The following is a 121896-nucleotide window of genomic DNA, read 5'->3' on the forward strand; positions in this document are numbered from 1 at the left end:
GTATACTGAGGCATTTAATCAAGTCCAACAAACAGTAAAATAGGCACAAGTGCTTGAGACCCTAGACACATGGAAACCTACTGAGCTTACCTCCCATGTCACTTCAGATGGCTTTTGATAGAGCTTATGGCCTCAGATTAAGGGACATAAGATCTCCATTGGATTTTGGTCAAAGTTATGGAAGGAGGAAGAAGAATGTTATAATTTGTTGGAAAGTGACAACTGTGGGTTGTGGGTTACTTATTCTGTCCTTCTTGCCACAGAGCCTATCACCAGAGAAGAACCAGTCATACAACTGGCACAGATAAGATTACTGGAGGAAGGAACCACAGAAGAAATTGCTACTTGACTACATCACAGACTAAAGCATGTGGGACAAAAGACTATGTGGGTAGCTGTGACATGCTGGGGGCTGACCATAAAGAGGTCTGATGTTGCTGCTGCATGTCAAACCTGTCTTACCTACTCTCAACGCTATTAGAGATGACCAGAATCCTCTGAGGGGCATATCAAATGAGGTGACATCCTTCTTCAACAATAGGGGCCAAATATGCATTGACTTCTGTTGACACAAATGCAGGCTTAATGGAAGACTTTCCCAACAAAAGAGCCAATCAGAAGACAACTGTTAAGGGATAGATCCATACATGGCACATCACAGGTCATTGATAGTGACCAAGGAACCTATTTCATAGGCCATGACGTACAACGATAGGCTCAAGACTAGGACATATTATGGATTTTCTACCTTCCATAGAATCCATCAGGAGCTGTATTAATTGAAAGGATGAATGGCCTGCTGAAACCTCAAGGACTGAGAGTAACTTGCAAGGGTGGGCTGCTCATCTACCTGAGGCACTGAGGACACTAAATGAGACACCAGATGTCAGTACCCTGCAGCCATTTCTATGTTATCTTGCTGCCAATGTTAAGGTTACAGATAAAGGACACTTTCACTGAGCATTTTCTTAAAACACACTGGGGTACAAATAACAACTTATTGCTGCTGGCTTCTCCAGACATCACATCGGTGAAAAGAAGCATTAGTTGACCAGGGGATATACAAGTAAGCCCCCAGTGGTTTGCCTTAATGACCTTTTGAGGGGGAGGGAGAATGTCTAACTTTACAAATAAAGCCTACCGTGTTGGGAACCTGGCCCTCGCAAGTACAGGTGATGTTACCCTTGGGTGTCATCTCTCAAGGAACACTTTGTATCAGTTTATGGCAGTTATATATACTTTCTTTTTTGTACCAGGGATTAAACCCAGGGGCATTTAACCACGGAGTCACACCACCAGTCCATTTTTATTTTTTATTTTGAGATAGGGTCTCACTAAGTTGCTGAGGCTGGCTTTGAACTTGCTATCTTCCTGCCTCAGTCTCCCAAGCCACTAGAATTACAGGCATGCACCACCACACCTGGCTGCAGTTATATATTCTTAAGGCATCTTAGTCTTTCTATACCCCTGAAGTACAGATAGGTTCTGTTCATGATTTTTTACCATCTTCTCTGTTTGGTCAACTTCATTTTCAAGATTAAATATTTTGTCTTCATTGTCTGAGGTTCTGTCTTCCTTGATCGAGTCTGTCAGTGATGCTTTCCATTGAGTTTTTTATTTGGTTTATTGTTTCCTTCATTTCAAGAATTTTTTTTTTTTGAGAATCTCTATCTCTTTGTTGAAATGATCTTTTGCTTCCTGCAGTTGCTCTTTCAACTGCTTATTGGGATGATCATTCATTGTCTGCATTTGCTCTCTTATCTCATCCTTTGCTTAACGAATCATTTTATTTATATGTATTCTGAACTCCTTTTCTGACATTTCTTCTAGCATGCCATCACTGGATTCTACTAATATACTAACTAGGTTTGTTTGGAACATTTTCTTCCCTTGTTTTTTCATGTTGTTCACATATCTTCCCCTCTAGCAGTGCAGATCTGGGGTACTGCAATTTCCCCCCTATAGGCTTATAGTGACCCTGCAGATTTCCAAAACCTCTTCTTTAAGGGGGAGATCAATATTAGCAGCACCCAGGACAGAAAATATGCAACCCTAAACCAAATAGCCCCTATGAAGACATTAACAATATTATCATAATAAACAGAGGATGAGTTCAATTATTATCTACAGTATAACAAATAGATTTGCATTTAAGGTCGCAGTTTCTAATGGAGGACAAAGAGGATGGGGAGGGGTGTAGGATGTAGCTGTTAAAAAAGAGAAAAGAGTACATAGAAGTTCTAGATCATAGAAAGTGAAAGTGTAATCAAAAGAAGTTGGTTATTAGCATGAGACAAGGGAAGAAGACTGAGGAAACAGGTAAACAGAAGGAAAATAGAGCAAGAAAAATAAAGAAATAAAAAAAATTTTTCAAAAAGGAGAAAAAAGTACACGGTAACAGTCATATACTATTCAAACTTCCCAGTCTTCAGTAGCCCGATGCAAGAGAGGTACCCGACAATGAGCTTCCAGTCTCCAGCAGGTGTCTCAGGATGGGATTTGCCCCACCTGAAGACGGGAGCTTCCACTTCCAGGATAATCCAAGATGACCACACTGGTTTCCAAACGTGTTGGCAAATGGGTAGCTGCAGCTCAGGGTGTGGGCATGGTCAGGCCAGGGGGCCTAGAGGCAGGGTGTGGTCAGTCTGGTTGAGGGATCCTGGAGAAGGGGTTGAGGTCAGTCCAGGCCAGGGGTCCTGCAGGTCCTGGCTGTTGTCTCAAAGTGGCGACAGCCACATGTAACCAAACCTGCAGGTACTGTGACAGTGAACTTCCTAGTAACAGCAGGCAGTTGGTGATCCACTGGCGGTCTGCAGCCAGTCTGCAGGTTACCGCCAGATGATCAGCAGGTGGACCTTGGTTGGTGGGTGGTGGGTAGGTGAAAGGGAGGCAATGGGCAGGCAAGAAGCAGGCAAATGGGCAAGTGGAGGATGATAGGTGGCAGTCAGTGTGCAATCTGTACTCAAAAAGTAGTCAATATGATGGCAGACTGCGGGTGATCGAGGTGGACAAATGGGGTAAAGAGCAGCAGATAGATAAGCAGCAAAGACTGCCTCACAGAGAAACATTTCCTCTGCTTGAAACCCAAATTATGGAGCAAGAAGGAATGCAGCCTCTCTCTAGTCCACCATCTTGGATCTCCTGAAGTACAGATAGATTGGTGTATGCTTGCCTAGGTAAGCCCACTATTCAGGCTACTTTATTAACACAAGATCATACAGCAACCTGTATACTTCCTCATGGAGCTGATTTGACATTATTGTTGTCTATTAAACATTTGTCATATTCTTCATAGGTTAAAACAAGTGACCTATTCCTGTAATGGGTAATGGAAATTGCACATCATGCCAACCAGACTGATGGTTGGATCTGCTCAGAACTCCTGTGACTGCAGCACAAGAACTTTCTTGGGTAGTACAACTCAAAATGAAATGGAATGGACATGGATAAAACTGGATTAAAACAAGATCTTTTGCCTTAACCCAAGTGTCTAAACCAATTAATGCTATCTTTAAAATTTTTTTATTGTTAGCATTTTATTTTTCAATTTGTTCTGATTAGTTATACATGACAGTAGGATGTATTTTGACACATCATACATAAATGGAGTATAACTTCTCATTCTTCTGGTTGTACAGGATGTAGAATCACACTGATCATGTAATCACATATGTACATAGGGTGTAATGTTAAATTGAATTGTCAACTTGATTGCATTAAGAGATGTGGATGATTAAGAGGCTTTCGGGTGTGTCAATGAGGGCATGTCTAGGAATGATTGGAATGTGGGATAGTGAACTGAAGTGAAGCCCTTCCCTAAGCGTGGGCAGCACCACCCAACAGGATAAAATAAAAGTTGGAAGAACAAGGAAGAAGATGCAGATGTAAGCTCAACTCTTCTTGAACGGTTTCTTGATTGATGCTTCGATTGTCCGAGGATATGGGACTCTTGCTTCTTCACTCTTTCAAAGTGAACTCTGCCAGTGATTCTCCAGGTAGTTTCCAGAAGGCTTGATCTCAGACTAGGGTAGTACTGTTGATCCTTCTTATTCTGGGGCTTCTGCCTCTTGGACTGCACAGCTACTGGTTCTTCTAGCTCTCTAGCCTGGCAAATGATCATTATGAACTATCCAGCTTCTGGTTGTTGTAAGCCAATCTAATAAATCCCCTTTTTATAATCATACTTCCTGTTGATTCTGTTCCTCTAGAAAACTCTAATACATAGGGTAATAATGTACAATTCATTCTACTATCCTCCCTCCCTCCCTTCACTCCCCGCTGCTTAATTCAGACTACCTCTATTTTCCCTAGCCCACTTCCCCTTATTGTGAATTAGCATCAGCATATCAGAGAAAACATTCTGCCTTTGGTTTTGGGGGATTGGCTTATTTCACTTAGCATGATATTCTCCAGCTTCATCCATTTATCTGAAAATGCCATAATTTCATTCTTCTTTAAGGTTGAGTATTATTCCATTGTGTATATATACCACCTTTTCTTTATCCATTCATCTGTTGAAGGGCATCTAGGTTGGTTCCATAGTTTGGCTATTGTGATTGAGCTTCTATAAACATTGGTGTGACTGCATGACTGTTCTATGCTGATTTGAAGTCCTTTGGGTATAAACCAAGGAGTGGAATAGCTGGGTCAAACGGTGGTTCCATTCCAAGTTTTCTGAGGAGTCTTTGTACTGCTTTTTGTAATAGTTGCACCAACAATGGATGAGTGTACCTCTTTCCACACATCCTTGCCAATATTTATCTTAACTGCCTTAGCATGCTTGCTAATAGGTTCTTGCTCCTTATACTGCTGTTGTGGAGTATGAATGTGCTTCCAGAGCCCTGTCTGGAGGGCCTTACAGAACACATGCTATGGTCTGAGATTGTGAGGGACATGAAGGGGCTTCTGAGGCACTGAAGGGGTGGAGAGTGGGGTTAAACACTAATCAGTGCCTAGGAAAGTTTGCAGTGAGATAATATCTTCAAAAGAATGTGATGATGAGGAAAATGGAGACTGGACACTTCCTTTATCACCAAACTTTAGGAGAGGATCTAAACAGAGTCCCTGGTTGTAAAATAAAGGAATGCACCTATAAAACATCTGCAGAGGGCTGGGGTGTAACAAAAAATAAATTTAAGAAAAGCAAGTATATAGGATCTATGTGATCATTCCAATGTTGTTGTAAGAGAGCTTGCTGAGCATATGCAAGGCCCTGAGTTCTATACAAACACTGAAAGATAAAAAATATCATCAAATATTGTGGGGGATGTGGAACAGGAACTCACATTGATGGTGGAATGCATAATGGTTCAACTCTGAAAACAGTTTTAAGTTTTTTCCAGTTAAACCTAACATCCTGATCTAGCAATTGTGCTCAGCCCCTTAGGTGCACACCTATATTCCCAGCAACTCTGGAGGCTGAAGCAATAGAATCACAAGTGAGATCAACCTGGGCAAATTAGTGAAACCCTGTCCTAAAATTGAAAAAAAAAAAAAAAAAAAAAAAAAAAAAGGCTGGGGAGGTAGGGAGGTAGCTTAGTGGTAAAGTGACTCTGGAATCAATCTCCAGTACCACCAAGGGGAATGAAAATTGCTTTGTAAACATACAAATTCCAGGTCAGTCTCAGCAACTTAACAAAATCCTATCTCATGATAAAAAGGATTAGAGATGTAGTTCAGTGGTAAAGCACCCCTGAGCTCAATCCCTAGGACAAAAAGAAAAAGCATGTACAAATAAAAACCAGTCTGCAGTCTTGTGCAGCAGCTCTTTTGAAATAGCCACTTTCATGAATCAACATGAACTGCAATAGCTGAAGCTGGGGCACATCCATGCAATGGACCATGGTTCGGCAAGGAGAGAATTATTAACCCGTGTAAAATATTTGAGTGAAGCTTGCATGCACATGATTGAGTTCAAGAAGCCAGAATGAGGAGGTTACACACTGTGTGATGCCATTTAATGAGATGATGGATATTGCAAAACCAGAGATGGTAAATAGATTGGTACTGACAGTGATGTGTAGCGGGCAGGGAGTGGGCTGAGTATGGGAACAGGATGATGGAAGGATGTATTAAAGGACCATGTGCATATTGTTTTGTTTTTTAAAACACTGACATCAATTACTTTATTAAAATGCATCTTTTTATTTTTGAGAGAAAACAAAGAACTTTAGGTGAAGTATGTGATAGAGTGACTGCATACACAGGTCCTCACGGAATGAGCTGAACTTCAGATAACAGGCAGCTTCCCTACAAGCCCTGAAGCACCTCAATGAAACCCTACTCTAACTCCCTGACCAAAAGGGCAAAGGCAAGGGCTGGGGATATAGCTCAGTGGTATAGTACTCCCCTAACAATGCATGAGACCCTGGGTCCCCATCTCCAGTAGAGGAAAAAAATAACAAAAAAAACACACACACACACACACACACACACACACACACACACACACAAAAGGGTAAAGGTAAACAGAAGCAAAGGTGCATGAAGATCTTTATTCCACAGCAGTTTAGAGGTGATGACTCTGTCTTCTGAGGGCATGCATTTCTCCTTGTTCTATTGGTCTTTCCCACATTTCTGTCCTTTGTATACTGCAACCTGACTCAAAAAAGGGCATCATCCTAGATATACTTATATACAACCTTTGAGGGCACAGTTTGGAGATGGAGTCGCACAGGACACTTATAAAAGTGGGACAGCAGAGTCTCACTGTAGCCCACGAGGAAGTAGAACTTGTGTGCTGGCAGTTGCCTCAGGACCAGGGCACAGATCTCCACCTGGTTGGCCCGGCGCTTCAGGACCAGCTGGTCAGCCAGACAGCCTGGGAAGGTACCCAGCATGAACTTGCGTAGGAAAAAATCCTCCACAGTTCGCTCTGCAGCATGTTCTTCCCCATCCAGGTTACCTGAAGAGAAGGCACCACAGAAAAGTCAGCCATGTTGCCCATGGAGCTGCCAAGACACCAGAGCTAACATCTAGCACCAGGGACTCAATCCCACCCCTTGCCACAGCTTATTCCATTTTCTTCTACTAATGGAATAATACATTAGAAGTCAAAATACACTATTAATTCCTAAACCATTTCTGTGAAGCAAGTATCCTCATTTTACCTGAGCCTTAGGGTACAATTCTGGTGACACCTCTACATCTAGTCCCTTTTAAAGTCTTTCTTGACTGCTTTAAAGAAGCATGGGTCATCCTGTGGGCCAGACAGATGATGCCAGTCAATACTTATGAAATTAGGGACAGTAGCTTCTCAAAAGCCTGGACACATCTTCCATAAATGGGTTCTTAGTGTGGGCCCAGGAACCCTAAAACCTTTATAGTACATGCTGAATCTGCACATTCACACCCAGACCTCAAAACAAGAACAGGAACCTAAAGGGGTGGGAGACAGGAACCTGTATTTTATTTCATTATTTTCTGCTGTATTGGGAATTGACCCCCAAGAACCTGTGTTTAAATTTTTCTAGCAGGGTGTGGTGGCACCTGCCTGTAATTCCAGAAACTCAGAAGGCTCAGGCAGAAGGATCACAAGTTCAAGGCAATCGTGGGCAACTTAATAAGACCTTGACTCAAAAAATAAAAAGGGCTGGGGATGTAGCTCAGTGGTAGAGTGCCCTGGGTTCAATCACCAGTACTCTAGATTCATCCAAACATCAAAGTTGATAACCCTTATACTGAACAAAATACAGTTTCATTATTTCACAGTAGTTATGTTCCATAATGTCACCATAAACGCTGAGCTAGTGAATTCTGAAACAATGCTTGTAGGAAGAACACACCATTAGATTTGTGCAAGCCTCTGGTCAAGATATTTTCATTAATGGATTAATATATAAGCTAGTTTCAGGAGCCCTTCTGTTTAAAAATGCATTAATACATATGGTTGATTAACATTTAACTTTCAGCCAAGAGCACTGTAAGTTAGGCTTGAACAAAGCTTATCTAACATATACTTCCTGTGTAAGACCATCACAGTCTTGTGATCAGAAGCACTAGGCAGTAATTCAGGGTCATTTTAAACAGCAAAATTACCAACAAAAGGCACAATAATTTTTAAAATGTGTCTCTAAAGTGTGAATAAGGGCACTTTTTACATTATGAAAACTTGTTCTACCTCAATTGCGAACAGGCATAAAGGCATTGCTCTGCCTGTGTTCCTAGGTAACCTTGAAAGTGATAGGGTATTGATTTTGAAGTCACAAATTTTAGTCAGTATAAGAATACAGAGGGGTGCCTGGTGTGGTGATGCCCACCCCTACAATCCCAGCAGCTGGGAAGGCTGAGGCAGGAGGATCTCAGGTTCCAAGCCATCCTCAGCAACTTAGCAGGGCTGTAAGCAACGTAGGGACACCTTGTCTCAAAAATAACAAGGTCTGGGGATGTAACCCACTGCTTAAGTGCCCTTGGGTTCAATCCCTGGCATGTATACACACACACACACACACACACACACACACACACACACGTGCGTGCACGCGAGCAAAAGGAATAAGAAAACCAAGAATTTACAGAATCTATGAGTAACAGGATTAACTGTAAATAACTGCAGGAAAAAAATGTGCTTCAGAGGAAAACTACATTATTTTGGGTATACTTCTCTGAGCTACTAGATTCTATGGGGGTTTGACTCCTTTCATTTCCTGTATTTTACATCTATGTAAACTACAAAAACTGATAGCAATCCAAAATATCGTCCGAAGACATGTAAATAATTTCTATTCAGTGGAGGGTCAACTGAGTTTCCATAGGAAAAGTGAGATTCATTTGCAAATTCATTTCAACATCCTGGTCTACCTGTCTTTGCTTTTTTGCGTCTCCTCTGAACTGGATTAACAGATTTCTGCCCTGTCCTAATGACCAAGTTAAAACTTGTTCATTTTGCTCACATGACCGTTGGACTGAGCGCTCCTCCTCCGGAAGAGCTGGGTATTCAGCAGTTGTCCCCTCACCTGTGTGCAGCGACAGCCAGCCCTTCCGGTGAGCGATGTAGTGCGGTGGGTGGGCTTCCTCGTAGGTCACAGGCTTGTCCCCCTTGCCCACCCGGACTCTGGCCGCTCGGTTCTAGGAGCAAAGGGCCCTTACTACGCCGCCCCGCCCCAGTCCCACCCCTGGGCCCGTCACCCCTCGGGCTTTTCCGAGGTTCGGCAGTCACCCCGGGCCGGCCACCCGCTCCCGGTTCCTGCTACCGCCCGGGACCCGCTCTCACCCGCCTGAAGCGCTCACCTTAGCGCAGACTGCCGAGGTGTGCAGGGCACGCCAGGCGCCAGGAAGTTCTTTACTCCAGGGCAGCACCTGTGGGGCAGGGGCGTGAGACCGAAACCAAGATCCCACCCCGACCTTTCTGCCCGCGCTGCCCACTCACCCGTGGCCACAGCGCCAGGCCGCACACGGACGCCGCCATCTTCTGCGGAGCAGGGCGCAGGACGTGCCACCGTGCTGCACCCGCAGGGGGGACCACCGCGGACGAGACCAAATTGCTCGCGGGGGCACGCCCCGGGGGGGGGCGGGAGAGGCGGGGCGAAGACCCCACAGGGGTGGGGCTCCGCGAAGAGGAGCGCCTCCCGTGTCAGGCGCTGGTCTTTCGGGCTCACCGGGTTACTTTCTCTAGGCGGATTGCTGGCATCGGATTTCTGATCCGGAAGTTTGATGATGCAAAACATAAGCTTTCGCTCTCCCAGAACTCCCGTTAGGAGAGGTGATGGCGTCCTGAAGGAGAAAGGGGAAAAACCGCGCCGCCTCGCCCCCCGCCTCCACCTGGATCTGGGGACGTCCACGTCCTAGAAATTAAGCTGAGCTGTGTCTCCAAAGGATCTTGTGAAATAAGTGCTGGGTGTAGCTCAATTGTAGGGTACCTGCTTAGCATGCACAGGCCCTGGGTTCAGTCCTCGCACTGCAAGAAAACAAAACCTCCAAACTCTGGGCTTTTATCCACAAAGAAGAAACATGTTTTGTTTAAAACTGCACCCAGTTCTTGAAGGATGAGTTATTCAGAGATTTGCCACTCATGATAGTGGCTACACTAGGGAAGGAATTCTTCTCTCCTCCCGTCATTGAACTTAGGTGCTCTATTACTCAGCTACATCCCAGCTTTAAAACTTTTTTTCGTAATAGGGTCTCACTAAGTTGCTAAGGCTGGCCTCTAACATGCAATTCTCCTGCCTCAGTTTCTTGAGTAGCTGGTTTCCCGGCATGTGCCACTGGGACGTTAAGCAGGGAAATTTTTAAGAAGCAAGGAAATGTACGGGGATATAATATTCACGCCAGAGCTGTGCCAATGTAATTGCTATCCTCTAATTATTAATGTCAAAGGGAAAAATAGCAACACTGGGTATCTTATTTTAGAATTCATTATAGTAATGGAAAACACGAGGGCTCTTGTATAACAACCTTTGTACAGTCGAACTTCAGTATCGTCATTTATAAAATGAACTTATTTAATAATAGTACTACTTCACAGTTGTTAGGACCAAGAGGATATTTAATAAAATAACTCTTTTGGTTGTATTAGGTTGAATGGTGTGAAGTTGCCAATATTTGGCCGTTTTGGACCTGCATCCTTCATCCTAATGATGCTTGAACCCTGTTGTGGGAGGGAACACTAGGTGATCACGTATGAGGAGGGAAATGGAAGCAAAGGTTGAAAGTGAGTTGCCTACAGTCACACTGGGGCAAAGGCAGAGAGCAAGCAAGATAGGAGTCTCTTGGCTTCAGTCCAGTTGATTTCCATGACCAAAATTCCTCTCTGGCCACTTGAATCTGGGTGGTCAAAAAATCCTTAATAAAAGGACAGGGTCTTTCATCCCCACCTTCCTAAGAATGTTTTATTCTTCATTTTTCCTACTGCAGCCGGCACTGTCCTCCCAGAATATTGGATAAGAGCACAAATAGACTTGATGTTCTCCAAAATCCACAATACCTTGCAAACATAAGGACTCAGTTTTTCCTGAAGAATCCTTTTAAACCCATTTTTTTCCTTATAAAGTTTGATAGTTTTATAATTGGATAAATTATATGTCTGCTCCAACATGCTGGGGATCCACTTCTTGGCTGTGTAATGTGAGTCATGGATCCACTTCTTGGCTGTGTAATGTGAGTCATGACTGAACCACTCTGAGCCCAGTTTCCCTCATTTTTAAAATGGGGATGGTTGTGAGGTTGGGGTGTAGATCACTGATAGAGTACATGCTTAGTATGTGTAAGGCCCTGGGTTCAAACTTCAGCACCACCCCCCAAAATTTTGAGTGTGTGAAAATTACACAGTAAGATTCCTTGCAGGATCAGCAGTTAAGCGTTTTCTAGTGTTTTTAAAAGAGTCCCTGATAGTTATTCATTATTTTAGGGAGATAAACCCTGACTGGACTAGAGGGAATAGGGGAAGAACAAATTGTTATGCTGAGTCCTGTATCACTACAGGCAAAGTTGACAGGTACCTAGTGGACCAAGGTGCAGGTGCAGCAGGAGACAGGTTGGCCAGATGAGCAGGACAGGAAGGCTGTGCCTGGGAGTTCAGGTTTCCCTTCTAGGCAGTAGGCAATAGTACAATCAGATTTTTGTTTTTCTCTATTCAAGCCATTTCCCCTTTCCTGAGGTGCCTCCCAGGAATTCTAAACCTAACACACAGTGAGCATTTCAGGGGCAAAATTCCTCTGGTTCAAACACACCCTTGCCTTCCCTTTGTTTATACAAAGCTTTGCTGCAAAAATATTTCAGCTGGTTCCTTGATTGGGGGAAGGATCACATGGGTTAATTTGCATGATTAAAGTAACTTAAAATGACACTTTGTGTACATTAGTATGAACTGTTAGTGTTTAAAAATCACCAATGGAAACATTTTAATGGGGACATCTTTTCTGTAATTTGATACACTGTTTCTCCCATCCATCTTGCCAAAGAGGCAGTATTTCCAGGCTTCACAGAACAGATGAAGGCCCCAAACTCACCTGAGATTACAAAATTGGCTTCTGTTATAGAGCACGTACTTGTGCCTTCTTCCAGGGTTTCACTGCACCACTTGGTGTATGAGAGCTCAGAGATACATTAGGATGGGTGTTACGGTTTAGATGTGAGGTGTCCCCCAAAAGCTCATGTGTGAGACAATGCAAGAAAGCATACAGGTGAAATGATTGGGTGATGAGAGTATTAATCTAATCAATACATTAATCCCCTAATAGGGATTAACTGGGTGGTAACTATAGGTAGGTAGGGTGTGGCTGTAAGTGGGTCATTGGGGGTGTGCCTGTGGGGTTTATATTTTGTCTATGGTGAGGGGAGTCTCTCTCTCTGCTTCCATGTATCATGTTCTGGGCCACTTTCCTCCTCCACAGTCTTCCGCCATGATATTCTGCCTCACCTCTAGCCCCAAAGAATGGAGTTGGCCTTCCATGGACTAAGAACTCTGACATCGTGGGCCCCACACAAACTTTTCCTCCTCTAATTGTTTTTGTCTGGTCTTCTGGTCACAGCAGCAGAGGGGGGAAAAAAAAGCTGATAAAAACAGATGGGAAAATGGCCTGGGTCTCTGGCTTGGCACAGTCCCTAAATGGCCTTCAAGGACTTCCTGGCTATGGAGTACCCAAGAGCAAGTGACCTCCATGAAGGGCCTCCTGGGCCCACTATGCAGACAGAGATGTACAACTGCTTTATCTCAGACCTGAACTCTTCTCCCCATGTAGCAACCAGGAAGCAGAAGTTGCTTCATGCTCTCAGCACAGTGGTTCTAGACCCTGGTCACATGAAAGAACTCATTAGGGCCCACCCATCTCTGTGGGGAGGACAAGGGAACCTATACTTTTTGAATACCTCTTAGATGATTGTGGTTTGCAGTGGGGTGGAGAATTAGTATCTTAAACTTAGTTTATTTGAGGGACTTCCAAAAGCTACGTCTGCAGAGGCCTGTTTGGGGAAGACCATGGCAGCTGAGGGGAATGGCCTTAGCCAGGCCTGCCACTTTTGGACCACTAAGGAAAGGAAGGGCCTGTGGAATGATCTGAACTTCCTGGAGATGGTCTGTCCAGCTGGGTTAAGAGGCTGAGCTGTGGACAGACACCATGTAACAGAGACCCTCTCAGTTCACATGGACTTCAGAGCATGGTCCAGCCTGGAACACAGTGATTATTTCCTGGAAGTCACAGAATTCAGCTGGAAGGTTAACCAAGGCTACTCCACTATCCAAATGACTTATCCTAACATAGAAAAACTAACACATTATACTTTGTAAAACTATTATTCCTAGTAATTCACTTACCAAGAAGAATCCCAGAGGTTGTCTATTCTGAGAAATAAGTCAAACAACCACTGAAACTCCATTACAGAGCACACCCATAAATCCCAATTACTTGAGAGGCTGAAGCAAAAAGATCACAAGTTCAAGGCCAGTCTGGATAACTTAGTGAGATCCTGTCTCAAAAAAAAAAAAAAAAAAAAAAAAAAAAAAAGGTCTGGAGATGTAGCTTAGAGGTAGAGTACATTTGACAGCCAGTACCACAAAACAAAAACAAAACTAAACAAAAAAGAGGTGTCTTTATACCACAGGTGGTCCATGATTCCTGTGAGCTCCCACTTCCACCCATTCTCCCTCTACTAAGGGTCAGGGGAATGGGTCAGGTCTAGGTGCATGGGTTAGAGCCAAGCTATAATTACTGTGATGATGTCCACTATCCTAGTATCAGAGCCGAGGGCAGTTAGAAAGGCCCAATGCTACACCATGATCCTGGGCTAAATGTCAGAACCCAGAGGGGCCAAACCTGGGCTTTGGGGATGGAATGTGCCTCAAGAAAGCTAAGACAAGGTTGGAGATATAGTTCAGTGGTAGATCACTTCCCTAGCAGGCACAAGGCCCTGGGTTGGATCCTCAGTGGAAAGAAGCAAACTGGGAAGGGAAGGAAGAAGAAGAGGGTAAGAAAGGTAGATGGGAGAATAAACCTCATGTGCAGGGCAACTAAGACCTCCACCGGAGGGTCTCAGAACTTTGCTAAATCTGGACATAAAAATGAGCTTGGATGGGGAAACAATTAAGATGCTGTAAGACAAGCACCAAGAGAGAAGCAGAGGCCCCTGACCCCCTCAAGTGGTGTGAATGAGGGAGGTTGGCCTCAGGCAATTAAATGAAAGAGAAGTGCCACCATAGTAAGCCAGCATCAACCAGGCAGAAGGAAGCACCAGCCAAGAACAGCATGGAGGTAGCCAGGGTGTGGCTGCTGTGGGCTGAGAGCAGAAAATCATGAACCAGGATCAAGACCAGCTTGGCTCTCTTCTGTGGTCCTGACTCATCACTGCACTCTGATGTAATTTTGTTGGTCCTAGAAGAAATCAGATAGGTTTAGGGTCAAATCATTTTATTACTGACTCAAAAAAAGAGAAAGGATTTTTCTTTCCTGGGCTAATTCATCACATCTGAGGAGCTAGAGCAGCTACAAATCAGGTTTACATTGGTACAGATTGCCAAACACCAGCCCTACCCAGTACTGTATTTTAGTAAATGTAAGATAACATCATTTACAGGATGCCACTTTGTATACTCTTAAGGAAGAAAGATGGTTACTTTTAAGATACATTAATGATTTCTGGCTTGACATGTTGACATTTGAGACATGGCACTGGGCACCTTAACCTGTTCATGGAACGCTGCTCCTGAGCAGGCACTGTGTAAGCACTTTCCATTGCTAAGCAGGTGCTAGTGTGCAAACCAAGGCTTAGAAAAGCCAAGTAACCTCGCTTAAGGGTCAGTCAGGAGGAAGCAAGGCCAAGAATTATACCAAACTGGGAACCCTATGTGCTATAGCAAGCACAGTCTATCTCAAGGGAAAGGGCACACACTTCTTGGTACCTTGTCTCAAATTCTCAGGCCCATTTTCTCCAGATGGTACTTGATTGGTTCATGCTTTCCTCAGTCACAGGATCACCTAGTGAGCAGCCTGCTGTTCTGCTCATGCTTCTCTGAGTGGTTCTCCCATTGCAATCTTGGTTCCAAGACATGACCTCCCCAGTAGCCCTATGGCAAGCTCTAGGCCTCTCAAATCCTAAAGATGTTTTGAGGTGTGACACAGGTGGGCCTCTGGCAGTGGTGAACATCCATAAATGGGCAGGGCAGACTGATGCTTTGTGTTTTTAGCTCCAAAGCTACAAGACTGCTTGGGGACTATGTAAGTTTGAATCCTAAGAACAACCCTGACTTGAGGGTCTGAAAGTGAATCCCTTTTTCATAGGTCATGGGTTTGAACATCGACCCTCAAAAAAGTCAAGAACACGCAAGTGACTTCCTGAAAAAACGTTCCTGCACCTGAAAGTAGCAAAGATTTCTCAATTGACCCAAGTAGTTTCAGAATTCCTCCAAAGTGGTCCTGCCCAAGGATACCCCTAGCAAACTCTTGCTCCCAATCTGCTGACTGGTCTGTTTTCAAAAGTTTAAATATTTTGGACAACTGTTTGATAGGTCTGGGGATGTGTAGAATAACTTCCCTGATAATTGAGTGATTACTATAATTTCCTTTAAATCCTGTATCCCTTTGAAACTCTGATGAAAGCATGACCTGCATACACTTAGGCCTCAGGAATTTCAATTGAATGGGTAGATCCTATATAAAGGATCCTTGATCTGTTGGAAGCCACTAGGTCTGACTTCCCTGTCCAGATTTTAGGAATAGATTGAATCAAATTTTCTTTTAACCCAGTGCTGGGGATTGAATCTAGGGCCTTGCTCATGCCAGGCAAGTGCTTTGCCACTGAGCTACATACACACTTCCTTTTTATTTTTTTTAATTAATTAATTAAGTTTTTGAGACATGGTTTCACTAAGTTGCCCAGGACTCTACAACCAGCTCAGTCTTTGAACTGGCTGACATTCAGCAATTCTAAGAGGAGTTTCTAGTGCTTGAACTTGGGGACCAGGAATATCCTGGATCAAAATCTTATTGTGCTGGAGAAGCTCCTGGGCAGCTTCTGTGGCTCTGTGTAAAAAAAGGAAAGGCCTTGGTATTTCCAACTCAGCCAGCATCCCCCCTTGCCTCCCACCCCCAGAACTGGAGATTGAATCCAGGGCTTCATACACTAAATGCAAATACCCTACCTTTGAGCTATAGCCCCAGCCCTTTTTGAGACAGGGTCTAAGTTGCAGCCTCACTATGGCTAGCCTGGAACTTGCAACCCTGCCTCAGCCTCTCCAGTAGCCGGGATTACACCTCCATGCCATTTATATTCATTTTTAGTTTTAGAAGGGAAAGATTTCCTTAAACTTAGTGAAAGACCAGGTTTGCTGAATCCCAGGACTGCTATCTACCTACTACACATAACTAGAACCTGCTCCCATATCACAGTGACAATACTTTGAAAGTGAAGAGAGCAGCAGGTGGAGAATCTCGGGTCCCCCACGAAGCGAAGGAAGACAGAAGGAGGATCAGGGAACTTCCATTCAAGAAAGGGTTCCAGACCAGAAGCCCTAGAGCTGAGGGCACCTTTGCTGAGTCTGGTAAAAGGACAAGAAACAGGCTAGGCACCCTGGCCACTGCCTGGCAGAGGGTCTAGTTTCTCTGAAGTTAAGAAACAGGAGATTCTAAGGCCTAAGCAGCAAGGCTCAGAGAATCAAGAAGAAATTCCTAGGGCTGGTGATATGGCTGCAGTGGGTCTCTGAGGCTTACAAGACGTGAGCAATGGCCCTTGGGGATGGCTAGCACAGGTTAGGATTCCAGCTGGAGGATCAACAGGGCAGGAGTCCAAGGTCCCTGGTCAAGTATCAGGCCTAAATGGTGGATAAGTGGGGCTGGGAAGGATGCTGGAGAGGACATCAGAAGGGTCAGGCTGGCCCTGCCCTGGTGGCTCAGGGATCTTTAGATATTGTGGAGGTTAGCAAGGGCCAATGGATGAGTATGCCACTGATGCCTCTGTGTTCTGCCCTGCAGGTGTGCAGTCTGGGGCTTTCTCCATCACCTACAAAATGGGACGAAGATGGAATTACCTAAGTTCTTGTGAAGGCATCTAGTTCCTTTCTCAGTTAACAGCCGGAAGAATGGCTCTTTGCTTAAAGAGAGGGAACAATTTCACATCTGTTATGCAGTTCTCCAGATCCCTCCTCAGGCAGTTGCTGCTATCTTCTCTGAGCACAGAGAACAGTGAAGGCACAGAGAGGCAGAACCTGTGTACTACTATCATGTGAGCATTCATTCATTCGACAAACATTTATTAAGTGCCTACAGTGTGCCAGACCCTAGGGATACAGAGCTGGATGTTCTGTCCCTGCCCTCAAGGAGCTCACAGTCTGGGGCCAGACAGTAAACACATGAGTGACAATACACCATGAAATGTTGAGGCAGAGGTATGACAAAGTGCTGGGACACAAAGGGTTTCTGATGAATGCTTCCTCAGCAAGAATCAGGGAAGGCTTCACAGATCAGTCCATACACCCGGTGCCACGGCAGTGCCTTGGCACACATGGGCAGGATCACATCACCGAAACCTCAAATGCTGGTCCACAACCCTCGGGTTAGGTAGAAGCAAGGCCTGCCCTCTGCTTCCTCAGGACAACTCCTAACCTCAACTGGATGTCCCTGCCTGCTGGGACCTGAGGAAAACTGTTCCCCACTTCAGGGGCCAATGAAGGAGTAGCTGTCCAGAGGGCCAACCCTCAGGAGCCTTGACAGGGTTCAGGAACAAGGATCAAATTACTGCTTGTGTCACCCTACCCAGGGCCTCTGATATCCCCAATGACATCTCTGAGCTGGTCTGTGAGATAATTTCTTTTCTTAACACTGTTAGGAGACCCCTACCCACTGTCTTTCACTGGTCTTCCTTCTCGTGTGCAGCAGGCACCAGCCGCCTCTCAGGTGCCTGGGCACAGCCTGCTAGACCCCATCAGAATAGGCCACCACAGCAGCCTCCACACCTGAACACTTACAGCCGCCGCACCAGCTCAATGAGCTGCTGGATGTTTTTGTTTTGGTTGGACAGGCCATTTCTGATGTTTTCTAGCAGGCATCTCTTCAATTCAAAAATGGCCTCACTGTACCCCAGGCTCACAGCAGCCATAGGTGGTGCTCCATGCCACAGTCCAGGGACATGCCAGACATGCTGCCTCTCAGGGTCACAGAAGGCCAGGCCTGCCAGTGTCCGGAAGCCACCACCTTGCTTCTCCATCTGGGCAGCAGCTCTGCTCAGGTCACTGGGTGGATCCAAGAGCTGCCTCCTGTCTCTTGGCTTGGGGCTGGGGGCAGGCATGTCATGAAGGTTCTGGTACACAAACTGATAGTTGGGCATGTGTCCTGTTTTTTCCAACCTCAGAAACGCATGCAGAATAGCTGGTGGAATGTCCCTCGTTTCAGCTAAACTGACCACAGTAACATTACTCAACCCCATAAGCAGAGTGGCCAATGAAGCCTCCAGCTCAAACCTGTCCCCAGCCGAGGTCAAAGCCCCACTGATCAGCCCCCCAGAGTCTATCACAAGGATGTGGTCACAGCCCAGGTCCTGGCTGAAGCCCTCAGCCACTGTGATGAGCTGCATGAAGGCCCCCCGGGGACTGCAGCTCCTCCCGGTAGCAAACCGCAGGCCAAACATGGTGTTGAGAAGCATGGATTTCCCTGTGCCTGGTACTCCCAGGGCAGACAGAACTACCAGCCGAGACCTCCTGTCCAGGCGGATATGCAGCTCCTTGAGGAGCCCTGTGACCCAACGAACAGGGATGCTCAGGGTTCCCCCATCCACCAACTCCAGGGGCAGCCCCAGCAGCAGCAGCTCCACAGCCAGGCCTGGGAAATGGGCAAAGCGCCTCTGGCCAGCTGGCAGCCTCCCAGCCTCCACCAGGCAGCTCTCTGCCTCATAGAACTGCCCCATTTCCCGCAGGAAATGTTCCACCCCAAGAGGCTCAGGCCAGAGTGGTTCACTCAAGTCTGAAGCCCCACAGAGTTTTGGTCTCAGGGTGAGAAGAGTCTCTGGGGGCTGTCTCAGCCGTGGCTGGCCCACCCGAGCCAGACCCCACTCCATCCACCTCAGGAAGTATTGTCTCTCACCCAGGGAGGGGCTGCTGATCCCAGCAATGAATTCCTGTACCCCTGAGGTAGGCTCCTGGCCATTCTGCTGCATCCGGAGCTCCAGGAACCGTCGCCTCAGTTCAGCCCGGTGCTTCTCAGGTGGGTCTGGGGCCCACTGAAGTTGGCAGAACTCCCTCTCCACTTGGGCTGCCTTCCTTCCAGGGTCCCCCTGCAGCCTCAGCTCATCCCTCCTGTAGGCATCTATGTCCTTGATCTTCCTGGTGATTCTCTCCATTCGGTCCTTTGCCTTCTGACACTCCTCACAGTCCTCATCAACTCTGAGGCCCAACTTCCGGGCTGCATGAGCCATGTCTTCCACAGACACCCTCCTGCAGGGGGACCGTACCACACTACCCACGATTCCTCTGATCCTCCTCACAAAGCTCTCACTGTCAGTGCTGCTGACCTTCACCAGGACATGTGAGTGGTCTATCTTCAGCACAGGGATTAGCTTGTTCAGGAATCGGAGGTTTGTGTTCCGTTTCCCCCGGTAGGGACTCAGAATGAAGTAGTATTTTGTGGTTGATTCCTTCATGGAGTACAACAGTTTATATTCCTTCTTACTGATGTTGTCTGTCAGAATAAACACAGCTGAAGATATTTCTGTCAAGAGTTTAAACTGCAGCCAGTGAGACCCAATATCACCTCGCAGGTTCAGAAAGGCCACAGGCTCTGGGAAGACATCCAGGTCATCCCTGCCGCTGGGGAAAAACCAAGAAATTTCTACCAACCCATCTGCAATCTCTCGGGGATTAGTGCCCAAGTTGAGATCTCGATGCCAGAAGCAGTCCCACTGCCTTCGGCCTGGGCTGAGGATGGCATTGAGCAGCTGAGACTTAGAGTTGCTGCTGACATCCATGCGCACAAAAGCAAAGGTGGGTGCCCTGGATAGGACCACACTGTCCTCTCGGAGGCTGCCCAGGCCCCGTGGGGGCTGGGACCACCACGTCCGTACAACGGCCCTTAGGGCCCACAGCAGAAAGGTGTGGTAGTGGTTTTCTGAGTCAGGCAACACAAGCGGGAGTGCAAATTGGCAGAGGGACATCTTGAGCACGATTTCCTGTTGCAGAAAGCTGTCTGAGGACAGCAGCAGGGCACAGAGAAGGTCCAGGGGGTTTACTGGTGTGTCGGGCGTTGGTAGCTCAGAAAAAGAGTAGATGTCATCAGCAGCAATGTCCTCAGCTGGATCCCAGTAGATCATCTCCTCCTCCATCTGGTTCTCCTTCTCTGCAGGCCGGGCATCTGGAGGCATATCCAGCACCATGGTGGTATTCCTGGCTTCAGCATTGAGGGCCTGCAGCTTCCTGAGGAAATGCCAGGGCAGGTCCTTGGGAACCTGAGGGGCCCAGTTCTTCATGCTGTCAAAACTGATCTGCAGAGAGTCCTGGAGGCAGAGCTTCTGCACTTGGTATGTCTCCAGTCCCAATAGGGATAGCATTTCCTGAAGCCTGCTTCTCTCCACTGTGGAAAGAAATGAAGACATGAGCGCTCAGTCTGCATTCCTGAGTCAGGGCCACTGTAGAGCTGGAGAGGGGGAGTCCAGCAGGGAAGGATTAGAGAGGATGTCCCTCAGAGTGGGATGTAGGAACAGGAGGCTCAGGGTGTGCCCAAGCAGACCTGAGATCAGGGAAGAGGAGGGGACCCAGTATCAAGATAAATACTATCATCTAACACAGATGTATATGACATTAGAAAGCAGAAAGGAAAAAAGGAAACAAAAGAGTCACATTTAAGAACTGGGAGAGTTCATGTAAAAGCACCAATTTCTAGTTTCTCTAGAAATCTGCAAAATCTAACACTCAGCTCAAAATGAATTGGTTAGAGTGAGCAGCACATGCCCCTTAGGCAATGAATGCAGGTCCCACCTCCTATCCCATAATGCCACAGTGTTATTCATGTGCTTCTGGCCACACACTCAAGCTGAGCCTTGTGCTTCCTCAAAGTCACCTGGAAGTTTCCACAGGCAGCACAATCACTTAATTCTCTGGTTTCTAATGTTATTTTTTCTTTAAATAAGTTGGACGATACTTTAAAGGAAAATATTATCAAGCATGGAAGAGTCAGCAGTCATAGCTCAGCAACATTTTACAGATTTAATGCCAATAATGTAGTTTCCAGTCATAGTAAAATATCTGGTGCAAATTGCTAGCAAGTGTAAACTTGTTTATTTGTGCAAAGAGTCAAATATCACCCTATACAATGTAAAATCTTACAAGTTAGCTGCTCTAAACACGTTTGCTACCTCCAAGGGTCTCACCACCATGAGTCTTGGCCTGGCATTTTACCAATGTTCATACTGCACATAATCACTTAATGTACGAAACAATAAATATAATGAAAGCTCCAAACTTTTCTCCAGTTCCTCTTGAGAGGAAGCAATATGCTCAAACCATGAGAGGAAGCACTGGTTGATTCAGCCCTTCTCTTGTTTCTCAAGGTCAAGTAACAGATTCAGGACCTTTCCCAAGTGACCTAAATGCGCCACAGCACTGACTATAGGGCTCAGAGTTCTACAGCAGTGTAGTTATAAGACCACCCAGGAGAGAGCAAGTGGCCTGTGAACTTGCAAAAACAGAGGAACTGCATGGAAAGGGTTGTGCCATGGCAACATCCTACATGGATATTTTTCAGGTTTCATAGTTTTGCCTGGATGAAATCAGGGACATAACTTTTCTTGTTTATACATAGAACAAATGTTTTTATTAAGTTACAAAATAGTAAAAGGGAACAGGGAAAAGTCAGAACAAACAACCCCATTCACACATGCACCTATGCCTAGACTATGGCTCTTGGCAGGCTGTTTGGCAACTCTGGGCCTGCACTCCCAAACTCAGGTGAAACTATTAGACCACATGAAGAGTTTCTAAACCTAACTGAGATCATAAACACTTCAGTTTAAAATAAAAGATTCCATTCAGCCAAGCATGGTAACACACTTATAATCCCAGCTGTGTAGGAGGCTGAAGCAGGAGCATTGCAAATTCAAGGCCAGCCTGGACAACTTGGCAACACCTTATCTCAAAATAAAATTTCAAAAAAAGAATCAGGATGTAGCTTACGCAGCTGGTATGAGGCCCCTAGGCTTAATCCCCAGTACCAAAAAAAAAAAAAAAAAAAAAAAAAAAAGAAAAAAAAAATCCTAGGTGTCCCCTCCAAAGATGCTAACTACAGAAGTGGATGTGTTGAAGAAGAAGGCTGCTGGTGATGACCCATGGTTAGTGAGCTCCCCAGGAGTTTGGTTTTCAGCAATATTATTAATGGTCCATAAAGCACTAATGGATTAGAACATCCCAGATCTGAGCACCTTGTCTTCCCAGGATTTAATGCAGCTAGATATGGGAACTACCAGCCTAGACAATGTTCCTCTCCAATAATACATCAGAAAGCTAGAATAGCTGGGTGCAGTGGTGCATGCCTACAATCCCAGAGGCTTGGAAGGCTGAGACAGGAAGATCACAGGTTCACAGCCAGCCTCGCAATTTAGTGAAGCTGTAAGCCATCAAGTAAAACCCTTTCTCAAAATAAAAAATAAAACAGTCTGTGAGTGTGGTTCAGTGGTTAAGCACCCCTGATGAAAGAAAAGAAAAGAGAAAAGAAAAGAAAAGAGAGAGGGAGGGAGGGAGGGAGGGAGAGAGAGGGAGAGAGAGAAAGAAAGAGAGAAAGAAAGAAAGAAAGAAAGAAAGAGAAAGAAAGAAAGAAAAAGAAAGAAAGAAAGAAAGAAAGAAAGAAAGAAAGAAAGAAAGAAAGAAAGAAAGAAAGAAAGAAAGAAAGAAAGAAAGAAAAGAAAGCTAGAATAGAAAGAGAAAATGCATACCTGTTGGGAAGTCATTGTCCTGAGCTTCGTTTGTACCATCTATGAGAAAAGAAAGAAAGAGTCAGGGCTAATATGGCTCAGAGATAAAGCAATTACCTAGCATGTCCCTGGGTTCAAGTCTCAGTATAGCACCAAAAAAAGAAAAGAAAAATGATTGGCACAAAGTAATTTAAGCTAAACCCAGAACCCTCCTCCTTTCTTACCAAAATAACAACGTATCTCAATTATTACAAATATAAAATCCCAGTTATTTTTCACTTTTCTCTCCTCCTTTTCCTTCCCCAAACCAATCTATGCTAAGTTCCATAGTTTCTACCTCCATAATGGAACCCGCAGTCATCTCCTTCCATTTCTCTCCATTCCAGATCTAAAAAACAAAAGAAAACAAAACAAAAGAAAACCACAGAGATTTAGTTTCATCAGCAAGTTAGAACCTTTTTATCAAAACATTTAAGGAAGAGGGCTGGAGGTATAGCTCAGTAGTAGAGTGCTTGCCTAGCACGCATGAGGCCCTGAGTTCAATCCCCAGCACCACACACACAAACAAACGCACAAAGTTCAAGTAAGGATACCGTGGTCAATGATTACCGTTTATACTACAGGTTGAATATTCCTTATCTGAAATGCTCAAGAAATGTTTTGGGTTTTGGAATTTTTCTTTGCAGTACTGGCAATTGAATCTAGTGACTCAGGCATATAGACAGGCAAGTGCTCCACCACTGAACTGTATCCCAAGCACCTTCCCTCAACCCCTGCTCTTTGGTGGTACTGGATGGAATCCAGGGGTGCTTTATCTTTGAGCTATATTCCCAGCCCTTTTTATTTTATTTTTGAGATAGACTCTGGTTAAGTTGCTGAGGCTGGCCTATAATTTATAATTCTCTTGCCTTATCTACTGAGTCACTGAGATTAAAGGTATATGCCATCATGCCCAGCTCTCCATCCCTTTTTAAAAATTTTATTTTGAGAGAAGGTCTCACTAAACTGCTCATGCTAGCTTCAAACTTGCAATCCTCCTGCTTCAGCATCCCAAGTAGCCGGGATTACAATCATGTGCCACAGAGCCCTGCTCAGCATTATTTTTATTCTATCAGAAGGAGTCTTTATAATCACTTATAGTGATATTTTTATATCAGAGTACAAATCCCCAGGTATGGAGGGGAGAGTGGGGAAAGTTGTGTCTCTAGCATTACACTAAATCCATCAATACTAATATTTTAATTATAGAGTGTATTTAACTAATGCTATCAGATGCTATCAGGAAAAAAGACTTTAAAAAAACCCAGTGCCTTGTGCATGTGAGGGAAGCCTTCTATCACTGAGTTACATCTTCAGTTCCCAAATTTATATTTTTAAGAACTTATTATCAAGAAAAGAATCTGATATTTTCAGATTTATCAATCCTCATGATTCCCATATAATTAAGAGAAATCCTAATACTTCAAACTTTCTTCTTTGATGATGTCTCTGGGAAATGGACATGAGACAGGCTGAAGAGAGAAAAAGGAAATGGCTTCTTAGAGCCCAAAGATATGAGAGACAATGCAGGATGAATCAAATTCTAGAAGTCAAAAGGTTACTCTACTCAAAGTAAAGAAAACACCAGAAAAAAATTTTTGCAAAGAATTCAAATAAAGAGAGTAAATAGCTAGAGAAGAGAGTGGGAAACACTAGAGACTCAAAGATGGGGTTGGGGGTTCTAAAGTAGTCTGAGCTGGAATCAAAAGTAACCTAGAAGGGGCTGGGGGGATAGCTCAGTTGGTAGAGTGCTTGCCTTGCAAGCCCTGGGTTCGATCCCCAGCACCCCCGCAAAAAAAAAAGAAAAAGAAAAAAAAATAACCTAGAGAAAACAGGGCTTTGCTTGGTTAGGGATGGGGGAAGAGCCTGATTTCAATACAGAGAGATAACAGGTACAAGAAGTCAAGGAAACACAAAGTAGTCAAAATCAGGAAACTAAGGAGTGGGGACAACCTAATGTTCCACAGGCAGAGATGCAGACGGCAAATAAGCAAACTATGCGACAGGCAGATAGGAACAACGCAGGAACCCAGCAAGGACACAAATCCACAGTAAATATAGGGAGGCCAGCAAGGCTCAGTTCCATGAGCCAAGGTCTCCACTAGAATTCCTGTTGGGTAGGACCTGGCCTAAGGAGGAGGTAAGCACCAGGCTCAAATGGGCACAAGGGCAGTGTGTGGGCCAGGTCTACCACTAAAATTATATACAGTAAGAACTGTTGTTAGCATAAGTGGGAGAACTCAAAATAAGGCAATTAAAACCATTTTCCCTCAAACAAAATGATCTCCTCCCACCAATTATGACAACACTTGGCATGCACCCTCTCGTGTTTTCCACAAAATTTTGGAATACTTGTTATTGGGCAGTAAATAGACATTTAAGACACCATTTCACACCCTGGAGCTATTAGCATCAAGAATGAGGTATGAGCTGGGCTTAGTGGCACACACCTATAATCCCAGTGACTTGGGAGGTTGTGGCAGGAATATCACAACTTTCAGGCTAGTCTAGGCAATTTAGTAAGATTCTGTCTTAAAATAAGAAATAAAAGGGGCTGAGGATGTAGTTGGTGGTAGAGTACCCCTAGGTTTAATCCCTAGTATTACAAAAAAAGAAAAAAAGAAAAAGAAATGAGGTGTGGATATGTGCAAGCAAAAGAATAAAGTTAGACCCCTACCTAATACTGTACACAATATATTAATTCAAAATGGATCAATGATATAAATGATATAAATGAAAGTACCAAAACCATGAAACTCTTAGAAGACATAGACAAAAATCTTCATAAATTTGAATTTGACAATGGGTTCTTATATACCAAAAGCACAGGCAACAGAAGAAAAAAATAATAATTTGTGCATCAAAGGACAATAAAAGTAAAAAGAGGGCTTGGGATGTAGCTTAGTTGTAGAGTGCTTGCCTAGCATATTTGAGGCCCTGGATTTGATCCCCAGCATAGGAAGGAAGGAAGGAAGGAGGGAAGGAGGGAGGCAGGGAGGGAGGGAGGGAGGAAGGAAGGAAGGAAGGAAGGAAGGAAGGAAGGAAGGAAGGAAGGAAGGAAGGAAGGAAGGAAGGAAGGAAGGAAGGAGAGAGAAAGGAAGGGGAAAGAAAAGGGAAAAAAGGTAGGAAGACAGACAATCAACTCAGTGTCTCAAAATAAAATATAAAAAGCACTGCTTCACAATAAAAAATAAAATGGACTGGGGATATAGCTCAGTGGTAACACACCCCTGGGTCAAGCCCCAGTACCAAACAAACAAACAAAGAACTCTTACAACTTTATAACATAATATCTCCACTAAAAAGTAGGCACAACACTTGAACAGAATAACTTGAGAAAGAATCTTCTTGTAAAAAGGAAAAATAAAGGAGGTACATGATCCCCAGCTTAGGGAAGTACTGAAATCCAGAAACCCAATCCGCTTCAAAGTGGGCTTAAGTCCAGCTTTACCTGCAATTGCCACAGCTGTTCGTCTCTCTGATGGTTTTATTTCTGGGGCCACTTCTCCCAAATCAGAGTGCCTGAAACAATTTCAGAAGAAAAATATAATTAAAATAATGAACTACTGCTTACACCTATCAAATTGGCTGCATATGAAAATCTCTTGGGGAGCTTTTAAAAACTACAAGCTCTGGGTCATACCCCAGATCCATGAAACCAGAACCTCTGGGAGCTGGTTCTGGGCATCTCTGCTTTTAAAAGTGCCCTCTATGACTCTGATGTGCAGCCCAGTCAAGAATCATTAGCCTGGAAACTCCAGCACTTGCAAAATCTGCTGGTCAGAGAATAAATACAGTCATTCAGAAAGACATAAAAATATACATACCCTTTGACCAGTAATTCCACTTCTATCCTAAGGAAATAATTAAGATTTAGTTATAAAGATGTTGATGCCAGCTTTATATATAATAGCAAAAAGTTGGATGCCTTTTTAAAATCAAAGGCTGATAACAGGGAATTATGATCTTATTCTGCAGTCATTACAAAATATCTTATGGATTTTTTTGTGTGTACAAATGATTTTAGATGAAACACTATGGAAAGATGTTAATGGTATACTAATTAGAGGGTGAAGTCAGGTTATGGAACAATACTGTAGTATGATACAATTTAATAAAATTGTGTGTATTTATCTACAGGTACATATAGAGAAATCTACAAGGATGTTCATTAAAAGTTAATAGTGTGGGCAGGGAGGGATAATCCTGAATTTTTTTTAAGTGATGCTGGGGAATCAAACCTATGGCCTTGAACATGCTAGGCAAGCACTCTACCACTGAGCTACACTATGCCCCTGAATTCTTTTTCATAGATTTAAGAACTATATTTTCATTAAAAATAACCTATTTTAGGTATGTCTTAGAAATGAGCAAACAAGTAAATGTGTTGATTTTGTCAGAAGTCAAGGTTTTCTCGTGGAAGAAAGGATATATAAATGTAAGATAGAAGAAGTTACAAAACCTAAAGAGGCATAATGGAATGCGAGGCATTAGTATGAACTATAACTTCTACATGCATCCTCAGATCTGTGTATGTACATGTATATTTCTATGTGTAGATATGCATGTACATACATATTTATTTCCTAGCTCTGTCCCCAGATAAGGGCCAAGAAGCAAAGACTGCAATAGCAATGCGCACACCTCGTACCTTTAATTCCATGGCAAAAGAAACAAGGACTCCTTGGAGATTCTGGCTAAAGCCAGGGCTAGGGCAGGGAAAGAACAAAAGAAACTTGAGCATATTAGTTCAGAAAGTAAGCAAGTGCTCTGAAAAGTTCTGGGGCATGCTACGGGATACAGGTGTCAGCTAGAGGGGCTTCCCTGGGTCAAACTGGGGACAATGTGAACATGAACAGAATTATATACAGTAACTTAAAACCACTGAAAACAGGAATTAATGAGTCCATACAGATAACAGACAACTAAATTGGGGTGGGGGAATCTTGCTCAAAAAAGAATGTTAAATATGGAAGGGAAGCTGTAGTCAGAATGGTACCATTTTGCAATCATTATATTAAGATGGTCCAAGCAAGAGCAAATATCAAATGCTAACTCTTGGAGGAGAATGTTGATGAGAAGTAAGCTATTTGCCTGGTATTACAATGTCTCCTTTTAGACTGCTTATTAGGTGCCAGGAAGAAAAGAAGAGTAATTACACAATGAAGAGCTCAGGTGATGCTCTGGTGATCAAAATGAACCTTAATGTGGAGGACAGGCAGACTTCATGTGCCCCTGCTGTGACACACTGAGGAACAGCCCACAAGGTAAAGTTCTGATCAATCTTAAGGACAAATGCAAAATGAGGGACTTTACGCTAGAGGGGAGAACTGTATTATCCCAGAGTATGCATGTCATGAAAGACAGACTGTGGAAATGTTCAGGATTAAAGGGTATTAAAGAGACAAAATCAAACACCATACCTGATCTATACTAGATCCTGCACTAGAAAAGGAAATTTTGGGGTCAAAATACAAAGAAATGAAATATGGGTACATCAGTGTTACTATACTGTGGTTATTATATAAGAAAGTACCTCTTTTAGGAAACAGACACTGAAGGATTTAAGGGAAAAGTGATATGGTATATGCAACTTACTCTCTGCTATGGACTAAATGCTTGTATCATTCCAAAATTCATATGTTAAAAGTTTACCCCCAGTGTGATGGTATTTGGAGGTGGGGTTTTGGAGGTGATAAGGTGATGGAGGTAGAGCTCCCATGAATGGGATTAGCACCCTTATAAAAGAGGCCCAGGGGAGCTTGTTTCATCTACCACCATGTGAAGACACAGCAAATAAGCTCACTAGATGGTGCCTTGATCGCAGACTTCCCAGAGTTACGGAACTATGAGAAATAAATTTCTGTTGCTTATAAACCACCCACAGTCTGTGATATTTTGTCACAGTAACCTGAACAGACTATGTTTCTAATAGTTAAGAAAAAATGATTTATGTGTTTATATGTGTGTATATAGGCTCATATACACACAGATTAGAGAGAACGTAAGAGTACACAGAGAAGCAATAAATAGGGAATAGTAAATGAGGTAAAATGTTAATAGGAGAATCTGGCCAGACATGGTGGAACACATCTATAATCCTAGCAACTCGAGAGGCTGAGGCAGGAGGATCACAATTTCAAGGCTAGGATAGGCAACCTGCCAAGACCCTATCTCAAAATAAAAAAAGAATTGTGAATGTAGCTCAGTGGTAGGTAGAATACCCCTGGACTCATCCCCAGTACCACTAAAAAAAAAAAAAGAAAGAAAGAAAAAAGAAAAAAAAGGAGACTCTGGAAGGAACCTTGGGGCCTTTTTATTTTTATAACTTATCTCTAAGTGGAAATTATTTCCAAATAAAAACATTAAAAAGTTAATAGTGGTTACTTATGTCTGGGTAACAGGACATTCATCTTCTTTGGTCCTATTTGTACTTTTTAATAGAAGCATGTGTTAATTTTATAAAACTAACAGAGCTATTAAAATGATGATGAGTCTGTGTCAGGACAGATGAGACAAATGAGTGCCGAAAGAAGCTTTGATAACATGGTGCCCTTAAAACTATATTTTTCAAGAGTGCATATTCTATATGTGAGTCTATGGCATAGAGGACAGGCCTCAGGTCCCTTGAGAGAAGGCATGAAGCACCTCCCTAAACCTCCATTCAGTTGCTCAGCAAGACAAAAGTTTTGTGTTTATTAAATATATCCTCCCAGAGGAAATTTTAGTATCTGTGGTTGTTATTCCAGCATGCTCCTTGGGGTCTCCTCCTCTGCTGAGAGGCTTCTGCCACCCCCTGAAGATGGTTCCAATAGCTGGAGTTTCCCTTCATGCATGGCCATCTTAGTCACGATAGACAGAGCATTAAACAACTTTCTGACTTCATAGGACCTTGATGCTGATAAAAATGGGAGTTTTTCATTGCTTTCTCTTCAGTTGTCTGCAAAGAACATATTACATATTGCTTTGTAATATGAAAAACACCAAAAGCAACCTTAAAAAAGGAAAACAGCATGACTGGTTATAAATAGTTCCCAGCAGGGAAGCTACTAGCCTGGCCCAGGGGCTCAAGGATGCTGCCAGAGAATCTCAGGTAGGGAGAGCAGATGACAGGTTTTTACAACCCAGGATGCCAATAACAGGTGGCCTCTCAAGCTGGAAACTTGCCCCTCGACATGTCTTCCAGATAGTTCCATGAATAGGATTTGACTTCACCCCTTTCCATCCCACATAAGAAAGCAGTGAAAAAGTGGCAAAGTCACAGGGATGATTTTGAGTTTGTGCTAATTTAGAAAAGAGTACATATTTGCAAATTCTGTAGTTTATTCTTGCCACTAAACTGCCTGCAGCCCATCATAACTGAAATGCACAAACCATGAATTGTGGGTCCATCACTGCTCCTGAAAAATGGGGGAAACTGGAGGCAGAGTCACACTTGTGTGTGTCTAATGATTTTTATTTTACAACTTTACTACATATGCACAATATCCTTGAATACTTGTACTGGACTGAATTTTGTATTCCCTCAAAATTCTTATGTTGAAGTTGTAACCCCAATGTGATTATATTTAGAGATGGAGCTTTTAGGTAATTAAGACTAAATGAGGCCATAAGGGCAAGGCCCTCATGTGATGAATTTGGTCTCCTGATAAGGAGAGGGCTGAGCTGGGCATGGTGGTGCACACCCACAATTCCAGTGGCTCAGGAGGCTGAGGCAGGAGCATTAAGAGTTCCAAGGCAGCCTCAGCAACAACTTCCAGCCTCTAGTATTGGGAAAAAGTAAATCTCTCTTGTTTAAACCCCCAGTTGTACTTTTGGGGGGTAGCTCAAGCAAACTAATACAATACCCAAAATCTACTTTGCAAGGTGGAAAGCAGGGCTCAGAGAGATGTAGCCAAGGGATCTGCCCATATCACCAGCGTTAGGACCCAAACGTGAATGTTTGTTTCCCTTCTAGCTCATCTTTGTTTTTTGCAGTGTTGAGGATAGAACCCAGGACTTGGTGCATGCTAGTCAAAAGATCTACCACTGAGCTATACCCTCACCTAACTCTTCATCTTTAAGGTTTAGGAAGGTTTGAGATGACTTCTAATGACAGCTAGTAATTTTTAAAATAATTTAAAAAGCCAATCTGCTACCTCTAACTCTAGCCCCATTTTAAGCAGTGGGCCTTGGGGCCTTAGGTATCCTCCTGTCTATATCATAGGCAGAGTCAAAACTGGATGGCAAAATACTAATAGCACTTCCACAGGTCCTAGACACAGGCAAGGCAAGGGAGCTTCTGCAAAGTAGTTTTTGCAAATTGCTAATATCACTAATATTAATTTTATTCCAAAAATAATATAAATATAAAATACTGAAAAGCATCATGCTTTTGCTTTTTTTCCTATCATACTTTCAAAAACTATCACAATGTTAATCTGTCCTTCCCTCCTTTCAGTCCACTGATGCTACTCTAACTCATCTGTTAAAGGATACACTGCATTCTGTGTGCTCCCTCTGACTCCCTCCTTAGTAGCTGTGTAGTTTCAGTCTTTTCCTGAGACTCACTTTGGCCATGTGCTTCTTTTTCTTAACTAGTATATTTGGCTCTACACATTCTACTTCCTTATTCACTTAACTAATAATGAATATTTTCCCATATCCTTAGCAACTCTGAAAAAATTCTACTTTTAATACTAGAGGTAATTTTTTGAGAGTAAATATTGCCCCCCCTTTTGTACTGAGAATTAAATCCAGAGGCATTTTACCACTGAGCTACATCCCCAGACTTTTTTATTTTCTTATTTTGAGATGGGGTTTCACTAAGCTGCAGAGGGTCTAAGTGGGTTTCACTAAGTTGCTGAGGGCGGCTTCTGACTTGTGATCCTCCTGCTTCCATCTCCCAAGTCACTGGGATTATAGGTATGCACCCCCATGATACCAAGGGTAAGTATTCTCTTGTTAGTATTCAAAATATATGTTTAGGTGACCCCAAAATATAGAGATAAAATCACTCTCTAGAGGTGAAATGATGAAACTTCAGGTTTGCAAATGAGTTCCATCATTTGCAAAAGTAATCTAAAACTATCTCAGAGGCTTGTCAATAAATAGCTTTAGGGGAAAAAAAACCCAAAAAACCCCAAAATAGCTAGGCATAGTGGCACATGCCTGTAGTCCCAGCTACTCGATTAGGCTGAGGCAGGAGGATCACTTGTGCCCATGAGTTTGACATCAATGTAGAAAATAAAGTGTGATCCCCATCTGGAAAATAAATAAATAAGCCAGGCACAATGGTGCATGCTTATAATCTCAGTGACTCAGAAGTCTAAGGCAGAAGTATCCCAAGTTCAAGGTCAGCCTCAGCAACTAAGTGAGACCCTGTCCTAAAAATAAAACATAAAAAGAGCTGGAGATGTAGGTTGGTGGTAACAGACCCCTGGCTTCAAGTCTTAGTACCAGAAAAAAATTAAATAAATATACACATACATACACCAAAACAAACACTCTCAAGCCTCTAGGGTGTGCCTTCCAGGGGCACCTCCTTACACAGACATCTCTCCAGGGTAGGAACTACCTGACCCTCAGTGTCCTCAGCTCTTTCTCCCCATGTTAGCAGTTAGACCTACTAGTTTGTTCCAGATCAGGATGAAAACCCTGAACACTGCCAGGATACAGATAGAATTCACCCAGAGACCTACATCAAATGTGATTGGCTTAATTCTATTTCTGACAAGTCTATGGTGGCTTACCTTTCACTTCCACCTCTCCATGGAAGATGAAGCAAGACCAACTTTCCTTGTATCTTTTCTTATTTCTCCCTTTTATTTTCTTTCTTATTACTTATTTTTTTTTTTTTCCAATTTTCCTACAGAATTAACTGGGGAGCTTTTGTACTAAAACCTGGAGTTTCTGATTCAGCAAACCTGGGTGTTTAATGAATAAGAAATGATCTATTAGAGTTGGGTGTGGTGACACACACCAGTAATCCCAGTGACTTGGAAAGCTGAGGCAAGAGGATCACAAGTTCAATACCAACTTTGGCAACTTAGTGAGGCCCTAATCAACTCAGAAAGACACTCTCTAAAAAATAAAAAAATGGATAGAAACGTAAACAGGTAGGTCTGGGACATAGTTCAGTGGTTCAATCCCCAGGATGAAAGGAAAGAAAAAAGAAAGGAAGGAAGGAAGGAAAGAATCCATTGGACACTGGGATAAGCCACGCCTTTGTTTTTCTGCTGATTCACCTCACAGTAGACAACCCCTGGACCGTGTCCATCAATGCCCTGCACAAACAGCGCAAAACAGTGAGCAGGCCTATGTCCTGTTTAACATCAACCACTGATTCCTACCAACAACCATGGTTTCTTCACTGGGTGGTGCCAAAAGACAAGATGGTACCTAGGAAAACAACTGAACCAGAAGAGCACTAGATGAACACAGGCACAACTGTCACCCTATCATGATCACAGATGACACAGGTACAAATGCTCACGAAAATATAATTGACAATAGGTTATTAACTCCTTTGAATAATAAAGAACAACTCCATCTGTGGGGTTAGATATGAGAGCTTTCAAGTCCCCTTCCCTTTCTGCTCTACATCTGGTGGGGTGACAAGAAAGCCAGAGGTTCCTCCTTTGGTGCTGGTTGGGGACCCTCACTCAGTCACCACCCTAAACCAAAGCAAAACTCCAAGACAGTTGTTCTGCCCCAAAAGTCTCACTCCATGAGCAATAAACCTTTTTTTAAACTTTTGAGTGTAGGTTGTGGGTTGAACTGTGTGCCCCAAGTCCCAAACCTGGTATTATGAATGTGACTCTACGTGGAAACAGGATCCTTGCAGGTGTGATTAGTTCAATTAAGATGAGGTGATACAGACTGAGCCTCTAATGAAAGGATTAATGCCCTTTTAAGAGGGAAATCTGGATACACAGAAAGAATGCCATGTGACAACAGGGCATAGGCTGATGTAATGTAGCTGAGAGAGGCTAGAGAAGCTAGAGAAAGGCCTGAGACAGAAGTCCCTCAGAGTCTCCAGAGAAAAACAAGTCATGCTGATGCCTTGATTTTGGTTTCTAGAACTGTAAGAGAATAAACTTCTTCTTTAAGCCACCTAGCCTATGGTACTTATAACAGCAGCCACAGGAAACTACACCATGTGTGTGGCCTGACAGATGTATTAGCTTCCACCTCTGTCTTCATATGGCTTTCTCCTGTGTGCCTCTTTTCTGCTTCTCATAAGGACACCTATTATGTTATCCTAGAGACCAGCCTAATCTGGTTTAACATCATCTTAACTAATCACATCTATAAAAACCGTTTCCAAAAAAGAACATGTTCAGGACTTCAACGTATCTCCTCAGGGGGACACAATTCAATATACAATATCCAGGCCAAATCTGGGTTGGAGGCATCTCACCTCTAAAAGGCAACTCAGAAAAGCTTGAAGTCTGCCGTGCCAGCCAGGCAGGGTGGCACACGCCTGTACTCCCAGGGGCTCGGGAGGCTGAGGCAGGAGGATCTTGAGTTTGAAACCAGCCTCAGTAACTTAGTAAGGCCTTTAGCAACTTAGTGAGACCCTGTCTCTAAATAAAATATAAAAAAGAGCTGGGGATGTGGCTTAGTAGCTAAGTGCCCCTGAGTTCAATCCCTGGTACAAAAAAAAAGGTTGCTGTGCAGCCAAGGGATGTGAAAAGATCCTATCAAGTGAAACACAGGACAAGGAAGTGCCCGATACTATGACACTGGCTATTAGGAGAGGAAGCAGAGTGACCACCTGAACCCTGAGGCCATAATCATGTCAACACCCCCAAAACTGAGAGACTTCTGAGAAGATAAACAGTTCTAACAAGGCACCAGTCTTTGTCAAGGGTTCCATAGCACATAAGGCTGATCATATGATAGGAAATGGGACTTTCAAGTGCAGCCCTAATCCTCCAAGGGTGTACCCTAGACTTAGGTTGGAAAGATGAAGAATCCCTCGTTGCACAAACACTGTATAACACACATGCTAATCCATAAAATGAGGTTTGCTATCCCTGCCCTGCATAGCTCATGAGGTTGTTACAAGGATCCAAAGAGATTACATCCAAAGGGATTAAGTAAGTCCATGTTCTCTTGGATGTGCCCCATATGCATTTACTGCTTGTTACCTTTCGAGGAGTTTGGAATAGAAAGGTGAAGGACACAAACACCTGGTTCTTCACTTAGCTCAATGAGGCAAGGGGAAATTGACAGTGAGTAATACCAAGAACAAACTTTTTAAAATGTTGGATATACTAGAAGATGTTAAGTACTTAGAAAAAAAGAAAGCAGGCTGTGAGGTGGGGTGACAGGCATGAGAGCAGATGTTGATTTGAGGGATGGTCAGAACAGACCATGTGAGCACAGGCTTGAGAGGCACAGCCCAGAAAAGGCTCCAAGTTGCTCAGAGGTTGGCAGGGAGACTGAGTTTCATAGGACAAAGAGAAGACTCTGGTTTTTATTCTGGAGGACAGGAGAGCCATCACTGGCTCTGAGTCAGGGTAACAGACCTGTCTGTGTCACTGGCTGAAGACTCAAACCTGGTCAGCAGCACTAGAGATGATAGCACATGGTTAGGCTCTCAAGGTGTCTATGAAGTGAAATCCTCAACAGACAAGAGAGAATATGTGAGAAAGAGAGAGACCACGGATAAGTCTAAGATTTAGGACTCAATCAGTTGGTTCTATCTCCATTGGCCAAGATTGTGGGGACTGCATTGGCAAGGCTGAGGGGACCATGAGCAAATCAGCACTGACATGCTGACACATACCAGCCCCCACTCCCATTTGCTGGGGAGGGGCCTGGAGGCCAGGAGAGTCAACATCCCACTGTAACTGGGGAAACCACAGGAACTTTCCCAAAGAAATAGGCTCTAAAGTTCCTCCATGTCAAGGTTTAGCCACAATAAAGACAGAATCAACTTGCATTTTAGTCAGGTGTGGTGGCATGCACCTATAATCCTAATGAAGCAGGAGGATCACAATTTCAAGGCCAGCCTCAGCAATTTAAGAAGACCCTGTCTCAAAATAAAAAATAAGAGCTGGGGTTGTAGCTCAGTGCACTTGCCTAGCACATGTGAGGCACTACATTTGACCCTCAGCATCACATAAAAATAAACAAATAAAATAAAGGTATTGTGTTCATCTATAACTAACAATAAATAAAAAAAAAATAAAAATAAAAAGAGCTGGGGATATAGCTCAGAGGTATAGCATGCATAGCATGCACAAGGCCCTGGATTCACTCCCCAGTATTGATATGTAAAAAACAAAAAAACAAAAAACAAAAAACAACCCTAACAATTATATAAAAAGCTATAATGGAGAGAATCTAAAACAGATCTCCATCTCTAACCCACACATCAGTATGCTGCTGGTATGCAGGTGGCCTGGACACCTAGTCTCCAGGTACAAATCCCTGAAAAGAAAGGCTTGTCTCTGAATTATTCCATTCTAGTTTTTGTTTTTATAAATCCACAATTGAAGGTATGGTCTGCTTTGTTAACAGCTTCTTACTCTGGCAATCCTTGTGAGCACATCTTTACTTCAGCTTCACCCAAAGGGTGTGGGGAGAAGCTGCCTATATTCTTTAAAGAACAAAAACTACAGAATCCAACATTTTTGTCTGTGCCCTGGAAACCAAATTTAAACCAACAGAAATAATCCTGAATGGAGTCATTGTTAGGGTTTGGATCTGAAATGTTCCCCAAAAGCTCATGTGTTAAAGGCTTGTCCAAATGCAGCAGTGTTCAGAGGTTGGACTTTGAGAAATGATTGGATCGTGAGGGCTCTGACCTCATCAATGAATTAATTCATTAATAGATTCATAATTCAATGAACTTTTGGGAGGTGGTAGAAACTTGAGGAGGTAGGACCTAACTGGAGGAAGTAAGTCATTGGGGGCACACCTCTGAATGGTTTACTTTGTCCTCAGATCCCTACTCTCTTTCTCTGCCTCCTGTCTGCCATGAGGTGAGTCATTTTGCTCTTTCACATGCTCCCTGTCATGATGTACTGCCTCAACACAGGCCCAGGAGCAATGGAACCAAGTGACCATGGCCTGAAACCTCTGAAACCATGAGCCAAAATAAATCACTCCTCTAAGTGATTTTTCTCAGGTATTTCATCACAGCAACAAAATGCTTACTAACAGTAATTTTGCATCAAGTTTTATCTTAAACTGCTAAGCTGGACCTCAGTGTCCTCATCTACTGCATTGGGTTGCTATGAAGATTAGCTAACACATGCAAAAAGCACTCAGAACAGGGCCTGACAAGACACTTGTTGGAAATGGACTGGATTTAAATTTAAAAGAGCATTCCCAGGACTGAAAAGTCCCTTCCTTGGAGGTTCTGGGTAAGAGGCCCTTCCCTCAGCTCAGGGGGCACTCTTCTGTTTCTACATACAGAGAGGTCAACTGCTTGGATGTTCTGATGAAGCCCTGATTAAGTGAAGCTTGGAGAGCTGCTCTACAGAGCCAGCAGCCTCCTTCACCCCTTACAGATCTCCTGGTATGAGAATCCTAGATTGGTGGGGAAAGCCACTGCAGGGTCTCAGTCCTGCAGGCAAAGCCATGCCCTTTCTACACAGGCCACAGCCCTGATAGATTTCTCCCCACAGCAAGTTAAATTTTGTTTAAGCTCTCCAGTGCTTTCTCCTCCAAGTGTGGTATATGAGCCCCATTCCTCCCTCCTCCACTCGGTCCTCACTCTGGCTCCCTCAGTTCAGTCCAGACTAAAAAGGAAAGCCAAGTCCTTCCTTCCCTGTAAGATGCTGGTGTTGGGCCAGGCATGGTGGGGCATACCTATATTCCCAGTAACTTTAGAGGCTGAGGCTTGAGAATCTCAAGTTCGAGGTCAGACTCAGCAACTTAGCAAAGCCCTCAGCAACTTTGTGAGACCCTGTCTCAAAATAAAAAAATAAGAACTGGGGATGTAGCTCAGTAGTAAAGCGTCCCTCGGTTCAATTTTCAATAACCGCCCACCCCTCCAAAAATAGAGAACTGTGTTGGGAGAGAAGCTTCCTAGATAGGGAAGCCAATAGGTTAAAATAAGCCTTAAGTACTTGTAAATGTCCAATAAATATTAAGAAGAATGCTTTATTTACCAAGGCAGATGAGTCCTTGAGAATTCCAGTGGGTGATGATGTTCCTGAGGGGAGTGGGTATGAGGTCTCCAGTTAAGGACAAGCAAGTGAGGACAGGGCCAGAAGGAACGGCAAGGAAGACAGGAAAGAAGAGAAGGGGAAGAGAGGAAAGAGGAGGAAGGGGGAGTAAGAAGGGAAGGAGTGGGTAAAGGGAGGAAAGAGCAAGGCGGGGGTGGGGGGGGCGTTCAGCTCATGTACCTTCCCTCCTCAGGCACCGGTTATGGGTCTACAGAAAACCACTGGTTTTGGGTTTATGTCCAGTGATGGCTTCCCCTTATCCTGATCATCACATAGTCTTGACTTCAATCAGTTCCCTCATCTACTACCATGAGTCTCACTTCTCCCCAGCTCCACTTTGACTCCAAGGCTCCTTCCCTGAAACTTGACATCTTTGACATTCCCAAATACTTTCCTCCTTCCTCAGCCTGAGCTCCTTCCTTCCCAGACAGGCCTCATTTCATGTGTGGGATGATTTCAGTGCAACAATGATCATATTTTCTGCAATGAAAAGCTGAGGAATATAAGTTCACTTATGTGGATCAAATGTAACTGGTGGAATGTGGTTGGTTAGAACTTGATGTTACCAATCAGATCAAACAAATTGGACTGGGATGAGATTTCTAGAGAATGGGTGAATGAAAATGTAAAGTTTCCAACTCTCTGGGCTGATGTCATGTGCAGGGAGGTATGAAGAACCCTTAAAATCTGGTGATAAAGGGGAAGGTAGTACATTTATAAGGATAATTTGTGAGTATAAACTTCAAAACAGGCAATATCTCTGACCACAAAGTCCAATTCTTTGCATCTACTACAGATGTCTAGAGTCAGACACAGATAGATACCATCATCTTAGACAAAACGGGAAGCATTCTTAACTGAATAATATAACCATGTCACAGAATATTATATAACTGTCAAAATTTAGGTAGATGTTTTGTTTTCTGACATTCAAAAAACTTCAAAGCATACTGTTGAGAGAATAAAGCAAGTTGCAGAACAGTATGATAACATATAAAAACAGAGTAAAGAAAAAATATAATATGTAAATGCAAAGGAAAAGTCTGTCAGGGTATTCCAACTGCAGATGGGGAATAAGGAGGGACTCTTATTTCTGTAAGGCTATCTCTCTAAGAGTAACAGAATATTTAAAAATATAGTAGTTCCCTCTTATCCCTGGTCTTGCTTTCCACAGCTCCAGTTGTTATCCTGGTCATTTGCAGTCTAGAAATGTTACATGGAAAATTCCAGAAATAAATAATTCCTAAGTTTTAAATTTTGTGCTGTTCTAAGTAGCATAATGAAATCTGCTGTCCAGCCCTGTCGTACCCAGGACATGAATCATCTCTTTACCCAGCGTATCCATGATCTATACACTACCTGTCAGTCACTTAGTAGTTCTCTTATCAGTTCGGCTGTCTGTGTCACTGCCTTTGTTCAATAACCCTTATTTCATTTAATAGTGATCCCAAATCACAAACTTTTATTTTAGTATATTGTTATAAATGATCTATTTTGTTATTGTTGTTAATCTCTTATTGTGCCTAATTCATAAATTAAACTTGATCACAAACTTTTTCGCAGATATGTAGGAAAAAAAACAACAACATAGGATTTGCTATTAGGCACTGTTCCAGGCATCTGCTGAGGATCTTTCAATGAATCCTACACAGAAAAGGGGGACTACTGTACACCAGTATTTTAAGAGTGGTAGTCTAGCGAGGCACAGCAGTGCACACCTGTAGTCCCAGTGACTGGAGAGGCTGAGGCAAGAGGATCACAAGTTCAAGTTCAACCTTGACAACTTAAACAGACTGTCTCTAAATAAAAAATTTAAAAAGGGCTGGAAATGTAGCTCGGGGTGAAGGGCCCTGGGTTTTATCCCTAGTACCACAGGGGAAAAAAAGAGGTGGTGGTCTAGAGAAATCTGGATTACATTTGATTTTTATTTTGTTTTATACATTTTATGTTACTTAAATATCTACCAATATAATCTGAAAAATACATATACTTTGTGTAGGTAACCCAGGTTTATTAAAGGAATTAAAGGAGCTCAATCTAGAGAACAGATGGAAATGAAAATCTGGGAACTCAGGATGGATGGTTGTAATATTATTAGGGATAAGAACAACTTTGAGAATTTGATGAAAGCCAAAGACACTTGCAGAAAAGATACACATCATACCCAACACTATACATAATTTCAGGCAACAGAGGAACACACCCAGAAGCCCAACTATAAATCATGGATCAACAGTTAAAGTCACAGTAATAAGCTGGGCATGGTGGCACACAGCTGTAATCCCAACAATTCAGAAGATGAAGGAAGGAGGAGCACAAATTTGAGGTCAGCCTGGGCAACTGAGCAAGACTCTGTCCCAAAATAAAAAAGGGCTAGGGATGAAGCTCAGTGGTAGAACGTCCCTGAGCCCTGAGTTCAATCCACAGTACAACTTGAAAAAAAGAGAGACTGACAAGACAAACAAACCACAGAACACAAGGAAACACCAACAATGAAAGAGCCGGCAGAGAAGGCAATGTCAGGAAAAGCAAGGAAAGGAGATCTGGACAGTTGCAGAAAAGCCAGGGAAAGGAATATAAGGAACAGGGATGGTGGGAACAGGGTGAGAGTCATGTGTTCAGGAAAGGATACAGCTGGTGGCAGATGGGTGAGAGTTGTGTGTCTTCTGCCCCTCTGCCTACTTTACACTGTTGCACATGGATTCGCCCAGAGCTCCAACACAATGGTGTGGGCAAGAAATGCCCTTCGGCAAGTGGTACGACAGTGAGTCCAGAGTCTGGCCCTGCCACCTCCTCTGGATTTGTCTCCACTTAGATCCAGACACACAAGGCTGTGGGTCATTTCTCAAACACACCTTTTTCTCTAGCACAATGCCTGGGACATTTGTAAGATCTGCAAAAATGGTCAAGGTTTCTTCTTTCCTTCTTAACTCTCTTATGGACCCTATCAGTAAAAAACATCACATTTGGAAACCCCTGCATAAACACTTCAGTCAGAATTCAGTTTTTCTCCCACCTCTGCCCTCTATTTCTGGATTTGTTCCCCTCAACACCTACGGTAGTAGGTTTGATGATTGTAGTCAATGACTAAAACAGGCCAAGGGGTCTCAGGAAGCACTGTCTCCCTTGCTGAACTCTTTTATCTACCAAGGAAGCCTACAGAGGAGACACTTGGGAGTCATGTCTGGAGATATGCATGGTCCCTAAATTTGTATATCCAGTAATAAGCACATAGTTTTCTCCATAAAATGAAATGAAGTATACTAAAGGTTTTGTGATCTCAGTTTTGCAATGTATACCCCACAGAAAATTAAAAATTACTACACATTGCAGATTCAGGGTCACTCCAAATAGCTGGAACCACATATATTGAATGTCACTTACAATAGGAACATAGTTTAGGCCCTACTGGCTCAAAGAATTACCAACCCAAATTAAGTTCTCCACTGACCCATGTCTAAAAAGTACTGTGCTTAGGAACCAAGTGCACCATGATTTTTTAAACACTTCATGACAATTCTAGACAGGTTCAGTCACCCTCATGCTGACTCTAGGAGGCCCTGCCTTACACTTTCTTGACAAGTGGGACAGTAATGCAGAGGGACCTTGAACCTTTGAGTCAATTAGCCTGGTCTTCCCAGGGATGGGCCACTGCTTATTCTATTTATGGACTCAAAGTACTAGGTACGAGCTGGCAGTGAAAAGGCCTGGTCCCAGTAGTGACTGCTGCTCCCAAGCCTAGAAAAACAGTGGGCCTACAGCTGGAGTCTGCAGGCATGGGTTCAAGTTCTGTTTGCCTCACACAGGCCACTGGACTGAGCCAAATTACTCATTCTAATTCAGGTCTCGTTTATAAGAGGCACAGCAACCCCATCTTCAACCTACAGGTCTCCCTGCAGCTGTAAAGCCCTCCGAGCACTGTAAAGATGTATAACATGAATTGCCACCATTGCTACTGGGTCTAAGACCCTCTGAATGATTGACGATAGTCAAAGAAGAATTTTACCAACTAAGGTGATGACCTTGAGACTAATTTTCCACCTCTGTAAAATGAAGGTGTTTGTAATTGCCAATCTCAGATTTCATGTCTACCAAAATGGTAATAATTTCTGAGTTTTATTTTCCCAAGTGCGAAAAAAAATCACAAACTATGTGTGTCACCACTATTTCCTAAAAGAAAGAATCTTGTAAACAAACCAATAGAAAGGCAATATCGGAATAAGCGCAACCACCCTACGGCAGGCCGGTGAGCACCGGCTGGGCGGAAAAGATTCCAGGCCGGCTTTCCGGCTTTGGGCAAGGATCAGGCTGCCTGTCTGCCCTGCCATTCTGGGACACCTAGGAACGTCCTAACGGCAGCGACACCGAACCTCGGCTTCCAACGCAATCAAGTTCAAACGCCAGAAACGCAGACGCCAGGGGCTGGCGAGACTCCCCCAGGCCTCTACGAGGACCCGCATCCCGGTTCTCCGAAGCGACCGCGGTCCCAAACCTATCTTACGTCACCCAGCTCCTCAAGCCTCGGGCCCCTACCCCTGCCCCCCGCCCGCCGCTGTCCCGGTCGCCCCCACCCGAACCCGGCGCCGCGACCCTGGCCCGGCCGCGTCCGCCCAAGGTCGGCGGGGAGGCCGCGGGGCCGCGGGCCGGGGACCTGGCGGTAGGGAACGCCGGGGCCGCGTCCGAGGTCAGGTCAGGGCGTGGGTACACGACACCGGTAGCTCGGGGCCGGGCCCCCGCCGGGCCTGCGCCCCCCGCGAGGTGGCGGCGCGGCCCAAGGCGGCACTCACCCGGGCGACGCCATGAGCGCGGAGGCCTCACGCTCCCGCCTCCTCCGCTGCTCGCACGGCCGCGGCGGGCGCCGGGGAGGGGCCTCGCTGCCGCGCCCGCCCCGCTCCGCATCGCGCGGGGCTCCGGGCGGAAGGCAGGCGGCGGCTGGCGAGGGAGGGGACGGCCGGCCGACCGGCCGAGGTGCGGAGCGTGCGCCTGGGCCAGCGCAGCCGCGCCCTCCTGCCTCCCACGGCTCTGCCCGGGCCGGAATGCTGCCGCCTGCGCCTTCAGTGCCGAACCTGCCTGAGGACCTGTCCAGGACCACGAACTGGCTCTAGGACCTGAGGGAAATCCACACCTCTGTGTTTTGAGTTTAATTTACTAAGAAAAGCCTTTTTCTCTGTCTCTGTTATCGTTATTTATCAAAACAACTTTTCTCCTAACTTGCGGAGCTGTTTTGAACGTGTTTCTGGCCTGTTACCCTTGCAAAAGGTGTAAATTCACATTGTGAAGCTCTAAAGAATATTCTTTATATTGTATTATTAAGCAAATATAATGAGCGTGGAACTCCGGAAGTGGGGTTTTCACACCTCACCCAAACGCTAAGAGTATTCGGGCAGGTAAAATTTTGAACCTCAGCATTTTTTGCGATGTCACATTAAATCTAAAAAATTGTTTTATTTATTTATTTATACTACGAAGTATACAAGACAGCAGTGTTTAAAAGCCTTCTGGAGCCAGAATACCTAGGTTGGACTCTGAGATCCATTAATAATTAGCAGCTCTAGAAGCTCTGGCAAGATAGAACTCTGGGGCCACAGTTCCTCCTTTTAAAAACGGGGGTATTATGTCCTATCTTCTCTTTGAAGATTAAATGAGTTAATATTTGTATGGGATTAATATGCTGCTTGGTACAAGATTTCATTCTGTCCTAGGAGAATCCATCCAATGCTTCTGAGCCTGTCCTCCTCAGTAAAATGGTAACTCACAACTAAATTCAGAGAACAATTCATTATCTGTAAATGGGCACTGATACGTAAAGCTAGAGGCATTTGGGGGACCCAGAGTTAAGTACAAATACAGTGAGGAAGAGTTTGGGGAGTGGACAATCCTAAATGGATTTAAACAGTAATGCTTGCCACTGGAGAAGGCTGAATGATTAATTTTATTTTTGTTTTTTGTGGTCCTGGGGGATTGAACCTAGAGGCCCTCTACTACCCAGCCACACCCCCAGCCTTTTTTATTGTTGAGACAGGGTCTACCTAAATTGAAGAGGCTGGCCTTGAATTTGTGATCCTCCTACCGCAACACCCTGAATGGCTGGGATTACAGGTATGGGCCATCACACCTGACAACAAAGTTTACTTTCTAAAAATCATCTGACCACTGGGCCTTAGGGCTCAATTCCCAGAACCGGAAAAAAGAAAAGAGGGGGAAAAAAAAAACCCACACAAATAAATTTTATTAGCTGGGTGCAGTCCCTCTAGTACCAGCTATCAGAAGGCATATATGAATATATCACAGTGACTCTCCCCATCACGTATATCCACAGGACACTTTTGCAGTACTAAGGATAGAACCCAGGACCTTGTATATGTTATGCAAGTGCTGTACCATGGAGTTACATCCCCATTCCTTCATTAGCATTTTAGAACCAATTTACTTTTTCAAAAAAATTTTATCTGTAGATGGACACAATATCTTTATTTTATTCATTTATTTTTTTTATGTGATGCTGAGTGCCTAACCCAGTGCCTCATACATGCTAGGCAAGCGCTCTACCACTGAGCCACAACCCCATCCTCCCAACAGTTATTTTATTTTTAATTTATTTGAGACAGGTCTCACTTAAATCATCCACACCAAACTCAAAACTTTCTCTTCTGTTCTGAGGTTGGCCTGGACGATTTAGTGAGACCTGTCTCACTAAAATAACAGTTAAGTCAGATTCATTCCACTGTTCTTATCTTATCCTTTCTCCTCCCCCCCAATCCCCTTCATCTAGTGCACTGATCTTTCTTCTTTGGTGGAATACCTCCTCCTCCCCTCCCCTTCCTTTTTAACTCATTTATTTTGGATTAGCTTCTGCATATCAGAGAAAACATTCAAATTTTGATTTTTGGGGTCTGGCTTATTTCACTTAGCATGATAGTCTCCAGTTTCATCCATTTTCCAGCAAACACCATAATTTCATCCTTCTTTATAGCTAAGTGATAACTCCACTGTGTATATATACCACATTTTCTTTACCCATTCATCTGCTGAAGGGCACCCAGATTGGTTCCATAGCTTGGCTATTGTGAATCATGCTGCTATAAACATTGATGTGGCTGTATCACTGCAGTATGCTGATTTTTTTTTTTTTTTATCTATTCATTTTTTGGTACCAGGAATTGGATCCAGAGGTACTTACCCACTAAGAAATATCTCCAGCCCATTTCATTTTTTATTTTAAGGGCCTCACTTAGTTGGCTTTGAACTCACCATCTTCCTGCCTCAATCTCCTGAGTCGCTGGGATGACAGGTGTGTGCCACCATGCCTGGCTAGTATGCTGATTTTAGATCTTATGGATATATACCAAAGAGTGGGATAGCTGGGTCGTAGGTGGTTGTTCCCAGTTTTTTTTTGAGGACTCTCCATACTGCTTTCCAGAGTGGTTGTGCTAATTCACAATCCTAACAATGATAATATAGTGTACCTTTTCCCAAAATCCTCGTCAACACTTATTATTTTTCTTCCTAATAATTGCCATTTTGACTAGAGTCAGATGAAATCTCAATGTAGTTTTGCTTTGCATTTCCCTAATTGCTAAAGATGTTGAACATTTTTTCGTGTAAATATACGACCGTTTGTATTTCTTCTTTTAAGAACTATTTGGTTCTTTCGTCCATTTGTTTTTTTTTTTTTTTTTTTTGTGGGTTTTTTTTTGGCATAAGCTTTTTGAGATTTTTATATATTGTGGATGTTAATGTCCTGAGGAATAGGTGGCAAAGATCTTCTCCCACTCTGTAGGCTCTTTCTTCCCACTCCTGTTCCTTTGCTGTGCAGAAGCTTAATTTGATGCCATCCCACTTATTGATTTTTTATTTTTTTAGTTGTGTTAAGGAAGTCAGTTTCTCTGCTGACATGTTGAGAGTGTTGGGATAACATTTTCTTCTGGCAGTTGCAGAGTTTCTAGTCTAGTTCCTAGGTCTTTGAACCACTTTGACTTTTGTGCAGGGTGAGAGAGACAGGGGTCAAGTTTCATTCTTCTACATATGGATTTCCAGTCACCCAGCACCATTTATGAAAAAAGGCTATCTTTTCTCCTATGTATGTTTTTAGCACCTTTGTCTAGTATGGGAGAACTGTTTTTATGTGGGTTTGTCTCTGTGTCTTCTATTCCATTGGTCTTCACATGTTTTGTTCCATTCTTCATTAGATCAATTCCTAAAGGTTTTTTTGTTTGTTTGTTTTGTTTTGCTTTTTAGGTTATTGTGAATAGGATAGTACTCCTAATTTCTTTTTCAGCAAATTCATTATTGGAGTATAAGAAAACAATTAATTTATGTAGATTTTATATCCTGCTACTTTACTAAATTTGTTTATCAGCTATAGAAGTCTTCTGATGGAGTTTGACTTTTTGGGGGGAGGGTCTTGAAATACAGGATCATATCATCAGCAAACAGATAATTTGAGCTTTTCTTTTCCTATCTGAATCCCTTTAATTCCCTTCTCTTGCCTGATTGCTCTGAGCAGTTTCAAGGACTATGGTGAAAAAGAGTGGTGAGAGTGGGCATACTTGTTCCTGTTTTCAGAGGGAATGCTTTCAGTTTTTCTCTATTTCAGTATGATATTGGCCTTAGGTTTGTCATATGTAACCTTTACAATGTTGAGGTAAGTTCCTTCTATCCCTAGTTTCTCTAGTGTTTTAAACATGAATGGGTACTGGACTTTATCAAATATTTTTTCGGCACCTATTGAGATAATCATGTGATTCTATTTACGTGAATTGCTATTATTGATTTTGTGAATGCTGAACTGACCTTGCATCCCTGGGATGAAATCCACTTGATCATGGTGCACTACCTTTTTAATGTGTTTTTGTATATGATTTGCCAATATTTTATTAAGAATTTTTGCATCTATATTCATCAAGTATCAACCTGAAGTTTTCTTTCCTTGATGTGTCTTTTTTGGTTTTGGTATCAGGGTGATACTAGGTTCATAAAATGAATTTGGCAGTGTTCCCTTCTTTTTATTTCATGGAAAAAATTGAGGAGGGTTAGTAGTAGTTCTTCTTTAAAGGTGTGATAGAACTCAGCTGAGAATCAATTGGGTTCTGGACTTTTCTTTGTTAGAAGGCTTTTGATAGCTGCTTCAATTTCATTATTTGATATTGATCTTTGTAAGTTTTTATATTTCATGGTTCAACTTGTGTAGGTCATATGTCTCTAAGAATCTGACAATGTCTTCAATATTTTCTAGCTTATTGGAGTATAAATGTTCAAAATAGTTTCTGATGATTCTCTAGATTACAATAATGTGTGAGGTGATATTTTCTTTTTCACCTCTAATTTTACTTGAGTCCTCTTTATTTTGGTTAGTTTGGCTAAGGGTTTATCAATCTTGTTCATCCCTTCAAAAAAAAACCAACTCTGTTTCATTGATCCTTTGTATTATTTTTATTCTCAGTTTCATTGATTTTGGCTCCAATTTCAATTATTTCCTGTCTCCTATTGCTTTTGGTGTTCATTTGTTTGACTTTCTCTAGGGACTTTTATAAAGTATGATATCAGGGCTATCACTTTTCTTCTTAGAACTGCCTTTATACTGTCCCAGAGATTTTGATATGTATATCACCATCCTCACTTGTAGTAATTTTTAAAATTTCTCCCCAATTTTTTCTGCTTTCCATTCATCATTTGAAAGCATACTATTTAGTTATTCTCCAGGTATTAGAGTGGTTTCTGTTTTTGATCTTATCATTGATCTCTAATTTCACTCTATTATGATCTCATAGGGTATAAGAAATTGTATCTTTTTTGTATTTGCTAAGATTTGCTTTGTGACCTATAATATGACCTATTTTAACTCTTTAAAAATGTTAAGTAATACAAGTTTGCTGAAATTAAATCTTCCTTAACATGAGTTTTAGCATCCACAGCATGGTAGACCATGCACAGTATATTTTAACAACCCCTACTGCTAGACATAAATATTTCTATCAGTATTTCGTTATTATAAGGAATGTGGGCAAGAAATTTCCTTTTAGCCAAAATGTCTTGCAAACAAAAATGATTATTTCCTTAAGCCAAGTTTGTATGAGTTTAATTTCAGGAGGATATCAGCATTTTAAGGCTTTTCAGATACACATATCTTCTGTGTATGTGCACATACACATATACATAAACATACACAAATTCATGTGTGCACATATATATGTATATATATAAATAGATACAGATTCATACTTATACATAACATGCACACTTATATACAAATATACAAACACACATACAGATTGTCTTCCTGCCACAATGACCAGTTCTGAATAATAGTGCCAGTTTGCCAAAATGCTCTCTGTATTTAAAAAAAAAAAAAAAAAAAAAAAATCATTGCCAATTTGAATTCCCCATAGAAACACACAGAAACAACTAGAAGTCTGTGTAGAAGCTCTGGAAAGATCAAAGGGTTACAGCAACAAAGAAAATACTCAAGCAAGAAAAAGCTTTAAAGAGGCAGGAATGTTTCATGGCCTTTTTACTCAACATACCCACTCTTTACCAGCATGGTGGTAGAGTTGATCCTGAGCAGGTAGCTGCTCATTTCCCTTTTCCCCTCTTTAACTGGAGGAAGCATAGCAGATCTTATTTGCATGCCACCTGCCCTACAAGGAATTGTAAAAGGAGCCTTCAGGTTTAAATGAAAGAATGCTCACAGCCATACAAAGACATAAAGATTTGCAGTGATGATAAATGCATGGGCAAATATAAAAGTCAGTATTATTGTAATTTTGGTTTGTAATTCCGCTTTTAATTTTCAACAGAACTGAGCCAGGTGCAGTGGCTCATACCTGTATTCCCAGCTTCGCAGGAGGCTGAGGCAGGAGGATCACAGGAGTTTGAGACCAGCCCAGGCAATACTGAGAGACTCCCCCAACTCAAAAAAAAAAAAAAAAAAAAAAAAAAAAAAAAAAGAAAAAAAGATAAAAGCATAAAAAAATTAAAAAATTAATTTTTAATTAAAAATTTAATTTAATCTCAAAAGAAAAAAAAAAGGACAAATGAATTAAAAATTAAAATCTATGTCATTAGATAGGGCAGGGTGGCACACACCTATAATCCCAGCTCTTGGGAGGTCAAGGCAAGTTGGAGGCTGGCCTTGGCAACTTAGTGAGACCATGTCTCAATTTTTTTTTTTAAAAAAAGGTAAGGGGTCATAGTGCAGTAGTAGAGCACCCTTGGGTTCAATCCCCAATACTGCAATAATAAGTAAATCTACGTTGTTGGGTATACGCTGTATAGAGATATAATTTGTAATATCAATAATATGAAGGGAGAAGAAAACTGTACAAATAGTTTTTAATTGCAATTGAAGATGTAAGTATCAATTCAAATTACATTACTATAACTTTAGGATACTCTATGTAATCCCCATAGTAATTACAAAGAAAATATCTGGAGAATATACAAAAAGTAGCTGGGTGCAGTGGCACAGGCTGGTGATCCAAGAGACTTGGGAGGCTGAAGTAGGGGATCTCAAGTTTGAGACCAGTCTCAGCAATTTAGCAAGACCCTCAGCAACTTAGTGAGATCCTGTCTCAAAATTTAAAAGACTAGGGGTTGGAAATTAAGCTCAGTGGCAGAGCATTGCCTAGCATGTGCAAGGCCCTGAGTTTAGTCCTACCCTGGGGGGAAGATAAGAAATTAAAAGAATAAACAAAAAAATAAATGGGATGTAGTTTGGTGGTAAAGAGTCTCTGAGTTCAATCCCCAGTAACCACCACCCCCCCAAAAATATCAACAAACAAAGAATAGAATCTGCTCAACAAGAAAAAGGGCACTTATAAAAAACCCAGAGGGAACATCATACCCATGGTGAAAGAGTAAAAATTTCCCCATAAGATCAGAAACAAGGAAAAAATGCCTACTTTCTTCATTCGTATTTAATATAGTATTGAAAATTCTATTCAAAACAATTAGAAAAAAATTTTACAGGGAAATAAAAGGTTTACAAAATGAAATGGATATAAAACTATATTTGCAGTTGACATGATCTTATATATAGAAAATTTCAAAGAATCCATAAGAAAGCTACTAGAGCTAATAAATGAATTCAGCAATGTTGTTGAGTACAAAAACAATAAAAAAAATAAGTAGTCTTTCTATACACCTGTAAAGAACTACCAGAGTAGGGCCAGGTGCACAGTGGGAGGCTGAAGCAAGAGGATCACAAGTTCAACACTAGCATCAGTAATTTAGTGAGACCCTGTCTTAAAATAAAAATTAAGAGGCTCCTCCCCTCCCTGACCCTGCCCAGAGCCTGAGCAGCTGCCTTCTCTGCCCATAGTGATGATGCTTGACCCTTCAGAGCAGCATCTGAGACATGTCAAAAAAGATGTTTTGATCCCAAAAATAATGAGAAAAGGTCAGAGAGAGGTGTTCTGAACAAGTTCAAGATTTTACCAATTGTTGCAAGGACTCTGGCATCCTTATGGTAGTAAAATGCCAAGAAGAAAATTCTGCATTGAAACAATGTCTAACTGCTTACTACAGTGATCCAGTGTTTTATGAAGAATGCAAAATGGAATACCTGAAGGAAAGGGAAGAATTCAGAAAAACTGGAATTCCTACTAAGAAAAGGCTACAGAAGCTTCCTATAAGCATGTAGACAGATATTCAAATGACAGGAATCTCATATTAATGGCAGTCTTTTATACTACAAATCATCTGAAATAATGGACTCAAGAATGTGTTTGCTTTATTCTAATTATGAAAATATTAAATTTATATGAAATAAAGATCTTTATTTCAAAAATAATAAATAAATAAAAATTAAAAGGGCTGGTAATATAGCTCAGTGGTAAAGCAACCCTGGGTTTAATCCCCAGTACGAAACAAAATAAACAAAAAACTTATCAGAATAGGTAATTAAGAAATTCCATATACAATAGCATCTAAAAGAACAAAAATATCTAATAAATTTTAAAAAGGAAGTAAAAGACATGTACACTGAAAATTACAAAACACTGCTGAAAGACATTTAAAAAATGGAAAGATAACCGATGTTCATGGAATGGAAAACTTAATATCAGTAAAATGTTAATCTGCCCAAAGCAATCTACAAATTCAACATATATATATATTTTTTTTTCTTCAGTACTGGGGATGGACCCCAGGGCTTCCTGCATGCTAAGCAAGCATTCTACTCCTGAGCTACATCCCCAGCACTCCCACCTTTATTTTGAGACAGGGTCTTGCTAAATTGCCCAGGCTGGCCCACCTCAGCCTCCTGAGTAGCTGGTACTACAGGCTTGTACCATCATATTTTAAACAGCTGTACAAATATATAATTTACCCATCAGCAGTCACTCCCCATTCCCTTCTTTCCTCATCCCAGGCAACCATTAATCTACTTTCTGTCTCTATAGTGTTGCCTATTCTAGACATAAATGGAGTCATACGCTGTCTGGCCTTTGGTAACTGGCTTTTTTCACTTATTTGATATAATAAGAAAAGATATATATATGGTCTTTGGTCTTTGCCCCTGGTCCCTGCATAGTTTTTACAACTCCTGGAATTTCCTACATGATAGAGGTGACAGGAGGGTTTTTTGTTTTTCATTAACAAAAACAACAGCAATTTAGCAAGTCCCTTAGCATGCCTGTAAGGTGACTCTTGGTAGGCCCACAGATAAAGTTTCAGAATGATGAACAGGATGCCAGAGGATCTAACCCTGAGAAGAGGGCTGGATCTTCAGCATCACCCCAGGACCACCAGGGAAAAAGGCTAGACATAGGGTTTAGTCACCAATAGCCAATGATTTCATCAATCGTGCCTACATATCAACCAGATTCATGTTACAGACAGCCTAGCCCACCAACCCTGCCTATTTCCTGGCTGGCAGATTTGGCCACTTGTTCACTTAATAGACAAAAGATGAAAAAATGAATTGTGAACTTGATCAAATTAAGAAGCAGTTAGATTGCTTCTCTCCATCAGCCCAAGAGAAGCAGTTACAATTTACAGAAACAAAAGTGAGATGATACACATACATAGATTTAATTATCCTGTGTTAGGGCTGGGGCAGGGACTAGGTCTTCATTCTTCACTCCCTGGTTTCTTTGGTGCCTGTGGGGGGTGGGGAGAAGGTGGGATTATAGCCCTAAAGGGTCAAAAAAAAAAGAAAGCTAAAGCTTCCTTCTTTCAGCAGAAGGAAGTTTGTTCTTAATTCAGAGTGGGGACTTAACTGTCCCCACTCTAAGTGGGGACTAAGTGGGGACTTAGGGCTGGGGAGATAGCTCAGTTGGTAGGGTGCTTGCCTTGTAAGCATAAACTCCTGGGTTCAATCCCCAGCACCTTCCAAGGGAAAAAAAAAAAAAAAAAAAAAAACAGAGTGGGGACTCCCAAGTTCAGTCTCCTTCACTCAGAAGTACAGGTGGCAACCTGAGACTTGTGACTGGCATAGGAAATGGGGGCAGTCTTTTGAGGTTTGCTTGTGCTGACTCAAGGTTAGTACTAGAATGGAATTGATTTGTGATACAGCCAGTTAGTGTCTGAAGAGTTAAAGAACCCCTGATAAAAGGGGGAAAACTCACACATTTGGTGTTAGAAATGTTGAGTAAAATTAGATCAGACTTAATGTACTATTTTTTCTTTTTGAAGCCAGAGGTACTCTATCACTGAGCTACATCCTCAGTTCCATTTTTTTTTTTTTTTGAGACAGGGTCTTATTGAGTTGCCGAGGCTGTCCTCAAACTTGCAATTCTTCACCCTCAAGTTTCTGAGTCCCTGGGATTACACGCATGGGCCACTGCACCCGAATATAGTATTTTCAGGGTTTATTCATTGGTGCTCGGGATCAAACAAAGAGCTACACCTTCTGCCCCTCATCATTTTTTTAAAGAGGTCATTGGGGCTCTAATTCAATGTAACTGTATCCTTTTCTGTTTGTTTGCAGGGCTGGGGATCAAACCTATAGCACTGTGATATTAGGCAAGTGTTCTACCAATGAGCCCTGACTATATACTTACAAAAGGGGAAGCTGGAACATGCATAGTAGGAAGATACTCTGAAGATACAAGGAGAACATTATTTACTAAACAAAGGCTGGTAAGGAGTTAGGGAAAAGCCAAGAGAAAAGATTGTCATTCACAGCCCTCAGAAGGAACCATCCCTGACAATACCTTGATTTCAAACTTGTGGCCTCCAGAGTTATGAGACAATACTTTTCTGTTGTTTAAGTCACTCAGTTTGTATACTTTGTTACAGCAACCCCGGAAATACATATATATATACATATATACATATATATATATGTATATATGTATTATATATGTATCAGTAGATATATACTTTATTCCAAAAAATACTCCCTTGTGTGGATACATCACTTTTTGTTTAGTCATTGAACATTTCAGTTGCTGTGACCTTTTGACTAGTACATATAATGCTACTCTAAACATTTGTATACAAAATAATGTATGGACATATTTTATCCTATGTGTATACTTAGGAGTAATAAGGTAACTGTTTAACTTTTTGAGCAACTATCAACCATTTTCCAAAAATGACTGTACCCTTTTTCTTCTCCACCAGAATGTGTGAAGGCTCCAGCTTCTGCACATTCTTGTAAAAACTTGTCTTCATCCTAGAGGGTACAAAGTGGATCTCTTATCGTGGCTTTGATTTGCATTTTCCTAATGAATAATGATTTTTAAAATGTGCTTACCAATTATTTATTTTTGAAGAAATGTCTATGCAAATCTTTTGCCCAGTTTTCCTGTCTTGTTTTGCACTGGTGATTGAATTCAGGGCTTTATGCATGTTAAGCTAGTGATCTACACTGAGTACATATAAACCCCCAGACCCTTGTGTGTGTGTGTTTAGTGGGGATTTAACTCAGGAATACTTTCCCATTGAGTTATAGCCAAAGTTCTTTTTTTAATGTTTTGTTTTGAGACAGGGTCTAAGTTGCTGAGGCTAGCCTCCAATTTGTGATCCTTCTGCCTCAGCCTCCAGAGTGGCTGGAATTATAGGTAGTTGCCAGTATGCTGGTAACTTAAAAAAGCTCCCTACAGCTTTTTTAAATTTTATTTTTAAAGTCTTACCAAGTTGCCCAGGCTACCTATAATTTGCCAGTCTACTGCCTCAGCCTTCTATGCAGCTGGGATCTCCAGCAAGCACCACCACACATGGCCCAGTTTTAAGTTTTTATGAAGTCATCATTGATGTTTCAATCTTTTTTGTAACATTTTAAAAGTACTTCTGTATATCTAAAATTATTTCAGTTATAAAAATTAAATATTACATACATGCATAATAAAAAGTTTAGAAAATTATAGACTAAACTACCAATAGGGAGTAAAAATGCAACTTCTTATTTTCTTATTTTTCACATTTAGAGTGTGATTTGTTTCCCTGGATTATATAAGTGATGCAAACCATCTGTAGAAATTTTTGGAAATTAGTATCCTAGTAGACCCACTACCAGAAATAACTATCATTAAAAATTATATTCTTATAGCAGTATATAAACACTTCTAAAATTCTGGAATAACTTGTTTCATAGAAGGGAGAGTCATGTAAACAATGTAGCAATGGATGGTCTGTGGTCTAACACAAATTTTTTAACTATCCTATGTATACCAGGTCTTACTATGCTGCCCAAGCTGACCTCAAACTTGCAAACCTCCTGACTCAGTCTCCTAAATAGATGAGTTTACAGCAACTGCAAATGGCCAGAAATTTGAGATGCAAAGATGTGACACCAAGGGAAATTTCTTAACCTGGCCCACTCGGAGTGATGAGTGAGCTAGCTTTGGAAGGTACTACATTGAGCCCTTTTGAGGCAAGTTGTTAAGGGCCTTGCTAAATTGCTAAGGTTGGCCTCAAACTTGCAATCCTCCTTCCTCAACCTCCTGAGTTCCTGGGATTACAGGGGTGTATCAATGTGCCTAGCTGGAAGGTTAAGGGGGGAAAAAGAGGGAGTTTTCCAGATGAAGGGCAGCCAGAAGTAAAGGAATGTAAATGGGTACATTGACAGAAATACTTGAAAGTTAGCAAGACTGAAGGTTAGGGAGGAAGAGGTAAAGCTAGAGGATACCAGATTCTAAAAAGGAAATGGATAACCCTGAATTATTCCTGTAGGTCATAGGGCTTCCTTAAGAGTTTTGGGAAAGGATACAGCTTGATTAGCTTTAAGTTAGAGGACAATTCATGAAGTTGGGGAGAGGACGGTTTGAGAGAATGACAGAAAAGCCAGGAACTGGGGAACCATCAAAATATAATTCATTTTATATCCTGTATACACAAAGATGTCCATATGTCCTGGCTAGTCAGAAACAATCCCAGATTACGCCTTTGGTCCTACAGTAATTGCATTTGTATTCTTGTCCTGCAAAGTGTCTAGAGAAAAAAATACCACCTACACAAACACAAATGCACACATCAACAGAACTTTCACAATTCTTGCCTTTACTATGTGAGATACACGGATATTATATATTTTATTGTATAATATTTAATGTTTTAAAGTGTGGTTCCAACCCATTACGCTGCTTTCATGACACACTACTAATTAGTTCATAATCACGAATTGAAAAACGTTGACCTACGCAACTCCCAGGTCTTCAGAAAGGGGGAAGGGCACAGAATTAAGTTTGGGACATGCAGTGTTAGGCTGCGGTTCTCAAACCTTGACAGTGCATCACAACTACCTTAAGTAGTACTGAAAATGCCAGGCCCTCGCAAATAGTTGTGCATGTGTGCTTAGTATGAACTTTTTTTTTTTTTTTGGTACTGGTAACTGAACCCGGCGCACATTCCCCCCCCCCCCAGTCCCTATGGTTTTTATTATTATCATTATTACTATTATTATTTTGGTCTCATTAAGTTGCGAGGGCTGGCCTGGAACTTGAGATTCTCGCGTCTCAGCCTCCCCGGTCGCTGGGATTACAGGCATGAGCCACCGCGCCAGGTTTGGGATTGCATTTATATGAAAAAAGCTGTTAGGGCCTCCAACCACAAAGTACAAAAAGCACACGTATACTCACACGGTGGTGAATACCCTCAGGAGTTATGCGAAAGCCTGGGAAGGAGTCCGGGAAAGGACAAGGAGCATAGCGTATGGCAGTCAGCGCGTCGCTGTGCCCAGGACCTCACCGATCAGAGGCTAACGCCGCACGGCCCCACGCGAGCGGCCACAGTAATTTGACTAGCAGGACCTGACCCCCAACAGCGCTCGGACGAGCCACGCGCGACGACTACCCCACAGTGCTCCGCGTTGCGCACGCGCAGACAGCGGTTCCCGGCGTGCAGCGCGGCGGCCGAGCCGGCAGCGGGCCGCCTCAGGCAGCCCCGCCGGGCCGCCCGGACCCCAAGCAACGGAAAGGATGGCGCTGAAGCGAATTCAGAAGGTAAGGGGCCTCCCCACCTTTCAACCTGGGCGTCTAAAGAGTCCAGGTGCGGGCCGGACGCAACCACCGCGAAACGACTGGTGACCAGCCGGAGGAGAGACACTGACACCTGTATCGGAGGGAGGCAGAACCGCCGCCGGCGCAGCCTTAAAAGGGGCCGACGTGTGCGCGGGGCGGGGTTGGCTCACGTGGGCGGGGTCATGACTCCGGGTCACGTGCGCTCCCTGCTCTGCAGCTAGAGGCCTGGGATATCCTGAAGGAGGAAAACTGGGTCTAGGGTTCGAGGTCAGTGTTAGGTGTTGGGGTTGAGTAGGAACTCAGAAGTGGAGGAAAGGGAGAAGGGCCTTCCCGGAGACAGAGGTGGTCGGGTCCAGGGCTGCTAGAATAGCAAGCTTTTATCTTGTAGGTAACAGGGTGTCTTGGTAGGAGTTCAGTACATTACACTAGAATTTGCAAATACACAGCAGAAGAAAAAATATTTCTAGTATTAATCTCTTACCATTTGTTAATATTTTAGCATAGCTACTTCCAGTCTTTTTCTTATACTTAAATATACGTATACTGCGTTTTGTCTTATGTTTACACATAACTTTAAACATAAATATTTTCTATATTGTGAAAAAGTATTTATAACCTTTTTGGGGGGAGGGTTCTGGGGATTGAATCCAGGGGCGCTTTACTACTGAGCTATATCCCCATTCCCTTTCACTTTTTTTTTTGAGACAGGGTCTCACTAAGTTGCTGCGGGTCTCCCGCCAGTCTCACGAATTTGCTGAGACTGGCCTCCCAACTTGCCATCCTCATGCCTCAGCCACCCGAGTTCCTGGGATTACAGGCGTGCACCATCGTGCCCGGCTGTAACCAAAATTTTTAACATTATATCATCCCACAAGTGCATGGCCAGTAAGTAATTTATTTAATTATTACCTGGAGTGGGTAAAAAAGCAGTCTTGAGTGTCAGATGGACCTGAGTTAGAGAATGGAAGAAGGTCACTTCTAGTGGGATCTCGCAAAAGCACTTCATCACTCCTAGCCTTTCTGTCCTACATGTTTACAGAGTTGTCTTGAGAATTAAATAAGATGATATATGTTTAGTACATGGTTGACATATACCAAGCACTCAATGAATTAACTCTTTTTTATTATTCTACATTCTTTACGTAAATAATGATGTAATTAATACCATTTGCAATGAGACTTGGCTTTTTTCTGTCTTTTCTGCCTTTTTTTCTTTTTTTGAGGTGGGTTTTCATTTGTTGCCCAATATGATCTCCAGGTAATTCCTGGAGCTTGAATTCCTAGGCTCAAACCATCCTTCTGCCTCAGTTTTCCAAGTATCTGGGACTACAGACACTTGCCCAGATAAGTCTTTTTAAAAATTCAGATTATTAGGTTTGATTGCTAGGGGTAGAATCGCAGGATCTCTATGAATACAAGAGACACCAGTCTCCAGTCCTTGGTCACTGCTGGGGATTGAACCCAGGACATTGCAACCACTAGGCAGGTGCTATACCACTCAGCTGTGCCCCTAGTCCTATAACTCACTTTTTTTTTTGCAGGGAGGTGGTACTCCCAGTTGAACCCAAGAGTGCTGTTACCACTTGAGCTACATCATCAGTCCTTATTTTGTGACAGGGTTTTGCTAAGTTGCTAAGGATATCACTAAGTTGCTGAGACTGTCCTTGAATTTGTGATCCTCCTGCTTCTACCTCCCAAGTCACTGGAGTTATAGTCATTTGCCATCTTGCTCCACCCTATAACTCACTTTTTTTTTATTATTATTGTAAGCAAATGGGATACATGTTGTTTCTCTGTACATGGAGTAAAGGCATACCATTTGTGTAATCATAAATTTACATAGGATAATGTTGTTTGATTCATTCTGTTATTTTTTCCTTCCCCCCACCCCTCCCACCCCTCTTTTCCCTCTATAACTCACTTTTATAGTTTTCCACCCTATTTACATGTATGATTACACAACCAGTGTGACTCTGCACCATGTACAGCCAAAGGAATGAGAAGTTATGCTCCTTTTGTGTACAGTTTGTCAAAATGCATTCTACTGTCGTGTATAACTAATTAGAACAAATAAAAAAATACTTTAAAATATTTTTCCAAGAAAGAGATAATTTTAACTAATTGGTCTCTAAAAAGGGTCTTCTGTCTTCCTAGAACTTTGAAGCAAGTGAAGGACAGTCTCATGTCTTTTATAAAAAGAGCTTTCTGGCATATATGGCCTGGATCAGGGCAGAGGGAGACTTGAAACTATTGTGAAAGTCCAGCAAATGCTTTGTCCAAGTTGATGATCATGAAATGGACACCAGGCAAGAGCGGGTCTTGGACAGCTCAGCAGTGGTGGGTTTGACAGAATTTGCATGCACATGCATGTGCGCGCGCGCACACGCGCACACACACACACACGCACACACACACATACACACATATATATTCTACCCATTACTCCGCCTGGAGGGGTGCTGGGGATCAAACCCAGGGCCTTTGCATGCTAGGCAAGTATTCTACCTCCTCCCTCTTCATAATGCTAATGATTACATCCTCTTACACTGTTGCCCTTGATCTCACTGGGTGTTCTTGTTTACATTATATGCATTAAAAAATATAGTCACACAATAGCACTGGCAAGTTGGCAGACAAGTGTAATTATAATTTAACAGATAATTATGCTAAAACCCACTGGGCACGGTGGCGCATGCCTGTAATCCCAGCGGCTTGGGAAACTGAGGCAGGAGGATTGTGAGTTCAAAGCCAGCCTCATCAGCAACAGCGAGGTGCTAAGCAACTCAGTGGGACCGTGTTTCTAAATAAAATACAAAATAGGGCTGGGGGTGTGGCTCAGTGGTTTGAGTGCCCCTGAGTTCAATCCCCACTACCAAAGAAAAGAAAGAAAGAAAGAAAAAAGTTATGCTAAGGCCCAAAGAGGGGAATGTCATTTTCCCTGTGCTAGAGCTGGATTTGAGTCTTCCAACTCCTTTAGGTGAGCACAGGAATGATTATGTGAGTGAAAGAATAGGTCACACTGTTGTTCCTGAAAATGCCAGTTACTATTCTAAACTCCTTGGTCCTATCAGTAGGTGGTAGATAGTTGGTGTCTATCAGTAGGGGCCACTTCTGGCCTTTCAGAAGTCTTTTAAGTCCAAATAACTATTTATAATGCCCCAAAAGAAAGGACATATATTCTGAGTACAGCCCATGCAAATGCATGGAGGTCTGGGAAAACCTTGTGAACTGGAGGAGAATCAGCCTGTACTGCTGGTTTTCCCTGTCCCTCACCATTCATATGGTCTGTCCAGGACTTGCTCTAACAGTCCCATCAAAGAGCTCATTTATTCATGCAGTAGCATAATGGATATAAATACTTCCCCTGCAGAGTCACAGACTCTGAGTCACAGACTCTGTGCTGAGGGGCACAGCACAGAAAGGTAAGCAGAAAGGAACTGTTCTACAGAGATTTCTGTAGCTCTTGCATTTTTGAGCAGGTCCTCATATGCTGTGTTTACCAAATTCTCTTCTGCTCTGACAACTAGTAGTATTGCTGACTGAGCACTTACCAAGTTTAATCCATTTTATGTGTGAGAAATGGGTTTGTATATATTAGATAATTATTAAGAACTAACCAGTAGTGTTCTGGTAGATATTTTTTCTCAGTACTGGAGATTGTACCTGGGGGCACTCTACCACTGAACTATATCCTTATTCACCTCCCTTTTTTTTTTTTTTTTTTTTTTTTTTTTTTTTTTTTTTTGAGACAGAGTCTCACTAAATTGGCCAAGCTGTCCTCGAACTTCTTGTCCTCCTGCCTTAGCCTTTTGAGTTGCTGGGATTACAGGCATATGCCACCATGCCTGACCCTGGAAGATGTTTAGAAATCAACTCTCGGAGAGAAAATATTCCTGATTTGTAGAATTTTCAGGCTTCTGTGGGAATAGTCCCATCATGACTGATTAAATTTAGGGAGAGGGACTGGGGTTGTAGCTCAGTGGTTAGAGCATTTGCCTCACACAAGTGAGGCACTGCATTCAATCCTTGACACCATATAAAAACAAATAAAGGTATTATGTCCATATACAACTAAAAATATTTTAAAAAATTAATAAATTTAGGGGGCAATGGAATAAGTATAGCAAGGTTAGAGAGAGAGTGGTTTTTAGAATGACCACCATGCCAAAGACATGGTGGTTGCAGGAAGGTCTTTGTAGATGAGATGGTATATGGCTTAGTTCAGGTAAGGAAGAATGTAACCATCCAGGTGTATGAATTTTGTGCAGGTACTGGACCCTGGGTTTACCTAACACGTGGTGTACAGTTATTTGTAATTCCTTCCTTGCTTTTACAACCTCTGTGGAAACCCCAAGAAGTTTATTAGAATCTGGAACCTGGGGAAGATAGGGGATGTTAGGAAACATTCTCAAACATACAAACTAAAGTTTGAGAGTCATTGCCCAAAACTTTGGGCTTTAAGGCTCATGCTGGGTCAAGGGCATTTTTAAGGATTGTGGTCAGAGTTGATGTCTCATAAAGGGAAACTAGTCGTGGTATAATCACTGGTCTCCGTTGGTGCATTAGGTAGCAGTGTTAGATGTTGGCTTGCATGGCCTTGATCTGTATATTTGAAGCCCTTGGACTTGCTAAACACCCAGCAGTGGACTTTGAAATGGTGATGAAGGAGGTAGAGTAGAAAGATTGAAGTACCAGAGCCTTGTCCATGATGAGCACTCTCTCTGTGCCTAGTGTTTCCATGCATTAATTCATTAGCCCACAGCTAGCAGCTGACTCTTACCCTTCTCCCAGAGGTTCTCTTGGGGCTCTTTTCACCCTGATTTTAGAGATTGAACCCAGTGGTGCTCTACCACTGAGATACACCCCTAACCCTACCCCTGTTTTTTCTGTTTTTTCTGTTTTTTCTTTTTTTAATGACAGGTGTCACTGAGTTGCCAAGGCTAGCCTCAAACTTGCAATCCTGCCTCAACCGACCCAGTAGCTGGGATTATAGGCATGCACCACCACACTAAGCTTCTTGGGCTTTTTAATTCTCAGTTCATGGGAGGTGGTGTCCTCCATCTGAGCAAGTAGAAAGCTAGGCTTGGGGTAAGGCAGACCTATGTGTGACTGACTCCTCTCATCCAGCTCTATAATGTTGGTTTGTTAACCTCACTGCTTTACATTTCATTTTCCTAATTTATAAAATGGAAATAACACTTAACTTCTCTGGTATCTTCATAGCTGAGAGTAGACCCTGTTCTCTCTTTTGTGTTCTGGGAAGAGCTAGCCTTGTCTTCATCCTCCTAAGGCTTCCCACCTGGAGAACTCATTGTGTCCAGGGGGATCTGTGGGTAAAGATGGCACTCCACTCATATATCAGCCTAACACACTGTTTCCTGTTATAGGAACTGACTGACTTGCAGAGGGATCCTCCTGCCCAGTGTTCCGCAGGACCTGTGGGTGATGATTGTAAGTATTTTTCAGTGCTTCAGCTAACCCCCCAAATTTATCAGTTGAGCACTTTTTAAGAAAACTCATCTCATTTTCCTTTCATTTTGTCAATTGCTTTTTCACTGAAGGACCTGCTCACCTCAGTGTGGCAGGTCAGGTTATACTCTGCTGCCAGAAATCACCCCTCCCTCCACTGAGTCAAGAGAAAACCAGTTTGTCCCAGAGCATATAGGCTTCGGTAAAGTGCCTCTGACCAAGTCAGACTTGGGGCACTGGTGTAAATGTTATACAACTAGTCATAGAGAACTGTACCTGGGAGCCAAACAGGAGGGCTGCTGATTAGGGGGCAAGGTGGCAGCTACATGCCTCTGATAAGGGGAGGACAGTATCTTCTTTCCTCACACTTCTGTGATTCACAAGGGGTAGACTGAAAAAGCAACTATAAGCAGCTGCTTGGGAGAGGGGTTACAGGAAAAAACAGCCCTGGCCAGCCCTGTGCCACTCTTTACAGCCAGCTGGCTGGAGGCTGAAGCTGCCCAGCATTAGAATTTCCAAAAGTTCCCTTATCTTCTTTCCCTCTCACTTCTACTGGTAGGCAGCAGCTGTAGGAAAATCATATATAAGGAGGATAGTGTCCTATCGACTCAAGTATGCAAGCGTTCACAGACCATTTTTCAATAGTTGAAATTGAAGACAACCCAAGTGTCCATAGCAGATGAATGGATAAACAAATTGTGGTCCTGACATGCACTACAATATGGATGAACCTTGAAAGCATGCTAAGTGAATAAACCTGGGGGGAGGTGGGGAGACAAATCTTACACCAGTATCTAAACTAGGCAAATTCTTAGAGATAGAAAGTAGATGCTGGGCATGATGGCATCTACTGTAATCCCAGTGGCTTGGGAGGCAGAGGCAGGAGATCACAAGTTCAACACCATCCTCAGCAACTTATGAGGCCTTAAGTAACTCAGTGAGACCCTGTCTCTAAATAAAAATATAAAAAAGGCTGGGGATGTGACTCGGTGGTTAAGTGCCTTAGGTTCAATCCCCAGTACCAAAAAAAAAAAAAAAAAAAAAAAAAAAAAGATGAGGGATTACCAGAGGCTAAAGGGATATAGATGTGGGAAGTGATTGTTTCATAGGCACATAGTTTCTGTTTTGGGTAATGGAAAAGATTTAGAAATTTCCAGGTTTCAGTATTCAGAACCATAAAAAGGAAAGAAAAAAGAAAAAAAGAAATAAAGAGGAAATGCATAGTGGCAATTGTTGTACAACATTGTAGATGCATGTAATGCCACTGGATTGCACACTTAAGAATTGAATAAATGGCATATTTTATTATATGTAGTTTACCAGCATCTGATAAAGAAAAATTTTATGAAACTAGTGGAAAAAAGAGGGCTGGTGTCCCATGTGTGCTTTCGTGTTCTGGGAAGAGCTAGAGCTCAAAGGAGCAAATGTTAGTCTGATGGAGCTAGTGAAAGTGGAGGCGCTGAACAGAGCAGAATGATTCAGTTGCGTGGGCTGAGTGTGAATATGGCGACTAGCTCTGAGGCCGCCTGACACCTGCTCCTTTCTTGGTCCCATTTAGTCACTCTTTTGCTCATATTGTCTTCATAAGCATCCTAGATCTTTATAGCATTTTCCCTTTCTTACCTGTTGCTTCATACCAGTTAAACTAGGGTCATTGCAAGGTTAAACTGTTTCTAATTAAGTCTTAGCTGTCTAGAGGCAACTTGTTGATACTTAGCTCACATTATTGCTCACCCTGCACTGCAGCCATTTGTCCAGAGGCAGCTGACACTGTTAAAATGTCTAACACCAAGTCCACCTATGCTAACCAGTACCTTGGTGGAGGAGGCTTAGACAACCTTGGAAGCTAGCTTTCCTTTAAAGCTTATTTTATGCCTGCCCCATTAACAGATGTTCCTTGTACAGCATCCCTTCTCTGTTTCCTCTCTCATCCTCTCTTCTGGAGTCTTCTCTTTCAACTGTGTCCTCAGGCCCTGCTCAGCACCCCAGCAGCTATTGGGGTTAAAGTAAATAAAACCAGAAGAGTCTATCCTGTATACCAAGAAAGGACCGCTTATATTAACTGCTCACTTGTCATGGGCTTCTATTCTGAAATATGTTATCAAAAACACTTTTGTTTAATAGGGGATCCAAAATATATTTTTATTAGCAAACTGCCATCTAACAATTAGCATAAGTTGAGGTTGGGGATGTGGCTCAGTGATAGGGCACTTGTCTAGCATGCACAAGGCGGCCTTGGGTTTAATTCCCAGTACTGTTGTAGGAACTCACCAACTTTCAGGGGGATCCTCATGCCCAGTGTTCTGCAGAACCTGTGATGATTGTATTTTTCAGGGCTTCAGCCAACCTCCCAAATTTATCAGCTAGCAGTTTTTAAGAAAACAATACTATTTTCCTTTCATTATGTGAATTGCTTTTTCACTGGAGGAAAAAATGAAACAACAAACCCTCAGCATGAGTTGGAGTAAGAACATAAGTAAAAGAAGTGATATTTTCATTAGCTGAGGTAAGTCTTATTACAGATAAAGATATCTTCTTCATCAGTATTTTATTGAAATATTGAGAAAGGCTCATGGGCTGCTTTGACTGTCTTTGGGTTCACCTATGGGTTTGAGAAATTTCTCTTTAATCCTTGCACTTGTGCACCTATCCCTTGCCTTGGTGCCTTCCCCATCCTCTTGTCAGGGGTAGAGCCTGTGGAGTATTTGAACAAGTAACAGGAAACCCAAGACGGGACCAGGCCTGAAACCTCAAGCTATTCTACATGTATCAGGAGTCCAGATGAGATGAATTCCCTTGAGAATAACATGCCTCTCAGGTGCTCTCTCTCATAAGCCCAAATCTGTGTTTGTGTAGCCATTATCCACAAAGGCTCTGGAGTTCATTGCCCTGAGTCACACATGTGAATTGGGAACCTTGAAGGTGAGTATGTGGTCCACTCAAGGCTTCCTTACTTGAGTGCTCTAGAGCTGCTTTGGGGATGGACAGAGCAGTAAAAGTAACCTGGGACCCTCCAGAGGGCAGGAGGTGTGATGTGCAGCAGCTTGGTTGCTGAAGTCTGGGGACCTGCAAGAAAAACCAGGAGGGCCTCATCTTATCTTGTTACTGAGTCCCCATAGCACAGGGTACTGTCTGGTGATAAGCACAAGAGGACATCTGTAGTCGTGGCAGCAATGAGCCCACACAGCTGGTGTTCTTTAGAGAGACTATTTGGAGAGGGCTTCAGAATGAATCAAGGGAAAAACTAGGGAATAGAAGCCACTTAAAAGGAATAATATGAAAAGTGACCAAAGCCTGGGTAAGCCCTAGTTCTGTGCAAAGTGAGATCCGAAAATAGTTACTGACATCTTTGTAGTAAAGAAATTAATCTTGTACTGGAGATGAAACTCAGTGGTAGAGCACTTGCCTTGCATAAGGAGGTCCTGGGTTCTATTCCCAGTATCTCAAAATAAATAGATAGAAAAAGAAATTAATGTTGCCCCCAAAAGATCTCAACTTCATTCTCAGCCTCTGGCAGGTGATCTCAAAGATGTCTTACCCGAACAGAGTCTTCGTCTAGAGGCTTTGACCCACACCAAAAATGTGATTTAGGTTGAGGACTAGCTATGCCAATAGACCAACTATATGACTTAAGGTGGAGGCTTTGAATCATGCTTGGAGAGACTGAAGACTGAAATCAGACCTGTGGGCACTCAATTCATCAATCATATGTTTATGCAGAGCTCCAAAACAAAAAATGTGAGTACTGAGGCTTAGATAAGCATCCCTAATTGGCAATATCTATGTGTTTTAGCACACATTGATGCCAAAGAAAGTCCTGTCCTCATGAGAAGAGTATAATGGAAGCTCTTTATTTGGACCACTCCTGATAATAACCTGTGCTATTTCCCTGTAATAAACTGTCACCATAAGCACAATAGCCTTAAGTGAGCTCTGGGAGTCCGAGCATATTATTGAACCTTAGAATGCATTTGGTGTCAGAAGTCAGGCAGTCTGTGTGAACAGCACAGACTCTAAACTTAGCAGCATCTTTTTAGTAAATAGACGTTTATTTGGGGGGGTCTCATATTTCCCATTTCTCTTTTGTCTTGTAGTGTTCCACTGGCAGGCAACCATCATGGGCCCGGTAGGTAGTACTGCTGAATGCACAGCTTCATTTTTGCTTCTTGTACTTTATAGTTAGCACCAGCACTGAATTCTTCCTGTGTCTTCCAGAATGACAGTCCTTACCAAGGAGGTGTTTTCTTCCTGACCATCCACTTTCCTACGGATTACCCTTTCAAGCCCCCAAAGGTGAGGCACTCCCCAACTCCCCTGATGTTTGGACAAAGGACAGCTTGTGATGAAGGGGCCTCTTCAGGTTACAGGTAAAGAGAGCTATGTATGGACCTTCCCACCCCCCACCCCAGGGCCTGTCTTTCCAATTCCACGGTTATAGCCTTCTAGGACTTCAAACTGTGGACTTTCAGAATTAATCCCTGTTGTGAGCAAGGGAGAGTATGGTGAACAGGCTTCATGATGAAGTCTCAGTTTTAAGGATGCTCTTATTCCAAGAAAATCTGGTATAAAAGAACTAACCACATAAGCAGAGGATACCAAGTCTCTGCAGAAAAGGCAAACAGATACAGAATTAGAGTTTACTCTTCATTGGAGACTTACAGAAACATGGTTGAGGGTGTCATCAAAACAGTAGATCTTCCTTACTTTGGTCAGAGGGAGGGAACTTATAAACTGGTCAGGACAAAATTAGTTTTCATCCAAGCTGGAATGTACCTGGTTTATCCCAAGCTAACATCACAGACATTAGACACATTCCCAGAACTGATGGCACCAGAGTTCAGTTGTAAAGATCCACGTGCCACTCTAATAGGGCTTTGGGGGTTTTTCTTTGTTTGTTTTATCTCATCCTATGCTTTAAAGTATGTGGGGAAAATAGACCAGGGTTACTCAGGGGCAGTCATGGCAATTACAACTCAAAATGGCTGTTGCAGGTCAAATCTGAATCCCCATAATGCTACTCATTGCTATGGCTAAGCCTGGTTAGGTCTATAGGCTACCTTTATCTTCTTTGAAGTCATTTACTTATGGTCTAGGATAGAGATGGAGTATAACTTCTCATTCTTCTAGTTGTACATGACATGGAATCAGACCATTCATGTAATCATATATATACATAGGATAATAATGTCTAATTGATTCTACTATCCTTCCTGCCCTCATACCCCTTCCCCTCCCTTCACTCCCCATTGCCTAATTCAGACTACCTCTATTTTCCCTAGCGCCACCCCACTTATTGTGAATTAGCATCAGCATATCAGAAAACATTTGACCTTTGGTTTTTTTGGAATTGACTTGTTTCACTTAGCATGATATTCTCCAACTTCATCCATTTACCTGCAAATGCCATAATTTCATTCTTCTTTAAGGTTGAGTAATATTCCATTGTGTATATATACTACATTTTCTTTATCCATTCATCTGTTGAAAGGCATCTAGGTTGGTACCATAGTTTGGCTATTGTGAATTGAGCTGCTATAAATATTGATGTGGCTGTGTCACTGTAGTAGGCTGATTTTAAGTCTCCTGTGTATAAACTGAGGAGTGGTATAGCTGGGTCAAATGGTGGTTCCATTCCACATTTTCTGAGTAATCTCTATACTGCTTTCCATAATGGTTGCACCAATTTGTAGTCCTACCAGCAATGTGTGTGTGTACCTTTTCCCCCACATCCTTGCCAACATTTATTGTTGCTTGTATTCTTGATAATTGCCATTCTAACTGGAGTGCAATGAAATCTTAGTTTTGATTTACATATCTCTAATTGTTAGAGATGGTGAACATTTTTTTATGTATTGGTGAATCAATTTTATTTCTTCTGTGAAGTGTCTATTCAGTTCCTTAGCCCATTTATTGATTAGGTTATTTGTTATTTGGGTTGTTTATTTGGTGTTGAAGTTTTTGAGATCTTGATTAGTGCTCAATCTGAGGTGCACATGGTAAAGATTTTCTCCCATTCTGTAGGCTCTCTCTTCACATTATTGATTGTTTTCTTTGCTGAGAAGAAGCCTTTTAATTTGAATCCATCCCATTTACTGATTCTTGGTTTTACTTCTTGAGTTTTAGGAGTCTTGTTAAAGAAGTCAGTTCCTAAGCCAGCATGGTGAAGATTTGGGCCTACTTTTTCTTCTGTTAGGCACAGGGTCTCTGTTCTAGTGCCTAAGTTTTTGATCCACTTTGAGTTGAGTTTTGTATAGGGTGAAAGATGGGGGTTTAATTTCACTTTGTTACATACAGATTTTCAGTTTTCCTAGCACCATTTATTGAAGAGGCTGTCTTTCTCTAATGAATGTTTTTGACACCTTTGTCTAGTATAAGATAACTATATCCTCTATTCTGTACCATTGGTCCACATGTCTATTTTTGTGCCAATACCATGCCGTTTTTGTTACCATGGCTCTATAGTGTAGTTTAAGGTCTGATATTATGATGCCTCCTGCTTCACTTCTCTTGCTAAGGATTGCTTTGGCTATTCTGGGTCTCATTTTTCCAAATGAATTTCATGATAACTTTTTCTATTTGTATGAAGAACGTCATTGGGATTTTAATAGGAATTGCATTAAATCTGTATAATGCTTTTGGTAGTATGGCCATTTTGATAATATTAATTCTGCCTATCCAAGAGCATGGGAGATCATTCCATCTTCTAAGATTTTCTTTGATTTCTTTCTTTAGTGTTCTGTAGTTTGGCATCAGGGAAAGAAAGGATACATGGGGGGCTGGGGTTATGGCTCAGTGGTGGAGCGCTTGCTTAGCATGTGTGAGGCACTGGGTTTAATTCTCAGCATTGTATATAAATAAATGAATAAAATAAATGTTCATCAACAACTAAAAATTAAAAAAAAAAGAATACATGGGGAAGGGAGGAAATGTGGGGATGGGAAGGACAGCAGAATGAGAAGGACATTATTACCCTATATACATGTATGATTACACTACAGGTAGGACTCTGCACCATGTCCAGCCAGAGGAAGAAGTTGTGCTCCATTTGTATACAATGTGTCAAGATGCATTCTACTATCATGTATAATTAATTGGGCCAATAATAAAAAAAAAAGAATACATGGAGAATTAAAAAAAGAGTACATGGAGGGCTGGGGTTACATCTCAGTGGTATAGTACTTGCCTGGCATGGGTGAGGCCCTGGGTTCAATCCTCAGCACCACATAAAAACAAATAAATAAAATAAAGGTTAAATTCCTTAAAAAAAAAAAAAAAAAACTACATGGAGGCTGCCTCCATGTATTACTTTATCTAACTTTTCCTGATACATTATTTACATTCTTATATTACTGTACTGCCCCAACCAATCCAAACCAGGAAATCACTGTTGGTCACAATACTATGAACTTTCTCCTCCATCATCACAGTTTGTAAAGGTGCTTTAGTTTTTCATAATCTTGATGCTTTTGAGGAGTATTAATCAATTGTGTTGTCAACTGTCATTTTGGATTTGTATGATGTTTCCTCAGGATTAGATCAAGGGTAGCATTTTATCAGACTTATTTGGTAATCTTGTGTCTGGTCAGGGTGCCAAGGTCCAGGAATGCGATGTTGCTGTGCCTTACCACCTGGGTTGACCCAGATAGTTAAGTTTAAGTCTATAGCCACTGTTTGCACTCTGCTTGTCTGACTCAGTGTAAGAGGCTGCTTTTGGGTTCACTTGTTGCAGCTGTGTGCAGGTGTTGCCAACAGTGGCCACTTGATGCCTAGATATTTTAAATCAAGGTTAAATGTGTTCAGTTTTCTGGAGACCTTTTCAGCTTTTGGCAGGGGGAGAGGGTATGCAGTGATAGATGTTAAAATAGCTCCTCAGGATTGGGAACTATGGCTGGTGGTGATGGTGGTGGGGTGGATGAAAAAGCATTAGCTTGCTTCATGGTTCTCTAACCTCTCCAGTTCCCTTTCCTTATGGAGAGACTGTGAAATATTTTTAAAGTAACATTTTTCTCAGATTATCACCTTCATTAGCATTTAAGCAGCTAAGACTCTTTCTTAAACAGATAAGGATGTAGTCCTGTATATCGCGTTGGGAATTTTTAGGATCACTAATTGCCTGAGGAGAAAGTAAAAACATTGGCTATTACTAAAGACAAAAGTAGATTCTGTGAGTTGGGATTATTTTAACAGGGAAAGATGTGAACTGAAAGGTAAGAGTGATATGTATGCCACCAAAAAAAGAAAGTGCTTCTGTCTTAAAATTTTTCACAGGAAACCAGGCTTGATGGCATACCTATAAATCCCAGCTGCTAGGGAGGCTGAGGCAGGAGTGTCACTGGGGATATCACTCATTAACACAGTGCTGTGGGAATCCCCACTACTCCACTGAGGAAGAAAATAAACAATCTGTTTTCATAAGAATTTTCTGACTCTAGGAGGAATCTGGCAGAATTGCATGATCTTTATAGGAGATATTGAAGCAGATACTCCCTAAGACCCTTGTGAAATTTGACCCTTCCTGGGAGAAAAAAAATCATATGATAAAAGTTAGTTATGTTATGCTCACATAAGCACAGCCCCCTTCACCTCATATTTTCAAGTAAGTTCTTATGCTTCCTTAGCATGTAAAAGGCTCTGGGCTTGATCCCCAGCACCAAAAAACAAAAGCAAAAAAAAAAAAAATTTTTTTTGTAAAGTTTATCACAGATGCAAAAAATTGTAGATGACGATATAAGGACACGGTGCACCCACTGTCCAGGCAAAGAAATAGTAATAGATTGCCAGAGCAGGAGAAGGAGGCAGAATCATTACTGCGGCATTGCCCAGCAGCTGCTGACAGTGCTGGTCTGTGAAGTGCGGGTGCGACTGAGGGGTGAGCCTTATTTTCCTCCTACTCCAAGGACAGCTAAAACTGCATGTAACTTGGAGGACCTTTCACATAAGGGAGACTGACTCCACAGGCCCCCAACATCAGCCCCAGGAGCAGCATCACATCCATATTTAAAGAGAGGACTCTGAGCCCCAGAAAGTTCATTTCAAGAAGTAATGTGTGGCTGTGGTTTTTCTAGAAGAGGAGTGTGTGCAGTGAACACACTCTTCTTTGTCCCAGTGGTCTGGATATTTCTTTTTTCTCATTCAGGCATCATCTGCACCTGTACAACCACCTGTGTGTGCTTCCTTTTCTCTCCCATGGCATCTCCAAGATGTCACAAAGCTGCATTTGCTTTTTCTATCAATAGTACATATTGGAAATTGTTCCATTTGAGCATATGAGTATTTCCTGTGTTCTTTTTAAACAGTCATGAATACACACACACACACACACACACACACACACACTCATCATCGTCATCATCATCATCAGTTTCACCAATGATCTCTTGAGAGACATTTGCATTGTTTTATATCTTTTGCTATAGTGGGTATCCTTGCATATTTGAAATGTGCAAGTATATTTTGAAGGCTAAATTCTAAGAAGGGGGGAAATAAAAGGGAAAGAAGGGGGTTTGGAATATGGCTCAGTAGTAGAGTACTTGTCTATCATGCATGAGGCCCTGGCTTCAGTCCCCAGCACTGGGAGGAAAATTGTGGGGAGGTGGTCTGTGGCTTGGGTTTATCTGCTGATGATACATCTTATGTTAACAAAGCATCTATTGTTTTGTGTTTGGCCAGAATCAGTGATGGCTGAAATCCAAGTTTTGTCCAAGCTGGTTAGACCAAAATGAGTAATTAAGTAAAGGATGAGGAGTGAATTTTGGCTGTTTCCTGTGGTAACTCTGTTTCCTCATTGTATCCATTATTAGAGTCATCATTGTTTTGCACAGACCTTTGCCTTCTGAGTTCTTTCCATCACTCTCCTTGTTACTCTTCAGACTGCATTACTTTGGAAGAGATGGTCTCAGTCCTCCTATGTTCAGAATAAGAATCCAGCAGGAAATGGGTCACCCTCCTGTGTCTTATTAGGGATTAGGGTGGGCTTCTAGTTCACCTGTGTGGGGCCAGGTACAGAGCATACCCTAGTATAGACCAGCAGTAGCTATTTCAGCTTTACTTGATTTGTTTTCCAGATATCCTTGTGGCTTGTCTGACTTGTGATCTGTTGTTTCACAGGTTGCTTTCACAACCAAAATCTATCACCCCAATATCAACAGCAATGGCAGCATTTGCCTGGACATTCTGCGGTCACAGTGGTCTCCAGCACTAACTGTGTCCAAAGGTAGAATCTCTGATGCATGTTTCATGTGCCCTATCTCATGTTTTTACCTACTCACTGACTGGAGGGCATGGAGGCTCAGGAAAAATGGGCAGCTTTCCTAGGTCTCAAAACCCCACCTAGCCTTGTGTGCACATGGTGTCTGGGTTTGATCCCCAGCACCAAAAAAACAAAAGGAGAACAACAATAATAATGTCACTGCAGAGAAGTGACATTAACCAAGCTCAGTGTCCTGTATCCTACCAATCCTCAATAGTCAATCACTGTGAGGTGCTCAAGACATCATATAGGTGCAAGAAGAAAATATCAATTTTACTTTACTCTTCATCTAAAAATCAGAAAGACAAATATTATACTACTTTTTCTGTTCCATCATTTATCCATTCATCCAAAAAGGAACAGCTGAGAATATGAGTTAGCCCTGAAGGAAGAGATACAGGGCCTGTCCTCAGGAGCCTAACAGTTGGTGGAAAAATCCTTCCTTCCCAAAATAAGTGATGCTGAGCATATGTCTCTGGGTGAGATCAAAGAAACCAGCATAAATCAGGCTGTAGAAATGCAGATACTCCTGCTGGTGTGGTGATACAAGCCTGTAATCCCAGCAACTCAGGAGGCTGAGACAAAAGAATCACAAGTTCAAGACCTGCCTCAGCAATTTAGTGAGACCCTAAGCAACTTAACAAGACTGTCTTAAAAAATAAAAAGAGCTGGGAATGTAGCTCAGTGGTAAAATCCTGAGTACAAGGGGGAAAAAAAAAAAAAAAAAAAAAAAAAAGAAATGCAGATAGTCCCTCTGAACTAAGATGGACTGAGCATGAGCTGTGTGTTCACGTGAGTCCTGAATATAGACAGTATGGTGGCCTCTCAGGTAGGTGGTGGGTGGAATATTGAAAAAAAAAATCAGCTTCCCAAAATAAGCAGAGAGTAGAGCATGAGTCAGTTCAGGTGGCAGAGCTTTGGATAACCAGGAGAGACTGCAGTGTCTGGGACAGCTGCCAAGGGCAGGCTTTGGAAGGATGGAGAGGGCCTGCAGCAGTGGGCATGGTGAATCCAGAGAGACAGAGCCTCACCCCTGCATATGTGCACATCCTTGCCAGGGCAGAACAGACTCCTGGACTGAAACAACCATGCCAACATCCTGTCAAGATTGCTCCCCTCTGAATTGAACCTAGGAGAAGTATGTGCAGGAAGGAACTGTAGGGGCAGCCATTACAATGTGCCAACCTTCAGAGTCTGCCTGAGGCTGAGCTGGCAGACCCAGGGCCAGTGTGGCCGTAGGTATGGAGTCAGGAAGGGGCCCTTAAGTGGGAAGGAAAGAAGGAAGGAAGAATACCAGAACTTGAGTGGCCTGGAAGACAGTCCACAGCCCTCTGGTGACTACTTCTCAGCTAAGAATAGCAGAGGGGTTGAGCTGCCCTAACATTTGTAGCTTACCCTTGGGGACCTGTGGTCAGGACTCTCATGAACTCATCAAAGGCAGTTTGTTGAAAGTCATGGCAGTCCAGAACAAGACACAAATGATAATCCTCTCACAGTTCCTTCTGCTCTTCACCAAGCCCTGGTGGGTGATTCCTTTTGTCCAGGGTCTCTGAGAGCCACACTGAATGCACATTACAGAAATGAGTGCAGCACCAAAAAAAAAAAAAAAAAAAAAAAAAAAGAAAGAAAGAAAGAAAAGAAAAAGAAATGAGTGCAAGAGTACAAGGGTTCTTTGGCTTTGTGGTCATAATTCTAGTTCAGAATTTTTACCCATTTACTGGGTGTTCCAAGTCTGTGACCTTGGAAAGTTACCTGAATGCCCTGAACTCCTGTTTTCTTAACAGGGCTCCTGGAACCAAGCACCAAAGATGCATGGTGTGGGCAAAAACTGTGGGACTGGAAGATGTCAGAGATTAAGACCACAGGGGCTTCAGTAAGGGCCCGGGCCATACAGAGGAGGAAGTGTCCTAGAGCAGTATACTGAGACTGCACCATGAAGTTTGCAATACTCACTGCCTTCCAGCTAGAATGTGGCCAAAGCAAATGCTTTCATGACTTGAGCAGAATCATTAGACTGGGGTGTTGAGGAGAAGATAACTACCCAGTCAAAAGAAAATGCAAGTTTAGGGGGGCTCATCACATCCATAGCTTCATGGCTGCAACTGACTGACTGTTTCTTTCTTCCCAGTTCTCTTGTCCATCTGCTCCCTGCTCTGCGACCCCAACCCTGATGACCCTTTGGTGCCAGAAATAGCCCACACTTACAAGGCCGACAGAGAGAAGTATGCGTCCTCTTTGGATTGCCTTTGTGCCATGGTTGCCCGTGTTCCCACAGACATCTTCCTGCCTGAGCTGATCCTATGCATACAGTGGATGTGCCCTGGGTGTGGCCTCTTGGCTCTCACTAACATGTCCTTTGACTCTTGAGGAGAGAGAAGGGGATAAAAGCAGTTCACCTTTCTGGATAGTTCATCAGCTGTCCTACTGAACCCTAAAATATTGTTGCCATGCCCTGCCTTGAGGCCAGCAAAGTCAGTGGTCAGCCAAGGATGGACTCAGAAGAATCTGACAACAGGAAAATTCTGGATTAAATTCTAAGGTTTATGGCATAAGACAAGGGTTTGTCTGCTTGGACATACCCAGAGTGAGGCTGAAGCCAGTCAAGGTGGTAAACACAGCTATGGTCAGTTTGCTGGGTAAGGTCAGAAGTCAGCAGTGCGTTGCTGTTTCACCAACAGACTCTCCCAACTCTGTTTAAACATCAATTACCAGAACCAGAATTAATAGAATTCTGACTTCCTTGGCCAGGCACAAACCTTGTGCGCTGAAGCATGGAGGTGTCTGGCCGGCTGGCAGAGCAGGGCCAGGAGTCGTCAGCCTGTGTTAGTCTGTATGTTGACAGTTAGCAAGAAGGTGCCAGGTGTGATGGAACCTAGACAGCAGAAGTGCCCTTGAATGACACCTGGAGGAGAGTTATTCCTGGCTCTTGCAAAGCCAGGTGCAGTAGTGTATACCTGTAATCTCAGCTTCTTTGGAGGTGGAGACAGGAGGATCAAGAGTTTGAGACCAGTCTAGGCAACATGGCGAGACCCTTTCTCAAAAAACAGAGTCAGTCTTTTTAGTTTATTACTTCTCTTCTGTCTGAAGAGATTACAATGAAATGTGTTTTTTCTGACACATTTTTCTCAAGACCTTTATAGACCTCATTATTACCCTTATTAAAGTTTCCTGGTAGCAGTCAAAATACGTTTTAACTGATTAAATTTTAAATTGTATTTACTTTAACATTTCTTATGAGGCTACTGATGTAGCTCAGTAGAAGAGTTGTTACCTAGCATTCACGAGTCCCTGGGTTCATTCCCTGGCACCTCAGGGGTAAAACCAGTTGATTATAAGCTGTTTTAGACATAACAGAAGGAATTTTTTTTAGTGTATCCTCTATCTACAAATGTAATTTACAGTCTCATGGCATCAGATTTCATTACAATAATAAATATAAATGTACACCCCTAGATAACCCTTACTGGTGCCAGGCCTGCTCCATGTACTTTACATACAGACTTAGTCAGTTGTCCCCTCAGACAGATAGTCTTTTAATGGTAAACAACCAAGGAGGTGACGGCACAAAGAAGTGGCCCAGCTGCAGAGGGCGGTGCTGATTCACACACAAGTGACCAGGTTCTAGAGTTTCTGTGCTAGACAGCCTGGAACTATTCCAAGCTGAACCTTGAGTATCTTCTGCAAACATACTGAAGGACAGGAGAGAGAAAAGGTGGAGGTTTGCTGCAGTATTATATCTTCCACAGCAGATAGTTAAGAAGGATCAACGGAACTTACCAAGTAAGGGGGGTTATAGCCATGACTGAAGTGTTCCTGCTCCAAGAAAAGTTTTGTTTTTGTTTTTGTTTTTGTTTTTAATTTTATTCATCCATCAGTCCTGGATGTTTGACAAGCAGCAGCATTTCCCCACATCAGTCATGTTCTCTGCTCCACGTTGAAGGGACATGGCCATTTCAAGTGAGGGTGTCACTCCCTCTGCTTTTTTCTTCCAGGTACAACAGACTAGCAAGAGAGTGGACACAGAAATATGCTATGTAAGTGCCTCAGAGGTTTCGTGGGAGACATTGTTCAAGAGAAGCTGGCCAGGCAGAGGTCTTCCTTTGAAGCTCTGAGCTGTCGGCTGAGCCACTCACAGAGTGCCACCTGTTCTTCACACACACATGGGCCACCCAATTCCTTTGGCTGCAGCATGTTGGTGCCACTCTCAGCCATGGTGGCTTTGACAATGTCACATCTTCAATGCCTAATCAGCAACCATCATAACTATGATCCACAACCTTTCTGGTTACACTGGAATGGGTCTGTCTGCCCAAACTCATCTGCTCGTCTCTGGGAGGCCAGTCCCTGCACGCCTCCCCTGCCTGGCCTCAAATGGTGCTGCTACTCTCTATGGCACCACATGGGGGCCTAACCTGGCCCCTCACCACATGCCCTTTGCCTTTAGAACTCAGTGTTGTCCTGGGTGTCCAGGAGTGGGCTCCCTTGCATCCTGTCTGCCGCAGAACCACATCCCAAGGAGTCTGAATGCATCCTGGAGGCTCCCAGGAATGGGACAGCATCACTGGAAAGTGGAGGTCTCATTCTGTGGCTTCTTCTGTCTTCCTCTGCAGTGCCACATGCTGCATTTCTCTCCTCACATCAAGAAACCGAAAGTGGAAAATGTCAGGATATAAAGCACATAACAGTGCCCCTCATGAGATATGACTGTCTTTTTTAGAAGCAAGAGCAAAATTATGAAACCATAGTGAGATTTGGGTTATGCTTTTCTATGTGATGAGGTTTTTCCCTACCTCCACCTCCTCCCACCAGGATCCTATACAAAGTCCAAGTGTAAGCCATTTGCAGACTAGAACACAGGGAGAGGTAGAGATTCAAATGTAAATAAAAATGCAATTTCCTTATAAGTCTAAATAAGAGTTGATATTTAAGTCTCCTTTTCTTACCCCCCAGGCAGAACAAAATATGAAAACTTGACAGGATTTTCAGAGCCTTAATTAGAATAGTCTGTTAAGTGCCTGGCTTCCTTGCTTGGCTTTCTGATTGAGCATATTTCAAGATTTTCCCTTAGAACTGAGAGCTTTTGAGATTAGGTGACCTAGGAAAAGGCACCTAAGAGATTTCTAGTAAAGTCTTCAAAGAAGGAAGTAAGTTGAGGGGCTTCAAATTTCTAAAGCCAAATTTAGCCAAATTCAGTTTTTTCCAAGTTGGTTATTCCATTTCCACAGAGTGATGCTTGGGTGATTCAGAACAGGGGCAGAGCTGGGTGTAATGGTGCACACCTGCAGTCTCAGTGACTCAGGAGGCTGAAGCAGGAGGGTCACAAGTTCAAGGCCAGCCTCAGCAACTCAGCAAGACTCAGTCTCAAAAAATTTAAAATGGGTTAGGGATCTAGCTCAGTGGTAGAGCACCCCTGGGTTTAGTCACCAGTACTGCAAAAAGTAAAGAACAGGGCAGAGAAGAGTAAAATGGCAACCAAAAGGCCAGGCAGAGCCTTTGGGGGCAATTGGAAAGTTTACAGACCTAGCACCTGGGGTTAACCAAAGATGACTGTGGGAGATTGATTTGTTCCTGAAACTTGTAAGTTGTAGCTGCAACCTTACTGCCAGATGTTTTGTCAATGAGAATACGTTCCTGAGATTTTTTATGTCATTACTCCTTTCAAAAAAGATGGAGCAGATTGAGTCTGGTCCACATCTGCCTTTTGGGGGGTTTCTATTTAGGATTCTCCTCTTACCATCAAGTGTCTTTTGAGGTCCTCTGGTGTTTGTTTCTTGCCTCTCACCATGGTGAGGATTGCCTTCTTAATTTCTCTTTGCTAACCCTTTGGTCTTTGCTTAAACAGGACAGTAAATTTTTTTTTATTTAAATTTATTTTTATTGTAAACAAATGGGATACATGTTGTTTCTGTTTGTACATGGAGTAACAGCATACCATTTTCATAATCATACATTTACATAGGGTAATGATGTTTGATTCATTCTGTTATTTTTTCCTTCCCCCCCACCCCTCCCACCCCTCTTTTCCCTCTATATAGTCCCTCCTTCCTCCATTCTTGCCCCCCTTCCACCTCCCATTATGTGTCATCATCAACTTATCAGCGAGATCATTTGTCCTTTGGTTTTTTGAGATTGGCTTATCTCACTTAGCATGATATTCTACAATTTCATCCATTTACTTGCAAATGCCATAATTTTATTATTATTTATAGCTGAGTAATATTCCATTGTGTATATATATATATATATATATCTCACAGTTTCTTTATCCATTCATCAAATGAAGGACATCTAGGTTGGTTCCACAGTCTGGTTATTGTGAATTGAGCAGCTATAAACATTGATGTGGCTGTATCTCTGTAGTATGCTGATTTTAAGACAGTAATTCTTAATAGATGGAAAGAATGCCTTTACCATGATGTCCTTCAGAAAGGCTATTAGCACAGGCTCTGCTAAGCAGCAACACCATGCAGTGTGTGAAATTGTGTACTTCAGCTCAGCATCACAAAGCATTTTGCAGATAATGATTCATATAGTCTAGGAAGTGGGGGCTGATTCACATGTTCAAGGTAGGTCAGAGGGAAAAATTCAGGCCCAAGTTAAGACTGTGAGTATCCACATTCTGGGTTTTTAAGCAACAGCTTGAAGAAACATGGGTTTTCTGGGTCCAGTCAAAATTTCCCCAAGCTTGCCCTCTCTGCTTGAAATAGGTAGTAGAAGAGTGAAAATCAGCCCTTTGGGGATCCCCAGTAAAAATCTTACTCATTGTGAATCTGAAGTGGGCTTTGTACCTACTGACTCCTTGAACAGGCTTGTTCCTGAGAAATCCCCTTAGGTTCCCTTCCAGTGAAACGGTCACCCACTTGTCATGCCTTCTAGGGCTCAAGTCAGCCTGAAGAATACTCCTTGAGTCAAAGCTTTGTTGTAACATTAACCATGGTGTAGGGGCTCCTGTGTAATCCACATCTCCAGAAACGACATTTGCAAGGCAAGTCCCTGGTCAGCAACTGGACAGCAGATCTGAAAAGTCAACTATGGAGTAATGTGTGTGTTTCTCCTTTAGACCAGAGAGGTCAGGGAAATGGAATTTCTTGTTGTATGGAGGATTGAACCTAGGGGCACTTAACTACTGAGCCACTTCCCCAGCCCTTTTTATTTTTTATTTTGAGACAGGGTCTTGCTAAGTTGGCTGGTACCTTACTAAGTTGCTGAAGCTGACTGAACTTTCAATCCTCCTGCTTCAGCCTCCTGAGCCACTGGGCTTACCTTACACTGGGCATGATCTTAAGCAACAAATCTATGATGAATAAATGACTATTAACTCTCCCAGAAGTTTCTGGATTTGAACAATGGAGCTGAGATTTTTCATCTGTCAGGTTCCAGAAGTATCTGGAAATTACAAGAACATGGCAAAGGGTCAAAATCTCACAACAAGGATATTTAACAGTATTAAAATGGTAGCTTGGGACACAGCAGCCCACACCTGTAATCCCGGGAGCTCAGGAGGGTAAGACAGGAGAATCACAAGTTCAAAGTTGGCCTTAGCAACTTAGCGAGGTCCTACACAACTCAGTGAGACCCTGTCTCTAAATAAAATATAAAAAGGGCAGGGGATGTGGCTTAGTGGTTAAGCACCCCTGGGTTCAATTCCCAAAAATGAACCCATGTAAAATGGTAGCTTATAGCTGAGCAGTATATCAACACAGAAGAATTCCATACCACCTCACTGAAGTTTCTCAAGGATGGCATATTCCAGAAGAAAGTTTCCTTCAGTGTCAGAAATGGTGCTTACAGGCCTGATCTGCAGAATTACTGGCCTGGAGCCTGGTACCCAAAGAGGCAGAGAAGGCGCCTGAGTTCACCATGGAGCCACTTGTCTCTCATCCCTTTTGGTGCCTAGCTCTTCTGACTGGCAGCTTGTGTAAGGAATGAACCTTACACAGCACTGGATCTAGCCATGAGTGCTGGTTATCTGAGAAATGGAGGATGTGGCTGCCAGCATCCCCAAACAGCAGCTTGATGCTGTGGGGGCAGAAGCAGCAAATCAAATCGTGAGCAGCATTCCTTCCAGAGGCCTGCTTGTTCACTTGAAGGACTTGCTGTTCACTTCTTGAGGCCAGTTTTCTGACTCTGTTGTTCCTACCATCTGGTCTTTTCCTATTGACAGATTTTATTTAAAATAAAACCTAAAACTATAGAGAATCTGCAAAACTCCCAGACCAGATAGTGTGGCTTTCTGATTTTTCTAAAATAGTCTCCTAACACCTCCCTGCTTCCATGCCCCTACCCTCCAGACAGGCTCAATGGCATCCAGCTGCCCACAATAGGGTACCCCTGGAGTGCAGGGCCTTGGCCATCCTTCATTTTGGAGGGCAAGAGCAGAGCTACCTCTTGGAGCCTGCCTCTCACTCTGCTGTCCCCTAGACCACCTACAGTAGTACCAGTGGCTGGTTGTGCAAAGAAGACTGTCACTCCCAGGTGGTCATTGTAATACTTTTCTATTTATGTTAAGTAGCATTATGAAAGCAGTATGCAAGATGTGATGGGAGGGGAACACAAGAAAAATGGGAGTGGGTGGGAGACAGGGATGGAGATGGTCTACATATGGCAGGTCACATCCTCTCTTTAAAATCCACTAGAGATTCCATTATATCTCCAGAAAAACACAAAGCCCTTCCCCTGGACTTCAACTTCTCCCTGTGCCCCATCTTTCAGACCCTTTAAGCTGGTTCACACTTCAGAACCTAAACATTTACCTGGGAGCTTTCTTTCTAGATCGTCTCATGGTCCATGCACATTTGTGGATGGGGGGGAAAAAAAAAAAAAGATCTTTCCTGGAAGGGAGCTGATTGAGGCAAAATGGGTCCCTTCTTTCTCAATATGAAGGTGAAGCACAAAGCGAATTCTTTTCATTCCTCTACTACCCCCACCTTTTAACCAAATTGCAGAGGGAAAAAAATGAGAGCCAGCACAAAAGCTTATTTTTTTTTTTTTTGTAGCGTTGCGCTCATCACTTAGCATCCATTTATACGTGTATTCATTATATCATGCTTTATTCATAAATCATACTTCTGATGCGGGTCCACACATCGGCTCGTGGGATCCGGTGTGGAGGAAGACTTGTGAATGTAAGATCTCTCAAGTAAGCGCATTAACAGTGACACGAATTAAAAGAACATGAGCATTGTTCCTTGAGCTACTAAGCGATTGGACTGGAACCAGAGCAGGCGCTAGGCCACGCCCGGGGAGAGCACCCAGCGGACGAATAGCAGCGGACAGACAGTTCCTTTAGTTGGCCGGCGCCTAAATAAAACCACCCCACTCTTCGCTCCCGGGCAGCGAGCCCAGAGGCTAAGGGTTCAGTCCCGCCTCTACTTCCACTTCCGGCACCGGGGCGGGTCTTCCGGTTGTCGGAGGGTAGGCTTCCGTCCACCTGGGCGGGGCTCCCGACTGGCAAGGGAGGCTGGACCCTAAAGCTGCAGAGGCTGCAGCTCGGGGATCGTGGAACGGACCATGGCGGCAAACCTCAGCCGGAACGGGCCGGCGCTGCAAGAGGCCTACGTGCGGGTGGTCACCGAGAAGTCCCCGACCGACTGGTGGGCAGCTAGGCGGGCCCGGAGTGGGTGGGGGGCGCAAGCGCTGGGCGGCGCGGCCGCAGGTGGTGCGAGGCTCACCTGCCTGCCAGCCCCACACGCCAGCTTGGTGCTGTCCCACCCACTTCAGCGCTGCCCAGTAGTTCGTGAACGGGTGAAACAGCTTGGGAGACTAAGCCCTTCCCCCTGCACCTTCGACGCCTAGTGTCGGCTTCGCGGCCCTCCATGTAGGACTTGGCCCGGTGGTACTTGCTGGCCTCGCTAGGTTCTTTTTTCCAGCTCTGGGACTTCCCTAAGAAAGGGGTCCTCCTCAGGTCCTCCACTCTCGCCTTAGAAGGCGGAAGCAGCGCTTGACTTCCGAACGCTTGGTTCAGAGTTGGCCTTTGAGAGGGGCCCGACAGCCTGGCTGGGAAACATGAGCTTGCTCTGGAGGCTCAGACAAGGAGGACAGGTTTGGGGCCCCGGTTCTCTGGGAATGTGGATTTCAGGACCTCCGTTTCTCTTTTCTTGTATCTGAGTCATGGGAAGAATAAAAATAGGATGCTGGACACTTACTTAGAAAAAAAGTCCGGTCTTCTCTCCACCACTTCTGGACAAGCTTTGGGAGGCTATCAGTGTGTAGGTCTCCTTATGCAGTTGATGAAACTACAGTACTGGGATCCTGAATCTAAAGTTTCTGGGTGAACCCTGAGCAGTCCCCATACAGATCATCTCTGCAGTATGCATAGCTATGTGTAATTCTCTTTCACTTTCCCATTTGCTTAAACTGTTTTCACTGACCAGTTTTTAGTTCTTCAAGTTCTAAGAAATATGCTCAGTATGGTGGTGACCAAACTTGGAAATTAGAAACTAGAACTTAGAGGTGGAGTTTTGGTGGGACCTCCCCCACCCTGTGGTCAGCAGTGAGACCTTGTCTACTGAGTCTGCCCCACTGTGTGGGTCCTCATGGACTCATCATTTCCTGTTGCCTGGGCTAGGTTTTGCTGCTGTGACCAGCCACCTCTCCCCTTGTCTAAGTGCTTTCTTGTCTCCTCTGTACTTCCCTGGTACCTCAGTCTTCTCAGAAACTATCACTGCTTTTCTGTTGTGTTTGACTTTTTTTTTTTTTTTTTAAACTGGGAATTGAACCCAGGGATGCTTTACCACTGAGCTACATCCCCAGTCCTTTTTATTTTTTTTACTTGAGACCAGGTCTCACTAAGTTGCAGAGGGCTTCACTTAGTTGCTGAGGAGGAGCTCTAACTTGAGATTGCCCTGCCTCATGCTCTAGAATCACTGGATTTACAGGCATGTGCCACCATGCCTGGTGAACTGTCACTGACTTGGGAATGATACCTCACAGCTCAGCTAGCAGTGCAGACTTCCCATGTTTCTAGTCTTTCCTTGGGTTTCTTATCAGAGCTGTCTACTGCCACCACAGCCTGGTTCTGACCTGTCTCATCTACTCGTTCCGCTTTAAGGTGCTAAACCTCTTCTTGTCATACTCATCTGCCTGGATAGCCATGCTTTTGACCACTTACTCATTTCCAGGCTCCTGAATAGCTGTAGGTTGTGTCAGTCAGTTGCATAAGCCCCTGGCAGCCACCCTAATTGTGGAAGCCATGTAAGTAGTTACTCAACAAACTGAGGCAAGTCTCCATTCACTGGCTGAAAAAGATTTGGACTATCTTACTTCCCTACCCATAACTCTGCGGTGACTTCCCATTGCACATTGAATAAAGCCCAGACTCCACCCCACCCACTTGACCTGTATAACCCTGTTTCTGCTGCCCCTCCTATTTACCACACTGTGGCCACACCTGCTCAGTACCACTCTACCCCTGTCTTTCTCTTCCTCAAACTTGCAAGATGGTTCCTCTTCAAAGCCCTTGCTCTTGCTGTTTCCTCTGCCTAGGGCGCACTTCTTCTGCATCATCCCAGGTGCCTTCCACACCTTCAGATCTCTGCTCTGAGGTTGCCTTCTCAGAGAAACCTTTCTGAATTCCTAGCTTCCTGACTATAGTCACCTTTTCCTCTCCTCTAGTTTTACTTCCTTCAGATACATGCTGGACACATGCTGGAAACACTTGGGGATTTTCTTGTTACTTTTATCTCTTCACTAGAATGGGTAGGATGGACTTATCTCTTCCCTAGTACCTGCTATAGAATTGTTTTGTGTACTTGATGCTCAGATGAAGGATGAACTGAATGATACAGAAGAACCAGTAGAGAATATCAGAGATGATCTCCAGTTTGGTGGGTCTTTAAAGATGCAGGTGGAATTGTACTGGGCCTTAAGGCCAGAACCAAAGCTTTCACTCTCTATCTTGATCTGTCTCTAGCCCTCTCCCTTTGGGGAGTGTGAGTACCAGGGATTGAATTTAAGAGCACTCAATCACTGAGCCACATCCCCAGCCCTTTCTTGTATCTTATTTAGAGACAGGATCTCACTGAGTTGCTTAGTGCCTAGCTGAGTCTGGCTTTGAACTCTCCATCCTCCTGTGTCAGCCCCACAAGCTGCTGGGATTACAGGCGTGTACCACCGCACCAAACCTTCCTTCAGGTCTTGATGAGTTTGTTCTAATCTGGTTCATGTGTCACCTCCTGTGCCTATATTACTCCCTGACAGTACATTAGCACCAGGTGTGTGTCTGTCTCTCTTGTTAGAAGGCAGGTTCCATGGGTGGGGCCTTTGGGGATTGTTCATAGCTGCATTCCTATTGCCAGTAAACAGTAGGTTCTCAGTACACATATTTGAAAAGAATGATGGAATATAAGGACTTGACATGTCACACATCCTTCCTATGCACAGGCCAGTGCACCAGGTTTTGTTATGTTGATTTGAAAGAAGAGTGGTATTCTATTAAAGATGGGAATGAACCTCTGAACTGGGAACAGTCTTGAAGGTGGTTCAGAGTGGATCTCAGGGGAGAGGGGAATGAAGTTGGATGGGTAGGTGGCAGATACCAAACTTGGCCTTATTAGCTGCCAGATCCCTTCTTGGAGGAGACATGCTGCCATCTTCTGTCCCCACTGCTTGTGCCAGTCTCTGTGCCCTGGCAGCCAGGCCTGTGGCCATCAAGAGGAATGGTCTTGCTAGGCATTGTGGTGCATACTTGTAATCCCAGCAGCTCCCGAGGCTAAGGCTGGAGGATTGCAAGTCCAAAGCCACCCTCAGCAACTTAGTGAGACTCTAAGCAATTTAGCAAAACCTTGTCTCAAAACATTAAAAAAAAGGTCTGGGTATGAGGCTCAGTGCTTAAGCACCCCTGGGTTCAATCTTTGGTACCAAAAAAAAAATAAATAAATAAAAGAATGGTCTTCTTTCCCCGACAAAAAGTTCCACCAACTCAGGCTGATATCCACTACCTTCTAAATCTTTTTCCTTGTTCCTCTGTGGTTTTCTTTCCTTCTGCATTCTGTTTCCTCTCCTGGTAAGCAACAGCTCTTTTCTAGTGGCCTGCCTCCTCCCTACTAACCAGGTCCACTGGGCATGGGGTTTGGTTTTTCTTTCTCAGGCATATGCATCTACCCAGTGGCACTGGCAGGCTCTTATCCCCAGAGCTTCTGTCTGGTCTTCCTCCCAAGCTGGGGAAATGACAGACACTGGGCTGGGTTGGGTTTTGTCTTTGACTTTCTGTGAGAGAGGTCATTGCCTCTGCTCCATACCCACCAGCACTGCCAGGGATGTTAAACTCTTGTATGGTTGGTGCTGATGACTGTGTGTGCACTATGGAGCACCTCAAGCAAAACTTGCCTCTTGAAGGCCACCTCTACAAGAATGTTCTCCTTGAGTAACCTTTGTTCTTCATGACTCAGATTTAATAAAATTTATTGTCTTCTCACCAACTTTGGGGTACAAGTTTATAAGCCAAATTTTTTTTAGTCTTATAAGTAATTAGTATTACCAGAAAGAAAGGCAACCCAGTATCAGCCATGGAGAGTTAAATCACTAGATAGAAAGCTTGCCTGTGTGTGCCTGTCTGTAAGAGGTTGATGGGTCACTGGTCTTAATAGACTTCATGTAACATTGCCCCTGTGGGTTCTGATGCTGTGCATACCTATTAAAGTCTGAGTTTGCCAGGAGACTGTCACAGGGAGACCTGCCACCACACTCTTCAGGCATCACTGAAGGTAGGGCAGATGTACACCCGAGTGTTGGCAGCCTCCAAGTTGCCTGATGAATCTCTTTTTCCTTCCTACCTACCTACCTACCTACCTCCTACCTTCTTTGACGTTCTTTGAATTCAGAAATATGTAGGTATCTTTTGTCTTTTTAAATTTTTTTACCTAGTAGAAAAATGAGTATTTTACACATGAATGTGCAGAAAATTCATAAAACTCCACAACTTATGTTTTCCTCTAAGTAGGTATGTGCTTCTTATCTCCATGGCTTTGTTTCTCACAGCAAGTCCCTGGTTAGTCAGCCTTAGCGTGGCCTACTGAGAACCTGTCTGGCAGGTTAGAGCAAGGCAAAGTAGAGCCTGCATCTGCCATGGTAGGTGTGGTGATGGCAGATGGAGCTCAGGGTGCTGACCACTGAGTCCACTCGTGTTTTGTTTCAGGGCTCTGTTTACCTACGAGGGCAACAGCAATGACATTCGTGTGGCTGGCACAGGGGGTAAGTATCCCTCAAATGGGCTCTCAGTACCAGGAGGCAGGAGAATAAGATGCACAAAGGGAAGAAAGTTTTTACTGTCACTGGTCCATCGCTGGCATTTCAGCCATCACAGCAGGAAAGGGACTCAGTCACACAGTTTTCCATTGCAGTGACATCTCCCCTTGCTGAGGGTGGGAGTGGGATACCTGCTTTCTGCAGACCTATCCCCACATTAGCTCCACTGAGGGATTCCTTGACCTCCTGATTAGGATGTGGACCAGCACAAGGCAGGTCTAGGGGGCCAGAGCTGTATCAGTCCTCTGGGCAGCAAGGGCCTGGCCCTTACTGGACAGTTCTGGTAAACTTTGGTAAGCTTTTGGTACGTTTCAGATGTTAGTGAGTAAAAACATTCTTCCTCAACATTTTATCCCTGGATACAGGGCAGTACTACTCTCTCTGGAGGAACTAAGTGCAAGTAGCCAGCCCTCTCCAGTTCGTGGGTATTCTCTGTCCAGGGGGCTTCAGCTGGGTGGATGCCAGTGGTGCAGGTAAAGAAGGCCCAGACCTCTCCTCTGCCTCTTCTCTGCCCTTACCAGGGGCAAGAGCACACAGAGACCCACCTGCACTGGGGAGAGGCAGCATCACTGCATGTGATGATGAGGACCTCAGTGGAGGTAGTCTCTGCAGAAGGAATGGCTCCGGGCCACCACTGGGCAGAAACTGGCAAGTAGGCTGAACTAGAGATGATGGGGTATGAATTCCAGCTGATACTCTGATCCCTCCCCATGCTCAAGGCCAGCATGCCTATACTCTGAGGTTCACCTGACCTCCTCCCACTCCCAGTCCTGAGCAGAACATGACTTTGTTGTTCAGTGAGTGCCTGGAACACATTCTCTGCTTGGTGGAACAAATACAGTTTTAGTGACAATTGTTGATAGAAAGCCCTTACTCCTACAAGCTGTTCTCACTTTTGCGTCCTCTTTCCAGAATGATTGCCACTGAATAGGCATCTCACATGACAGGGTAGATGTCTGAGAGTTGCAGGGATCAGCAATCTGAGTGTCATGCTACTTCTACAGTGCACCAAGCAGGACTGTGCTACCAATGCAGCATTGACTGCCTCAGGTTCTGTGGATCCTGCAGCTAAAATACCTGACCCAGTTCCTCCTTTCAGCTTTGGGATGTTTGGAGTTTGAGGGTCAGTGCTATGGAGAATGCCTTATGCAGCCCTTCTTACCTCCACCATCTGAGACTCGTAAGGGCCAAGTCAGTTTTTCAGTTGTGAGATGTTACAAGAGATCTGACACTCTGGGTGGCCCTGATGCCTGAGTGAACATGTGATTCCCAGAGGGAATGACTTAGTAACTCCACTATCCTGGGGCCCTTTGTGGAGTCCAGGCCACAGGAAGAGTGATGCAGACATCCTTCACTTGCAAGTCTGATGGCTGGTCTGAGGTGGAAATATTTACTTATTTATCTATTTTTATTTCCAGAGTTATCTTTGAGTTTAGAAGAGTGGTTTTTAAACTAGTGTGGGCAAAAAAAAAAAAAAAAAAAAGTCACTTAAGGTGCTTGTCAGAAAATGCAGTCTCCTGGCCAGGTGAGGTGGTGCACACCCAGCAACTCAGGAGGCTGAGGCAGGAGGATTGCAAGTTCAGAGCCAGCCTCAGCAACTTAGCGAATCCTTAAGCAGCTTAGCGAGACCCTGTCTCTAAATAAAATAGAAAAAAGGACTGAGGATGTGGTTCAGTGGATAAGCACCCCTGGGTTCAGTCCCTGATACAAAAGAAAATGCAGTCTCCCTGGGTCTCACCAGCTATGCTAAATCAGCCTTGTGGAAGTAGAGCTCAGGAATCTGATTTTACTTTGTTTTTATTTTTATTTTATTGTGGCATTGGGGATTGGACCCAGGCTCTTACTATGCCAGAAGTGCTCTATCATGGAGCTATACATGTATATGATTTTAAACACAGCTTCCAAGGATGATTCTGAGATGGTTGGGTGAGAAGCCTTGGTGAAGGGTGGCTCGGATTTCCTTACTGATGAAGCAGGCACTGGGGTGGGTAGGGGCACTGGCCACCTCTGACCCTCCCTGTGACTCTGCAGAGGGTGGTCTGGAGGAGCTGGTGGAGGAACTCAACAGTGGGAAGGTGATGTATGCCTTCTGCAGGGTGAAGGACCCCAACTCTGGCCTGCCCAAGTTTGTCCTCATCAATTGGGTACGTGGACTTATCTCATCTAGTGTGACTGGGGAAAGTCCCTTGACTTCTTTCTTGTTTTGACTTTTTCAGGAACAGGGTATTTTACTGGCATGATTTATTAAATAAACAGAACAGTTTAAAGCTGGTGAAAAAGCAGAATAGTCAATTAATTCATTGTAGCCCAAAGAATAACTGTCCTTGTCGGGAGGATCGCAAGTTAGCCTTAACAACTTAGTGAAACGCTGTCTCAAAATAAAAATTTAAAAAGAACGGGGTAGAGTCCGTACCTAGCACATGTGAGGCCCTGGGTTCAATCCCCAGTATGGCAAAAAATAAATAATTAAATAAAATGACTGGCCTTGCTACACAGAATTCATTCTCCAAGCCCAGAATTGGTCCAGCAAAGTGAAGTAAAAATGGTCATCACAAGAAATTCCTGCCCCATTTCCTTCAGGGTAGTCCTTTTGGTGAAGCAGAAATCCCAAGGGAGTATGCAGGAGCCTGAGAGTACAGGGACAGGGGCTCCAGCAGAGTACTGGGGATCGAGAAATCTCAGGAGCCAGGTGCAGTGGTGCATGCTGTAATCCCAGTGGCTCGGGAGGTTGAGGCAGGAGGATCACAAATTCAAAGATAGCCTCAGCAACTTAGTGAGGCCCTAAGCAACTTAAATAAAATAAAATATAAAAGGACTGTGGAGATGTGGCTCAGTGGTTAAGGGCTACTGGGTTCAATCCCTGGTATAAAAAAAAAAAAAAAAAAAGAAAGAAAGAAAGAAAAGAAAAGCTCAGGCAACTCCCCCACAATGGAAGCCAGCAACTGTCCTGCCTAGAGAACAGTTTCTGAACCCCTTGGAGGTTGAAACCTAAACTCATTTTTGTGACTCAGTTGGGAGAATGATGTCTGCTTTGAGGGGATTCTCTTTGGGGAGATAGGGAAGCTGCTGGGTCCCTGGGAACTTGTGGGAAGGGAAATGGCTTTGGGAGGAGGCCTGGGTCATGCTGGGTGTGCTTGTGTTGCAGACAGGCGAGGGTGTGAATGATGTGCGGAAGGGAGCATGCGCCAACCACGTCAGCACCATGGCCAACTTCTTGAAGGTGAGGGCTACACCAGTCCTGCTGCCCTTTTAAGGGGCCTTGCAAGATCAATCATCCCAGGTTCCCGGGTGTAACTGAACTGGAATTGGAGCTGGAATCACGAGCGTACTAGTGACCGAAGCTCTGTTTGACCCTCAGGGCATGAGCAGAGGCTGCTCCCCTCTGGGTCAGCAGGTACACAGGAGGCAGAGATGTAATCAGAACACCCAAAGGTTGGTCTCAGCAGAGCAGGATTAAGGATCATGCTGGAGCTGATCCAATGAGCAATGCTGGGCCTGGGTTCTGTTTTGTTCATAAGTACTCTAAATAGTTTAGCAGCATTGTCAGGATTTGGAGAAAGGAAAAAGATGCTTGTGCCCACCACCCTAACATGTATCATTTTGATGTATTCCTTTTCAGTCTATTCACATCAGTTGTTCTATGGTAGAACATTTTTTCGATTTCAAAAGCAATTATGTTTAAAGTATTTGTTGTTTACTTGTTAGGTGACACTTTTTGCACTTACTTGATTACCAGCAAGGAGACTCCTTTGATTCCCAGTTCTGCAAACACATTTTCTGATATGACTCTGTTTCCATCTAGTAGATGAAAAAGACTTCCAAGTTCATTGGGTGTAGTCAGGTGCAGTGGTGCATACCTATAATCCCAGCAACTCAGAAGGATCACAAGTTCAAGGCCAGCCTCAGCAACTTAGTAGTGAGGCCCTAAGCAACTTAGCAAGACCCTCTCTCAAAATAAAAAGGCCTGGGCATGTGGCTCAGTGGTTAAGTACCTCTGGGTTCAATTTCCCATACCAAACAAACAACCCAAAAAACTATTGGGTCTATAATAACAGAGAATGAGGTCATGGGTCTACTTTTCAGAAAGAACTTGGTGGCTAACTGGGTATCTCCTGAGCTGCAACAGGGACTACAACACAGGGAAGCAGGGCCTCGGTTCCCAGCAGCCAGACAGATGCCTTGTAATCAATCTCCTGTGGGCAGTCATGGCCTCTGCTACATGAATAGATAGGAGTTTTTCATCCTCTCCTGTGCTTGCAAATCTTGTCTTTTAAGTGGTACTTCTGCCACAGGGGGCCCATGTGACCATCAATGCACGAGCAGAGGAGGATGTAGAGCCTGAGTGCATCATGCAGAAAGTGGCCAAGGCCTCCGGGGCCAACTACAGCTTCCACAGGGAAAGCAGCCGCTTCCAGGATGCAGGACCCCAGGCTCCAGTGGTAAGTCCTGCCTGCCTAGCACCAAGCTTTTGTTGCTGAGGACCTGAGGATGTGGCAGAATCTATATGGTTTCCAGAGTCTGTGTAGTTGGACCCCTGATGGCTGGCTTCCATAGATGGTAACCATACCTGGTAATTGGCCTAGCCATTCTAGCACTTTTGTTTGGAGCCAGCTATGTATGATCAGGTTGGAGGCTCTTTGGAAATGCACAGCTATAATGGTCCAGCCATCCCTGGGGATCACAGTGGCAGCAAGACTGAGTTAGTCTCTGGCAGGAACCACTGTGGAAGAACCTTAGTTGGCATCAGAGCAGAACCCTACACACCCAAGTTATGGGGAGATACCTGTAGACTCATGGTTCTTAAACTGGGTAGAGTTAACAGTCAGGATTGCAGCATCAAATGTGCAGTTGGGTTCTGCAGTAATTCTTGTGGACAATGCTGTGCCAGTCAGCTCTCTAAGGGGTAGTCCTGGCCAGAGACCTGCCTCAGAACTACCTGGTCCCCAGGAGTCTGCAGACAGGACCTTTCCTGTTAGGCCCCCATGCACAAGGGCTAGGTGCCACGAGACCCCATCAGTGTTCTTAGGATTCAGCATCCCTGCTGGGGCAGGTTCCTGGGCCTCTTTCTGGGCACTTGGTATTCAGCTCCTTGAGGGTGGTAGGTCAGGCTCCCAAGTCCCCACTGAGTCCAGTCCTCGTAGCACTCACCTGCTCTTGTAAATACCCTACCCTCTATACCCTGGAGGCCTAACTTCCACCCAGGGCCAGGTCTTTAGCATTTGCTGTCCCCCACAGGGTTCTGTGTACCAGAAGACCAATGCCATATCTGAGATCAAGAGAGTTGGAAAAGACAGCTTCTGGGCCAAAGCTGAGGTAAGAGGCATGGAGTAGGGGCACAGGTGTGTAGTGAGTGTTCTACCTGACCATTTATAGGTAGTTAAAGTAAGGCATAAGTAGGGCATGTGAGGGATGTGCTGTAGTGTCTTCCCTCAACCACATGCCTGTGGGACCTGGTCCCAGGCAGGAGGTGAGGACATGGGGACAGTGTGGGGTTGAGTGGCCAGCCCTCCCTGCAGAAGGAGGAGGAGAACCGCCGGCTGGAGGAGAAGCGACGGGCTGAGGAGGAACAGCGGCAGCTGGAACAGGAGCGCCGAGAGCGGGAGCTGCAGGAGGCTGCCCGCCGAGAGCAACGCTACCAGGAGCAGCACAGAGAAGCCAGCCCCTCAGGGTAAGCCCACCCTTCACTGGGCTAGGGTGCTGGCCCTCATGGTGGGGGGGGGGGGGCGCATCCCTTGGGGGTCCCTGTGCGCTCCTTTAATCCCTCAGAGGCAGGAGGACTAGGAGTGCAGCATTAGGGGCTGCTGAAGAGCTTCAGCTCTCTTCTCCCACTCTGGCCTTCCCAGCAGGACATGTGAACAGCAGCAAGAAGTGGTTTCAAAGAACAGGGAGGAGCAGGTTAGTATTGGGCTTTTCTCTCAAAGGGTCTAGAAACTTTCTGATTTGGATCCATCACATGTTGAAGCCCCTGAACTTGGATCAAGGGCTTAGCTCAGGCCCATGCAGTGAACAGGAGACACATCTGAGCACATCAAATATGCCAGTGGGGAGGAAAACCAGGAGCAGAAACTTGTGGCATGGACTGCAACCTAGTCCTGGGAGAGGCCCTGTCAGCCCCTTGGCTTCTCGCCTCTGATATAGCCTTGAGGGCCTGCTTGCTGGGGCGACAGACAGTGAGGTGAGAAACTCTGGTCATTGCTCAGGTCAACGCATGTTCCCCTAGGTGTTTTCTGGTCAGCGGACTGCACACCCGCGGGAGATTTTTAAGCAGAAGGAGAGGGCCATGTCCACCACCTCCATCTCCAGCCCTCAGCCAGGTGGGTCCTCCCTCTGGGCCTGGCCACAAGACAGATTAGTGACAAGGAACAACTGAGGAGAGCAGCCTAGGGCCAAGGTATCTCCTACTCATGGCTATGCTGCCTACCATCTCTCCACAGCAAACATGAGACACATCTGGGATCTCTGTACCTGTGCTAGCTGAGGCCAGCCCCTTTGGGCTGCTTTAAAAGACCAGGGCGGGTGTGTGGGCACCAAGGAATGGTTCTAAAGTGGTGGGGACATTGTTTGTGGGGGTTTGCAGGCAAGCTGAGGAGCCCCTTCCTGCAGAAACAGCTCACCCAACCAGAGACCTCCTTTGGCAGAGAGCCAACTCCCACTATCTCAAGGCCTGTGGCAGGCAAGGCATTTGTTATCCCATGGGGCCCTGGAGGGGGATGATGGTGGAGAAGGGAGGGTTGTAGGAAGGAGAGGAGTCAGAACTTGCTGTGTCCTCTGATGCAGATGTCTGTGAGGAGCCAGCACCCAGCATTCCTCCAAGTCTGGTGCAGGCAGAAGAGGAAGCCACATACGAGGAGCCCCCAGAGCAAGAGACCCTCTATGAGGAGCCTCCAATGGTAGGTTCTCTGCAGTGGGGTGGGGCAGCAAAGGTGCCACAGGCCTGAGTTTTCTGTGGTACACTAAGGGTTTTGAAGCACTTATGGATTCTCATTCAACTTTTGGAAAAGCCACATGCTGTAAGTTATGTGGGCCAGTGCCCATGAAGCCGATCCTGGACGAGGGAAGCACCCTGCAGTTTATGGCTAGAGGGGTTTGCACTGTCTTTCAGCCTCTGTACCTTGGGGTGATGACTGTGGTATAGGTGCAACCCCCACCCTTACAGTGCTATTCATCCTCCATGTGCTGTTGCCCATCCTGTAGACCCCAGCTTGACCTGAGCCACCTACGTGAAAAGGCTGAGTCTGGGTAATGTCATCTGTCTCTCTCTTGGCAGGTGCAGCAGCAAGACACTGGCTCTGAGCACATTGACCACTATACACAGGCCCAGGGACTCAGTGGGCAAGGGCTATGTGCCCGGGCCCTGTATGACTACCAAGCAGGTAAGGTGCCCAACCTGGCTGCCACAAATCTTGGGTCCTGTGGTTGAGATAGATAAGAACAAGTGACTGGGGCTCTGTAGGGGGACAGCACCAAGGGTATTGGGAAAAGAAGAGGGAAGTGGGAGGCAAGTTTGAGGATGGAAGCCCCACTGGAATGGTGGTGACCATGGCACTGGAGTTTCTGTTCTGAACAGCCTGGCCCTCCCCACAGACTCTAGCCAGCAGTTTACCATCCATTCATAGGAACCCCAGTTACCATCTTGTAGAGCCTCCAGGTCTGAGCAGAAAATGGAACCAGAACTGGACTCTTGACTTCCCAGAGGAGACCTTGGGGAAAGGGCTGAGGGTCTCTGGGGAGCAGCCTTTTGCAGAGGTATTCTGTAGGAAGATGTTCCCGGGTGGTGGGGCACCACTGCAATAGTTTTGGACTTCATGCAGGCTCGATGGCAATGGGATGTACCAAGGAGAAAGCAAACCAGCCCTGAGCTCTCATGCATGAGGGAGGGGGGCTGCCCAAGGGGCAGACATGGGTTGGGGGCTTGTGAGCAGGGGTCCTGATGCAGCCCCTGGGCTTAACCTTCCTGCAGCGGATGACACGGAGATCTCCTTTGATCCTGAGAACCTCATTACTGGCATCGAGGTGATCGACGAAGGCTGGTGGCGTGGCTATGGGCCTGATGGCCACTTTGGCATGTTCCCTGCCAACTACGTGGAGCTCATTGAGTGAGGCTGAGGCTCATCTTTCCCTTCCCCACCCAGATGTGGCTTCCTTATTGTTAAAAGAGGAGGTGCAAGAGTCAGTGTTCGCCATTTACAAGAATGGAACCACCATGAGGACAAGGCCTCAGGGCTTCCTCTGGCTTGGGTGGTTCAGCCTCTGTCACCCCAGATGCAGCAATAACCCAGTGATTCACAAACACACTTCCTGCAGCCTCCCAGATGCTCCCACTAGTCAGGCGCTTCACCTCTGTGGGAGACTGAGCTAAGCCCCACCTGTAGCAAGCCCCCAGGTAATCTCTGCCTGAGGAGAGTAGGTACTGCCAAGTTGGGTCTCTGAGCAGGGGCATCTGGAGGCAGCCTTCTGTATTTGCCTTTTCTTTCTCTCTGGCTTCTATAGGGTGGTGGCTGCAACTATTTAGAATGACCTTTGGTAACAGTGAATTTAGAGAATTGCTTTTAGCAGTCTATGACCAAAGTCAGAGTGGACCATGATGAATTTGATAGCAGGGAATTATTGTCTTTCTGGAGCCTACCTGGCCCCACTCCATTTCTGTCCCTGAGTTTGGGCCATGGGAAGCAGGGATGGGATGACCAAGCTCCCATCTCTGGGTATGTGAAAAATCAAAGACATGTTGTGTCCTTCTTGCTGTCTCCATTTTCTATCCCAGCCTGTCTGTGTGTCTGAAGAACAAATCCAAGATTGAAGTTTTGTCGCCAGGCTCCCAGCTCTGGTCTGATCTGCTGTGGCTTACCACTCCTATGTGGAAACAAACCTCAACCTGGGGGTCTGCATATGCTTTGTGTCTGGGGTAGATGTGTTGTGTGTGTGTGTGTGTGTGTGTGTGTGTGTGTGTGTGTGTGAGAGAGAGAGAGAGAGAGAGAATGCACAAATGTATGCATGCTCCTTTCCTTAGACCTCAGTGGCCAATTAGCCACGTAGGAGAGGCATAAATGTTACTAGCATGTGACTAACGTTGGAGCCTTCCTGCATTACAGTTCCTCTGGGAGAGGCCAAGGCTGTGCAACTCCCTATCTTAAGGAGTTTCTGCTACATGGCACAGCATATGTGGAGGAGAGAGGCACCGGCTCCTGCTCAGTATCTGGGCAATAAGGTCCCTCTTGTGCCTGAGGGGTGCCAGGTGGATGTGCTTGATTTCCTGCCTCACCTGCTGGCAGCCTAGGGCGAAGGCTGCCATGAGGAAAGCAGCGGTCGAGCCTGATGTTCCCCATTGCCAATCCTGCCTGTCCCTTAGGCCTCCTCCCTTTCTACTGTAAAGATAACAGGTCAGGGAAGCCTCATAAGTCTGGCCTATTGTACGCTGTGAAGCCCCACAGGCTTGTCTGTGCTCACCAGGAGGTGGGGCTTAGGGATAGCAGAGAACCACTCATTCTCTAAAGGAAGCTGGCCAAGAGATATTTCCTGACTGCTGGCCTTGCTTCCCTTGCAGAGGGCTGGGTCCTTGGCCTCTTCTCCCCTAAAGTACCCTAATTTAAGAACATGGTTACCAAGTGGCTTAAAAACTTAAGGGTTTCTTTGGCATATAGGTAGTCACAACCCTTGTTCAGCCCCTGATAGCCAGGCCTGGGGACTAGGCTCTTGCCCCCAGGTGATGTGGGCTCCAGGGATAGCTGTACTGGTCCCTGGGGTCACCACAGCTAATGGGGTGAGCTGGGCAGGCCATAACCCTGCCATGCCTGGCCATGCTGAACTCAAGGCAGTATGCAGAGAGTTGTCTTTATTGCCATACCCACCCTCACTTGGCCTTGCCCTGTGCAGCCACAGCTTCCATGGCCTTCCGCACCGTCTCCTCATCTCCCAGGAACCGCATGGGCTTGGTGGGCTTCAGTGCCTGGTCCAGCTCATAAACGATAGGGATCCCCGTGGGCAGGTTCAGATCCATAATGGCCTGGTCTGACATCCCTGGACCAGAAGAATAACATCCTTAGTCTCTCTGTCTACAGCCTTTCCATTTAACAGACCTCATGGCCTTTCTGGGCCACAGAGCCGAGCTGCCTGGCACTAATCCTCTCAGCCCTGAGGGCAAGGCCACAAAAATGTACCTAAAGGTCAAGGCAGAACTAAGCTAGACTGAGCAGCCTACAGAAATAGCCCAGTGGCAAGACACAAACTTCATCCTCCATGAGCAGCTGTGACCTGTGGTGGTGCCATCCACAGTTTCCTCAGCCCAATATGAACTGGCCAGACTGAATTTGAAGGTTGGAAGGACATTAATCATTTGGTTTCTAGGTTCTAAATTCTGAGCAGAGGAACGACTGGAAACCTGACCTTACCTGCTCCTGCAGGCCCCACCACCAGTAGCAATTCAATCTTTGGCATTGGCATCACCCCACCGCCACCATGTAGAAGGACTAGAAAATGTTCCCTGGGAAGCTGGGAACACCCCCACTCCCCCTGGTGCCTTTTCATACTCACCATGGTGCCTCTTCCCTTTAGAGCAGGTTGAGGTATATGGGACTGTGGAGGCCCCAGAAAGAATGGGGGGGGGGGTGTTACCCCCCCTCTGGATTCCAATCCAGGTGCAAGGGGTCTACCTATCAGCTCCTAGGAGCCAGAGATCTGGGATACACCTCATTCCTTTGCTATGATCTCCAACAAGCCTGAAGGTCATTCAGAGGCTAATTTAGACTGCCTTGACATCTAATAACTAGTGGAAGAGACCATCACTTGGGAGCCTCCCCTTGCCTGTGTAGTTCTCAAGGCCCATTTGTCAACATACCTTGCTCTTTTGGGGTTGCTTAACCACTGATCCACATCCCCAGCCCTTTTTTATTTTTTATTTTGAGAGTTTTACTAAGTTGTTTAGGGAACCAACAAGTTGCTGAGACTGCTGTCAAACTTGAGAGTCCTGCCTCAGCCTCCTAAGTGGCTGTGATTACCAACCCAACCCTCCTTGCTATGACCTAGGAGCCACAATAGAGGCCTGGAGGCTGGGTACTCAATAGCTCTGCACCACATTTCACTGTTCTCTTTGGAAGGAGCACACAAGAAAGCAGAACCCTGCACACATTGAGACAGTGAGCCTCATGAACTCCCCTGCAGTGATTTGGAGTGCCCTGAGTCCTGGCCTTTTCCTAGTTGGGCATCTTTTTTTTTTTTTTTTTTCCTAGTTGGGCATCTTTGTACAAGATGCCACCCTCAAGCCTATCTCACCTCTGTTCAGCTCCTGTGGTGGGGGTGCCACCTCCCCAAGCAGGCTGCTCAATGGGTGCTGTGTTCATGAAACCCACAACTTTGAGAAGGAAGCACATTTCCCATAGTGGCCCAGAACACAGAGAAATGAAATGTCACAGAACTTTTTAAAATGTTTTCTCAACTCTCTAGATTCAATGCACTGATTGAAACCCCCACATCTGCTCAACTGCCAAAAAGTAAAGGCACTGTTACCCCCACCCATCTCTGCCCCACACCCCTCCTGAGGGTGGGCCTCACCTTCCAGGTGCTTGACAATACCCCGTAGACTGTTCCCATGGGCTGCAATGAGCACTCTCTTGCCAGCCTTGATCTGGGGGGCAATCTCCTCATTCCAAAAGGGTAGGGCCCGGGCAATGGTGTCCTTGAGACTCTCGCAGGTAGGCAGCTCCCCAGGTTTCAGGCCTGCATACCGACGTTCCTGGGGAGAGGAACAGGGACACTGCTTTTCCCTCCCTGGGCAGCTGGTCCCCAACCCAGGTTCCCAACCTCAGACCTTCAGGGGCCTTTCTAGCAGCCCACCTTGCTGATGGCGCTGTAGTAGGGGTGCTTCTCATCCATAGGGGGTGGCGGGGTGTCAAAGGAGCGCCTCCAGATTTTCACCTGCTCCTCCCCGTGCTTGGCAGCCGTCTCTGCCTTGTTGAGGCCTGTGAGGCCCCCATAGTGCCGCTCATTGAGGCGCCAGGTGCGCACCACTGGCACCCACATCTGGTCTGTGCCATCCAGGATGGTCCAGAGGGTGCGAATGGCCCGCTTCAGCACTGATGTGTAGCAGATGTCAAACTCCATGTTGGCGTCCTTGATGGCTTTGGCCCCATTCTTGGCCTCCTCCCTCCCTTTTTCACTCAGCTCTGCATCAAACCAGCCACAGAAACGGTTCTCTTGGTTCCATGTGCTCTCACCATGGCGGACCATTACTAGGCGGTGGGTGGCCATGGTGGCAGGGAGACGCAGGGGCTCCAGACAGGGACAGCCGCCTCCCTAGCACCCCCAGCTTTATAACGGCCTGTCCCCAACCCCCACCCCAGCCAACTGCCAATCAGCATTCCAAGCAGGACAGGCGGCGGCAGGTGGCCAGTAGTGGCAGAGTGGCTGGGGGTGGGGGTGCCAGCTAGAGCTGGATTTAAAAATAGCCTCACATAACCACCAGCCCTGACTAGGCTCTGCTGACATGTCTATAACCAGCCTAGGGCCCAGGTTGGGTGGGGCTGCTGAGCAGGGCCAGGGTGAAGGGCAGAAGTCAGGGCTGGGGCAAGTGGGGGCTGGCAGAACAAAGGCTTTCCAGGGGGAGAATCTTTGAGGCTAGGAACTCTGTGGCTGTCAGTCCTTCCCTGTTTCAGGCAAAGGCACAAAAAATTTCCTAGCCCCTCTGTGGGTCACTGTGGTACTGGGGAACAAACTCCAAGGCCTTGTGCATGCTAGGCAAGTGCTTTACAGAGTACATCCCCAGCTCCTCTCCTGGTCACTCTTAACCTAATGAGACAACCTGTGTCTCAAGAAGAAATTGGCCCAGTGTCAGGGAGAACCCAGGGGTGTATGCATGTGTCACCCTTGCAGGTAGGTCTGTGAGTCTGTTTAAGTGAACATGTCAAGTGCATGTCTGTATCAAGTGTGTGCAGTACACTTTTGTGTGCACAAATCTATTCCTTGTGTGCCTGTGTGCACTGTCTGCAATGCTTGTGTTGTAAATACTTCAACCTGGTTAGTTATATGTGATGGGGACCTTCCTCAGGTGTCCTGATTTCTCCCTGGCAGGCCCTCCCTCTTTTCCAGCCCTGCACGATAATCCCTGCAAGAATCTATGACTGGTGGCCAGGTTGCAGTGGGGTGGGGTAGGGGGGTGGGGTCAACGAAGACAGAAAGAGAAAAGGTTGCTGTGGCAAAGCTAGGGGACAGTTATAGGGCCATGGCTTTGGGGGAGAAAGGTCTGTCCTTATAAAAGGTAGCACCAGGAAGCTTCATGGATAGACAGAACAATCAGGAGGAGGAGGGGTTCACCTTCCTCCGGGGCACCCTGTTGAGGCCTTGTCTTCAACTGAGCCTTCATCCAAGTCAGACCCACCCCTCCCAGAAGAAACAACCTTGGAAAAGAAAACAATTCATGCCACCCAATGAACCCTCCACCTTCAGGGATACGACTGAGTCATGAGTATTCATCATTGGATTTGTACTCAGCAGGAACACCCAGGAATAGGCTGAGGCAGGCAAGAGGCAGCATGGCATTGAGTCCACGCCAAGGACTTCTGCATTCAAGTTTGGGGGGACATGAGCCATTGCCTCACTCTTATCTTGCTATGCCTCTGATGACAGGAAAAGGTGAATGGGAGATAGCCTGTATGTGCAGGAAACCTTCCACACACCTCCTTCCATTCCTTGGGAGAGTCTCTGCACCCTAAAACTGGCCTAAGAACTCTAACAGCAGAGCTGGGAGAACTTCCTACAGACTAGGGACACTCCCCAAGGATGGAATGCACACTTCCCAGCAGTGCCACATGCAGGTCTCACTGCTCCATATCTACCCTGACTGAAGCCATGTCTTCTGATGTCATGGTCTTTTTGTCCTTTGACCACCAGGAATTGACTCACCAGGCCCAAGGAAACATGCCTGGAGGCCCAATCAGGAGGGATGATACCAGGGTTGGACAAGCCTATGGTAGACAGTATGGGGTGCTGGGAAGAGAGAAGTGGTGGTGGGCAGCTACTTTGCTGGGGAGACACGAGCAAGAGGCAGCTCTTCTGAGATGACATTTGGGTAGAAAGAGCAGAACACTAAGGACTCAGTTATAATGAGCCCTATGAGCAGGGCATACCAGGCTGAGGAACCAGCAAAGACCAAAGACCAGCAAAGAGCATTAAATAGGTGGGGACAGTGAAGAGGGGCACATGACAGAGGTAGCTTTGGGTCCCAACAGAGTTAGAATCATTAGAGAATTTGAAGCATAGTCATGTTTAAAGTCACTCACAGGTATTTGGAGGCAGAAGGGGTGGTAGAACTGCCAAACTGGAGAGATACTGGCCCTGCTGCAACTTAGTGGGGTACTGAGAATGCAAAGGATGCCCAGAGTGCAGGGGAGATAAAACACATCCATCTGACAAGTGTCTGCTGTTCCAGCATGGGGGTACAGAAGTGGGAACAGCAAGAACAGTAAGCAAGCGGGCAGGAGAGCTGCAGAGTACAGACAGTCCTGGGAAGGTAGGGTGATCCATCTCTCCCACTGACCAACACCATCAGCTGCAGAGGCAGGCAGATGAGAAAGGCCACACTCAGAAGTTCATTGGAACAGGTCGCCAGTTTTTTCTTCTAATATTGCCCAGCCCAGATAAGAAGGCAGTTTGAGGGGCTGGGGATATGGCTCAGTTGGTAGAGTGCTTGCTTTGCAAGCACAAAGCCCTGGGTTCAATCCCCAGCACTGCCCCCCCCCCAAAAAAAGAAGGCAGTTTGAAACCTGGACATGGACAGAAAGGCCCTTGGAGAATCTGTCTAGGGAGAAGGAAATGAAGCCCTACAGGTTAGAGCGTCTGGGGAATTTCCATGTTTCTCTTTCTTCTTTATGGCAGTGATGGTACAGTGAGGACTATACCCACCAAGCAGGGACCTGAGCCCTGAGAGGGAAGCAATGGCCCCTAGAGCATGGGGCAACTCTCTGCTGCACCCTCTGCTCCTGCAGTGGGCCCTGGATGTAGTGGAGGAATCATGCAGCAGGCTAGTAAGCAAAAGCTCTACATTTCTGACTGGAGACCTTGGAAGGGAGGCCCTGAGGAGCTGGGAAGTATCACAGAGAGCCAGGGGAGGAGAGAGATTGAATGATTAAGTAAGTGTAGGTGAGCTCATAGGCTTACTGCCCAGCTGTGCATGTGGGTCAGATCCTAGATGCATGCCACAGATCCCAGCCTGCCTACTGTAGACACAGGTCTAATCCATCTGGCTATCTGAGAAAACTAATTTAACTAGAGTTAAACTTTAAACAACCAAAATTCTGCTTAGGATAGCAACAAGGTTCCTGGTCTCAACATAATATTCAAAATACCCAGGATATAATCCAAAGCTACCCAGCATGTCAAAATCAGGGAAATCTCACCATGGCACAAAAAAAGACAATTAGGATGCTCACAGTGAGGGGAGTCAATTGTCTGAACTGCCACATAAAAAGCACTATTTTAAACCAGTCTTCAGAAAGTACTGGTAAACATTCTAGCTGGGTCTGGTGGTGTATACCTTTAATCCCAGCAACCCAGAAGGTGAGGCAGATGGATTGCAAATTTAAGGCCAGCCCAGGCAACTTAGAAAGACACTGTCTCAAAATTTTTTAAATTTAAAATACCTGGGGATGAGATGTAGCTCAATGATAAAAGTGTCCTGGGTTCAATCCCCAGTACTGCCAAAACTGCCCCCACCCCCGCAAAAAAAAAAAAAGTATTGGTAAACATTCTTAAAATGAATGGAAAGAGAAATCGTCAGGTAAGAAACAAGCTATGGAGAGGAACAAAATGGAAATTTTAGAACTGAAAAATACAAATAACCAAAACTAAAAATCTATAGGACAGGTTTGAGATCAGAATGGAAATGATAAGGATAATCAATAAACTTGATGATAGTTTGAAAAAAGATATAAACTTCATATCAAGAAGCTCAATGAAGGGACTGGGGTTGTGGCTTAGTGGTAGAGAACTTGCTTAGCAGATGTGAGGCACTGGATTCAATCCTCAGCACCACATTAAAAATAATAATAAATAGGCAAATAAAATAATTTTTTAAAAAAGCCTCAATGAAAAAAGGGCTGGGGGTATAACTCAACTAAAGCACCCTGGGTTGAATCTCCAGACCCACACACACACACACACACACACACACCAAAGGGAAGAAATAGCAGCAACAGCAGCTTAGTTAACCATAAACAGGATAAATTAGCAATAGTAACACAAAAATCCAAGCCCTGATATGTCACAATGAAACTTTGAAAACTAAACAAGAAAAATCCTAAAATCAGTCAGAGAACAATGATGAATTTTCTGTAGGGGAACAACTTCTTTAAAAGGCTGGATTTCTCAACAGAAACCATGAAGCCAGGGCTGGGATTGTAGCTAAGTGGAAGAGCACTCACCTAGCATGTGTGAGGCACTGGGTTTGATTCTCAGCACTGCATACAAATAAATAAAGGTAAAGGTCCATCAACAACTAAAAAAAGGAGGGGGCACTGGGGTTATGGCTCAGTGGTAGAGCGCTTGCCTAGCATGTGTGAGACATTGGGTTCAATTCTCAGCACCACATATAAATAAATGAATAAAATAAAGGTCTATTGACATTAAAAAAAAAAAAAAAAAAAACCATGAAGCCACTAAGAAGTAGAACAACAGTTTTAAAGTGCTGAAATAAATGAATTGTCACCCAAGAATGCTATATCTAGCAAAAAAAATATCTTCTAGGAATAAAGGTAAAATAGACATTTTCAAATGACAGCACTAAAATAATTCATAACTAAACACCCAATGACCTGAAGAGCTTCCACTAGGCTCCATCTGCTGAGAGTTCCACCATCTCCCAACAGGGCCACCCTGGGATCAAGGCTTTAACACATGGGTCTTTGAGGGACCTTCTAGACCCAGACTATGGCACTCATCAAACAAATATTTTGTCCAACAAAAATTTTAAAAATCATAACCATCTCAATCTATGCAGAAAGCACATTTTTAAAAATCCAACACCCATTCATGGTAATAGAAGGGAACCTTAACCAAATAAAGGGCATATACAAAAAACCAACAGCTAATATCATACTTAATGATCAAAGCCGAGATGAGGAACAAGAGAAGGTGATCTGTACTCCCCTGTTCTACTTAACTTTGTACTGAGGTTCTAGCCAAGGCAACTGGGCAAGAAACAGAACAAAAAGACATCCAGATTGGAAAGGAAGAAGTAGAACTATTTTTCTCTGCACTTCGCATAGGAAGTGCATAGGAAATTCTAAGGAATCCACTGTAAGACTATTAAAACTAATGAATTCAGCAAGTTTGCAGGAATACAAAAAGTCAATTGTATTTAGTAATTGTCAATTAGTATTGAGTAATCTGAAAATGAAATTAACAATTCCATTTAATATATCATCAAAAGAATACAATACTTAGTAATATGCATGTGTGTGTATGTTTCTTCATTTTAAGATGGGATCTCATTATATTGCCTAGGCTGGTCTTCAACTCCTGGGCTCAAGCTATCCTCTTGCTTCAGCCTCTCAAGTAGCTGGGAATACAAGTGTATGCCACAATGCCTGGCTTTAGAAACAAATTTAACAAAAGATGTATAAAATTTAATACTCTGAAAACTAGGAAACATTATGAAAATAACTGAAGATCTTAATAAATGAAAAGATGCCCCATGTTTATGTATTAGAAGACAATATTGTTAAATAAAAATGGTAATACTTTCCAAATTGATCTACAGATTCAATGCAATCTCTATTAGTCCCCAGCTGGCTTCTTTCAATATATTGAAAAGCTAAATCCAGCAACACAGAATAGCCAAAACATTTTTTGAAAAAGAACAAAGTTAGAGGATTCACACTTCTCAATTTCTAAAACTCTGCAGAACCAGGTAATCAAGACAGTGTACTACTGGCATAGGACAGATATATGTTAGAAAAAAAAAACTGGGTAATGTATGAAATGTAAAATTAAAAACAAAAATACAGACATATAGATTAATGGAACAAAACTGAGAGCTCAGTGGACAGGGGAAACCTTACATGGTAGTTAAAGAATTTTTAACAAGAGTGCCAAAGAATTCAATGGAGAAAGAATAATCTCTTTAACAACTGGATATTCACATGCAAAACAATGGAGTTGGACCTCTACCACATAGCAATATAAAAATTCATTCAAAATGGATTAATAACTTAAATGTGAGAGTAAAAACTATTAACCCTTAGAAGAAAATTTAGGATGAAACCTTCATGACCATAGCAATATTTCTTAAATATTATAAAGAAAAAAAGAAAAGCTACCAAAGGAAAAAATAGACAAATTGGACTTAATCAAATATAACAGTTTTTTGTTTGTTTATTTTCTGTTTTTTAATTGAGACAAAGGCTTGCTTTGTTCCCAGGCTGCTCAATTCATATACTCAAGTGATCCTCCTGCTCTGGCCTCCCAAGTAGCTGGGTCAAAGGTAAACAAAACCAACACAGGCTAATTTAAAAGTTTTAGGGCTTAAAAAGACACCATAAGAAAGTTATAAGATAACTCACAGAACAAGAGAAAATACAAATACTTGCAAATAATTTATCTGATAAGTCTGGTATTCAGAATATAAAAAACTCTTATAACTTAACAATAAAAGACAAATAACTCAGTTCAAAATGGGCAAAGGACATGAAGGGACAATTCTAAGAATAAATAACCAATAAGTATGTGAAAAGACGCTCAACATTATATCATTTAAGAAAATGGTTAATTAAATAAATCAAAACCACAATGAAATAGCACTTTACATCCACTAGTATGATTATTATTTAAAAAACAGGTGAGTATGGTGGGGTAGTTCAGTGGTAGAGCACTTTCCTAGCATACACAAGTCCCTAGGTTCTATCCCTAGCACAACAAAAACCAAACCAAAGGAAAAAAAATAGTAAAAGGTAGACTGAGAGTATACCACAGAGCCAAGGGTAGAGTACATGTTTAGTATGCATAAGACCCTGGATTCAATTCCCACCCCCAAAACAAATAATAAAAAAAGGCAAAAATATATGTAAGTTAGAAGAAAAAGGATATATCACTCAAACACTAAACAAAAAAAAAAAAAAAAAAAAGCTGGAGCAGCTACATTTCTATCAAAGTAGATTTCAGAACAATAAAATATTTCAGGAATAAAAGGATGTTGTATAACGATACTAAGAAGATATAAAAATCCCACAACAGAGGTTCAAAGTACATGAATGGCAATCTGATAATAACTGAAAGGAGAAATGAAGGAATCCACATTTATAGTTTAAGACTTCAAATTGGGTATGGGACTTAAATAATCCCACCATAATCCCAAGTGACTCAGGAGGCTGCAGCAGGAGAATCCCAAGTTCAAGGCCAGCTTTGCAAGATCTAGTCTCAAAATAAAAATGAAAAATGACTGGGGATGTAACTCAGCGGCAAAGTGCAAAGTGCCCGTGGTTCAATTCCCAGTACCAAAAAAAAAAAAAAAAGAAAAAGACTTCAAGTCTCCTCTCTCAGGAATTAATAGACTAAGTAAACAGAAAATAAATAAGGATACAGACATGAACACAGTGTCAACTAACTGTATCTAATCAACATTCAACATTTATAAAACACTCTACCCAGCAATAAGAATACACATTCTTCTAAAGTATACACATGAACATTCACCAACATAGATAATATCCTGGATCTTGACAAATTTTAAAGAATTAAGACAAGTTCAAAGCCAGCCTCAGCAATTTAGTGAGGCCCTAAGCAATTTTGTGAGACCCTGTCTCTAAGTAAAATATAAAAAGGGCTGGGGATTTGGTCAGTGGTTAAGCACCCTTTAGGTTCAATTCCCTGTACCTAAATAAATAAACTTTTTGAGACAGGGTCTTACTAAATTGCCCAGTGTATCCTCAAACTAGGAATGCTCCTGCCCCAGACTTCCAGGAAGCTGGATTACTGATATTACAGGGTCTTAAGAGACAATGCGCGTGAAGAATAGTGAGCATGCACTATGAGAACTTCTCTCACACCCTGGAGCCTGAACACTGGCTGTGAGCAGCAGAGCCAGGACTCAAACCACCACCCAGCTCCACAGAGAAATGTGACACATTAAACTGATCATCATAGTCCTCATGGAGGTGGTGATTAGTCATTCCTGCGTTCTGAACCATGGCTGATTGTGTGCACGTGGGCTCTCTTGTCTGAAACAGTCTCTGCCGACCTACTGGGGGACCTGATTGCACTCCAGGCGTGGAGAGATGAGCTAACCCACAGCCGCATTCTCTGTACATCTTTACCCTAAATCTGAAGGACAAGTATGTTTCTCCACTTCAGTCCTTGTGGCTTCAGAAGTTTCTGAACCTAAACCATTTATCAGCCTGGGAAGGGGAAGAGGAAAATGACTATTCTCTCCTTCTCTTAATGGGTTCATAATTTCTATTTTCACTTTCTAGTTTACTAAGAAGATAGTCCTACAATTGGTTAGAAATTTTTTTTTCCCAGCAATGTATGAGTGGAAACTTGAAATCAAATGAATTAAAGTCCTTTGAACTCAAAGAAATTTGTGAAAGTGGTAGATTGATGGGATCCCAAGTGTTAACTACGTGCCTATGACTGGCTGTAATTTTCTGCTTCCAGTTGGTGTCCATCATGAAACACAAGCTCATGAGTGCTTATTTTATTAAAATGTTACATATATGCTTTTCGGATGCTATGCTAAAAGAATAAACAATGATAGATATAAGGAATAAGGGATAAAAGGTCACTTAACAAAGCAAGTTTTGAAACAAAATTTTAGAGAAACAATTTTGTTTGGAACAATGAAAACATTTCTCTGTCAGTGCTGTAAAATTATATTTTTCATTTTATTAAAAAAAAGAATTAATATATAGACTGTTTGCTGACCCTAAGGAAATTAAACTGGAACTAAATATTAAAGATTAATGGGAAAAACCTTCCAATACTTGGGAACTGAACCACACTCTCCTAAATATTTCATGGGTCAAACAGAAAATCTCAAGAAGAATTAGAAAACAGTTTTGGTTGAATAAAAAAATGAAAATATACCCAATGGGTATAGTGGCACACAGCTGTAATCCCAGCAATTTGGGAGGTTGAGGCAGGAGAATCACAAGTTCAAAGTCAGCCTCAGCAACTTAGCAAGGCCCCAAGCAATGGTAGAGTGTGTGCTTAGTATTCACAAGGCCCTGGTTTCAATCCCCAGAAAGTAAGGGAAAGAAAGAAAAGAAGGAAGGCAGTTAGTGCTACTGACCTACTATAGAACAGCTAAAATAAACACCAAAAATATCAAGTGCTGACAGATACTCAGTAACTATTACTAGAAAATGTTTAACTTATATGGGTGGCTCACACTGTTGGTAAACTGAAAAATGGCACAGGCATTCTGAATAATTTAATTCTTTCTTATAAACATATTTTTCATATAACCCAATACTCCTATACCTTCATATTTATCCAAGAGAATTGAAAATGTATGTTACACACTAATTTATACACATGTGGCTACAGTAGCTCTATTCATAATCATCAAACCCTGGAAACAATCTAAACATTCTTCAATAGCTGAACAGATAAACCCTGGAACACCCATGGCATGGAATATTATGTGCAATAAAGAAAAATAAACTATCAATACATGCAACAACCTGAGTATATCTCCAAGGCATGCTGAGAGAAGCAAGTAACAGGAAGGATTTGGTTCCACTTCTATGATATTCTGGAGAAGGCAAAGCAGCAGGGACAGAGAACAAAATGAGTGAGTTGGGATAGGAAGCATGTAGCCATAATGCAGTGGTATAAGGCAATGTTTTGGGGGACAGACCTGTTGTGTCCTGAGGTAGCAGAGTCTACACCTGTGTTAAAGCGCATAAAAACATACCCTAAAAGATTCCATTTTATTTCACATTAATTGTAAACACTTTTTGATGTGGTGAGTGATCTGGGAAGCTATGACTGACAAGATGACCTTGTGTCAAGTCCTGAAGGAGTTGCAGAGTGGCAAAGGCAAAGGCCCTAAAGGAGATCAAGGAACACACAGGTCACCTGTGTGCCCAGCCCATTTCAGTGCTTCTGCCTCAGAGAGGTGAGAGAGTCAGCCACATGGAGGCTGAGCACATCAGTAGGAAGTGGTGAAACAGGAAGCAACTGAGGGGTGGGGTGGGGGGTGTTGAGAGGGGAGTACAGATGAGGTTGGCAGGGGTGGCAGAAATGCTAGAGCCCTAGCAGGGGAGACTTCTGGGTTTGGAACTGCCATAGGACTATGAGCAAGAAGTGGCACAGTGTGACCTGTTTTGAAGTATGCAGAGTACAGGCCTTAAAGGCAGAAGCAGGAAGCCTGGGTAGGGGCTATAGTGCCAAAATCCCAGCACTGAAAGTTCTCTTGATGGGCCTTCACCCACTCCAGCCTGCAGCATACCCCTTATTACCTCCACAGAGGGCTCCTCACAACAAGAACTACAGCTTCCACCCCATGGCTCAAGTGCAGGGCAAAGACACATGGTTCTCTTTTGGGCACTTATGAATGTGGGGCACTGTATAGAAGACACAGCAACCACACCTCTCCTTGATTGCTTGCACTGGGACTGCAGGCTCTGCCACAGCTCCATGACATGAACACTGTTCAGATTTCCTGACCCAGGGTGGGACCCTAAGGCCTGGGGAGGTTGAAAGCTGACCCAGGGTCACACAGCTATAAGGCTGGAGAATGAGGAAGGTCCCACCTCACAGAAACTTCCACAGGTAAAGACTCTTCCATGTGGAGGTGAGAATGTGGGGTGGCAGTATATCTTCTGCTTGGAGACATTCAGTCAAGTGTCCAGCAATACCTCATTTCCGAAGAGGAATGGAGGCAGATGGACTGGATCAGGCATTTCTCTGCTCTGGGGGAAGGTACTTGAGGCCCAAGTGTTTGAAGATGTCTTCTTCAGAAACCACATGGAAAAATGTTTTCTGCAACAGAAATAGGGGCTTCAGAAGCTGAGGGTCATGCCCAATGGCACCACCACACAATGCACAGGGTGCCCAGCCAAAATGGCTCCCATGGAGACAAGCTAGATGGGGAGGCAGAGCCCAGTGCTAAGGCAGGATGTCTTTTGGGGAGGGCCAGAACCTAGGAGGTAAGACCAAGATCTAGGCATTGTGGGTTCCAGAATGGAGGGATGTGGGGCCATTTCAGGCTGTGATCTAGGAAGCTATGTGGCTATGGGGTCTCTTTCCCATCCTAATTTCTTGACATACCTGCACTGGGTCAAAGAGTCCATGGCTGTTCAGACATAGTCCCTTCTCTTTCCGGCTGTATCGGCGCAGCTCCCGCTCAAAAAGCTGGGGGAAGTAACTGCCCTCAGTATGGTTGGCCCACCCTGGCCCTGGCAGTCTCAGCAGCACACAACCTACCTGGGATCCAGTCCAGCCAAGCAGAGCAAAAGGGAACTGGCTAATGGGGGCAACCACCAGATCCACCCTCACAGCTTTCCAGGCTGAGCAGGGCTTCAGAACACCCCCCAAAAGAGCTCCTGGGGATTGTGGCAGGCGGAAAATGCAGAAACTCCTCTCAAAGGCATCCAGGGTATGGCTCCGCCGGGTCAGCTGAGTGGGGGACCCTAAGTGGCTGGCGTGGTGCTGATGGTACAGGATGAGTCCCTGTGGGGAGAGGCAGATGTGGCCAGGCACAACCACGATACTAGGAGAATGGAAGGTCAGGCAGCAGTCAACTCTTGGGCAGAGGCATCAGAGGCCCTCCTCACCTTGCTCTGCAGGCAGCATACAACTCTGGGCAGCAATCCCTCCTCCTGGCCCTCCTCAGGGTGGGTAATGAGGAAGTCCACATCGTGGCCCTGCAACTTCCCCCTGAGAAGGACAAGGATATAGCCCTCATTCCAGCTATTAGTCATGCCCCTTCCAGTGAATGGGAAAGCCACCTTAATGTCCATAACTCAGGTCCCTGCATTGGGGAGAGACCTGGAAGTGAGCCCAAAGGATATGTCAAACCCCCTCACCTTCGAAAGCCACCAGTCAGCGTGACAGTGGCTCCAGGCAGGGCCTGTACCACTACTGCCTCCACCAGTTGCTGAAGAGCCTCGGCATCAGGCCGTCCAACTGGAGTGTTTAGGTCTTCGTGGTGCTGGAGCCCTGTGGGCAGCAGAGTCCTCCTGACTCTCAGCCTGCATTCCCCACAGAGCCCCATCGTATAGTATCAGGCAGTCACCAGCCTGTGGCTGTGAGATGAGGAGAGGCCTCTGAGGAAGGAGAGGCTATGGTAGGAGCAGAGTGATCCCAACAGAAGCATGACTCTATCCTCTTTAAAATATTAAATTTTAATTTCGAGATAATTGTAAATTCACATGCAGTTGATGGGAGTAAGAGATGCTCTGTGCCCTTTACCTAGTTCCCCTCAAAGGTAACATCTTACAAAACTTGTAAAACCCAATATAAGGAAACTGATGTTGACACAGGCAACATCAGATATCCCTTTTAAGATTTCAGTTTTCCCATAAATAAAATGCAACCAAGAGGTGGCAAAAAGATGTGAAGAAGATAATTCCACCAACAGGAACCCATCTTTTAGCCTGCTTCTGTCTCCTCACCTTCAAGGGGGCATCACTGTACCTTTCACATGTAGTTAAGGAAAGATTTAAGTGTGAAGAACAATAGCATCCAACACAGAGCAAGCTCTTAGTAAACGTAGATGGTCATATTATCTACCTTTGTCCTGAGAATAGGTGACTGTAGGTTTCTCTGCCTGTCACCTGAACTATGCAGCAGCCCCAGGGAGATGGGCAAAGAGGTGGGGAATGGGCACACTGCTGGTTATGGTACCTTTAGCAAAGCCCTCAACCAGGCTAGGTCCAGACAGTATGGTAGCAGCAACCATGCAGGACACAGAGGAGAATGAGTGCCTGCTCAATACCTGCCACATGCTGCATCAGAGAGGAGTTTATAGAATTCCACATTATCGTTCTTCCCATTTCACAGAAAAGGTAACTAAGATTCAGAGAGTTTAGTCTTGGGACCATGGTCACCTATCTGGAAAATGGTGGAGAGGACTCAAACCCCAGGACCAACAAACCCTGAGGTTCATGTTCTTCTTGTGTGTTGGCATCACGCCTGCAGGACTCAGCTGACCCATATGCACAAGGCACACACTGGATAGGCCAACTCCCAGGCTGTCCTTCACTTAGGTCCAAGCCTATCCAGAGGCAACCACATAGGTCCTAGAGGCCAGGGCAGTGGCCATAACTGCTCACTGAAAGGGCCACAGCAGATCCTGACTGCAGGCAGGGAGACCCCCAAGACGTCCACTACCTGACACCAGGACTCCTTCACATCTGCTATTCTCCCACATCTGCTATTCAAGCCATCAGTACATCTAGTGCCGGTGCTAGGGTTTCAGTGTGCAGAAGTTTCCAGATTTGAGTGGCTTTGTGGAAGCCCAATGCCAGTCCTCTCTTGGGAGCTCACCTGCTTTCTGCTGCTTGGTCAGTCTCTGGGGTTGTCCTCGGAGATCATCCAGGGTTCGCAGCCCTTCCTGGTACCAGCGGTTGGCAGTCTTCACTCCAACCCCAAAGATCTGGGTGAAAAGCTACGTAGAGGAAGGAACAATTGGGACAGGAATAAAGGTTCTGTGGGAGGATGCACCTGCGGGTGTTGCCCTCATGCCCACAGTCATGAGTTGAGGACTCAAACCCAGTGTCTGGCCTGCCCAGCCCATTCTCACAGAGGCGTGAACCCACACATCCTGGCAGTAGCCCCAGGAAAGGCAACATGTTGGGGGCTTTGCTGCAAGACCTTAGTGAGTTACCTCCTCACCCCTATCCTAAAACATCAATCCAGCCTATGCTTCCAACAGAACCAAAAGTCATCCTAATGTGTCTCTTAGTTCACTGGGAAAACCATGCCTCTCCCATCTACAGCAGCTGGAACTTATTTTGTGATTCTCCTCAAGAGAAGGCAAAAACAATATGGAGTTAATAAATGAGAGGATGGTTTCAGCAGATGTACTGGACAGGCTGGCTAGGTTTACTCAAGGTTTCAGAATAGCAGGATGGTAGATGCTGCTCTCACCCAAGGCTCCCACACACAAAGGGAAGGAGTGGAGAGGGTCTGAACACGGACCAGTTCAGAGGGACCCTGGGCCAAGCATGTCACCTGCCAATGGGCCAGGCACTCAGATTCTTCCCAGGAATTTTGGAATGTCAGAGCAGATAAACTGAGGCATCCAGAAGTGTTGGAGGTGCTTCCCTACCAGGTTAGCAGTGAGCAGGCACAGGGGGAGGATGCACCATGTAGACAAGTAGGTCCCCAGTACAGAGAAAGTAACACACAAGATCACAGAAACACAGTGCAGAGTGGCAGCCCTGCACACAACTTGAGTCCTGTGGCACCCAAGAATAGGTTATACTTTGTTTGATGTGCTAATATGCTTAAAATTATTTCATCAAAAACAGTCCGATGAAAACAGATGGTGCTCAGTGATCTAGAAAACTCCCCATGCCCAAAACAGGCTTCTGCCTGCCTGTCTCCACTTAGTGGCCAGAGCATATCAGATGTCTGCTTAGCTGCCATTTCCTCAGTAAGACCTTCCCTGACCCCAGAGCTGGATCAGCCATCCCTCCTTGCCTCCCTGTAAATGTTTGGACTGTGCTGTGCACCCCTGCCAGGTTCTCAGCTCCACATGCGCACCTTCATGGTCTGGTACCTCTCTGAGCAACGAACTCTCTCCACCTCCTCACACACTCCATGCTCCAGTAGCTCCTGGGGGAGGAGACAAAGCAAAACACTGAGCCACAGGGACTAGAAAGAGAACAGTAGTCAGTGTAGGGGGTCCAAGGATGGGGTGGTCCTCTCCACATCCAAAGACAGGGGCTTTGTGGCGTCAAGATACAGGGAGACTTAGTAATGGACATTGTGCCAAGGGAGGTGACAAAAGTTGCTGGGGATGGGGTAGAGCTCTAACCTCAAAGCTCCTTGGGGCTGGAGTTACAACAGCTGAGGTCCCAGGTAATTAATATTAGTCATCTCTCAGATAAATAACAAGCTCCAAGATCTATAAACATTTACTTTTTAAAAATATATATCACTTCACCTAAAAGCATCTTTTGTTACTTTGTGCTCTCAATGAAAGTGCACAAAAGGGCAGCTTGACATTTTGGGTTTTCAAAAACTTACACTTGGTTGCTCTCTTCCATCACCCTGGGCAGTTTGGGACAAATGACATTGACACCAATGCCAGAAGCTCCCTTCATTCAGTCCTCTCAGTCACCCTGAGGGAGGTGAGTGACTCACACAAGGAATTTGTGCTAAAGGTGGACTGTTGTGGTTTTGGAGCAGCATCTGTGTGCATGTTTGTCTGTCCCTCCATATTGGGCTCTGAACCACCAAGACTTATGGCAGTTTCATTGGGCCCCAGGGCCTCCCCACACCAACCACTTACCTGGCTACACATGGCAGGAGCCTACCTGGACAATCCTGGAAGAATGTTCTCCAAAGTGGGGCAACCCCTGCAGTTGACTTAGGGATGTGACAGGGCAAGGAAGGGCTCTGAGCACAGAGGCCGCTCTGCGGAAGGAGAGAAGGCGGCCCTCACTGCCTTCGAAGCCTGCTGCCTCTGCCAGAGTCTCCAAGGCCTCCTGCAGGGAGAGGCCCTTGGTTAAGGGGCAAGAGGGCAGGTCATTTTGCCCCAGTCCACCAGCTACCATCTAGCTGTACCAATGTCCCTGTACCTGTAAGACTAGAAACTGCTCACAGACATGGCTTACCGAGAGGATGGTATTATGGTGCGTGAGGGGGGTGGGACGCTGGCAGGCATAAATCGACACCCACACTGGGCTTAGGGGCTCATTCTTGGGCTCAACCACCTGGAGAAAGGCAATGCACAAATCATGAGGCTTCAGGGCTGACAGAACCAGGCAGCGATCAGAGTCCTGACTCTCCTGAGTATTCACCTTGGGCCCTCTGGAGTTCACAGGACAGAGGTAGTGAACTATAGGCATGGGCAGAGGGAGACACAGCCATGGGTCTTGGTGGTTCAGAGACCAATGTGGAGGAACAGATAGACTGCACTGCAGAAGAGGCTGAGGACAGGGCTCTTCAGACCAGCGTAGTAGCAGCAATATCTGCTAGTCCTCACAGTACACTTTTCCTGCCACTGCACACATTGCATGTGCTACACTTCCCCACATCCTCACAATCAAGTAGGCTAGGGACAATGAAGTATCAAGGTTAGGGAGCATGCCTTCTGCCTCATGACTCATAGGCAGAACCAGGATTTGTATGCAGGCAGTCTAACTCTCTAGTGTCCCAAGGATAGGCTACTACCAATCCATGGGTCATCCCAACTACTCAGTGAGGAAGAAGTGAGGCCCCAGGGGCAGGGGCTGCCACACTTTGAAAGGCATGAAGTAGTTAAAAATAAATGGTCTCCAAGTGGTAAGGACAGAAGCTAGGGTAGTCCAGCCTCAGCCTCTGCTATGGCTCCTCTGCTGGTTCTCAGGCATCGCTGGTGGTCTGGGCCGAGCCCTCTGGAGGGCACTGAAGCACTGCTGCTGCACATCACCTATCCCAACTTAGTTAGACCTGCACTGGCTTACCTCCAGGCGGTGCCGGTCCTCCACAGAGACAGGCTGCCCAGCTGCCATGCTTTCTGTGAACCAGCTGATGTCCAGCAGAGCTGGGTGGGGGCAGCACGGGAGAGCAGCAGCCATGTGCTCCTGCCAGCAGATGGCCTCCTTCACTGAGGTCTGCTCCATCACCACATGTGTCACCTCGGAGCTGGGCAAAAGCAAAGGAAGACTGTGAAACCCGTTGCCCTTCCTGTTTGGTTCCATACCTTTAAGCCTTTACTCTTACTGTACCCTCTGCATGGTCATTGCCTTTCATTCTTCAAATGTCACCTCCTCTAGAAAGCCTCTCAAGCCCCTCCTGGTGTATGAAAATTTTCACCACTTTTAGAACTGAGGTTTTCTGCTCTAGTTATGTTCACAAGCCAGCCTGGCTTTGTGTTAACTTGCCTGAATGCTTCTCAACCTCACAGAAAAGAATGTATTATGGTCTGGGACCAGATGGTCTTTATTTCAGTGGCAGGATTTAAGCACAGATGCCAGAGCCTGTCTCCTTTTGTCTGAACCCCAGCCCTAAAAAGTTGCTGTGTACCCCTGGGCAAGTCTAGTCTCCATACATCCTCCTCTATAAAACAGAAATAACTAACACCTGGTGGAGCTGTTGTAAAAAAATAGCATCCTGTGCACTGTGTGAGTGGGTCTGGTGCACGATCCTATACCTTGGAAATGTTTAAATACAAAATAGTAAATAAAAGCTTCGGGAAGCACTGGCCCCAAATCCATTTGGTTCCCCTAATCTCAAAATTCAGGACGGTTCATGTGGTTCCGAGGACAGGAGGGCTGCGAGCAAATACTACTTCTAATTATTCCTCCCCTGAATGGCTCTTTGAAAAGCCTCTAGCTTGATTATCAATAATCGTATAGAACATTCCTGGCATTCTTAATAGCAACCTTGCTGGGATTGTGGCTCCACGCCTGTAATCTCAGTGACTGGGGAAGCTGGGGCAGGTTTGAGGACAATTTCTGCAACTTAGCAAGACCCCGTCTTAAAAAAATAAAATAAAATAAAGGGCTGGAGATGTAGCTCAGCGGTAAAGGGTCCTTGGATTCAATCCCCAGTACCGGAAAAGAAATATCCCTTTCAAGAAAGATTACTTGACCGAGAAGAGCCAGAGATAACTTGGAATCCAATGACGTAGGTGGAGCCGCCCCGCAGGAGCACGGCATTTATCACCTGGGCTTCTGTCAGGAAGGGCCCGGCGAAAAAGCCTGCGAAGCCGGAACCCCACCAACTCCCGGTCCTCGCAGTGCCCCACGCGGGGGCCGCCCTCGAGGTCCGCACACCTGTAGAAGTCGAGGACACGGAAACCCTTGGACAGCGCCAGGCGTGTGAGAAAGGCCCGGCGGCTACGGCCCATGCGCGGTTCGGCCAGATAGATGGCGACGCCAGGAAAGAGCACTAAGGGCGGTGTGGAGGGGGCTACAGTGCCACCGGAATTTCCGACCCGAAGTCGCCGCCGTTTCGGGAGCATCTGGGAACCAACGCCGGCTATGGCGGAAGAAAAGCGGTCCACAGCCGGAAGGAAGGACAGCGGAAATAAAGGAAGGTGGGCGACTACCGAAGGAAAACAGGGAAAAGCCTGTTGGAAGAGGAAGTGGCACCTAGCTCCACAGTCGGCCCCGCCCTATGCAAATGAGGTCCCCGTGGAACTCGCCCTTAAGGCTGGTCGGAGGCCCCGCCTCTATGCAAATAACACGCGAGGAACACGCCTTCTATTCAAATTACCGTTCCGGAAGGCCCCGATTTACTTTTCGGGCGGGGCGTGAAGAGAGGCTCGCGGCGGTCGGAAGCTGGAGCCTGGTCCTTTTCTGGGGCGGGGCCTTGTTCTCGGAGTGGGCGGAGCTGGTCGGAGAGGTCCTCGGCCCGGGCCCCGGATCCACACAAGTCGTGGATTCCCTTGTGCCCCGGGTGGGTGGGACTTCGAGACCCTGCAGCCTGCGGGGTCCACGTGTGCTCGTGCGGTGGCCGCTATTGATGCGTGCGGAAAGTTTTCTAGCGGAATGGTGTTGAGACAACTGGCTGGCTACTTGGAAAAATAGAAATTGGCTCTCTCCCTCACTGCTTAACACCAAATAAATTCCACATGAATCAAACATTTAAATCTGAAAAAGAAACCAAAACCGTTCTGGAAAAAAGTCTATGTTTTTATGATCTAAGTATTGTAGTTAACTTGGGAATACCAAAGCAAAAAAGAAAAGAACTGGATCACATGCAAAGTTAAAATAGGTTTAAAAATTAAAGACAAAATGGGGGAAACGTGACATTTTAAAATTAAGACTAATTCTCAGAAGTCGGAAAAATGCTAAAACAAAAAAGAATAAAACAACAAAAAGGGGGGAATAACATTTTCCACAGATGAATAAGGAGGAGACAATGGTGTAATAGAAGAATTAGCAAAGAAACACTATTGGGGGATTTTCCCATACAATTATGACCAAATCTCCAAACCTGTGTAGTCATTAAAGAAGTGCAAGTTTAGATAATAATATCTTCACCTGTTGTGTTATCAAACATGTAAGAAAATAATGGCACATGTTGGTGTGAGGGGAAATGTCAATATGTAGGAGGGGCTCTGGAAGCCAAATTAGCAACCATATCCAACAAAATGACAAAACCATACTTTTTTTGGGGGGTGGGGCTAACCAGGGATTGAACTCGGGCACTCAGCCACTGAGCCACATCCCCAGCCCTATTTTGTATTTTATTTAGGAACAGGGTCTCACTGAGTTGTTTAGCCCATCGCTTTTGCTGAGGCTGGGTTTGGGAATTTAAGATCCTCCTGCTTCAGCCTCCCCAGCTGCTGGGATTACAGGTGTGTGCCGCTGTTGTCCAGCCAAAACCACATATTGATCCAGCAGTTCCTTTCCTTCCTCAACCCTGAACTGTATACTCCTCCAGCCCTGTACTACCAGCCAGTGGTTTTTTCTCCCCTCCACTGCCCAACACCACTGCCTTTTTTATTGTCTTCCTTGGGCCCTGTCTGCCCCAGTTCTGACTGACAGAGGGCACAGGGCTGAGAGGGAGAGGCTAGTGACTTAGTCCAGTCAACCTCTTGCCCTCCCTCTCCTTCTGTCAGACTCCATATCCAAGCCTATACTTTCACACCACAGTGAGAAGTCTTGGGTGTGCCCCCTCTCTCCCTACTCCTCTGCTACCAGCAGGATCAGAGCCTTTGTCCCACATCTGTGATCCCAGCTCCTGCTCTCCTCAAGGCACAGCTCTGCCTGAAAGGACCTTCCCACTGTCCTGCCTCAGCCAGGGCAGCTGGGCTTACCTTAAATATTGCACAGGCAATATTTAATAACACTTCAGACTTGAATATTCAAACCTCTGGGCAGCTGTGCACAAATATTTGTGCAAAGAATTCCCCTCAAGTTTCAAAGAAACTGCCTGGCTTAGAAATCGCTAGGACCTTGGAGTGGTTGGTACAAAGTGTCTTCTGAAACCACTTGGGTGCTGACCATTATGAAGACTATCCATGGCAGGTGATGTGGGTGGTGAAAGAGATGGAGTGGGACACTCATCTGCTCTGCCCTGTACTCCAGGGAGAAATGGCCTGCCATAGGTGTGGGTGGGGGGCAACTGGAAACATAATTTTCTGCTGCTTATAATTTTACTTTATATGCTGCCAAAGTAAGCACCCTTCTGTTTCTGAGATGATCTCCTGTCTCAGAGATTAAGTTCCTACTCTGTATTGTAAGTGTGCGGTGAATGTGGTGTGTGTATTTGTGTGCATTAGAGAGTAGGAAGGTGTTTCTGGAGAATAGGCAGAATAAAGAACTGTGGGAGGAGGGTATGTCACCACAGCGGGGATCCATGCTCTGGCTGAGAATATACAGGGGCTGGAGATGGCTTTGGCAACAGGCCAGAAACAGGGGTTGGGGCAGGTCAGGACCTGAGTGTGCCCAGGAGCCACCTGGAAGGAGTTGTCTTTCCCAGAGTGTGACCCTTGGGCTTTGGGAAAGATCCCACTGAAGGGAGGCTTCAGGTTATCTCATGCACACATGGAAATTGTCTTTATGCTTCCATCCTCACTTGGCCTGATCTCTCCATAATGGTCTGTGGTGATCACTAAGGGAAGGCAGTGAGGAGTCAGCCTGGAAAGGCAGGGAGACTGCCACAGGAGCAGGGATGAGGCATGTCCCCTCTCCTGAGTACAGTGGAGCAGGATGCCCCTGAGCACTCCAAATAATCTGATGCGCAGGCCCTCCCCAAGCAGTCTGATTTAATAGGCCTGGGTGTGGCCTGGGTATTAGCATTTAAAAATCTTTCCAGTGACTTTGATATGTGGCCAAGGTGAAACGCACTGCTCTGGAGAAAAGGGCCTGCTATAGTTGGGTCTGGAGTGTCCCCCAAAGGCCCATGTGTTAAAGACTTTGTCCTCAGCTTGGCAGCTATGGAGGTGGTATAAACTTTAAGAAGTGGTGCTTAGTTAGAGGTCTTAGGTCACTGGGGACTTGCCATTGAAAGGGATTATGGGTCAGGTGTGGTGGTGCACACCTGTAATCCTAGCAACTTGGGAGGCTAAGGCAGGACCCCATCTCAAAATTAAAAATAAAAAGGGCCGGGGATGTAGGCCAGCAGTACAGTGCCTGCGGAAAAGGAAGGAAAGAAGAAAGAAAGGAGGGAAAGAAAGAAAGTTCCTGTGGGGTGTTGGTCTCCCACCCACCCCGACTCTGATTCCTGATGGCTTGCGCCACCGTGTGCTCCTTCATGATGTACCACTACCTCACCACAGGCCCAAAAGCCCCAAAAGCAATAGAGCCAACAACAGACCATGGACCGAAACCTCTAAAACTCTGAACTAAAATAAATGTTTTCTATGTATAAGTTGATTACCTCAGGGTTTTTTGTTTTTGTTTGTTTCGTTGTTTTTGTTTTGAGACAGGGTCTCACCAAGTTGCTAAAGTTAGCCTCAAACTTACAATCCTCCTGCCTCAGTCTCCAGAGTCACTGGGATTACAGGTGAATGCCATCACACCTGGGCTCAGCTATTTGGTTATGATAACAGAAAGTTGACTAGCACAGGGCCCTTCAGAGAGAGGGAGACATTGACAACAAATTTATGTCTATAAAAGCAAAATCTGGCTACCACTTAAATATCTAATAGTCAAGATCTGGTGGAATAAATGTTGCTATGTCCACATCACAGAATACCATGCAATCATTAAACATGATTCTGTACAGTTTTACTCATATCTCCAAAATACTATAATACCCCAAATATTCTTTGGGGAACAACTTCACACACCGGTGCATCCATACCAAGGAATACTAGGCAGCCTCGAGATGACAGGGATGGTGGGACAACAGCTTAGATGAGATTCAAATGTTTTATGTTAAGTGAGAAGAGCCATCTGTAGTAGGCTCTGATTCTGTCAAGAAAATTTGGAAAAGGCAAAGCTATAGGGCAGAAAACAGACCAATGATTGGCAGGATTGGCGTGGGGAGCAGAGGTTGACTGCAAAGGGCCATGAGGGAATTTGAGAGTGATGGGATGTTCCTGAGCTATGGTGGAGGTTCCAGAACTGTGTTTGTCAAACCCATAATTATGCACTCAAAAGGGTGCATTTTCCAGCCTGACAACCTCAATAAGCCTGACTTTTCAAAACTGATGCTGTCCAGGCACATTCACTGCCATGAAAAGATACACGAGATACCACCTGATACTATTCCTGATGAAAACAGACAGCTGTGTGTATAATGTGAAGTCATATTTCTAAAAACCTGTTTCTGTATATGTGATATACATGAAAAATAGAGTGGCAACACAACCAAGAAAATGCTTGCAGAGGTTAGCGAGATTACGAGTGGTAAGTTTTTCATTTTGTTTGTATTTTCTAAACTTTCTATACTTGTAATCCCAGTGACTCAGGAGGCTGAGGCAAGAGGTTCCAAGTTTGAGATCAGCCTCAGCAACTTAGCAAGGCTGTAAGTAACTGAGTCAGACCCTGTCTCAAAATAAAAATTAAAAGGGACTGAGGATGTGGCTTAGTGGCTAAGTGCCCCTGATTTCAATCCCAAGTACCAAAATAAAGACATAAAATAAAATAAAATTCCTACAAAGAGAACATAGTACTTGGAAGGAAGGAAAGAAGAAGGAAAGAAGGAAGAAAAACAAGTTTCCAACCTCATTTTGTGAATGAAGAACCTCCTAGCCTAAGGCCTAAGGTTCTCTCTCTCTGGGGCTGTGTGAGATGCTCTCTCTGCCTGCTTATATTTCCCCAGAAACACAGACCCAGGGAAGTTTTGCAAAACAGGGGAGATGGCCCCTGGAAAGGCAGGCCTGGGTAGTGGGTAGGGCTACAGCATGGATGGGTGAGTGGGTAGGGTCTCCTCTCCTCTCCTCCCCTCCCTGAACTATCCGAACAACTGGGAAGTAGGGACTTCAGCCTCTATCAATAAACGTGGCTTGGGGACTCCAGTATAAACTCCCAGCCTCCTTCCACTCCTCCTCCAACATCAGAGAGCCTGTTCAGACAACCTCCTGACCGAACTCTGTTGGCTACCCTGAGGGTTGCTATCCCTCTGCTGTTTCCCAGCCACGGCTATTCCTGTCCATTTCATACTCATGTTTTCGATTATTTTTGCCCAGATGTATGAGTTTGTGTTTTTCCAAGATAAATCTCATCTGGCTATTTCCTGTTCCAACTTTCAGCTCTTGAGAGGTTCACGGGGGTGACTTCTCAGTACTTGTAACCTTTTCAAAGCCCCCTCCCCAGGCACCTCCTTTCGGGTTCACTTCAGTGCTGTTTACACCTGTGCTCAGCCTGTCTGGAGGCATGAGGAGCCAAGACTGCCCTGCTCTGGGGCCCACCTCCTGTCTTGATCACCTCCTCCCTACAGACTGCTTGCCAGCAGCACTTGGAAAGTGCGT

The 121896-nt window shown here is 44.4% G+C and overlaps 6 protein-coding genes and 1 pseudogene across 42 annotated transcripts; 3 read left to right on the plus strand and 4 right to left on the minus strand.

Annotated features, from left to right (window-relative positions):
• Positions 1–6475: 6475 nt before the first annotated feature.
• Positions 6476–10925, minus strand: MRPS24 (mitochondrial ribosomal protein S24). Its single transcript, XM_079150938.1, has 4 exons — positions 9368–10925; positions 9229–9297; positions 8955–9066; positions 6476–6904 (listed from the first exon to the last, which is right to left on the minus strand). Exons 1-4 carry the CDS (start codon positions 9404–9406, stop codon positions 6621–6623), a joined length of 504 nt encoding a protein of 167 aa, XP_079007064.1. The 5' UTR covers positions 9407–10925; the 3' UTR covers positions 6476–6620.
• Positions 10926–17146: 6221 nt separating this feature from the next.
• Positions 17147–56541, minus strand: URGCP (upregulator of cell proliferation). 11 transcript variants are annotated; one of them, XM_079150720.1, is made up of 7 exons: positions 56045–56174; positions 27506–27563; positions 26682–26708; positions 26306–26376; positions 23153–23203; positions 22837–22875; positions 17147–20483 (listed from the first exon to the last, which is right to left on the minus strand). In XM_079150720.1, the coding sequence occupies exons 5-7, from the start codon at positions 23184–23186 to the stop codon at positions 17887–17889; spliced, it is 2670 nt and encodes an 889-aa protein (XP_079006846.1). In that variant the 5' UTR covers positions 23187–23203; positions 26306–26376; positions 26682–26708; positions 27506–27563; positions 56045–56174; the 3' UTR covers positions 17147–17886. The 11 variants fall into 11 exon arrangements, with proteins under 11 accessions (XP_079006846.1, XP_079006845.1, XP_079006841.1 ...); XM_079150719.1 differs by lacking the exon at positions 56045–56174 and adding an exon at positions 42809–42847; XM_079150715.1 differs by lacking the exons at positions 27506–27563; positions 56045–56174 and adding an exon at positions 56425–56541.
• LOC306667444 (COX assembly mitochondrial protein homolog) lies at positions 49081–51505 on the plus strand (annotated as a pseudogene). Its single transcript has one exon. The product of its transcript is annotated as a COX assembly mitochondrial protein homolog (transcript).
• Positions 56254–77064, plus strand: UBE2D4 (ubiquitin conjugating enzyme E2 D4). Of its 14 annotated transcripts, none has more exons than XM_079150786.1 (9): positions 56298–56407; positions 57134–57310; positions 61346–61513; positions 61813–61876; positions 64229–64400; positions 65989–66020; positions 66110–66187; positions 72002–72107; positions 74272–74700. In XM_079150786.1, the coding sequence occupies exons 6-9, from the start codon at positions 66012–66014 to the stop codon at positions 74508–74510; spliced, it is 432 nt and encodes a 143-aa protein (XP_079006912.1). In that variant the 5' UTR covers positions 56298–56407; positions 57134–57310; positions 61346–61513; positions 61813–61876; positions 64229–64400; positions 65989–66011; the 3' UTR covers positions 74511–74700. The 14 variants fall into 14 exon arrangements, 13 of the variants coding, with proteins under 13 accessions (XP_079006909.1, XP_079006904.1, XP_079006908.1 ...); XM_079150779.1 differs by having other exon boundaries at positions 64322–64400; XM_079150789.1 differs by lacking the exon at positions 64229–64400.
• Positions 77065–81573: 4509 nt separating this feature from the next.
• DBNL (drebrin like) lies at positions 81574–95123 on the plus strand. Of its 7 annotated transcripts, none has more exons than XM_079150764.1 (13): positions 81574–81736; positions 86278–86333; positions 88419–88531; positions 89533–89607; positions 90680–90826; positions 91623–91700; positions 91904–92055; positions 92234–92282; positions 92608–92701; positions 92965–93053; positions 93125–93277; positions 93655–93760; positions 94348–95123. In XM_079150764.1, exons 1-13 carry the CDS (start codon positions 81654–81656, stop codon positions 94485–94487), a joined length of 1335 nt encoding a protein of 444 aa, XP_079006890.1. In that variant the 5' UTR covers positions 81574–81653; the 3' UTR covers positions 94488–95123. The 7 variants fall into 7 exon arrangements, with proteins under 7 accessions (XP_079006890.1, XP_079006889.1, XP_079006891.1 ...); XM_079150765.1 differs by having other exon boundaries at positions 81575–81736; positions 92231–92282; positions 92965–93060; positions 93165–93277; XM_079150759.1 differs by lacking the exon at positions 92965–93053 and having other exon boundaries at positions 81575–81736; positions 92231–92282; positions 93165–93277.
• Positions 95124–96201: 1078 nt separating this feature from the next.
• Positions 96202–98735, minus strand: PGAM2 (phosphoglycerate mutase 2). Its single transcript, XM_079150769.1, has 3 exons — positions 98214–98735; positions 97932–98112; positions 96202–96401 (listed from the first exon to the last, which is right to left on the minus strand). Exons 1-3 carry the CDS (start codon positions 98625–98627, stop codon positions 96235–96237), a joined length of 762 nt encoding a protein of 253 aa, XP_079006895.1. The 5' UTR covers positions 98628–98735; the 3' UTR covers positions 96202–96234.
• Positions 98736–107561: 8826 nt separating this feature from the next.
• POLM (DNA polymerase mu) lies at positions 107562–119838 on the minus strand. Of its 7 annotated transcripts, none has more exons than XM_079151837.1 (11): positions 116303–116886; positions 114989–115169; positions 114158–114256; positions 113858–114028; positions 113082–113153; positions 111861–111981; positions 110399–110531; positions 110147–110249; positions 109797–110042; positions 109641–109724; positions 107562–109352 (listed from the first exon to the last, which is right to left on the minus strand). In XM_079151837.1, the coding sequence occupies exons 1-11, from the start codon at positions 116488–116490 to the stop codon at positions 109266–109268; spliced, it is 1485 nt and encodes a 494-aa protein (XP_079007963.1). In that variant the 5' UTR covers positions 116491–116886; the 3' UTR covers positions 107562–109265. The 7 variants fall into 7 exon arrangements, with proteins under 7 accessions (XP_079007963.1, XP_079007961.1, XP_079007960.1 ...); XM_079151835.1 differs by having other exon boundaries at positions 116114–116886; XM_079151834.1 differs by having other exon boundaries at positions 109641–110042; positions 116745–119838.
• Positions 119839–121896: the final 2058 nt, after the last annotated feature.

The sequence above is a fragment of the Sciurus vulgaris genome (assembly GCF_902686455.1).
Source record: "Sciurus vulgaris genome assembly, chromosome: 8".
Lineage (NCBI taxonomy): Eukaryota > Metazoa > Chordata > Mammalia > Rodentia > Sciuridae > Sciurus > Sciurus vulgaris.

Coding starts and splice junctions, on each gene's coding strand:
- MRPS24 (XM_079150938.1), bottom strand. CDS start 9,406: ATGGCGGCGTCCGTGTGCGGCCTGGCGCTGTGGCCACGG. Junction 9,298..9,367: donor GCCTGGCGCTGTGGCCACGG/GTGAGTGGGCAG, acceptor CCTGCCCCACAG/GTGCTGCCCTGGAGTAAAGA. Junction 6,905..8,954: donor CTGGCTGTCGCTGCACACAG/GTGAGGGGACAA, acceptor CCTTCTCTTCAG/GTAACCTGGATGGGGAAGAA.
- URGCP (XM_079150713.1), bottom strand. CDS start 42,920: ATGCGGAGCGGGGCGGGCGCGGCAGCGAGGCCCCTCCCCGGCGCCCGC. Junction 26,377..26,681: donor GTGGAATTACTGGTCAAAGG/GTATGTATATTT, acceptor AAATTGTTTCAG/GCACTCTGATTTGGGAGAAG. Junction 20,484..22,836: donor GGACAATGACTTCCCAACAG/GTATGCATTTTC, acceptor TTCTTTCCACAG/TGGAGAGAAGCAGGCTTCAG.
- UBE2D4 (XM_079150778.1), top strand. CDS start 56,384: ATGGCGCTGAAGCGAATTCAGAAG. Junction 66,021..66,109: donor AGGCAACCATCATGGGCCCG/GTAGGTAGTACT, acceptor TGTGTCTTCCAG/AATGACAGTCCTTACCAAGG. Junction 66,188..72,001: donor ACCCTTTCAAGCCCCCAAAG/GTGAGGCACTCC, acceptor GTTGTTTCACAG/GTTGCTTTCACAACCAAAAT.
- DBNL (XM_079150764.1), top strand. CDS start 81,654: ATGGCGGCAAACCTCAGCCGGAACGGGCCGGCGCTGCAAGAGGCCTAC. Junction 92,702..92,964: donor CATCTCCAGCCCTCAGCCAG/GTGGGTCCTCCC, acceptor GGGGGTTTGCAG/GCAAGCTGAGGAGCCCCTTC. Junction 93,278..93,654: donor TCTATGAGGAGCCTCCAATG/GTAGGTTCTCTG, acceptor CTCTCTTGGCAG/GTGCAGCAGCAAGACACTGG.
- PGAM2 (XM_079150769.1), bottom strand. CDS start 98,627: ATGGCCACCCACCGCCTAGTAATGGTCCGCCATGGTGAGAGCACATGG. Junction 98,113..98,213: donor ACTACAGCGCCATCAGCAAG/GTGGGCTGCTAG, acceptor TCCTCTCCCCAG/GAACGTCGGTATGCAGGCCT. Junction 96,402..97,931: donor TATTGTCAAGCACCTGGAAG/GTGAGGCCCACC, acceptor CTTCTGGTCCAG/GGATGTCAGACCAGGCCATT.
- POLM (XM_079151833.1), bottom strand. CDS start 116,490: ATGCTCCCGAAACGGCGGCGACTTCGGGTCGGAAATTCCGGTGGCACT. Junction 114,029..114,157: donor ACCATAATACCATCCTCTCG/GTAAGCCATGTC, acceptor CTCTCCCTGCAG/GAGGCCTTGGAGACTCTGGC. Junction 113,154..113,857: donor ATTCTTCCAGGATTGTCCAG/GTAGGCTCCTGC, acceptor CTCCTCCCCCAG/GAGCTACTGGAGCATGGAGT.